Source organism: Silurus aristotelis (assembly GCF_946808225.1).
Source record: "Silurus aristotelis genome assembly, chromosome: 22".
Taxonomy (NCBI): Eukaryota; Metazoa; Chordata; class Actinopteri; order Siluriformes; family Siluridae; genus Silurus; species Silurus aristotelis.
The window spans coordinates 10,766,653-10,890,701 of NC_139595.1; the positions used below are offsets into that span (position 1 = coordinate 10,766,653).

Below are 124,049 nucleotides of genomic sequence, written 5' to 3' on the forward strand. Positions count from 1 at the left end.
CTTCATCCACCCTCGACCTCAGCACTGGAGCTCCCCAGGGTTGTGTTCTGAGCCCCCTGCTGTACTCACTGTACACATATGACTGTGTGGCCACTTCCAACTCCACCACCATCATCAAGTTTGCTGAAGACACTGTTGTGGTGGGCCTGATCTCCAACAACGATGAGACGGCCTACCTACAGGAAGTTAAAAACCTGGAGAGATGGTGCCAGGAGAACAACCTTCTCCTGAACGTCAGAAAGACTAAGCAGTTGATTGCACAAAGCGGGGGCGGTCATACCAACCGCTAAACATTAACGGGACCCCAGTGGATAGAGTGGACAGTTTCCGGTACCTAGGTGTTTACATCACACAGGACCTGTCTTGGTCCTGTCACACCAGCATCCTGGTGAAGAAGGCCCGGCAGCTTCTGTACTATCTGAGACGCTTAAGGGACTTTAAACTACCCTCTCAGGTGCTAAAGACATTCTACACCTGCACCATTGAGAGCGTTCTGATGGGTAGCATCACTTCCTGGTTCGGGAACAGCACCATGCAGGACAGGCGAGCCCTCCAGAGGGTGGTGCGTTCAGCTGAACGTATCATCCACGCCGAGCTCCCTAACCTGCAGAACATCTACGCGGTGAAGGACCAGAGCCAGGAAGATTTTGAAGGACCTCAGCCATTCCAACAATGGACTCTTTTCTTTGTTGCGTTCAGGGAAACACTTCCGCTCCCTGAAAGCGAACACAGAGAGAATGAGGAGGAGAGCTTCTTCCCGCAGGCCATTCGGAGTTTAAACCAGAATACCCAGGATCTAAAAAACTGGCCCACTCTCTGCATTATCAGACCTTTTTCCATGCACACATCTCACTTTTCGTGTTACGACACTTTAGACACTGGAATCGCACAGCACAGTGCACTTTACATTTTATATTTTTATACCACACCATTCTGCACACGGACACTTTACACCACACCATACTGCACACGGTCACTTATGGACACTTTACACCACACCATACCACACATGGACACTTTATTGTTTACTGTTGTTTACTGTTTATTTTTATATACTTATATATTCTTATTTTTATATAGTTTTTATACTTTATTTATCTGCCTTCTTTTTCTTTGTTTTTATTTTTATTCTCTTTTTTCACCCCATTTTATTCCCTAATGCCGGACCGTCGTAAAAAGCATTTCACTGCATGTCGTACCCTGTATGTATGTGTATGTGACAAATAAAATTTGATTTGATTTGATTTGATTTGATTAGATTGTATCAGGAGTCTCTGTCCTCGAAAGATCAGACCACCCTTGAAGAGAAACTCCTCCCTCATTGCAAAGAACGGATGGAGATCGTGTGAAAGATCTTTGAAAGAGCTTGGCCAGCCATGCATTATCATGTCCACAAGCCTTTGGCACGTAGGATCAGCTCTAACAACAGAGCGCAGTTCTTCTGTCCGTTGAGACGAGAGAACTTGAATTATCATGACCTTTAGCAGCTCGTCTGAAAGAGGAGGCTCAGTGGAAGCGAGATAAGCACGTGACAGAGCATCAGCCACGAAAATTTCCTTGCCTCGTTTGTAGATCACATTAAGACTGTATCGTTGATGTTTAAGCATCATGCTTTGCAGATGTGTTGAGGCAGTGTGCAATGGATTAGGATCATAATGAGAGGCTGGTAATCCGTTTCCTTGGTGATTTAATTTGCGCATAACGGAATTCAGTGGGTGTCAGGGCACCTGAGGCAAAAACCCGCATTTTACATCACGGATGCTGAAGATCTTCGCCCCCGGCATGTCAGCAATAACCTGGTCAATAGTTTTCAACGGATGGTGCACTGGATCTGTACATATCCTAACAGCCATCTTTTTTTTTCCGCAGCAACTATGGCTTACACCCACTCCGTGGCATCGGTGTCAGGGGCGATTACGCCCAATTTAGTAATTTTCTCGAGTTCTGCCATGACTTTCTCCTTCATTGCAATGGGCACTTTCTTGGGTGCACATACAGTGGACGCTACTGACTCAACTAATCGCAAGTGATAAACAACAGGCAGTTTGCCTAGTGCTGTGGTGTCAAACAAGTCACTAAATTTCTGTACCTCTGGTTCTTGGTTCTGCATGGCATGAACATTTGGACCCAGCTGTAACAGGCCCATTGCCAAGCTGTCCTGCAATCCAAGGAGTGGATTCACATTGAGATCTACAACATGTAATTTGAGCCGGCCTTGTTCACAGTGTAATGTTGTGGTACCCACAGTGTTGATCGTTTGTCCACCATATGTTATGAGATTCACTTTTTCATAAGTGTTTATGCTAGCTGAGGGTACAGTGAGGTGTAGCTGTTGGGTGGAAATTACATTGCATTTGGCACCTGTGTCCACCTTAAGTTTTAACTGACCCGATCCATGCTTCAGATGTAATGTTTCACCTCGTTGGCAAACATCATCCACTGTCTCACAATATAAAGTGTCCTCAGGGGCATTTAGGGTTGTGTCCAGTTCATTAACTCTGTTTAAATTATGGTTTTTGAATGGTGCTGCAGTTCATTTTGGGTAGTAATCACGGCTTTGGGAGCGAGGTGCTGTTTGAAGTGATGGAGCTGATCTACAGCACTTTGCAAAATGGTTCCATTTACCACAATTGTTGCACTGTTTCTGGAAAGCAGAGCACTTAAGTTTGTCAGGGGCATGGTATCTGTTACAGTTTATGCAGCGATCTTGCACAACATATACGTCAGCCTCGTGTTTTAGTTCTTTCGTGCTCTTCTCAGACTGTTCATGTAATAAGCATATATTGACTGCGGAGTCCAGCGCAAGCTTTTTTTCGCGGAGCAGCTGTTTGCACACACCGTCACTTTCAATCCCACAAACGACGAGGTCGCGTATTAGCTCATCGTTTAAAGTACAAAAGTCGAATTTTTTTGCCAGTATTTTGAGTGTGGAAACACGACTGAATAGACTCACCAGGTTTTTAATTGGTGGTGTTGAAGACATGTCTGCCTATTATTATATTATTTGTGGGCAAACAGAGTTCAGCAAACTTCTGCAGTAAAGCATCAGGATCTTCTCTGTCTTCTTCCTCTGAGAATATGAAAGCTTCAGAATTTTCCACTGCGTCAGGACCTTCGAAATTCAGTAGAATATATGCCTGCACTTTCTTTGATTTGTCTGAGAGACCAGCATTGCAATATATTCGCCATTCCTTTTTAAATTTGCTCCAGCTGTGAGCTATATACTCGTCAAAAATTAGCGAATCAATACGACGGAGTCCTTGAGCCATGTTGTAAAAGTTCTGAAACCATGTAGATTGTGTGAAGGATGGACACGACACCAAGACAGATTATGTGATAGAACAAGTTTTTATTTTCTTCTTCTTGTTTCTCTCTGCCTGTCTGCTTCCGTCTATGTCTTACCTAACCCCCGAAACCGTGCCTACTCCTTAAATGGCTATGCCACATTTAACCACTCTACAGAGGAAGAGAAATTGATTTGGTCTTGGACATACTTAAAAATACATTGTCTTAGCTCGGGAAAGTGTTTGTTCACCACTTCCAGACCAGTGAATACGAGCGGTACCACTGGCTTACAGCCTCTGAGGAGCGGTGCAAATTATGAGTATGCATCTCTGGTGAGTAGGTTGTATTTTATTTACATTGTAATGTTTTAGTCATGTTATTAGACAAATATTGATTCTGAACTGTTCCAAATGATGTAGGTAGCACAGTTGCGGTTGTAGTGTAGAGGTTTGGAGTCTTAAATGGGTTTATTGCTTCAGGTATTCACCCTCCATATTTGAAATGCCTCTCTCTCTGTAATGTCATGTTATATTGCGAATTTTGTATAGTATCGATTGTTTCTATAATCGCAACATGATAGTGGTGGTATTAAGAGGTGGATTAAGTCAGGTAAGTCCCCACTGAAGGCCCAGGAACCAAAATGCATGGTCCGCCACTGGTTGTTTGTATAGGTTTTTAAATAAATAGCATTGGTTCATGGCCCTTAAAGGGCTCACAGAAATGTGTCCCAGTCAGAATTCCATTTTGACACACCTGCTATAGAAAACACTATTATAAAAAAAACTTTTATATAAAATAGAAATTTTCTTGAAACATTATAAGTAATGTAAAAGTTAACAGACAGGCCTATAGTTATTATTTGGAAATTTCAAAGGAAAAAGGAATTTACTGATGAACTGGTAAAGACCTGGCAAGGGATGGAAACTTAGCATTTGGTTCCAGACTTTCAAAAGGCAGTCATTTTTGAAAAGGATTACTATTAGAAAGTTTTAACCTGCAAAAATGGAGATAAAAAGCAATTCAACTTTACTTGTATACCGTTTTTTAAACAAGGAACATTGTCCCAAAGCAGCTTTACAGAAATAAATATAATTTTAATGTAAATTTTTGAATCTTGAATTAGTACAAATATAAATGGCTATAATTCCTAAACAGTTATATTTTGGTAAACCCTTGAGTTAAATATGACAGCCTTCGCTTTCTTCATTAAAATGCCCACGATCATATAACAGACTCCACTGTTCTAAAATGGCTTTCCGCTAGATTTTGAAACTTGACTATAAGGATTTTTGTTAATTTAGCCATAAAACCATTAATGAGATTGGGCACTAGGAGAGATTGAGATTGGGTAAAACGCTCTTGGGTGCAGTCAGCACCAATTCATCCTAAAGGAGTTCAGTGTGGTTAAGTGAAGGCTCTGTGCTGACCATTTTGGATTTTTTCACACAAAGTCTTTGTATAAAAAAAATGTCCATTGCATAAGGAATTTCCATTGCACACAGGAGCAGGAACTTTCAAGCCTAATGGTGCTAACTGGTGCTATTCTGACCATGTGCATTACCACATCTGTGATTTCATCATGGACAGCAAGTTAGAGCAAGGAGCAAATGTGAAATTCTGTGCGAAACTAGGCAAATATGCGACAGAGATATTTGACATAGGCCATGCTGCAATGAGTCGTTCGAGTGGAACACACGCTTCAAGAGCAGAAGAACATCACTGGAAGATGACAAGTGATCAGGAAGACTTTCAATGAGCTCAACTCCCAAAAATTTTGAAACCATTCGTTAAATTGTGCATGATGATCGTCAGAGAAAAATCCACATGATCTCACCTTCACACCAACCCTACTCACCAGATTTGGCTCCTGTGTACTTTGCCCTCTTCCCGAAGATGAAGATCCAGCTCAAAGGTTGCCATTTTGACACCATTACAGAAATATAGCACGAATAGCAGAAGGCGCTTGACACACTTCAAAAAGTAGACTTCCAGGACACATTCGAAAAGTGGCAGGAATGTTGGAACACTGTATTGTGGTGCAAAGGGACTATTTCAAAGGTGATAGTGTGTAAACGTAGATAATTAAAGTACTTTCTTGTAAACAGAACTAGCTATAGAATCTATAGTCTATACATTCAGCTGGTTTTTATACCATCGTATAAAAACATTTCACTACATGTCGTACCCTGTATGTATGTGTATGTGATGAATAAAATTTGATAAAATTTGATTTGATTCTAGACACTTATATTCTTTCACTTTTGCGGAAGTTGGTTAAGATGTCCCATACTCAACAAGGCAAAAATAAAGTTTTTCTTCTACTCTAATTGACTTGAAGCCTCTGAATGTGTCAACTCTGAATGTGTATGTAATGACAAATTTATTAAATGCTACTTATTCTTTATTATTCACTTGTGCAAAATGGTTTGTTCTAGCTGGGAGCAAAGTATCAGTGTTTTATTTTTTAAATGCTTTTTTTCTCCAGGGTCTACATGCAGATTTTGTTCACACAAAAATACATTGATTTTGGGCTACAAAAAGTACTTGATTAAACTAATGCACAACCTCTGAATTACTTAAGAAACAAAAAGCATCACCTAATTAAAGAATAGTAGAAACAGGGCATAGCAATTACAATGTTAATGTAAACTTATAGAAACTTTTAAGCAAGTTAATGATTAGTAAATTAGTTACAAGTTTACATAGTATACATTTTAGTGGGATTTTTTCTACTGCTTGAAACTAATAAAAACAATTCCTGATTCCTGATAGGGGCTTTAAGCATTCACTCCACTATTTGCCTCTTTTTGTAGTTACACCTTTTCCTCTTGTCCATCACTGTCATCCTTCTTGCTTATTACTCTGGCCGCATTTAAACACCATTCTGCACTACGCTTTTTTTGCCAGCTGGGTAAAGTTTGGCCAAATTGCAGGGGCGAGCTAAATGGTGGCCGGCGTAAGAGCTCTGACAGGTTTGCTGCTGAAGAGGGCAGAGCAGAAAGGAAAGGAAACTGTCCCTGGTTTGGATCAACCTGAGAAAAGGAGGAGGACTTTGGGAAGCAGTAAGGGAGCAGCAAAGAGTGAGAGACTGATGGTTGAGCTGTTGATAGACATGTACACAAGTAAGTAATCTTTAATAGCTGAAGACATATTCTTGTTGTTAGAAGACCTTTTCTTAAAATGTATTAAAAAATATATAGTACAAAAGTATACAAAAACATAAAACGATAGTACTAGGTATCATGCTGCATGATACTGTATATAAAGGATCAGGGAAATGTTTATTAATACCTTTGTACACAGGTGTTCTGTACAGTGATTCCTCAGAAGACAAACAAGAATATGGGAAAGAGCTTTCAGATGGAATGACCTATTTTAGGAAAAAATGAAAAGAAATAATATTCTAAACTGAATGCTAAACTATATATACACATATATTTGTTATAAAACATACCTGTTGATAACTAGGCATTTTGGGATAGTTCACCAAGATCAGTTTACTAAAGTTAAACTTATATGTGAATCGCTTTCCTTTGGTCTTATGGAGAATTTGCTTATTGTAGTAATATCTGTCAACAACAGAAACGGTATATATACATATTAATTATATACATTTCAATATAACAATATTACATGACTTTTTATTAATACAGGTTTATAGTGTGTGTGTGTGTGTGTGTGTGTGTGTGTGTGTGTGTGTGTGTGTGTGTACCTCAGTGCTCTGCTCAGTTTGTCATAATTCATATGCAGTTTTCCCTTCCTCTCTCCCCACAGCTTGGCCAGATGCTCAGGGTCTTGAATTACAAACTCTCCCCACTCACCACCCCAAGCGATAACTCCATCCCCATCCCGCCCTAATAACTCCAATAAGAAATGCCACAGTTGGACTTGCCGAGAACCTGGAGACCAGGCTGGTTTATATGCCCAATCAGGAAACAACATTGCTGGAAAGAAGCCAAAACAGTTAACAATAAATCAATGAAAAGATTCAGAGATTTTAATAACAGAGGTGCATGTTATGTCTGAGTAATTTCAGATTGGCCCCTGTGATGTCTGAACAACACAAAGCGAAAATGGACAACCAAGAAGGTATCTGTCAAGAAACCTGCCCTCGCTACCAAGAAGTCTCCAAAAAAATCGAAAAAGCCCAGTTGCTGCTGCCAAGAAATCCACCAAAAGAAGAAGGAGCCCAAGAAGGCAAAAAAAATCTGGTGAAATCTAAAAAGGCAGACAACCTTGAGTAATACAGCCTCTCCAGATTGCCAGAGGGCAACATTCCCTATTGTTTTGGGTTTTTTTTAGGTTGCTTTACCTATCTCCCTTGCACACCTGTCTTGTGTTTCCCTTGATTAATTTACATTTATAAGTTCGATGTTTTCCTTGTTAGTTCTGGGAATTGTATTGTTGTGGTTATGTAAGTGGATCTGCTGTTATTAGAATATAATTTTTATCAAGAATCTGACCTCTGTAAATATGTCAACATAAGAAAATGGTTGTATGACTTAAATGATAAGTGAGATAGTAAAGCAAAAAGAGAATAAAGATTGACATTTATTGGAAAACAGGTTTCTAATATGTTATTTTAGTTCCTGCCCAGACACATGGTTTCACTGAGAATTTTTTTATATTTATAATTCTTAAAATGTAGATCAAATGTAAATGTCAAGTTTCATTTATTTATAGCTCTACCTATCTAAGTGTAAAAATGTAATTAGCATTATCATTCCCTCAAATGTAATTAGCTTAGTAACAACATAGTTTCTGCCATGTCAATCTGACTTAAAAAAAAAAACTCATTGTGGAAAAGATGAATTTACTTATGAAGATAGATTTAGATTTAAAGACTTAGAAACAGGAGTTCAGGCCAGTGCTCAAGATTGGTTTATTTAATACAATGAATACATTGAGCAAAACAGCTCCTTTTAGCTCTTTCAGTACAGTAAACTTGATTGGCCTAAAAGGTCCTATTGCAAAATTGTGAAGTGTGGGAATAGGGATTATTGGCAATAGGCAATATTTTGAGCTACATCTGCAGTGACATAACAGGATTATAAAATGTTGTGCACACTTGGCAGCTAGATCATGCTATTGATAAATAAGCAAATGCTATTATTTGTTTTTCACTTAATTTTTGTTGGAGGCTATATCACATTATATATGGGAAAGGTTTGACATGATTTAACTGGTTTTTATTTTTTTATTAAATTTATTCTTCTGGCCACTCTGCAGCAGAAACCTTGCTTTGAAAAATAAAAATAACTACAATGTACAATAAATTCCTTTTTTTTGTGTGTGTTTTTTATTATTTCATTATATTTATTTTTCAATTCTTTTTAAATGTGTTTGATTAATTGCTTTAATTATCTTTGGCCTGTATTTACACATGCTTTGTCCTAATATTCATGCACATCAGCACACCAGATACATTAACACACATAGACAAGCACTTACTTTGGCTCCAGGATGGTGAAATGAGAGGTCCCATATGTGAACTGCAGCAACAATGCATCTACAAGATGATAGTGTACTACATCAATTAAAACATATTTTCCCGATCTACTGGAAGGTTTCTCTAAAAAATTATCTCCATTGAACTATTAAAATAAACATGTACCAATATAACAATATATCTTTGTTTTGCATTCACTTTTCAGATGTTTGTACTTACAAAAATTATACTTGATGTAATAATAGATTTTACAATTTCATAGATTTATACATTTAAAAAAAAAAGTAAATGTTTTTTTGTTTTTTATAAAAGTTATATACATAGACTATATAGACAGAAGTGTTGGGACAAAATTGGAGGCACAGAATTGTACTAGGACACCTGGTTTCAGCAAGCGAAAACAAGCTTCATGAAGATATAGTTTATATATGGTTGGAGTGGAAGAACGAGTTGCCAGTTACAGAGCTCACAGAGCTTACAGAGCAAATAGATAAATGTGGAATGAAATTTTTAAAAAGCACATGTAAATGTTAATCAGATGTCCAGAAACATTTGTCCATATATTGTATAAACAACCAAACAGTTTTTTCAAAACCAAGCCCTCATGGTTTTTTATTTTTTATAAATGTATTAATTTATCAAAACTTTTGAACCAGGGTTCCTGAATGATTGCTTAGACTATGTTAAACACACAAAATATCTTTTTTTCCTGATAACTAAACAGAACTAACAAATGTAATTTTTTAAAAAGTATTTAGGATCTGAATTTATTTAACTGTGAAAATGTTTTCTGTGAAAAACAATAAATCACTGATTCAGGTTGTTTGCTACTGATGAAAGAAAAAAAAAACACAAAATAAATTATAAAACATAAAATGTGCACAATTAAATTTATATTGCATTCTCTATTTGTAGTATATAACTAAAAACTAAAATTGAATGAAAAAAGATAATATAGCAATAATATAATTTATAAAAACAATAATTCTTTTAACTTAACTTTTACTTTTGAAAAAAAAGATAGATGTTAATTCATCAGCTAAATGCAATATGAAGTATTTGCCAATTATCTATACAAATTATAATATAGAATGCTAATTTGTTATTACCTTTTTTTTTTATTTGGAGCTCACTGTTCCTTATCAACAAGAATAAAACAAGTGACTGCAAGAGAGAAGAAAAGACATCTGTCACCCTTCATCTGTCTGTCAGAACATTTCTCTCTCTCTCTCTCTCTCTCTCTCTCTCTCTCATGCACACACACACAAATGCCTCTTGTTAATGTAGCCTTCTGTAATTGATTATAGAAACAAATTAAGAAATTAACTTTGCCGTTAGACTGTAATGCTTTATTGCATTTTATTTTTAGTTACTGTCAATTGTGAGTTCTGTAATAAAATAAATAGACTTTAAGCCACTACAATCAATAGTGTAATAGACAATTATATGATGCTAACAAAAAATAATTTTAACTCTAGCTCCAAATAGATTCCCTCCTTAATTTTGAAACAGACTTTAATATGCTTAAATATGTGCAAAGAAAATTTTGTTTATAGTGTATTAATCCACACACACACACACACACACACACACACACACACACACACACACACACACGCATACACACGTTTAAAATGTAGGAGTTGATTTCCCCTAAAAAAAAAAAAAAAAGAAAACAGACATTTATCGTTCATGTGCTAGCAGTGCTTTTGATAGCATGTGGGTCGGCAAGGGCAGGGCAAAAGTTTATTCTTGCAAAGTTTGAGCCTGGATTTTCTGTTTGATCATGAAGACTTATTATTAAGTAAACAATACACAAAAAAAAATACAATATACAAACCTAAGTATTCCAATCAGTATGCTGTATAAAAATAAAAAAATTATTGCTGAAAAAAGGGGAAAAATTTGAATACTAAAATATTTTCAAGTGAAAATATTAGGAAATAATTGTAAGAGTTTTAAGTCTTAATTTTATTTTGTATTTACATTTAGAGTTCACATGTACCTACCCCAATGTTTACAAAAGATTGCTATGATTGAACTATCAAACTGAAACTACACTTCTACAGCTTTGAAATTAAAAATCAAATTAATAACAAAACAATTTGTGATGTTATGTGATGAAACTAAACTTAATAGACACCAGTGATATATTTCTGGTCAGTTTGTATTTGTTTTTAGGCATATCATTTCCACTATACCAAAATTTGTCACTCAAATATAATAATTAAATAACACAAGAATGGCAATTATTCAAACTGACATCCTTGATGTGAGCAGACTTCATAAAATGTATCATGCTAACATATTTCCTAGAAGGCATGGTAAGTACTTAGCCTACTAAAAATGAATGAAAAAGCACTTAGAGCTCTCTGGCTTTAACATACGCAAATTTGGCTACAATTAGATAACCAGCTATGCTAGCTTCTATTTACAAACCCCTGAATGAATGATGAATGATGCACATACACGGCTTTATGTTAAATATGTTTGATATGGAAAAATTTTACCATCACTTTGAATATATAGCTAAAATTAAACATTTGAAGAACAGCATACAAAAAAATAAGCTCTAAAAATACATCTGCAAGAGAGATCTACTAAAACATATCTGGGAAAAAGATGCATGTCTTCCTGGAGTTAAAAGAAAAGTGAAAAGCCTAAGAGAGTGTTTTGTATATCACAAAAACATCATATTTTAACAAGTCAAGATGAGTTTTTGAGTAAGCTTCCCTAACTGCTCTTTATTGTATAAAGTAAAAAAATGGTATGAGCTGGTCTCTCTCTTTCTCTCACTCTCTCCCTCTGGAGGTTATATGAAACCAGAGGCTTTTAATTCCAAGACAATAACAAATAAATCTCTAGACAGATATTAATAATGCATACTGCTACAGAGATGATTGCATGCTTTTAGTAATAGAGAGACTATACAATGACACATGCACATAGGGACCATGTTACGGTCCACACTGAAGACATGTCTAAATAAATTAATAATAAGAAAGTTTGACATTTAAAATGTCTCATTTCACTTTAATAATGAGACCTTCTAGGAAGGGTAAACTGTTGGGGAGATCAGTCGATTGTTTTGACACTGACTATTCTAAAGCTTCTTAGTCAAACATCTCATCCACATCTCCCACATCCCTTAACAAATCTGCCAATCCCTCTTTTTCTAAGCCTCTCTGCTAATTCTTCTTCATGCTGAGAACAGACAAGTTTTATTAATGAGTGCAAGGTCATGCTGATTGTCTTGAAGACTGAATCCTTTTAGCAGTGAAGAGGATAAAGGTGCTGGTGTGTTTGTGCAGGGCCAGTGACCCTTATGGTAATCAGGGAAAAATCTTTTTCCATGGTGAATTTGTGTTATAGGCATACCCTCTATTACACGCAAAGAAAGCTTGGGAGTGTTTACATATGTTCCACCATGAACAGTGACTTTTTATATATATATATATATATATATATATATATATATATATATATATATATATATATATAGGATGTTTTACTAGACACACATACTAGTCAATGTGTGTTTGGGGAGTGTAAGCATGCTAATAAAAGCACTTCAACAAAGCTATAGAAAACACACACCTACACACACACACACCTTCTCTTGTCTCTCTCAGAGTTACAGTCTTTATCTGAATCTGTTCCCTTTCTTCCATTAATGATTTTTTCCTTTACCCCCCCCGACTTCTTTCTCTCAATCAGCTCATGGGCTAAGGGATTTGTGGTTTTTGAAAGCTTTTTGTGTTTCCCTTCTCTCTTACTCTTTTTGTCCAAGGAAAAAAAATACGTCCGGATGAAACAAGAGACAAGTGTGTGTGTGTTCGTAAAAAAATAAAATTGATTTTTCTTCCTAAAGTCTGACAGCTAAATGTCAAAGTAACTTACTGTAAGTGAGCATGTGTGAATAAAGAAAGAACAGTGACCAGAACAGACAGTTTTCTTATTTTTATATTGTCTTCATGCCTTGTAACAAACTTGTTTGCAAACCAACTTAGAGAAAAGCATCATTCTGGTCTCAATGCTCCTGGCATAAATAAGATTGGTATCAGTACTTATATGCTAAAAGTATACAGTTTAGGACACAAGGCACCTCTGTACCTGGTTTGAGGGATAAACCACTGAAATGTTTAATCTAATTAGCCATTTCATATTGGAGCTGGCATGAAGCAGAATACCAAAACGCTGTATCATAATTTTAGTGACATTTATATAAAAAAAGAACAATGTATTGTTTGTAACAATGTAATGATTTTTTTTATCATTGTAAAAAAAAAAAAATCTAAAGCACAAATCACAAAGTAATGCATTTCAGTAGCATAAACCCAGAACCCAGTCTTGCAGCACCACACTCCTTTTTCTTTTTGACCTTCTTTGGGTTCTTAGTGATTTTATGCTAACTTTGTTCACAAGTATTCACCATTTACAGCAGTAGTTATCACTCTTAATCATGCATTTTTGGAGGATAATTAACAAATTCTTTAAAACTGATGTTTGTTATCGATGGACAGCACAGAAATCGTGCATTTATCCTCAATAAATTGTAAATAAAGTCTACCAAATCAGAACGGCCTGTTTACTACAGAGATCCTTCAAACATGCTAGACTGAGAGTGAAAAACACTGGGTAAGAACATTTGGGATACCTACACAAAGCATTTTTTAATTATCCTCATTTAGGCACTCATGGTCCACTGAGTCAGGGGATATTAATTAAAACCAAAATCACTCATCATCAAATCAAGGAGTATTCTTATAAATATATATATAAATAAATATAAAAGAGGTGCCTGAAGTCCTAAACTGAGCTTCAACACACAGCAGTTAAATACAAAAACATATATGTGATTAGCACATTTTTATATGACCACAGCTGTAGCAAATTTAAGTTAATGACATTGCAAATGTCATGTAATGGTGACTTCCACATCATTCTTCCGATAATAAATAAGAGAATACCTTTCAGCCCTGTAGTCTTCATCAGGCAGAGTGGGTATATAGATTACAATAATTCTTCATATGGTTAGTACATGAACACTAATTTTCAAATGCTGTAGTGTTTTCAAAAAAAGGTTTTCAAGGAACTGTTAAATCCTCTTATTAAAAGAATAGCAAGTATTAACCCTAACCAAAAAAATGTAAAATAATAAAAAACTGAATAAGGAAAACTAAAAAGAAGACAAACTGGAAATGTGTGTGATATGTCAATCATAAAACAAGATTTTTTTTAAGCATGTATGAGATTTTTTTGTACTGTGTAAAAGGGATTCTCTATGTGCAGGTGAGCAATTATTTTCATTAATTAGCAGTAATGACAATCGTGCTTACTGACTATATTATGCTGCTAATTGTACTGAAAGCGCATCAAAAAATTGGTGACTGAATTTTTGCACCATGTCTGCCAAGCATGTGAATACAAATTAAAAAGCATCACAGGATTTTTATTTGGAATTCTCAATGACTGATTTATGGTATTTATTAGGCCACACAATTTCATAATATATGGTGATTTCTGGATTAATGCTAACAGATTTTTTTGCAGTATATAGTTATGCCTATATAATCTCAGATTAGGATTAAGTATTTTTTTTATAATGTCATAGGACTGAAAATGTTGGTGGATGTGGATGGGTGTGTTGAAGCAGAGACAGCAGTCGGTCTCTCTCTTTTTCAGGCCTCTTGATGCATTGGACTGCAGATGTATTGATATCAAAAGCACTTACAAATGCACTTACGCATATTACAGTAACACAACTAATTAGTAAAGACTAAATTTTACTCGACACCTCCGTTGCTCATGTTGGGGCAAATTTCCAGCTAAGCAGTCAAACACAGTCCATGGATTAGAGGTGTGTGAGGGTATTTGTCTCTCAGATATTGTTTCATCTATGCCAAATAATCCGCAACACTCCTACCACCATCGATAAAACAGTTTCAGAGTCGTTCATGTGTGCGTGTGTTAGATACAAGATTAAAATATTCAGGGCCACAGGAATTTGTTGTCAGTAGGTTTGCACACAGTCACTGGTAAAGCCACTGGTCCTATTTTCAGTTTAATAAATATTTACTTAAAACAAATAACTTTTTTCAGCTCAATGCGGTCATCCAGCTGCCTCTGCTCACCATCCCATTATCTTTCACAGTAGTCATTCTTTTACACAGCTTAATGCTTTGATGCATCCCTTACTGTATTTATCAGCAGTTTTCTCAGATTATTTACCACCAGTCTGACCATTTTCCTGAATCTCTCTACCCTTTACCATTCCACATTCCACCCCCCACCCCAGCCCCCCTCTCTATGTGAAGTTCTGCAGGGGTTGGCTGACCCGTAGGCAGGTCCAGTAGAGTGCTCTGACCAGGGTCACCACAACCAGTATCAGCATGGCCACCCAAGCAGCATAGATCCCCCCATATACTTGTGCCTTAGACCACGTTCCTGCCTGCAGAGAGATTGTGAGTAATTAGGAAAAAGGAATATTAGGCAAGAGCAGGAGCACAAAAAGAAAACCAGAAAAAATATTTACATGAGTAAGCATTGTGGTCTGTTTACACTTACAATAAGTCCAGCAGCTGAGATGCTGAACAGCAAGCACAGGAGGAAACACCACAGACTCCGCCGTCTTGGGTATGTCTGACCAATTGAAGAGCTGCAGCAGGGGAGTTTCAGTGTTAAACATTGGTGATTTTTTAGTGAGATATTCAGTAGATAAGAATACAAAACAGTTAAAAATCTTACTATTAGATAGATTTGCATATACCCAGGCATTATACTGTTCCACTAACCATAAAACTGACATTTCATTTTGGTTAAATCAGGAAAACAGTTACACTACTAATTAATTAATTAATTTATTTATTAAAATTAATTATTGCATTGATTTGATTTAGTCCAATATTTTATATCTATATTATTTTTCTATATTATTTAACCAAGCAGGTATTTTATTTAAAATATTGTTTTCAAATTGTACACTAACTGGGCAGACATTTAGGTGAAATAATTAGTTAGTTTTGGTTAGTTTGGTAACTAGCAGTTTTGCGGTGCAAAAGAAATGCAGGTTTGAATTATGACCATAAGAGACTTCTTTCAAAATCCTTAAAAATAGTAATAAGTCCCATCTTTTGACCAGTACAGTAGGTTATATTTTGATTTAGCAAGCATGCTGATTGAGAAGTATTTATTCAAGTTCTACTTACAATTAAATCCAAGTAAAAATGTCATTAAAAAAAAAAAATTTTATTACTTTGCATGCATGTCAGCTTATGACCAAACAAAAAGTTTATATTTATGTTTGTATACAATACAGATTATATAAATTTCCCTAAATTCTTATTTCATGTCCATAAATTCCTGTTAAGTTTCCAACTTGGAATATTTCCAAAATTCCCCAGATGAAGTTCATGTGGAAAGTTTCTGGAAATGTTCCACCCCTTTGGAAACCTAAATAAAATCATATTAATTAACTGGACAACTTACACTTTTCTGCAGTGAGGACACCGGGCTAGTGTCCTGTCAGTAAACTCTGTCCACTGCAAAGAGAAGAAAACAACTGTTCTTAATGAACATGAGAATGAGAATGATGAATGCACAGCTGCAGCACAACACACACACACAAAAAACCTAATTATGGGGATGATATTGAATAAAAAATAATAAAAAAAAACAGGTAATGATTAATATAATACCAGCATTTTTTTTCTTCCAAAATGTGTGAGTTTAGGTGCACCCCCTCTTCTGAATTACCACCAGCTAACCAACAAGCTAAATGTATTCTGTTGTTAGTTTTGGAAATTAAATGCACTCTTGCTTCAGGCCCAGGTCTAGTTAGCAATGCTTTTCGGTGGATTGTCAATGAGCAATTAGCTCCAGATTTAATTGGAGATTTGCAACAAAATTTGACTTGTTAAAGACCTTAGCATCAAACATTATAGGACTAAATAAGTGTAGGTTTAGCTTCTCCGACTTCTGTAGTCATGAAAGCTTTTGAATGCCTGGTCCTAACCCACCTGAAGGATGTTACAAATGCACTGCTGGATCCCTTGTAGTTGCATAAAGAGAAAACCAGTCTTTATGTGGTGAACTTGCCGTTGCACAACATGCTACTGTATCTTTCTAGTCCGGAGACTCTTTTTTATTTACTTTATTTTTGTATTTTTATTTTAAAAGTCTGTACTATTTAAAACAATCTGTATATTTGATGTCAATTCACACTAAGTCAGCAGCTTAATCTCTTGCGCAACCCATTGTAGAACAATTTTTGCAGCGTTCCAGGCTGCATTATCATGTTGAAAGACACCAATGCCATTAGGGATACTGTTCCCATGAAGGTGTGTACTTGGGTCTGGTCAGTATGGAAATTTTTTTTTTATTGTGTCTTTTTTATTGTACACTTAGCAACTATGAATGTAAATCTGACATAAAATCAGGCTGTCCCTGTCCCCTGGTGGTTGAAATTAACTGGCATCCCATTCAGGGTGTATTCCCTCTTGGATCCACCATGACCCTGATCATTACCAAATACTTACTTAAGCTGAATGTTGCAAGATAATCTGTCTATGATTATACAGTGTATCAGCAAAAATTGTTCACAGCACTTCACTTTTTCCACATTTTATGTTACAGCCTTATTCCAATATGAATTTAAGTCATTATTTTCCTCAAGATTCTACAAACAATACCTCATAGTGACAACATGAAAAAAGTCTGTTTGAAATCTTTGCAATTTAATCCGTCCCCATATATAAGCCGCATCCACTAAATTTTACAAATATTTTTATTTTTAACATAAATAAGCCACACCTGTCTATAAGCCGCACACTACATTAATCTACACTAATGTACTTTATACAGGCTTTAACGAAAGACACGTTACACACGGTGTAACGGGTGAAATATGTTGCGCTTCCTTTAGGAGCATAGCGGTATTTTGGGAATAGCATGCCACTGCATTTTTACAGTATTACTGCGCGAGTTCAAGAGGAGGATTATGTCCTTATTATTTTCTGACGCTCATTTCTAAGTTTCTTTGACTAACCCATAACGCTGTTGCCAAGAAAAATAAAAAAGCACGAGTTTTGGAAACCTGTCTGTGCTTATATGATTTCTGTTGCAACTGGAGTTAGCGAGCTCTCCCATAACCCAGACGCGTTACAACGGCTTGTATCTAAACAGTAGCCGACCAAGTAAGTCATTGTTCACTGTCTTCCTCCTTCCTTTCACAACTATTTCTCTCGGGAGTTTATCTTTTGGCATCGTCGTGCGTTTAAAAATCAACACCGATGGAAGTTTTTTTTCTTCCGATGCCGTGCAGCTCAGAACACAGGTGAGGTGCGGTTTTTTCGTTTCCGTGCGGAAATTTTATTGGTTTAAATGTTATGTCACTCAGTTTTTTTGGCTTGAAGTTTGTGAAACCGGAAAAAACCCAGGAAAAATTAATAAATTAGCCGCTTCGTTGTTTAAGCTGCGGGGTTCAAAACGTAGGGGAAAAAAGTAGCGGCTTATAGTCCGAAAAATACGGTACTCACGTACACGGGGTTTTTTTTTTTTTTCTTTATACATGTGCAAAGATTTCAAAACACACTTCCTTCATGTGGTCATTATGGGATGTCATTTTTTTTAATTTTGAGAAAAATAATTAATTTATTCCATTTTGGAATAAAGCTGTAACATAAAATGTGGGAAAAGTGAAGCTCTGTGAATACTTTCTGGACACACTGTACTGTCTGAAGTAATGGTGTTGCCACAATCTTATGTAAAAGAATTATTATGATAATGATAAGTGCTATAGTACCAAGAAGGTGTTACTACAGTGGCCACATGACACTCGGGCCCCAGTAGGCTGTGGATCTGGACTAGCTGGCCCAGGGTGCACTGGTCCCAAATTAATGATTCTCTTACTGCAACACAAAGAGACAGAAAATGTGAATTAAACACTGCTCAGTAACATTAAACTTTTAAACTGTTTATTAATTAAGTTTCTTGATGCTGTTTTACTTCATTTAGCATTTTCCTATAATATAATTATTTATTTTGTGAAATAGAAATTTTATTGAGAACATATGTATACCTGCTCATTTATGTCATATCCAATCATGTCACAATGGCAAAAAGCATTAAATGATGCAGAGACAGATTAATAGCTCCAGCTAAAGTTTATATCAAATATCAGAATCAGTAAAGGTTTAATCTCAATAGATCTTAATAAATCACACCCTGCTTATAAAAACAAACTATTAATTTGTTAATAAAAAAAAAAAAACAGTGATCGAAAACCAAATGTTTAATTGTTGTCTGAGATTTTTTTTTCCTGGCTTACCAGTAAGGACGTGGACAGGCGATGCGCTGAGATGTGACCTTGCAGATAAGCAGACAGTTACAGGGACAGCGCACATACTTCTTCCCAGCCGGAGCATTCTTTATGGGCTAAGGGAGGTAAGAGAATAAGAAGAAAACTGCTATTTATTTTCAGAAAACATTTTTAAAATCTGACAGAACATTGTTGCTTGCACCAATTAACTATACTAATGTCTTTTAACTAAACATTTTCTTCCATTGTGTGCATTACATTTTGCACATTTTATGATGATGTGCATGTAAACCATGACGAACAAAGGCTGCAACCGTGACCAGAGAGCAGTAGTTTCTATTAATACCGATCTTCAGCAAGTCCCAAAGTCAATATAATTGGGATCTTTGGTACTTTTGGACTTACTGTAGCTTCATTGCACACACCACACTTGACCACGTGCTGGTGGATCTTGCCCTCAACACTGATAAGAGACTGACACACGCGGCAGCTGATCACAGGAGCACTGCCACTCTCAGGTGATGTCAGCGGTGAATATGGTGGAGGATCCTCACCCAAAAGCACAGAGGGTTGAGATGGGCTTGGAAATGGTGGGAAACCTAAGGCATAGAGATATAATTCAGCATGTGTTAATTACATCATTTTACTGAAAAGACTGTACTAACATTATAAGCAAACATTTATTATGCAAATTTGAAAGCATAAATTTCTTCATAATAAAAATTTACTGTAGAAAAGACAGTGTGGAAGCAGTCACCTAACAAAAAAAGGATAAAAAGGCACAGAGAAGAGAACCTCGGAGAGATAGAGATGCTGAGTGTGTGTGTGTGTGTGTGTGTGTGTGTGTGTGTGTGTGTGTGTGTGTGTGTATGTGCTTTAACCAGTAAAAAGTGAAAGCAAATGTAAGTGTGACTGTGGCATAATAAAGCAGACTTTATTTTTTTTGCCCTTCTCCCTTTTCTTCCATGAGACAGTGATCTACTTTAAATTTATATAATCTGTGTGATACAATTAACATAAACAAGCAATTTAAATTAATTGATCAAAATTAGTCAAGTCTACACTATCTGAAAATGTATGTAAAAAGAAAAACACTGCACTACAACATAAGAACCATGTCCCATCTGTAAGATATTGTTTAACTGCTTTCAGTTTTGAATTCAGTAGGTGAAGCACATGCTCAGTTGGGCTCAGATTACCTGAGACACCCATGTGATTTTAATTTATATATTATTTATTTACACTGGGTTTAGTAATGTCTTCCATTATGTAGACACTGATATATAACACACACTACAAGAGCCTTCATATGTGCCAGCACTCATCTCTGAGAGGAACTGGCTACAATCACTTGGGTTCTTGAGTGAGTGTGTGTGTGTGTGTGTGTGTGTGTGTGTGTGTGTGTGAGAAAAGAAAGCACAAAGAGCAAAACTCTTTTTCTTGTTCCTTATACATTATATATGCTTTAATATTTTGTTAATTTATTCCTATCAATAAAAAAAGAAAGTAAAATAACAAAAAAAAAATATATATATAGTTTTTGGATGGAACTCAGCATGTAGGTTGTAGCAAAAAAATTAAATTGTCTGCCGAATGGCTGCAGAGACAGTTTCATTTCACAAGTCATACACCATGGCTGATACTGCATCAGCAAGGTCTCTCCCAGGCAAAGATTTCAAAGCAGAGTGGGGTTTCAAGATGTGCTGTTCAAGCTTTTTTAAGTGGCTGTAAGTGCAGTGTCACTGTGGCTACTCACTCCGTACCGACAATGACAAAAGATAATCTCCCCAGAGAAATACAGTGGTACCTTGACCTACGAGTTTAATTCGTTCCGAGCTCCTATCTTAATTTGCTCGCACATCAAATCAGTTTTCCATATTAAAAATACTTAAAATGTCATTAATCCGTTCCAACCCTCAAAATGACACCCCGTTTCATGTTATTAAATTGGAAAATAAATTTTTAAATAACAAATCTTGTATAAAAACATAATAGAAAGAGTATGTAAAGATATAATAAGGTTTTATTCAGTGTATTTTTCTTGGAGATGAGACGACTTGAGCTAACGAAAACGCCGGTGGGGTGTGTGTGTGTATATGTGTGTGTGTGTGTGTGTGTGTGTGTGTGTGTGTGTGGAGGGGGGGGGGGGGTAGAGGCGATAAGCGGAGGCGGAGGGAAAACTAGTTCACTCCTGTACACTACGTATCCCTAAACTTTCAAATTTTTACTTTTTCTTCTTTGCTTATCTTAATTTTCATCACAATCTTCGCTTACTGGCTTCGCTTTGCCATCTAGCAGCAGCGTCTCGAGCTCTTACCTCAATTTTTTGCTCGCGTAACAAAGCAAAAAAAAACAAACAAAAAAAAAAAAAACGACGAGTGACCGCTTGTACCTTAGGCTACTGTTTAGATACAAGCCGTTGTAGCGTGTTGAGTCTGGGTCATGGGATAGCTCACTAACTCCAGTTGCAACACAAATCATATAAGCACAGACAGGTTTCCAAAACTCATGCTTTTTTATTTTTCTTGGCAACAGCGTTATGGGTTAGTCAAAGAAACTTGGAAATGAGCATCAGAAAATAATAAGGACATAATCCTCAGTCTCACACGCGCACACACGCAGTAATACCGGAAGAATGCAGTGACATGCTATTCCCAAAATGCCGCTCTGCTCTTAAAGGAGCCACAACATATTTCACCCGTTACACCGTGTAACAGACACTCTCTTTCCGTAAAGCCTGTGTAAAGTTAATTAGTTTTAGTGTAGACACCTGCGGCTTATACACAGGTGTGGCTTATTTACAGTGAGGAAAATAAGTATTTGAACACCCTGCTATTTTGCAAGTTCTCCCACTTAGAAATCATGGAGGGGTCTGAAATTGTCATCGTAGGTGCATGTCCACTGTGAGAGACATAATCTAAAAAAAAAATCCAGACATCACAATGTATGATTTTTTAACTATTTTTTTTTTTGTTTGTATGATACAGCTGCAAATAAGTATTTGAACACCTGTCTATCAGCTAGAATTCTGACCCTCAGAGACCTGTTAGTCTGCCTTTAAAATGTCCACCTCCACTACATTTATTATCCTAAATTAGATGCACCTGTTTGAGGTCGTTAGATGCATAAAGACACCTGTCCACCCCATACAATCAGTAATAATCCAACTACTAACATGGCCAAGACCAAAGAGCTGTCCAAAGACACTAGAGACAAAATTGTACACCTCCACAAGGCTGGAAAAAGCTACGGGGAAATTGCCAAGCAGCTTGGTGAAAAAAAGTCCACTGTTGGAGCAATCATTAGAAAATGGAAGAAGCTAAACATGACTGTCAATCTCTCTCGGACTGGGGCTCCATGCAAGATCTCACCTTGTGGGGTCTCGATGATCCTCAGGAAGGTGAGAAATCAGCCCAGAACTACACGGGAGGAGCTGGTCAATGCCCTGAAAAGAGCTGGGACCACCGTTTCCAAGGTTCTTGTTGGTAATACACTAAGACGTCATGGTTTGAAATCATGTATGGCACGGAAGGTTCCCCTGCTTAAAGCAGCACATGTCCAGGCACGTCTTAAGTTTGCCAATGACCATTTGGATGATCCAGAGGAGTCATGGGAAAAAGTCATGTGGTCAGATGAGACCAAAATAGAACTTTTGGGTCATAATTCCACTAAACGTGTTTGAAGGAAGAAGAATGATAAATACCATCCCAAGAACACCATCCCTACTGTGAAGCATGGGGGTGGTAGCATCATGCTTTGGGGATGTTTTTCTGCACATGGGACAGGGCGACTGCACTGTAATAAGGAGAGGATGATCAGGGCCATGTATTGCGAGATTTTGAGGAACAACCTCCTTCCCTCAGTTAGAGCATTGAAGATGGGTCGAGGCTGGGTCCTCCAACATGACAATGACCTGAAGCGCACAGCCAGGATAACCAAGAAGTGGCTCTATAAGAAGCATTTTAAGGTTCTGGCGTGGCCTAGCCAGTCTCCAGACCTAAACCCAATAGAGAATCTTTAGAGGGAGCTTAAACTCCGTGTTTCTCAGCGACAGGCCAGAAACCTGACTGATCTAGAGAAGATCTGTGTGGAGGAGTGGGCCAAAATCCCTCCTGCAGTGTGTGCAAACCTGGTGAAAAACTACAGGAAACGTTTGACCTCTGTAATTGCAAACAAAGGCTACTGTACCAAATATTAACATTGACTTTCTCAGGTGTTCAAATACTTATTTGCAGCTGTATCATACAAATAAATAGTTTAAAAATCATATATTGTGATGTCTGGATTTTTTTTTTAGATTATGTCTCTCACAGTGGACATGCACCTACGATGACAATTTCAGACCCCTCCATGATTTCTAAGTGGGAGAACTTGCAAAATAGCAGGGTGTTCAAATACTTATTTTCCTCACCGGTTGTGTAAAAATACAAATATTTGTAAAATTCAGGCTTATATAAGGGTGCGCTTTATAGTCCGGAAATTACGGTATCATTAAATAAGTAGAACAGTTGTGTTACTTAACACTAGATCATATCTTTAAAAACTTTTATGTAAAACAAACACACACACACACACACACGCATACATTTGTATTACACAAATAGGCTCTAACAAATGTAAAATATAAAATCAAAATGTTCCACTTATTTCATTTTATTTAAATCAAGTTAATTTGTGCCAATGTAAACAAAATAATTAGATTTATTATATAAAATTTTTATAAAATATTATAATATATTATTTTATATATTATTTAACCAAGTGATATTGTGATTTGTGGTGAGAGTAGGGGGCAGGTTGAGAAGAGCCTGGAGAGGTGGAGGTATGCGCTGGAGAGAAGGGGAATGAAAGTCAGTAGGAGTAAGACAGAGAACATGTGTGTGAATGAAAGGGAGGGCAGTAGAGTGGTGCGGTTGCAGGGAAAAATGGTAGTGAAGGTGGAGAAGTTCAGGTATTTGTCATCAACCGTGCAAAGTAATGTAGAGTATGTTAGAGAAGTGAAGAAAAGAGTGCAGGCAGGGTGGAGTGGGTGGAGAAAAGTGATAGCAAGAGTGATTTGTGATAGAAGACTATCTGCGAGAGTGAAAGGGAAAGTTTATAGGACTGTGGTGAGACCTGTGATGTTGTGTGGTTTAGAGACAGTGGCATTGAGTAAAAGACAGGAGGTGGAGCTGGAGGTAGCAGAGCTGAAGATGTTGAGATTTTCGTTGGGAGCGATGAGGATGGACAGGATTAGAAATAAGTTTATTAGAGGGACAGCGCATGTAGGACATTTTCGAGACAAGGTGAGGGAGGCAAGATTGAGATGGTTTGGACATGTGTAGAGGAGGGACATGGGGTACATTGGTAGAAGAATGCTGAGGATGGAGCAACCAGGAGAAAGGAAAAGAGGAAGGCCAAGGAGGCGGTTTATGGCTGTGGTGAGGAAAAACATGCAGGTAGTCAGGGTGAAAGAGGCAGATGTATAGACAGAGGGGAATGAAGACGGATGATCCACTGTAGCGACCCCTAATGGGAGAAGCCGAAAGAAGAAGATTTAACCAAGCAGGCATTTTATTTAAAATTGTTTTAAAAATGTAAACTGTTGATGTTCACAAATGTCATTGATGATAAACTGAGTTAATAAGAGACGACAAGCAATTTTATGTTTTCAATTTACTGGGAACTGTACTGAAACTGTACCGAACTGTGACTTAAAACCCAAGGTACGTGAATTTTGTGTTACAGGCCTAACATATACACTGCAGATCCAAAAAATAAAATAAAATAAAATCTCACACACTAATGTATAGGAATACATACATTCTTCCATTAGCACTGGTTATGTACAGTACCTAAACTGTTCAAGCAAACCATCATCAAAAAAATGACCTCAACCCCTGATAGCTGTCCAACTACAGGCTAATATCAAACCTTCCCTTTAACTACAAGATCATAGATAGATAGATAGATCATAGATCTCCACTGCTTCTCTTTCTCTTCCCATCCCGAGGCATCCTGAGGTTTGGCCAGCTCCAGTCACGTCCCACCTCGTGAAGATTATGGACCTATGGATGATCATGGAGAAGTAGATGCCGAGTGTTTAAAGGCCCTGGCATGGGGAAGCTGATGCTGGATCTATGATGATCACAAATGTTGAGCTTTTTATACCAAAGACTGTAGAAAGAACATTCACTTATAATCTTATACTCCAGTACTCATGTTAGTTCTCTCTCTCCAGTGTTCTGTATTGTTGAAAGATTTATGATCAAACTCTTGATGTCACCCATATGAGGATGGGTTCCCCTTTGAGTCTGGTTCCTCTCAAGGTTTCTTCCTCATATCATCTAAGGGAGTTTTTCCTTGCCACTGTCTTGCCCATCAGGGACAAACGCACACCATTCACCTTCACTGTTGTTTTCTGTAAAGCTGCTTTGAGACAATGTCTGTTGTGAAAAGCGCTATACAAATAAACTTGACTTGACTTGACTTGATAGATAAGGTTGTAGCAGACAAGTTATGCCCATACCTACATAGGAGTAACATTCATGATGTGTTTCAGTCAGGATTTAGGCATAGTCATAGCACAGAAACAGCCCTGGTTGAAGTATTAAATGACCTGCTACTGATCTCTGATCAGGGCTGTCTTATTGTTTAAATTGCTGAACTTTGTGCAGCTTTTGGCACCACTGGTCATAATATTCCCCTTAATAGACTAGAAAATGTTGTTGGGGGTAAAGGAATGACCCTCTCCTATCTCAGTCGTATTTGATTGATTATCTGTTTGTAGGTGTAAATGGGGTGTTTTCTACACTTACTGAGGTAAAGGTTCACAAGGATCTATTATAGACCCATGGGCTTTTATTCTTTATATATGCTACCTCTGGGTTTAATTCTCATAAGCATGGTATTAGCTTCAACTCATTCATAGATGAACTAGTTACATGTTTGTTTCAGCAAATTAAGATGACACACACATTCATTAACAGTGCTTAATTCTAAAAAGATGGACCACATGTAGCTAAAATTAACATGTCTGATTACATAGTATCTGTGAATGGTGATTCTGTTTGGTCATGTGCTTAGGTGTGATCATTTACACCAGTCTATCCTTCAATGCTCATGTAGATAACATTACTAGAACAGCCTTTTTCCTGGTTAGAGATACTATTAAAATTAGAAATATAATGTTACATGATGCAGAGAAACCAGTTTATGCTTGTGTTACTGTGACTGCAATACCCTGATGTTTGGTTGTTCTAGTAAGTGCATAAACTAGTACCAATCAGTCAAAAATGCAGCAGCCAGAGACCTTACTGGAACCTGAAGATATGTCCATCCTTTCTTATCGATTATATACTGGCTACCAGTCAGATCTCACACTAATTATAAAATGCTACTGTTGACATAAAGCACTTGTCCCGTAGAACCTCAGTGAACTTTTGGTCTACGATGATCCGCCACGCCTCCTCTGATCTAAAGATGCCGGCTGCTTGTTTGTACCTCGAATAGTGAAGACTACAGCAGAGGAGTTCATGTACATATTTCTCTTACAAGGCCACACAGTTATGAAACAGCCGAAAATCCAAAACAAGATCGTATCACATCGCTGTATTATAAACAAGCGAGAGCTTCCAACCAAAGACACCTGAGAAATTGCCTTAGGTAGCTAGTACTGTTTTTGTTTAGCGCACCGATGACTTGTAAAAGAAACAGATTAAAATTATGAGCATTAATTATACTAAATTGTTTTATTCAATGAATGCTAGACGGACACCCATTTAAGCGCTGAACACTGGATGCGGAAGTAGCTAGCCTCCTAAGAAATTAGCCAAAATGATCCGAGCAACCGGCATGCTCATAAATAAGCGTTATTTCCGCTGTACGATGTAAGAAACGACGCAGTTGGTCACGCTGCTGACCGCAAATTACTTCTATACAGCACGAAAAAAGAAACAAGAGACGCACATAGATTTTTATAACATCTATTTTTCTTTACACAACACCTAGCCGGGCCTATTAATGGCAGCACCGCTAGAGGGATTGGCTCTGAGGGGAGAACACCTAGCGAGCTACAATACTCACTCTGCGGTTTGTTCGGTTGCGAAAACGGACTTGGTCCAGGGGAAGTACCGCTGATTCCACTACCGGCTGTTCCATCGCCGAGATCTGATAGTAATGGTGAGCGCTCGCCGTCCGCCATGGCGAGAGCGAGGCACGGGGAAAAGGGGCGCGTACTGCCTAGCCACCGAGAAGCGCAGCTGGACGCGCTTTCATCACATGGTTACAAGCTGGATACCGAGGCAACGGACGCGCATGCGCGTTTTGTTCTCTGCGAGCTCATCTCGGGATTACCGGGTAAGAGGACTTTGCCACACGCATGTCTTCCACGTTGACAATGCACAAATAATAATAAAAAAAAATATATCAAAGCCAAAATTTGGTTAAACATTTGCTCTGCAGACTGACATTTTTAAAATATTGGTTGAATTTTTTTACATCTCTTACAAGAGGGCAAGTCACAATATAGGACTCTCCCAGTATTGAATTACAGTTCTTAAAGCAATGTGAAATTGTGCTGGCTATACAACTGGGTCAGACCTTCTCCAAAGCAGCTGGTCTTGTGGGATGTTACTGGCTTGTAGTAGCTAGTACCAAAAAAGGACAGCTATTGGACTAGTGACACAAAACGGCTACTGTAGCACAAACTTTTGAGAAAAAAAAATCTGTGTGGGCTATAATCAAAAGGTATCCAAACACAAAAAGCCTATGTGAGCAATAGAAGAAATTCTCTCAATCTGATTAATCAAATTGAGCCTTCTGATGGCTTGTGCATGTGTGTTGTTTATTTGGGGACAATATGGCACCAGGATGCGCTACAGGATGACGGCAAGTCAGCATCAATGTTCTGATAGGAAACACTGAGTCCTGGGATACATGTTAATGTTTGACATGTACATCCTATCTAAACACTGTGTCAAATTAAGTACACCTTTTAATGACACCAATATTTCCTAATGAATTCAATTTGTTTCATTTAAAAAGGAATACATTTCCCTTATAAAAAACATTACTTATACTGTAGTAATTTTTATGCTTATTGTATAAAAAGGGGTAACTAGAAAAAAAGGGGTAAAAAAAAGGGGTAAAAAAAAAAAAACTACTTTTTTACTCAATGCCACTGTCTCTAATCCATACAACATCGCAGGTCTCACCACAATCCTATAAACTTTCCCTTCCATTCTTGCAGATACCCTACTATCACAAATCACTCCTGTCACTCTTCTCCACCCACTCCACCCTGCCTGCACTCTTTTCTTTACTTCTCTAACACACTCTACATTACTTTGCACTGTTGACCCCAGGTACCTGAACTCCTCCACCTTCTCCACCTCTTCTCCCTGCAACCGCATCACTCCACTGCCCTCCCTCTCATTCACACACATGTACTCTGTCTTACTCCTACTGACTTTCATTCCCCTTCTCTCAAGCGCATATCTCCACCTCTCCAGGCTCTTCTCAACCTGCTCTCTACTCTCACCACAAATCACAATATCATCTGCAAACATCATAGTCCAGGGAGACTCCTGTCTGACCTCGTCCGTCAACCTGTCCATCACCACTGCAAACAGGAAAGGGCTCAGGGCCGATCCTTGATGCAGTCCAACCTTCACCCTGAACCAGTCTGTCGTACCTACTGCACACTTCACTGCCGTCACACTGTCCTCATACATGTCCTGCACCACCCTCACATACTTCTCTGACACACCTGACTTCCTCATACAATACCACAACTCCTCTCTCGGCACCCTGTCGTACGCTTTCTCTAAATCCACAAATACACAATGCAGCTCCTTCTGTCCTTCTCTATACTTCTCCATCAACATCCTCAAAGCAAATAAGGCATCTGTGGTGCTCTTCCTCGGCATGAAACCATACTGTTGCTCACAGATGGTCACCTCTTCTCACAGCCTGGCTTCCACTACTCTTTCCCATAACTTCATGGTGTGACTGATCAACTTAATTCCCCTGTAGTTACTGCAGGTCTGCACATCTCCCTTATGTTTAAAGATCGGTACCAGCACACTCCTTCTCCATTCCTCAGGCATCCTCTCCCCTTCCAGAATCCTGTTAAACAATCTGGTTAAAAACTCCACTGCCATCTCTCCTAAACATCTCCACGCTTCTACCGGTATGTCATCTGGTCCAACCGACTTTCCATTCTTCATCCTCTTAATTGCTGCTCTCACTTCCTCCTTACTAATCCTATCTACATCCTGCTTCACCAACTCCACATCCTCCAACCTTCTCTCTCTCTGATTTTCCTCATTCATCAGCTGCTCAAAATACTCCCTCCATCTTCTCAACACACTCTTCTCATTAGTCAACACATTTCCCTCTCCATCCTTTATTGCTCTAACTTGCAGTACATCCTTCCCAGCTCGGTCCCTCTGCCTGGCCAATCGGTACAAATCCTTTTCTCCTTCCTTAGTGTCCAACCTCTTATACAGCTCCTCATATGCCTTTTCCTTGGCTTTCGCCACATCCCTTTTTACCTGCTGCCGCATCTCCTTGTACTCCTGCCTACTTTTCTCATCACTCTGTCGATCCCACTTCTGTTTTGCCAACCTCTTTCCCCTAATGCTCTCCCGCACTTCCTCATTCCACCACCACGTCTCCTTGTCTTGCTTTCTATTTCCAGATGTCACACCAAGTACTTTTCTAGCTGCCTCCCTCATCGCTCCTGCAGTAGTTGCCCAATCATCCAACCTCTTCACCACCACCAAGCCCCTGTCTGACCTCATCCCTGAACCTCACACTACACTCTTCCTCCTTCAGTTTCCACCATCTTATTCTTCTTTCAAACCTTACTTTCCTCCTCTTCTTCTTCGCCTCCAAAACCATCCTACAGACCACCATCCGATGCTGTCTAGCTACACTGACCCCCGCCAACACCTTACAGTCTCCAATCTCCTTCAGGTTGCATCTCCTACACAGAACATAATCCACCTGTGTGCACCTTCCTCCACTCTTATACGTCACCCTATGATCCTCCTTCTTCTTAAAATACGTGTTCACCACTGCCATTTCCATCCTTTTAGCAAAATCTACCACCATCTGCCCTTCCACATTCCTCTCCTTGAAACCATACCTACCCATCACCTCCTCATCACCTCTGTTCCCTTCACCTACATGCCCATTAAAGTCTGCCCCAATCACTAAGAGTGCACTGGCTTGTGCCCCCCTAATGGCTGGGTTTTATATATATATATATATATATATATATATATATATATATATATATATATATATACATACACATACATACATAAATACATAAATACATACACACACACACACACACACACACACACACACACACACACACACACACATCTAAATGTTTTAGTAAGTTAGTTCAAAATGCAGCTTCCTTACAGAACCAGGAATATTATCACATGTAACACACCTGTCTAATTCAGTCTACATTGGCTCCCAATTAAATCTTGCATCGATTATAAAATACTACTGAATAGTCTCACTGTCAGGCTGATGGACAGGACGCAGAAGCGGAAATAACTCAATCATGGTTTATTCGGTCAGTTCGACAAAGAAACACTCACAGTCGCCGTGGCAAGAAAACAAACAAAGAATATCCGCTCGAGACGAGTAATCCAAAACGAAACTTAGAGTCCGAAAACTAAAGTAAACTGCAATGGCAAAGAGTAATCCGCACATGGACACAGAGTCTGGAAACAGAACCAGCGGGCAGGCTGGCGGTCGCGGGAACAGGAGATGACCAGCATGACAATTCAAGAACCGACAGCCTGTGACTCGAGAGCGTGAGTTTATATAGTCTAGTCCTTAACGAGCCACAGCTGTCGGTGATCCTGGCAGGCAAAGTATAACGAGGAACCATGACAGCTACTGAGGGGGGCGTGGCAGGGTGAATCTCTGACAGCAACCGAGGGAGGCGTGGCAGGGGAATCCCTGACAGTACCCCCCCCCCTCCAGGGGCAGCACCTGACGCCCCAAAACCCACAAACGCCAGGCGGGCCGGGGCACTCTGAGGAAGGCCTCTCCAACCGACCCGGGACAAAGGAGGCCCCGTGAGCATCGCAGCAGAACAGGGGAAGATCGGAAGGGGTCCAAGGCAAAGCATCGTCCTCGGTCGGGATCAGGAGCGGGTCAGCGGCCTTCGAAAAGACCAGAACCAGAGCATGATCCCTGGCTGGAGAGCTTTGCCGTCGTCAGAGGGACCTGCGCCCTCCGGGGGACCCGGGGGCGAGCCGTCAACCTGTGGAGGACCCGGGGGCGAGCCCCCTTGTCATCCCCTTCGTCGTCCCCTTCGCGGCCAGGCGGCGGTACGACGTCCCCTTCGCGGCCAGGCGGCGGCACGACGACCCCTTCGCGGCCAGGCGGCGGTACGAAGTCCTTATCACGGCCTTTGAACGCTCTCTTGGGGACTCTGGAACGGGGCTGAGCTCTCTTGGGAACTCTGGAACGGGGCTGATCTCTTTCGGTGACTCTGGAACGGGGCTGAGCGGCGCCCTCGGCGGGACTCTGTGGCTGAGCGGCGCCCTCGGCGGGACTCGGTGGCTGAGCGGCGCCCTCGGCGGGACTCGGTGGCTGAGCGGCGCCCTCGGCGGGACTCGGTGGCTGAGCGGCGCCCTCGGCGGGACTCGGTGGCTGAGCGGCGCCCTCGGCGGGACTCGGTGGCTGAGCGGCGCCCTCGGCGGGACTCGGTGGCTGAGCGGCGCCCTCGGCGGGACTCGGTGGCTGAGCGGCGCCCTCGGCGGGACTCGGTGGCTGAGCGGCGCCCACGGCGGGACTCGGTGGCTGAGCGGCGCGCTCGTGACGGGTCTGTGGCGGCTCGGCGCGCTAGTGACGGGTCTGTGGCGGCTCGGCGACAGGTCTGAGGCGCGCTCCTGGAGACACTGTGGCGGAGAGGCGCGCTCCTGGAGACACTGTGGCGGAGAGGCGCGCTCCTAGAGACACTGTGGCGGAGAGGTGCGCTCCTGGAGACACTGTGGCGGAGAGGCGTGCTCCTGGAGACACTGTGGCGGAGGGAAACCTCGAAACAGGGCAGCGCGCTTGTAGATGTTCGGTGGCGGCACGGACAGCTCGTGGGAATGCTGGGATGCCATGGCGCGCTCGCAGATGCTTGGAGATGGTGCAGAGCGTCCACGAGAACCCAGGAACACAGCAGCGCGCTTATACAGATCCAGGGGCAGAGCCGTGTGTCCGTGAAAGCCCTGGAACGGAGCCTCGCATTCTTGGATGCACCGGGATGGAACCGAGAACCTGGGAGAGTCCTGGAACGGAGCTGCACGCCTTAAAGAGCCATGGAACGAAGCCGCGTGCTCTAAGGAACCTTGGGATGGAGAATCCAGAACCAGAGCCGCGCACTCTGAAGAACCTTGGGACGAGAAAAACCTTGAAAACCCCTGAACCAGATATGCTTGCCTTGGTGGACCTTGAATCGGAGTCACGTGCTCTGCAGAACCTCGGAACGAGGCATCTTCATCTTCAAGGGGACTCTCGTGGAGATCCGCCACCTCCATCCTACACATCCCCAGATGAAGCTCGGCAAAATTTCAGCGAGTGAGCCACAATTGCCCCCTTTGGCGCTCCATAATTTGCTGGTTTCAGAGGGAGCATCACCAGACAGGAGGGAAACACAGAAGGCGATCTTGGCTCGCTCGGAGGGAAACTGGGACGAATTTGCCTCCTCAGGAACCTGCCCAATTCGCTGCTCTCTCTGAAAAAAACGAGCCGGGAAATCCTTTGCGCTCGCTGAGGGGCGTGCCGCAGCCGCGCTTGCATAATTCGGCGTCAGTGGCTGTGAACTGCAAGGAGCGGCATGGAACTTCCGGGAGAAATCTGAAGCCGATCCATCGCGGCCGAAATCGCGGGAGGGCGATTCCGTGTTCGGTCGGTTCTTCTGTCAGGCTGATGGACAGGACGCGGAAGCAGAAATAACTCAATCATGGTTTATTCGGTCAGTTCAACAAAGAAACACTCAGTCGCCGTGGCGAGAAAACAAACAAAGAATATCCGCTCGAGACGAGTAATCCAAAACTAAACTTAGAGTCCGAAAACTAAAGTAAACTGCAACGGCAAAGAGTAATCCGCACATGGACACAGAGTCTGGAAACAGAACCAGCGGGCAGGCTGGCGGTCGCAGGAACAGGAGATGACCAGCATGACAATTCAAGAACCGACAGCCTGTGACTCGAGAACGTGAGTTTATATAGTCTAGTCCTTAACGAGCCACAGCTGTCGGTGATCCTGGCAGGCAAAGTATAACGAGGAACCATGACAGCTACTGAGGGGGGCGTGGCAGGGTGAATCTCTGACAGCAACCGAGGGAGGCGTGGCAGGGGAATCTTTTTTCCATTATGATCTACCTTGCCTACTTAGATCAAAAGGTGCAAGCTGTTTCTTGCTACAGTATCTCAAATAATGAAGACTACAGCAGGGGGCAGAGCTTTCTCTTACAAAGCCTCACAGTTATGAAACAGCCTTCCAATTAGTGTTCTGGGCTCGGACACAGTTTTAAATCTAGTCTGAAAACATGTTTATTTAATCAAGCTTTTGTCAGTAGTTTTTTCTTAGGTAAAGGAACAGATTTGGAGGGATCATGGATATACAGTGTTTTGGTGAACTGGGGTATTTGTATGTTGTCATCCCCCCACTTTCACATGTTCACTTAGGTTTGTTGATAGTGGTGTGGCCAGTGTTCCTGTCCCTGTTCTTTTTTAATCTGCCTGGGTTCCCTTTTGTGTCTGCCACAGTTGCCACTGGCTTGCTCATTAGGTATAAACTTGAAATGAACAAACTTATAGGCAATAAACTTATACATTCCAACTGATAAACTCTGTCCTTCGTTTAAAGCACTATACAAATAAAACTGAATTGAACTGACTTGAATAAAAAAAAAGGAACAACTCGGAACTGAAGACAGCGGGTGATGCACAATCTATACACCTTCCCCCCAAGCTTGACTGAAGTTCTTCCATTACAAAAAATTGACCCCTAATTATGAATAAAATGATAATAAAAAAGAGTATGCAATGAATATTAACAAAGTAACAATAATGTTACAATGTGGCACCATTAAAAATCTTAGACATAACTAGTAGATTTTTTTGGTTTATTGTTTGTCAATTGCTCAAGCTACCGAAACCGAAGACAATCATTTTTACAAGCTGTTTAATAAATAGTGGTCATTGGTGTTGTTGAGAGTAATCACACTGAGTAGCACTGTACTAACAAGTTCATCCCAGAAGAAAAATTACTTTAGAAAAAAACTTATACAATGGACAAATATATGGTTTGCTGATTGCAAATTCAAATAAAAATTTTAATTTACTATATTTAAACAAACAATGTTTAAATTATTTTTTTTTGTGGATCAAAATACATCATACACAGATCAGGCATAACATTATCACCACTGACAGGTGAAGTAAAAAACAATGATTATCTCTTCAGATGGGTGCCCATGATGAATTCAGTCAATAGCTGAAAGTGCCAACAATAAGCATGTAAGTATCAGAACTGGACCACGAAGCAGTGGAAATAGGTGGTCTGGTCTGATGAATCACGTTATTACATCACGTGGATTTTCAGGTGCATCGCTTACTTGGGTATAACATGGCTCTAGATTGCACAATGGGAAGAAGGCAAGCTGTTGGAGGCAGAGGGATGCTTTGGGCAATGTTCCACTGGGAAGCCTTGCATCTGGTCATCCATGTGGGTGTTACTTTGAACGTACCACCTACGTAAGCATTGCTGCAAACCCTGTACACCCTTTCATGGAAACAGTATTCCCTGCTGACTGTGGCCTCTTTTAGCAGGATCATGTGCCCTGCCACAAAGCAAAAATGGTTCAGTAATGGTTTGGGGTGTTGACTTGGTCTCCAAATTCCTCAGATCTCCATCGAATTGAGCATCTGTGGGATGTGCTGGACAAACAAGTCCTATCCATGAAGTCCCCACTCACAACATACAAGACTTAAAGAATCTGCTGCTAACATCTTGGTGCTCGATACCACGTCACACCTTCAGGGGTCTATTGAAGTCCATGCTTCGATGGGTCAGGGCTGTTTTGGCAGCAAAAGGGGGAGTAACCTAATACTAGGTAGGTGGTCATAATGTTATACCTAATCGGTGTATAGCTAAATGTTTTTGTTTGTGAATGTTTACTTTTCCAGTACTATTTCTTAAATTGCAGCCCATGATTCCTACATTTCTTCTTTTCAGGGGAGGTTGATGGAGTCCAGTGGTCTATTCATAGGAAGTGTGATTTCCAGTTCATTTCTCTCTGTAATGAAACGGGCTGTGCCTTCCCTATTGTGCACTGAGTGGGGTAGATGAAGGCCTAACTTGCTGTAGACAGAAGAGAGATTATTTTTTATACAACATCTATGCTATAGTTTTTAATACCTTTACGTTTATTACTAAAGTCACTACAGTTACACCCTTAGTTCCTTAACATGCATACAGTACTATGTAAAACTTTGAGGTAGTTGCCAAATGCTGTAAAGTAGGAATTCTTTCAAAAATATACATTTAAATGGGTTATTCTTATCAATTTACAAAATGCAAAGTGAGCAATCAGAAGAAAAATTTAAATCAAATAAATATTGTGTGTGATTACCTTTAGACTTTCAATTCTTACGCTTGCACACTTTGTACATTTGCACAAAGTCAAGGATTTTGTAGGATTAGAGCCAGGTGTATGATTAACCAATTATTCCAAGCAGGTGCTAAAGATCATTAATTTCATATGTAGGTTGAAACAGAGCCATGAACTGAAACAGAAACAGTTGTGTAGGAAACTTAAAACTATTTGAGCAACAGCCAAACTCTACTACTAAGGTAAAGTTTGGAAGAAAGTTTCATGTCACAGGTCATGCACAATTGCGAAATAGAGCACAGCAAAAAGCATGTATTTACTGCATGTATATTATAGGTATTGCTGCAGCATTAAGGTCTCTCCCAGGCAAAAATGTCAAAGCAGACTAAGGTTTTAAGATGTGCTGTGCAAGCTATTATAGAGAAACACAAAGAAATGGACCGTAGATGCAGTGGTCAGCCAAAAAAAATTTAAGTGGTGGGCAGCTTAATGAAAGACAATGATGAAATCATGCTTACTTCGACATCAGAGGATGTCCGGCAGTGGCATCAGCAAAGAACTTGCAGAAACAAGTGAGACCCAAGTACACCCATCTACTGTCTGGAGAAGTCTGGCCAGAACTGGTCCTCATGGAAGAACTGCGACCAAAAGGCTAAGCAACTCAACTATGCATGAAAACATAGGAATTGGTTGCAGAAAAATGGCAGCAGGTACTCTGGGCTGATGAGTAAAACAAGCTGTTTGCTGAAGGGCTTCAGAACGGTACAATACGGAGTGTCTACAGGCAACAATTAAGCATGATGGAGGTTGCTTGCAGGTTTGGCACGGCATTTAAGCAAATTAAGTTGGTGATTTGGTCAGGATTAATAGTATCCCTAATGCTGAGAAATACAAGCAGATATCCATTAGGTAATACCATCAGGGAGGTGTCTGATTGGCCCCAAATGTATTCAGCAGGACAAGGAACCCAAACACACAGCCAGTATCATTAAGAACGATCTTCAGCGTAGAGAAGAACAAGAACAAAAAGGCCTGAAATTTATAGTTTTGTCACCCTTCCCCAGAGCCCCAATCGCAACATCAAGTCTGTCTGGGATTACATGAAGAAACCAAAGAATTTGAGGCACCTTACATCCATAGAAGATCTGTGGTTAGTTTTCCAAGATGTTGGTCCAACCTACCTGCAGAGATCCAGAAACTGTGTACAAGTGTAACACAAAGAATTTATGCTGTTCTGCAGAGAAAGGTTGGTCACACCAAATATTGATATGAATTTATCTTCTGTTCATTTATATTTTGTTAATTGATAAAAAATAAACTATTAACGCTTTATTTTTGAAAGCATTTTTACTTTACAGCATTTTCCACAATTGACTAAAACTTTTGCCCATTACTGTACACATATACACTGGGGATCAAAATTAGAGAACAATTTATAAACAATTGAACAATTCTGAAATAATGTCATCTTCACTGCTCAACAGTTGAAGGAGTTTTTGTCCTGTCTATACCATGCAACCAGAACACCTTTTCCACAAAATAACTTAACAAAATAGCCATTTAAAAAAAAAAAAAACATTATTCTGCCGCAAACACACTGATAAAAATTTGAAAACAACAATGACTGTAGCATGGAAAAAGATTACAACAAAATTTTCTGAAGGTTACAACAGTCAGCAATTAGTAGGAAGTGTACAGGCCTCTGCTCTGAATGACTTCAGCACATCTGCGGCCACAGGACAGCACTAGTCTCTCACACTGCTCTGGTGTGATTTTGGTCCACTCTTCTTCCAGTCTCCTCCACAGTTCGGTGACTGTAGTGGGTTTCTTGGCCATAACTTTGTCGCCAAGGATTTTCCAGAGGTTCTCTTTTGGGTTGAGATCAGGACTCTGGGCAGGCCATGTCATTATTTGAATGTTTCAAGGAACTGTTTACCCGTTTTGCTGTGTGACATGGAGCGTTCTCCTGCGTGAACACTGCGGGCTGATTGGGTGATGAACGCAGGGAAGGAACCATATGTTGTTGAAGAAGGTTCTGATAAACATTTGCATTCACTCTGCCTATAAGAGGCCCAACTCCTGCTGCAGAAAACACCCCAAACCATAACACTTTCTCCTTCACTTTTCACTGACTTCTTTACACACTTTGGGTTCAGTCTTTCTCCAGTTTGTCGTATATAACATTATGCCACATAATGTTTCCCATCGGACCCAAATAAATTAAACTTGCTTTTATCACAGAAGTGAACTTTGGACCAGTTCTCCTCTGTCCACACAACATGCTCCTCTATAAAGCTTAGTCTAGCCTTTTGATTCTTTCTGCTAATGAGAGGTTTGGTCACTGCAGAGTGGGCTTTCAGTCCAAATGCTCTTAAATGTAGAGACACTGTATGACGAGACAGATCCTTACCCTGTTCAGCGCTGAACTGGTGAGCAATTCCAGCTGCAGTGTGGAAATGATTGCACATTGAGATCCTCCGCAGTATCCTGTCTGCTCTTGTATTTGTCTTCCGTGGACGACCAGCCTTCTTGGCGAACTTGAATGAGTTTGTGATGTTGTAAAGATTCAATATTCTTGAAATCACAGATTTGGAATGACCAACATGTCTTGCTATGGCTGATAGGGTCATCCCTTTGGCCTTCATCTGGACAACCTGCTGCCGAAGGCTTTCAGTCACTTTAGAACGGCCCACCATCTTGCAGAGTCAGTGAAACTGGAAGTTAGGCTGCCAGTTAAATAGGGGTTGACAGATAATCAAGGAAATTAGCACCAGGTGCCAGAATAACACCAATAACTGGGAAGTATCTGAAAGTGTTCTCTAATTTTGATCAGTGTGTTTTCTGCAAAATAAAGTTTTTTGTTGAAATGCCTTAGTTATTTTGTGGAAAAGGTGTTCTGGTAGCATGGTATAGACCAGACAAAAACTCCTTCAAATGTTGAGCAGTGAAGATGACATTATTTCAGAATTGTTCAATTGTTTATAAATTGTTCTCTAATTTTGACCGCCAGTGTATACATGTGAGCTAGTGTAAGGGCACCTTTATTTTGGGCTTTACATGCATGGAACAAAAGCAGACAAAGGCCCTTGTAAACTGATTATTCAGTTCCTTTATTTAAGCGTTTGTTAAGACAAATGTTTTTTGTTTCTTCCATGTTGGCAAATTGTTTTTTTTTTTTTTTTTAAAGATTTTTTATATTATTTCCCTTTTTTCTTAAGGTCTGTAAATGAGGTCATCTGGTACAGCATTTGGCTGTTCTCTTATTTTTTAATGCTGCCTGAGTACAAAAGCTATGGTATCTATTGCTTTATACAAAAATAAAAAATAAAAAACATAAAAAAAAATCCTACTGAAATGCTGAAAATGTATGTAACATACAAAATAAAAATATAAGCATGAAATAATTTACATCATGTAGCATATATGAATAAGTACTATGCAGTGAATTAGGAGACTCTATCTTACTATTTTGGTGTTCTTAGATCAACAAATCTCTCCTTCACATCCAGCATAAGCTCAGAAACATGGGTTTCTGGTAGCTTCACCCTCACCTGTGAGTGTAGAGCAGAGGTGGGAAGTAATAAAGTACACATACTTCATTACTTTAATTAAATAGATTTTTCTAGTATCATTACTTCACTATTTCTTTTTTGGATAACTTTTTTACTTTCACCCATTAAATATTTACACAAATATCTGTACTTTCTACTTCTTACATTTGTTTATCTTTTTGGTGACATGATCACTATTTTTTTCCTCATTGAGCAAAGTTTCCCCATTAACCATTTTCTTATCATTGCCCGGCTTCAAGTAAATTTAAAACCAAATACGTAAAATTCGGTCACCACAAGTCATTTTAGCTTAACAAAGCAGGTCTGAAAGTTTTAAAATCTGAAATATTTAAAATCTTTTCTACAAGTAAAATCTGCTTATTTGACTATATACACTCACCGGACACTTTATTAGGTACACCTGTACACATTTCTAATCAGCCAATCACATGGCAGCAACTCAATGCATTTAGGCATGTAGACATGGTCAAGACAATATGCTGCAGTTCAAACCGAGCGTCAGAATGGGGAAGAAAGGTGATTTAAGTGACTTTGAATGTGGCATGGTTGTTGGTGCCAGACGGGCTGGTCTGAGTATTTCAGAAACTGCTGATCTACTGGGATTTTTTTTACGCACAACCATCTCTAGGGTTTACAGAGAATGGTCTGTAAAAGAGAAAATATCCAGTGAGCAGCAGTTCTGTTGGGGCAAATGCCTTGTTGAAGCCAGAGGTCAGATGAGAATTGCCAGACTGGTTCGAGCTGATAGAAAGGCAACAGTAACTCAAATAACCACTCGTTACAACCGAGGTATGCAGAAGAGCATCTCTGAATGCACAACACGTCAAACCTTAAGGCGGATGGGCTACAGCAGCAGAAGACCACACTGGGTGCCACTCCTGACAGCTAAGAACAGGAAACTGAGGCTACAATTCGCACAGGCTCACCAAAATTAGACAATAGAACATTGGAAAAACGTTGCCTGGTATGATGAGTCTCGATTTCTGCTGCGACATTTGGATGGTAGGGTCAGAATTTGGCATCAACAACATGAAAGCATGGATCCATCCTGCCTTGTATCAACGGTTCAGGCTGGTGGTGGTGGTGTAACGGTGTGGGGGATATTTTCTAGGCACACTTTGGGTCCATTAGTACCAATTGAGCATCGTGTCAACGCCACAGCCTACCTGAGTATTGTTGCTGACCATGTCCATCCCTTTTATGACCACAGTGTACCCATCTTCTGATGGCTACTTCCAGCAGGATAATGCGCCATGTCATAAAGCGCGAATCATCTCAGACTGGTTTTTTGAACATTACAATGAGATAACTGTACTCAAATGGCCTCCACAGTCACCAGATCTCAATCTAATAGAGCACCTTTGGGATCTGGTGGAAGGGGAGATTCGCATCATGGATGTGCAGCCAACAAATCTGCAGCAACTGTGTGATGCTATCATGTCAATATGGACCAAAATCTCTGAGGAATGTTTCCAGTACATTGTTGAATCTAGCCACGGAGGATTAGGGCAGTTCTGAAGGCAAAAGGGGGTCCAACCGGGTACTAGTAAGGTGTACCTAATAAAGTGGCCGGTGAGTGTACATTTAGTGGTCAACATAGCATTAGCTCGCTTACTAGCAAACATAGATAATATCTTCAGCTAACAACAGGGCTTAAGTTGGTAGGATGCAATTAATGTAATTGGGTTGGAATAAATAGAGCATACCAGCATGCTTTCACAGCACATGGAAGATGGATCCTTTCGGCTCATGCCCAGAAACAAGTCCTCTGCAGCCACACTTTGCTTCAGGATAATCTCATACCTACATACACAAAAGCTCATAATTAATCTTTCATAAACACAGATATTGTTCTTGTTATTCATTTAAATAATAATACAGAATTGTATCCTGTGAGAGCTACTGGTCTTTTTTTGCTTGTACAGCCGTGGCCAAAAGTTTAGAGAATGACACAAATATTAATTTTCACAAAGTCTGCTGTCTCAGTTTTTATGATGACAATTTGCATATACTCTAGAATGTTATTAACAGTGAACAGATAAACCGCAATTAATTGCAAAGTCCCTCTCTGGAATGTAAATGAACTTAACCACCATTATTTTAAAAGAAGAGGTAGGAATACATCAAGACTTTTATCTGTTCTGGCACCAAGATGGTGAAATGAACTTCCCCTAGATGTTTAAACAGCTGAGTCACTGGCCACTTTTTTTTTTTGCTGTTTGTTTTTTTTCGTTGTTTATTAATAAAATAAGCATGCTATAATTCATTCAGCAGAGTTTAGACTGATTGTATCTCAAGTTTGTAATCTAGCGAACCAGTGTTTATTATATTGCTGGATAAGTTCTGGATAAGGGTGTCTGCTAAATTCCATAAATGTAAATGTAAATGGATAGCTGTTTTACTTATCTACACACTACATACTCACTCAGGCTCTGGACGTAGATCTGCAAGGTCATTAATATGTGTTCCTTCAGTCACCTCCTCCACATCCCAGATGTCTTTGGTGTTTTTCACATAGGTACTACTGACTTAAAATTTTAATATGTGCATGTGTATGGGAAAGAGACAGACAGACAAAATTACTTAACCCTTCTATGTGTTCTATAAACAGTATTCACAAGCATTTACCAGTCTTAAGTTACATTAAATTAGAATTCAACTGATCTCAATGTCAACTTCTATCTAGTGTCTATGCTAGTGATGGATAATTGAGTTCACCTGAATTCTTGTCTTGCCTAGAAGCAGATGAATGAGCACCAATGTGCCCAGGACCCATTTCTGCCTTTGGATTTGCATTCTACATAAATAAAGAAAAATGACTTAGCAATTAGCAAAAAATAAATAAATAAGACATTTTTAAAAAATGCATTTATTATTTCAATTTAGATACTTGGTGGTGCAAGGGTATGTGCAGTCAAGAGAAATTAATGAAGTCAAGAAGCTTAAGTGTAATTTCAACCATAAATAGCTGACGCAGTACACAGTGAAATGGGACCACGTTCCTCTAGAATCTTGGTGCTACATAAAACAACATAGGAATACAAGAACACAGAGCTAAGGACAAACTGGTCCTAGCCACATAAAGTGCATGGTGTGCAACCTGGTGCAAACAGACAACACAAGACAGTGTAGGACAAATACACAAAACACAAAACAGCACTGTCAGTAAACCTATGCTATTAGGTACAATGTGCAAAAGACAACTGTATACAGGACTGTACTTGTAAATAAACACAAAAATTTTAACACAAAAGGTGGCAGCTGCAGTCAAATAGATGTGTAAAAACAGCATTAAACAGTTACGTAGTAATGATTTCAAATATATGAAATAATGTGGTTGGTGCTGAAGACATGGATGTGTGTGAATTGAAAAGAGTGAGTGTGTGTTTGAGTTCAGATTTGTAGCAGCTCAGTAACACACAGTTGAGTGTGTGTGTGTGTGTGTGTGTGTGTGTGTGTGTGTGTGTGTGTGTGTGTGTGTGTGTGTGTTGAGGAGCCTTATGGCTTGTGGAAAAAAAACTGTGAGTGAAAAGTGTGTGAGGTGTAAATATCAGTGAAAGAGGGGAGAGCGACTCCGATGATCTTCTCGGCTCATCTGTAGGGTCTTGCGATCCAGGCCAGTGCAGTTCCCAAACCAGGCAGTGAGGTAGCTGCTCAGGATGCTTTCGATAGTCCCTCTGTATAACATGGTCAAGATAAGGGGATGGAGCCTCAGCCTTCTCAGCAAGTAGAGGCGCTGCTGGGCTTTCTTGGTGATGGAGCTGGTGTTGAGTGACCAGGGGCGGTTCTCCGCCAGATTAACACTAAGGAATTTGGTGCTCTTGACGATCTCCACAGAGGATCCATCAATGATCAGTGAAGACTGGCCGCTCTGTACGTATGTGTCCTTATTGTCCAGGTGGGTGAGGGCCAGATGGAGGGCCGTGGGAATGGCATCATCTATTGAACGGTTTGGCCGATACAAGAATTGCATGGGGTCGAGTGAGGGTGGTAGCTGGGTCTTGATGTGCCTCATGACGCAACTGGGAGGCAGGCGTCACAGTCACAAGCAGGTGAAGTTGTCTTGTAGATTGTGACCGCCTGGATCCCCTGCCACATGCTGAGGTGTCTCTGCTGTCGTGGAAGTGGCCGTGGGTTCTCTTGGCGTGGGTTCTCTTGGGGTGTGCCTCTCTGATGGCACAGGACAGTTTGGCCATTGCTGTTTCTAAAGCCGTCTTGTCCCCTGCTCTGAAGGCGGAGTCTCTAGACTTTAGTAGCGCACACACCTTTGCGGTCATCCACATCTTGGATGTGCAGAACCATTTCTGTACTTCTTAATGATGTCCACACATCCTTTATATTTATTCACTGTACATATGCTTATATACAGTGGGTACGGAAAGTATTTAGACCCCCTTAAATTTTTCACTTTTTCTTATATTGCAGCCATTTGCTAAAATCATTTAAGTTCATTTCTTTTCCTCATGAATGTACACACAGCACCCCATACTGACAGAAAAACACAGAATTGTTGACCTTTTTGCAGATTTATTAAAAAAGAAAAACTGAAATATCACATGGTCCTAAGTATTCAGACCCTTTGCTGTGACACTCATATATTTAACTCAGGTGCTCTCCATTTCTTCTGATCATCCTTGAGATGGTTCTACACCTTCATTTGAGTCCAGAAATTTTTGATTATACTGATTGGACTTGATTAGAAAAGCCACACACCTGATTATATAAGACCTTTCAGATCACAATGCATGTCAGAGCAAATGAGAATCATTAAGGTCAAAGGAACTGCCTGAAGAGCTCAGAGACAGAATTGTGGCAAGGCACAGATCTGGCCAAGGTTCCAAAAAAATTTCTGCAGCACTAAAGGTTCCTAAGAGCACAGTGGCCTCCGTAATCCTTAAATGGAAGACGTTTGGGACGACCAGAACCCTTCCTAGAGCTGGCCGTCCGGCCAAACTGAGCTATCGGGGGAGAAGAGCCTTGGTGAGAGAGGTAAGAGTGCAGGACACACAGTGCAGGACACATGAAAACCCGCATGGAGTTCTCCAAGATGGTGAGAAATAAGATTCTCTGGTCTGATGAGACCAAGATAGAACTTTTTGGCCTTAATTCTAAACGGTATGTGTGGAGAAAACCAGGCACTGCTCATCACTTGTCCAATACAGTCTCAACAGTGAAGCATGGTGGTGGCAGCATCATGCTGTGGGGGTGTTTTTCAGCTTCAGGGACAGGACGACTGGTTGCAATCAAGGGAAAGATGAATGCGGCCAAGGACAGGGATATCCTGGACAAAAACCTTCTCCAGAGTGCTTTGGACCTCAGACTGGGCTGAAGGTTTACCTTCCAACAAGACAATGACCCTAAGCACACAGCTAAAATAACGATGGAGTGCCTTCACAACAACTCCGTGACTGTTCTTGAATGGCCCAGCCAGAGCCCTGACTTAAACCCAATTGAGCATCTCTGGAGAGACCTAAAAATAGCTGTCCACCAACGTTTACCGTCCAACCTGACAGAACTGGAGAGGATCTGCAAGGAGGAATGGCAGAGGATCCCCAAATCCAGGTGTGAAAGACTTGTTACATCTTTCCCAAAAAGACTCCTGGCTGTATTTGATCAAAAGGGGGCTTCTACTAAATACTGAGCAAAGGGTCTGAATACTTAGGACCATGTGATATTTCAGTTTTTCTTTTTTAATAAATCTGCAACAGTGTCAACAATTCTGTGTTTTTCTGTCAGTATGGGGAGCTGTGTGTACATTCATGAGGAAAAGAAGTGAACTTAAATGATTTTAGCAAATGGCTGCAATATAACAAAGAGTGAAACATTTAAGGGGGTCTGAATACTTTCCGTACCCACTGTATATCACTTGCTGTAAATATGCTACATATTTATCTACACTTTTGCACGATTGCTACATTTTGCACTTCTGGTAAATGCCAAACTGCATTTTGTTGCTGTGTACCTGTACAATGCAATGACAAAGTTGTATCTATCTTGTATCTATCTATCTTGTATCTATCTTGTATTTGTAGCATGTGGTGATGGTCTCATAATAGTCTTGTTTTACAAAACCTAGTATTTTGACTTATTTTTACTTTTATGATAGATTTCATTTCCATGCCACACCTACACTATATTTCTTAAGTATTGTGTCACCTAACCTTTCCTGCTATATGTGTTTTTTCCCCCAAACTGTTACAACAAATCTGGAGGCATTCAATTGTATAGGGCATCTTTAGATGCACTATAATAAAACTTTGCATTTACTTGTACTTGGAAACCCAAACCTGTTCCAGCATGGCAATGCACCTGTGCACAACGTGAGCTCCTTGAAGATCTGGTTTACATGCTTTGGAGAGGAAGCTCTTGAGTGGCCTGCAATTGAGCTCTGATCTCATCCCTACTGAACACCTTTGGGATAAATTGGAAAGCTGACAGCACCCCAGGCCTTCTCACCTACATCAGTACCTGCCTTTTGTAATACCCTTGTCTCTGATTAACATAAATATCCATAAGCGCACTCCAAAATCTAGTGGAAAAGCTTCCCAGAAGAGTGGAGGAAATTATAAGAGCAAATTGGGACTAAATGTGGAATGCAAGGTTCAAAAATCACATACCATACTTATGACCAGGTTACCCAATACTTTTGGAAAAATAGTGTATATTATGTTGATAAAACTACTGCACAAAACACACATACCCCACTATCAGCTTGGTGTTTGTAAATCTAAATGTAAATTAAGCTCATCTTCATCTGGGACAACAAGTCTCTCTGGGCTGGTAATAGACAAAACAGTTGCAAGGGTAAACAGGAGTCTGAACCACAGCATCGCCGACCTATCGGTTAGTTATTTGTATTAGTCTGTGCTGTCTCTTAGGGAGGGAGGGTAAGCAAAATGTAGATGGTCTAGTCACTCGTGTGCTAGGGCATCTTGGCCAAATGACCTCTATTCCTGCTCTATGGTAAACCATAGACGACAAAGTGTTGTTGTCCTGTACCTCTGTCAAATTCAATCAAACCACTGCTTTGTGAAGACACCATTCTCCCGACCTCTGGATGGCTGCGTTGGATCTGTGTTTTAAAACTAAGTATATGACACAGTACACAGTCAGCTTGCAGAGATATGTGATCTGCTGATCGAGGAGACAGACAGCAGTCAAATTAGAATAGTTTAATTAATTTTTTTTTATTTAATTTGTGTAGCACCTTTAACAATGGACCTCGAACTGAAGCATCTTTACTGAAATTAAAAAATTATTAATAAATATTTTAACATAATAAATTTGTCCCTTTAAAGTTTTTCCTAATGAGCAATGGTGAGAGTGGCACAAAACTCTCTGATATAAAAGCATGGGAACAAAAGTTAAGCCCAGAAGCACTACAGAGATGGTCTGAATAGTTAGCTAATGCAGTACAGCTTGTGTGTAGTTGCCAGTGTGAGGGGTGAGATAGAGGAGTACCTTGGCTCAATGAAGGACATCGTATGATTTTAGAAAACAAATGCTGGATCCCTTTCTTGACTGGCCAGGGTTATACACAATGATAATGATACACAACATCCTCAAAAGTGTTCTGGACTTGGCTTGAATTTGTGAAGGAGTTTTTTTTTATCATCAATGGAAGAATTTTTTGCATCACACACTTTACTTAGTGGTCTTCAAAGCCTTTTTGGTGTTGCTGGGCTCACCGGTGCATTCCTTCTTTTTAAGAATGTGCCAAATTGTTTATTTTGTCTCTCGAATACTTATTTTCAGCCTAAAGATCCTCCATCACTTGCATCATCAGTGTGAGTTTCCATGAACAGTCAAGGTTTTTTTTCTATAGCACGTTTCACAACAGACATTGTCTCAAAGCAGCTAACAGCTACCAAATGCCAATTAAACACTTGGATCCAAATTCAGACCTTTTACTGTCTTACTTTATATGGAATAATAATTAAAACAGGCCATTAAACTATAAGCCAATAGTGAAAATTATTTTTATTAATTGACAAGGTGCTACTATGTAAAAATGTAGTTCCTAAAACAGAGCAGGGCATTTTATGTCCCCCGAGCTGCATCTGCCCCTTTAGCTTTCCCGGTCTGGCCTGTGATAGGTCAATCAGAAATGATTAATTAAATGTAAATAAGTATACGCCATGAACAAAATGCAACTGCTTTTTACCAATTTATGTACACTGAACAAAATTATAAGCACAACCCTTTTGTTTTTGCCCCTATTTTTCATGTTTTTCTTAGAACTCAAAGATTTAAGACGTTTTCTATGTACACAAAAGGCATATTTCTCTCAAATATTGTTCACAAATCTGTCTAAATCTGTTAGTGAGCATTTCTTCTTTGCCAAAATAATCCATCCACCTCACAGGTGTGGCAGAACAAGATGCTGATTAGACAATAATATAATATAAATAAATAGTATATTGACAACTAGTTATTACACTGGCATAAAGAAAAGTCGAAATAAGGACAACGTTTATGAAAATGACTTATTCCGACACATAAGTGGGCTATTAAATCATATCAGGACATATCAGGATATCCGAGAGACTGCTGATTTACCAACTTTTTTCATTCGTCTGTGCTCCTTTTAAAGTGGATCGCGTTATTTTAACTGTGAATTCTTCTTGAACATGTATCAGCTAGAAGTGTTTTTATATACTCGCTAGTCCATCAATAAATAACACCACTCATTTTCAGTACATGAGCAGAATGAACATCTAGCAAAATATTAGAACGGAAAGCTAGTTTACCTTGTAATCTTCTGAGTCGCTTTCTTCATCAGCGGGTACTGAGAGCAAGTCGGAGAGCGCCTGGAGATTTTGGAGAGACGAAAACACTTCCATGTTAGTATTATCCTCGTTATGTGATAAGAGTAAAAGTCTCGGAAGCTTTTCCGCCGTCTAAAGAATTGTGTACCGTTTCCAAGGAGACCAGGTGTTGCCATGGGTACCTTCAATCGGGTGTCTGTATTAATAACGTCCAAGTCGGTTTCCGGTTTAGTTTTTTAACCAGTACATAATAACAAAGATGAGTAAAATAATAATAATAATAATAATAATAATAATAATAATAATACCTCTCAGTTGGGGTTCTACATTGAGAGCCATGTTTGACATAAATCTTTTTTAGTTTTCTGTGCCTATAAAATACAGGAAATTATAGTGTAACAAAATCAGTTGACAACGATTCTTGGAAACTAAGTTTTTTAACATATTCTGATATTTGAATTTTTTTCTCTGAGAGAAAAACCTAGTTCCAAAATATCTAACATAAGCACATTCACAGAACAGATGTTAATTTGTATCTTCTAAGTCACAAAAAAAAAATTTCAATAGTATTTATATTAATAGTATTTAACAAGTAATTAACAAGTATGGCATTACAAGGGTAGCATTTATATATTTTTTATTTGACTGTTCTGACCGTGTTTGTTTTTATTATTATTATTATTATTATTATTATTATTATTATTATTATTATTATTATGGTAGTTACTGAATCTGTCAGCAATTATAAGAATTCCTTTTATTGCAAAAGGTTAATTGTTTCTCAAATGTAATAATGCAAGTGCATTCTTTTTGAGTTTACCTCCACCTCAGGATGGAAGCTAAGATAGTTTAATTAAAATACTTCTGCAGGATAAATTAGACATCCACCTCATATATACCTTAAAATATAAATCATGTTTCTTTTTAGATGCATTTTGCTGAAGTCTAATCTAACACATCCAGAGCATATCCGATAACAAGAACAGATCCAGGTAATTTCATGTTTTTTTCCCCCCAATAATGTCTTTCATTGAGCTACAAAGATCTCTCCTAGTTGAAGAGTTCACATAGGACACTGTTTATTGCGAATAACATTAGCAGGATAGCCTACTTTTACCTTAGAATCTTTGCTAAAATTTTATGTTGTTACAGGATGCAGAAATCTAGAATAGACTACTCTAATGCTTCACTCTCTAGTAAGTGCATAAATAGCTTTAGTTTACTCAAGAATGCAGAAGCAAGAGTCCTTATCAGATCTAGAAAATATGACCAAATTCCTGTTTTAATCAGTCTACACTGGCCCGTTTTGATTATAAAATACTTGTACTGGCGTATAAAGCACTGAATTGTCTCACACCGTAGTATCTGAGAGAGCTTATGTACCATTATCCCCCTGCCTACTTGGATCAAAAAGTGCAGGCTATTTTTATGGTACCTCAAAAATGAAAGACTGCAGCAGGAGGCAAATCTCTCTCTTACAATTCAATTCAATTTATTTTTATTTATATAGGGCTTTTAACAATGAACATTGTCTCAAAGCAGCTTTACACAGAAAATGTGGTGATTAAAAGTGAACATGTTCTTTATAAGTGTAAGTTTGTTCCTGATGAACAAGCCGGTGGCGACTGTGGCAAGGAAAAACTCCCCGAGATGGCATAAGGAAGAAACCTTGAGAGGAACCAGACTCAAGAAGGAACCCATCCTCATCTGGGTTGCACCGAATGTCCATTTATAGCAGATATACGATGTTGATATACGATCATCGTACACTGATGATGATCAGAAGCAAAAACAAGTCCTGAGTCAATGAAGCAGACTGTTCACATTGACTACAATCCAATCCATCCTCAAGGCGCCCGTTCTTACTTCGGAATTTCATGGAACCACCCAAGGCGTTGATGAGAGACCATCCCAAGCTGAACAGAGTGACCTCCAAACGAGGAGAACACTATCCAGAGGCAGGCCTGGACAAAGTGGGAAGATCCATGAAGGGGGGAGGGGCAGGAACAGTGGTCACTGGAACCTCAGGAGCATGTTTAACTCAACCGAGAGAGAGAGAGAGAGAGAGCGAGAGAGAGAGAGAGAGAGAGAGAGAGAGAGAGAGAGAGAGAGAGAGAGAAACCCCACAGATATGGTTTGCCCTTTCAATCAGTGTTCAGGACTCAGACACAGTCTCATTGTTCAAGTCGAGGCTGAAACATATTTATTTGGTGAAGCCTTTTATCAGTAGGTTTATATTAGGTGAAGGAGCAGATCTGGGGGATCATGGATATAGAGTTGGGTGAAATGGCAGTCATCCTGGTGGTGTGTTTGGGGTTGTTTTCATGTTCGAAAACTGCAGTTTGGCCCAGTTTCTAAAGCGAGGGCATTATGTTCTGCTTCAGAATGTCACAGTACATGTTGGAATCAGTGTTTTCAATCGTTTCAAAAACCAAACCAAAAAATCCTCTATGTCTGCCAAATGAAACACATTAAATGATGACTAATTTCAGCTAACTGGAAGACTATATTACTAAACACTCTTTACAACCATGGTAAGGTTTATTTACCTGTCCAGCTTGGGTCAATCTGTGATTTCTGTTCTTGGTTGACATAAGTGGCATGCTATACATAATTTGTTAAACAGCAGCTCAAATCAACATGGCAATTCACCTATTGTTGAAGTTAAAGGTAAATGAGATGAATGCAGATGTGTAAATAGCAATATTGCGCAGATAACAATTTAATATTGTTGTTGTGAAATAATTGCAGTAAAGTGAAGGTGAGTCAGTGAGCTGTTACAAGTTCATTTTGGAGACGCTCTGACCAGGTTATCATAAAACTATGTTGTTTGGATAATAAAATGTGGTGTCTGAAGTGCGTGGATAAATTTAATTAGGGTCCAAATATCTAATTAAACTTGCAACCTAGTGTATAATTTACATTTTTCACGAAGTACAACGTTTTGTGGGACCTAGAATGAAGAACGCTATACGCTTATTTTCAATATTCAATATCTTTTTTTTTATATATATATCAACGTATAAAAGGTTTAGGTTGCAACAAACAACATGTTCCAAAGCCGGAAAAAAAACTCTATAAGGCGTGTGTAGTAAAAAAAATGCGAAATCTGTTTCAAAAAGCACATCGGAACGTAATTTCCGTTCTGGTTTACGGCGGGCAAAAAAATTCAAGAAGAAGAAGAGTAATTTCCGTTTCCGCCTAATCTCCGGGAACATTATCTGGTTGTGCGCCTGACTGATCCAGAAAACATCGTTGTTTGAGACATATATAGTTTAAATATTTAATTAAGTTGAGCTAAGTACCAAAGGATACTCACTTTTAATGAGATTTGGAGCAATTGCAGTTTTAATGACACTATATTTAGCATTATTTCTCTAAAGTAACTAGCTAGGCAGCTAGCATTTCTGCCGCATCCAGGCGCCATGGCGGGGAATCCACAGCAGCAGGCCGTGAGCAAACCTCCTTCAGGAAAACACGGCAATGTCTTACCTCTGTGGGGCAATGAGAAGACAATGAACCTAAATCCTATGATTTTAACAAACGTGCTATCATCTCCGTATTTTAAGGTTCAGTTGTACGAGTTGAAGACATACCATGAGGTCGTGGATGAGATCTACTTCAAGGTAACGCCAGCTAACGCTACTTAGCTAGCGGGCCGCGATACAGCAGTGTGGATAGTTAGCTTGCGGTTCTTAAATCGCGGGAATTTGTGTTTTTAACGGTTTATTTACACTAAAAGTCACACACGACCTGGTGGAGAAGCACGCTGACTTTAACTAGCGCGCTCTTTCTCTTTTTCTTTTTCTCTCTCATTACCGGCAATTGGTTCCAACTCCCTCTGTTAGTAGTTTATACAAATACATGTTTTTTTGCGAACACGTGTATTTTCCTTAATGGTTTGTAATAAAAATGTGATAATATAAACGGAGTAAACTCGAATTGTTTTATTTATATTGAGTGTTTTTGTTTTTACAACACTAAGGTATTTTATATTTATTTTTTTTTATTTTTTTGTTACCAGGAACGCTATAGTTAGTGACCGGCTGGCAAATTAATAGAGCTGGGAAAAAAAGGATTGGTGCACATGTTTGCATCAGCATTACCGGAAACAAACTAACCATTATAAGTGAACGCAACGGTCATCGATGTAGTTTTAGTTGACTAAAGTTCAGCCTTCTGCTCTAGTATCTGGTCTCGGAACTATTTTTTTAATGGGGGAGATGATCTCAGTTTTAACTGCTTATTAGTTTGTAAGCGCGTGAATTGGTCCGGGATTAAATGTAGTGTGGTGCAAATAAATGCGTTTATTAAAAACAAAACGCGTGTATTCCTACAATTTCTGTAGTCAATTTTTTTTCAGTATTACCATACTAGTCAGTTGTGCATCGTTCCCCAGGTAACCCATGTGGAACCATGGGAGAAAGGAAGCAGGAAGACAGCAGGGCAGACCGGAATGTGCGGAGGGGTAAGTAGAAGTATGTGCTTCTGGATCTCCTTTACCATTTGCTCTAAAAGAAAAATGTTGCCCAAAATCAACTGTAAAAGTATGTCTTCAATGATAAATGGTTTTGTTATTTGAACATGTTTCCTCTTTATTCCTTGAAAGTTTGGTGAGAATGGTGCCACACCAATCATTACAAATTTTTTATTATCATTGTAACTTTCCATTCATGTTTCGGGTAACATTTTCATGTTTTTTTATTTATTTATTTATTTTTTTTATATATATATAAAAAACTGACCAAATTGTGGCTGGGTTGGTCCCATTTCTGTGTGGCCTTCCAAGCTATCAAGATACAACAAGATACAAAATTATACAGTTTTAAAGCTTACTAAATATAATGTGAATATCAGATAATTACAGAATACAAGACCTAACATCAGATTAAATAAAGAGGTTCCAATAAAATGCTAATAAATTACACTTGGTTAATAATCTTTAGCCTCAAAGTGAAGATTAATAAAATAAAATAAAAAGGTTAATATGGTACCATTTTCATTGTTCTACTCTACTTTGTCGTGAAGTTACAAGGCATCAAGTTTCATCAGGTACCCCCACCACCCCTTTATAGGCAGTTATACTCACTTTTGTGTAGATAAGGTCCTGGCAGTAATGTGGAAAATATAATATATTATATTTAAGAAATTAGGGCTGCAACTAATGATTATTTAAAAAAAATATATATTAATCAGATTTTTCTCGATTAATCTGATAAAAACTTAAAAAAAAAAAAAAGTTTTGCTTATTATAACTATGTAAAACCCTCATTTGGGTTATTTATGTATAGTGTGCTTTGTCTGTAACAAGAGGAATTCAATTTAAAAAATTGAGTAAAATTAATTTGTACATAAGAATACATGTACATAAGTATTCACAGCCTTTGCCTAGACACAGAAGGGCCTTAGAGAGGTGACCAATAACCTGATGGTCACTCTGAAAGAACTCTAGCATTTCTTTGTGAAGAGAAAAGATCCTTACAGAAGAACAACCATCTCTGCAGCAATTCACCTATCAGGCCTGTATGGTAAAGTGGCCAGATGAAAGCCTCTCCTCAGTAAAAGGCACATGACTGCTTGCTTGGAGTTTGCCAGAAGGCACCTTGACGGACTCTCAGACCATAAGGAAACAAAGATTTAACATTTTGGCCTGAATACCAAGCACCATGTCTAGAGGAATCCAGGCACTGTTAATTACCTGCCCAATACCATCCCTACAGTGAAGCATGGTGGTGGCAGCATCATGATGTGGGGAAACTGGGAGACCTGCTCCAGAGCGCTCTGGACCTCAGAGCACACAACCAAGATAACAAAGGAATGACTATGGGACAATTCCACGAATGCCGTTGAGTGGCCCAGACTTGAACCCGGTTGAACATCTCTGGAGAGATCTGAAAATGCCTGTGCACTGACACTCCCCATCCAACCTGAAGGAGCTTGAGAGGTTCTGCAAAGAACAATGGGAGAAACTGTCCATAAATAGATGTGCCAAGCTTGTAGCATCATATTTAAAAAGACTTGAAGCATGTTTGGCACCAATTTCAGCCTCAACAAAGTTAAATTAAAAATATTAAAAATATTTTCACAGGCTCAATTGGATAAATTGACAAAATATAATAATTATTTTTGCTGCTAGGATCCAGAACATTTGCAGTAAATTAAATGATTGGGAAGGAAGACTCAAACCAATGTTTATTATCAGATGCTGATTTTTCTGCCATGAGATGCATTGCCACTGCATTTGCTTTTAGTAGCTGCCTGGTTCATTGATGTGGTGAGGGAAGAAATGCAGGTGGCTATGTTGAAAGAGGCACATGTAGAGGACAGGGTAGTATGGTGACAGAAGATCCGCTGTGGTGACCCCTAATAGGAGCAGCGGAAAGAAGAAGCAGCCTTTAGTAGCTGTTTGTTTTGTTTGTAACTGCTTTTAGTTTTGTCTTCAGTTAAAAGTACTAATTAGGGTTAAAGTCAAGTGACCTGGCCATTTAAGAACTTTCCATTGTTTTCCTTAACCCATAAGGACCCACCACGACAAAGTTGTCACAAATATTTGGTTTGATCTGGAAAGATCCTTTAAAGCAGGGGTGTCAAACTCAAATTCACAGTGAGCCAAAATTAAAAACTGGGAAGTTTGAAAAATTGACTGAAATTGTGCATGTTTCCCTTCTCTCCATATATGTATAATGTTGAACCTTTTCATATGGAAACAAACTTTAGTTTTGCTTCAGCATTAAATATGGAACAACCAAAGCTTAATATTATAAACACATGAGAGCTCTAATTTGAAATAAAACATCAGTGGTATTCATTTCATATGTCTCTATCTATAGCCTTTCAAGTAAATTTTTAATGTCAATCTTTTTCACAGGCCAACAACAAAACCAAAATTAATAATAATTACCTTCAATTAACAAAAGGCAATCTTTCAACTATTAACAGTCCATGCCCATGGAGTAGAAAAAGTACATAAAGACAACATTCATTCAAGCTCAGTTTGTTACACTCTGATTTACTCTGATGCACATTGGATTAAGCCAGATACCTGGCATCTCTTCTTAGATGCATGTCTGGGGTTAGGCTTTTAGCTGAGGAAATCCTCAGAATTGAGTTAAATATGTTCTTTGTAAGTAAGTTTGTCCCTGATGAGCAACTGTGGCAAGGAAAAACTCCCCGAGATGGCATAAGGGAGAAATCTGAGACTTATCTTCTGCCCCCTATCGGATTTATCTAAATATCAGACTTTAGGCGTTTAGGCAGATTTTGAAACAGTTGTGGTAAAAAAAAAAAAAAAAGTTTGTTACTAATTTTTTTTGTATGAATATGTACTTTATTAAAGCAGCTAATTTATTTTTTATGTTGAAAATGTGTATCAAATATAATACAACCGGTATATAAGTACGTTTATATATGGCTATATATGTAATTTAGCTTTATATGTAATGTATTGCATTTCATGATGCAATCTTCAATATTCCTGCCACAGTGTCATACAAAATACAATACAAATAAATAAATGAAATGGTCATCTTAAAAAAATTTTTTTTCTGATTGTTCAGTTTTTGCTTACCATGCTGGTGTTTCACCTTTATCCGTGGCACCAGTGCGTTTTCCTCTTACTGGTTGATCTGTACTCTGCCATTTTGCAAGTGGCTATTATCTTGCCATCACGCTAAGCCGAAACTTGAGCAGCCCAACTAATCGATAATGGCATTCGTTAAAAATGAAATTCATTATCCATGTTCTCAATCACTTGATGCAGCCCTAATATAATTCTGCTGTTTATTTCAATGCATATTTAAACATGTACAGAAAAATGTACACAATTGTTACTTAAAATAAACATTTAATTTATTTTAAAAATATTTTTCAGTATTCAACTGTGGTCCTGTTTTGGGGTAATGCTTTTGCTTTTTGTATTGAGAATAACATGAACTGATGTTCAGAATGCACTGAAGTTCATCCAAGGAGATGAGTTAATTCTGGTTCATACTGATCCTCATGGATGAGTGGTTTGGATGAAGACATTAAAGCCTCTGATCACACTCCTAGCAAAAAAGGACAATGGAGTCTGAGGAGTCAAGTGGGTCTGGTGTTTGCAGACAATTTTTTTTTCTTTCCAACATTGGTTCTTAGGTTTCTTAAGCAAAAGATCATCTTTGTAGGAACACTTCATTACGGTGACTTGGCTGCTTGTCAGATTGAAGATCAGAAATGTCTTTCCAATTGAGGCAGAGGATCTGCTGATGCCATCATGGAGAGCATGATCATTGCCAGCTGGTACCAAAACAAACACTAAGTGTACGCAGGGCTCAGAGTTTACTTACAGAAGCGTTAGCACTTTCTCAGGGAGTTTTTTCAACGATCACAACAAATATTTCCAAAGTTAGGGATCGTCTCAAACTAAAACATAAAGAAAACACCAGACGGTGCATTAACCTTTTTAAAGTAATTTGAAATTGATTATATATATTTTTTTATTTATATATTTGTATTTGCATTTTGATGCAATATGACAATTAAATGCACAAAATGGGTTTAGTTTTCACAATGTGAACTGTGATCCATGTGGCAAATCCTTCCATCTATGCGAGTCCATTCAACCACCACTCTCTGAGAATTTAGTTGTGCATCTTTGCGTCAATGACAACAGAAATAGCTTTTTTTTTTTTTTTTTTTTTTTTTTTTTTTTTTGTCTCCAAGAGAAGAATTTTATCGTAATTTACTTTATTCAGTTTTATGGTCTTCCTGGCCTTTTATTGTTACTTGCCAGTGCAATTATTGATTGTGTCCTTACGGCAACACCTGTTTTAGACCGCAAAGAGAGTAGTTCCTCTAGAATAGATACCAAATGCCAATTCAACACTTAAAATCTACTTCTGGAATTATATATACCTAATTTTTCTTGTAATGAAGATGAAACTGGCCACACCTTATTATTAAGCTGCTTTAGTCTATTGTATTAGATGCAATTACATTGGAAAGAAAGACTTTGTCAAATGTGCTGAGGTTGAAAATGTATCATCACTTCTACAGTATCTCACACAAATGAGTACACCCCTCACATTTCAGCAACCATTTTAGTATATTTTTGTAAAGTAACTCAAAAAACAGCTATTATTGTCTGAATAGCGAGCAACAAAAGTGATTTCACCCTAAGTGATAACAGCTGTACATCCTGTAACCATGCAAAGCCACGTGTCCTATTTATCAATTTCATGGTTTTTTATTTCAGTTTTTTTGCTTTGCTTGATGGGACCATACAAATGTGTGTATCTTGTAAAGCAGTTAATATTTGGTGCCTTAGTACAATTTTCTCATACTGACCAAAAAGAAAATTGTGTCTTGCATGTTGTCAAGCACAGTGGTGGAAGCCTCAAGGTCTGGGGCTGCACGTGTGCTGCTGGTACTTGGGGAGCTGTGGTTCATTGAGGGAAACATGGATTCTAACATGTACTGTGACATTCTGAAGCAGAACACGATGCCCTTCAGAAACTGGGCCGAACTGCAGTTTTGCAACATAACAAACCCCAAACACATTGCCAAAATGACAACTGCTTAGCTGAATTTAAAGGTGATAGTGGCCAAGTATGTCTCCAGACCTGAACACTATTGAGCACCTGTGGGGCATCATTAAGCGTAAGGTGGAGAAGTGCTATGTGTCTAACATCCAGCAGCTCCGTGATGTCATTATAGAGGAGAGAGAGAAAATCCCAGCAACAACCTGTGCAGCTCTGGTGATTTCCATGCCCAGGAGGATTAAGGCAGTGCTAGATAACAGTGGCGCTCACACTAAATACTGACATATTAGACACGGTTTTGGCATGTTCACTTAGTGTACTCACTTTTATTGTCAGTTATTTAGACAATCATGGCTGTATGTTGAGTTATTTGCAAGCTGCACATTGACTACTCTAAAATATATCAAAGTTTCATTTCTATAGTATTGCCCCTTGAGAACATAAAATAAAATGGTTCCTGAACTGTGAGGAGTGTACTCACTTTTGTGAGATACTGTATGTACAACATACTTATTACTGAAACATGTCTGCTTGTTTGATACATACCAATGGTCTCTTAACATCTTGACAGAAATATTAGTTTATGCAAAAGTAAAAATCTGTTTTAGGAAGAAACGGCATTTTCATTACAGGTGGCAGTAATTGCAGGCAACTGTAGTATTTCAGTTGTGTTAATGTATTTGATATTTTCCCAAAACATGGTTGTATTTTTTTCTTATTAGCTTTTGTGGTATGATCATTGAAATAATTGAAAATCTTTGTTGCAGGTAAGAGGTGTAGGCACAGGCGGTATAGTCTCCACAGCTTTTTGTTTACTGTATAAGCTGTTCACACTTAAGCTGACCCGCAAACAGGTGATGGGTCTAATTACACACACGGACTCCCCGTACATCAGAGCACTTGGCTTCATGTATATACGGTAAGAATCTACTTTTTAAAAATATAATTTGCCAAACTTTTTGATAGAAAAATTTAATACTATGGTGCTCTGCTTAATTTGCTTTATTTTTTACTTTATATTTATTTCTTAATGATTCTACACAAGTAGTTTCAAACTTTTTTGTTCTGTAGTTTCTAAGGATAACTTTTGTTGGTTAAAAAAAAAGAAAAAGAAGAGAAATTAGTGAATGCTTTTTGCTTTGTTATACAGATACACACAACCTCCTGCAGACCTGATCGAGTGGTTTGAGCCCTTTCTAGATGATGAGGAGGTATGTCACCACGGGTAATACTTTCAACTTTCTTTTACACTGAATATATAGAAGCATGGGCAATCATGTTTTAGATAGGGATTAGAATGGTTTGGCTAGTGCAGTTGGAATAATGTTAGTTATTTCAGGTCTTAATTAAACGTTTTTGTTCTCAGATTTGTTTGTAATTCCTTGTACAGTGTATCTGTAATGGGGATGTCTGAACATTTAAATTAGTTTCTCATTTTATGCTGAATGACTGATTTTCCTGTAAAAGATTAGAATTGTGATGCATATTGCTGACTTTTCACCTTTGCCTTCATTTTTGCTTAATGTTCATCTGATATACAGTTGATTGGTTATCCCATTAAGGTTGATTGAATCTTATACCCACTGGGATGCTTGAAGTTAGAAGTATGAAACCACTATTAAAGTGGCATTGTATTAAACAGATCTTTTTTTTTTTTTTTTTCATTTTAACATAGCTAATTTCTTGTTTTGTTGATTTTCTTAATTGTCCAGATAAATATATCAGCATATTGTGATAACATATTTAGGGCAAAGATTTTTCAATTCTACAGTCGCTGAGATTTATCCCCCCAATTGCTATCGTTTACATCCTGCCAGTAAAAATATCCCTACCTGATTTTTTTTAAATAATACAATTCTGACAAACATCAATCCCAAACTAGACAGTTTGATGCAAAGCATGATTTAACAGCTGTTGGAGTACTTTAAATGCAATAGTTGTTTTGCTTTAGGACTGCACAATAAAATGAAAAGAGTTGCGTCTTTCTTTTTACTATTGATTAAAAATTTTTCTTGCAGTAGGGGTGTACGGGTACACTTGTTCACATTTTTCGGGACAGGGCTTTGCGTTTGGTACATGTGTGCAATCTTTTTTACATGCAGAATATAGATTAAATCTGAGTTCCCTAAGGAATATATAAGTGTCGGACCGAAAGTTTTAGTCTCCACCTCACACTTTGAGTGCATTTATTTTATTATTATTAAACTTGAAAATGTACATAGCAAGGCCAAGGTTATAAAAATAAACTAGAGTTAGCGCAGTGTCACTGTGGCTGCTCACTCCGTGCCTGAAATTAGATTTGTTTTGAGCAAAATATTTTTGCGGGAGGTGATGACGACAACCTGGTGTGGATGGGAAATCTGAGCCTATTTTACATCTGTGAGTTGCAATATATCTAACATATGATGGCTAGAAAACCCCATGTGTTTTTCCTTCCAAAGATATGTGAATTGTGTATGTAGCACACTGATGTCAGGAACTGTTAAAATTTCAATTTAGGTAGGTCTCCTTCAGTTCCTGGGTTGCATGCTAGCAGGTTAATCAATTTAATATGTGCCACTTTAATTGATTACTCATTTTAATCACTGTAATAAAAAAGTGTATTGCATTAAATTGATTTATTCTATTTTGATACAACATTATTTAACCAAGCAGCCATATTAATTAAATTGTTTTAAGTTTTAATTTGTTTAAATTTAAAGTGTTGATGTTCATAAATGTAAATAATAATAAACTGTGTTAATATAAAATAACGAGCAATTTTATGCTTTGCATTTCTTCCCCTAACCGTACTGAAATTAACCTGAACCGTGTACTTGCTTAAAGCGAAGCTCAAATATCATCTATTTCCTCTATAGAGAAATGAGTTCTGATTGGCTGCCAGTCACTGTTATTGTATTAAATCAATGGCCACGTTTCATCTTGGTCATTTATAACTTTTATTACCTAATAGTTTTAGATTTTTTGCAATATGCTAAAATAAATGATTATCAATTAGGGGTGTAACAGTACACAGAATTCAAGGTTCGGTAAAAGTTTGGTACAGTCAAGGAGAAGAAATGCGAAACGTGTAATTGCTATTTAACATTTTAAACCCCATTTGGTAATACGTGTGTTTTTTACATTTAAAATTAACATTTCTAAAGATATGTTCTACTTATTTAGGCATACTTTAACAATTGTCTTTATTGCTTCTATCCTTCATTCATTCACTCCCAAGATATGTGGAATTTTCAGGATTTTCAAGTAATTTCATATCACTAGAATCTTGTAAAACCGGACAAAAGTGGCCGCAATTTCATTCCCACTTCATTTCGCACTGATTGCATGGGCAAAACGGTGCACTAAAATTCGTATTTTCAGTGAATAGACACTGCACCAACTCTAGTTTCTTTTTTATACCTTTGGCATTATGTATGTTTTCAAGTTTAATAGTAGTTTTTAAAATGGGCTTAAAGTGCGAGGGGGAGAATAAGCAAACTTGCAGTCCGCCACCTAATACGTTCCTGAAGGAAATCAGATTTTAACTATGTTCTGCACATGAAAATGATTGTATCGAACCCAAATTCCTTTACCAAAAAAAGTTCAATACAAATACATGTTCCATTACACCCCTAATATCAATACAGGTCTCTTTAACATGACATAGTAGTGTTTACTAGTAAGCTTTTGATTTCTTGGGGTGTTCATAGTTTCTTCAACCTTTTGTTATACTAAAACCATCGCTGTTCACTTTCAGAAGTATTATATTAATATAGCATCATAGTTTAACAAATTATTTGATGCATGTTTTTCAATATCGTGCATTTACATGATTTCAAACCCAGTTTTGCAACACGTATTAGGATTTTACTGCATACTTAAAATAAAACAAGTTTGCAGAATTTGGTTTTGCTTATTGTGCAAATGTAAAGGAAAGGAGCAGGTCCAATTAGCAAATTGGATTTTTCTTCGCTTGACCCACTATATTTTGGCTATGTAACATTTTATGAACTACTCAGTACTTTGCAAAGATTTTAGGCAGTGAAAAAATGTAAAGGAAGAATGCTTTCAAAAGATCTGCTTTATCTCCTCCTGTCTATGTAGTCCATAACTTGATTATGTTGAGTTAAGGGCTCTGTAGGGGCCAAAACTCTTACTTCCATGCCCTTGTTTTTCTCTATGCTGCAGATAGTCCTTAGTGGCATTGGTTGTATGTTTGAGGTTGTTGTCACATTGTTGGGTCCTTCTGGTTTCCGCCAGTTCTTTGCTGATGGCAGAACTGGACATCTTCTGATGTTGAAAAGAAGTAAGCATGATGCGTCTTTCATCCACTGCATCAAGCTTCCTTGGCCGAACGCTGTGTCTGTGGTCCTTAAAATTGCATGTTACATTTTGCTTTTTTAACACAGATGTGAACAGTTTATCTTGAAACCCAAGTCTGCTTTTAAATCTTTGCCTGGGTGAGACCTTGCTGATATAGTAAACATCTTGTCTTGTTGCTGTACTCTCTTGCCATAGTGTATGACCTGTGACCTGAAACTGTCTTCCAAAACCTCACCTTACTAGCAAGATTTGTCTGTTCCCCACTCATGTTTAAGCCTTCAGCTCCAGTTTCTGTTTCAGTTAATGACCGTTTCTACTTGCATATGAAATTTATCATTTGCACCTGCTTGGAATAATTGGTTAATTGACATAGCTAGTAAACTATGATTTGCTCTGTTTGGCCATCATGTGTGTTAATTAAATGAAAAATTAAATTACTAATAAATGTCCCTTGGGCCATTGTCGTTTAATCTGCTCTAGAATAGCAATTTTTTCCCCTTCCTTTAAATATGTAACAAATATCGATTTAAATTAAATACATTTATTTAAAAACTCCTAGTGGTGCACTCAATATCAGCAGCCCAGCATGACATATTCCTACATGTTCTCTTTAGAACGGAGAGAACCTTTTTGGTCTGCTGAGCTGCCTGGTGTCCTAATTGTGTAAATATAGTTATAGCTATAGTGAATGTTTGGACATTTATGTGCAAGTCTAGCTAACTGCACTCTTCTTTTTCTCAGATGGCCTTATGCAGAAGGTGAATGGGAGTAATATATCCCAACACTGCAGGTTTGCGTGCGTGAGTGCAAACAGAACCCCTTCCTGTTCGCTCTCCAAGTCACAGACGCAATGCCCTTTACTGTAGCTTTCCTGTTGATGGACTAGAGCTCTAGCAATTTACCTCTGTGCTTAAATAAGACGGTATTTATTTTGAGGAATGGCAAGATCATTTACACGGATCATTGATATTTAGAAGATCTGTTTCTGCAGTCATTTTTTTTAATCCTCGTTAATGGGCATGTGAAGTCTTACCTCACAGCCAGGCTTGCTGCAGTCTGTTCTATAAAGACCGATTTTAAGTGAATGTTGCATATTTCATTGCTATCTGGTTATGTGGAAGGTTTTTTTTTTCTTCTCAATGAGTAGTCTGGATTGGAATAATTAGCTGTTTTTGATCTGTCCATCTTTTTAATGTAATATCAGCACTCTCCTGCACTCACTTATGCAGTAGATGCAATGTATGAATGTTGAGCTTGATGAAAACAGAGGTGAAGTTTCAGTTTTTGCTCATCACTGACAGCGATTGTTTCCCCACTTTAAATTCTAAAATTAGTCCACTAATTAGTCCTGCTTTTCCTGCTTTGAAATGTCTCATTAAAATTTTTACTTCTGAGTTAATTCTTAGCTTAAAAATGACTTATTAATTTCCATGTGAAGTACTGTATGCATTCAGTCATAGAAACCCCCTGATTATACAGTATCTCACAAAAGTGAGTACACCCTTCACATTTCAGCAACCATTCTATTTCTTTTCAATAGACAATACTATAGAAATAAAAACTTATGTTTAAAAGTAATCAATGTGCAGCTTGTATAGCGGTATAAATTTACTGTCTACTGAAAATTCTCAACATACAGCCATTATTTTTTAAAATAACTGGCAACAAAAGTTAGTTTACCCTAAGTGAACATGTCGAAACTGTGTCCAAATGTGTCAGTATGTTGTATGAGCACCACTGTTATCCAGCACTGCCTTAATCCTCCTGGTCATGGAATTCACCAGAGCTACACAAGTTGTTGCTGGGAACCTCTTCTATTCCTCCATAATGACATCACTGAGCTGCTGGATGTTAGACACACGGTGCTTCTTTACCTTCCGCTTGAGGATGCCCCACAGATGCTCAATAGGGTCCAGGTCTGGAGACATACTTAGCCACACCATCACCTTGAGCTTCCTCAGCAAGGCTGTTATCTTGCCGATGTGCTTAGTGATGTTTACATGTTGGAAAACTGCCGTTTGGCCCAGTTTCTAGAAGGTCGTCATGATGTTCTGCTTCTGAATGGAACAGTGCATGTTGAAATACATGTTTCCATAAATGAACTACTGCGCCCTATTACCAGCAGCACTCCAGACCATGATGCTACCACCACCATGCTTGACCATGCATGCACCACCAAAAATTTTCTTGGTATTCCTCACTCGGCCGTAGACACATTCTGGGCACCATCTGAGCTAAAAAAAAAGTTTCTTAGTCTCCTCAAACCACAAGACATGGTTCCAGTAATTCATGCTCTTGGACAGGTTCTCTTCTGCAAACTGTTTACAGGCTTTAGAGGCTTTCTTCTGGGACAATGGCCATGCAGACTTGTTGCAATGTGCGGTGTATGGTCTGAGCAGTGACAAAGTGGACTTTCTGCTTCTGCAACCTCTAAAGCAAAGTTTTAAAGTTTTTTGAAGCCATCTTCAAGGACTCTGCTTCAACCTCTGTATGACTCTGGCTACTGTACTGTAACTCAGTTTCACTGTGTTAGAGATCTTTTTATAGCCTAGACCATCTTTCTGAAGAGCAACGATTCTAATTCTCAAATCCTTTAGAGAGTTCTTTGCCATGAGGTGTCATGTTGAACATCCAGTGGTCAGTATGAGAGAATTGTATTCAAAGCACCAAATTTGAACTGCTCTAATACAAGATGCACAAATTTTTGTTCCTCTGAAGCAGACAAAAACATGAATATGATGAATAGGACATGTGGCTTTGCATGTTTACATGGCGTACAGCTTTATTACTTGTACTCACTTTTGTTGGCAGCTATCTTAACAATAATGGCTGTATGTTGAGTTATTTTCAGAGAAGAAGGGAGACGGGACAACTAAAATGGTTGCTGAAATGTGAAGGGTGTACTCACTTTTGAGATACTGTATAGAAAGAAAATGTTGGCTAAAGCTGCTGGTGTCAATAAAGAACCTGTGTGCTTGTGTGATCAGGAGCTGGACGTGAAGGCTGGCGGGGGATGTGTGATGACTATTGGTGAGATGCTGCGCTCCTTCCTCATGAAGCTTGAATGGTTCTCCACGCTGTTTCCACGTATCCCAGTACCTGTGCAGAAGACCATTGACCAGCAGATGAAAAATCGACCACGGAAACCACCGCAAAAAGAAGGCAAAGGGGAGGAGGAGGAGGAGGAGGAGGAGGAGGAGGATGGAGACTGGCACCGCTCAAGGTACATTGCCGGATTCTTAGCAGCCCAGCCCAAAACAAATGTTGGCAGATTTAGATTTTCTCATTAAAGCATGGTTAAGCAGTGTTGAGCATTGTGTATGTCTATAGACCGTTTAGCAGCCATTAATACATGTAAGGAAGAGATTTCTTTGGTCCTTGAACATTTCTGGTTAGCTAACGCTCACAATAAAAACATTGGACGGGGGCTGTAATATACAGTGATATTCCGACAGTTTATTTATTCTTGCAAGTAAAAATGTCAAAACTGGGCCATGTTGTTCATGCTCTCTCAGACCAGGAACTAACTTGCTGTCGGAAAAAGTGTTGCCCATGATTCCAAATCCCGGATCTCGTGGTTTTATATGCAGATCTGATTAAATGTTGTAGTACATTATTTCTAACCTTAAATAAAATTCAATTAGCATTGTGATTTATTATTAGCATAGACATACAGACATACCCGGCCATGCAAGTGCAATGTGCACTAATAACCGAATCTTTTACCTTGGCAACGAACCAATCATGTTCGTTGTATTGGTATTGCATCAACGGTGTTTCACTGTGCACTTTTGTTTGAGAAATTCAATACAGACTACTGCCTTTTGTATGTGACTCACATAAACACATTTTTGTTGTTACTCTTGCTTTGTCTCTCTAATGAAAAGCTGTGTTGGATTACTTTCTACGAGTTAATTTCAATTTATTTGGACTTGAATGTCATTTCCCTGTATAAGAGTGCCACCTTGTAATACAATCACTGTCCTGTTATAGCCCTCAGCTGTAGTCATGGGTTTGTGGCTGTAATTGTAGAAGACACCCAAAAATTGAGTGAGAACTAACATGAGCACTTTAATGTAAGATTAAGTAATGTCCTTTCTACAGTCTTAGTGTCATTAGTGATTATGGAACCAGGAGCTACTGAGCAACTCAACATTTGCGATCATCATAGATCCAACACCAGCTTCTCCATGCCAGAGCCTTTAAACACTGAGGTCCAATGTCCAAACTCCACATAAAGCGGAATCCAAATGGCGCTGATGCGTCTCTAGATGGTCCAGGATGTTTGCAGGGTCGGCATCTACTTCTTTTAAAGGTCCACAATCTTCGTGAGGTGGGACGTAACTGGGGCTGGCGCAACCTCAGGATGCCTCTTGATGGAAAGAGAAAAAGAAGCAGTGGAGAGGAATTAGTCTAGCTGCTGTTTATAATATTAACAAGCACAAGTTGATGTGCATGTGATCAGATGTACTGAAGCACAAGGTTATGATATGTGACGTGTGTTATGTGTAGGCCTTGCTAAAAAGATATGTCTTTAATCTTTACTTAAACTGGGAGAGTGTGTCTGAGCCCTGAACACTGTCAGGAAGACTATTTTAAAGTTTAGGAGCTAGATGTGAGAATGCTCTACCACCTTTAATGCTATTCTAGGAACCACAAGAAGTCTGGAGTTTCGAGATCTCAAGGAGCGTGACTAATTATAGCGTGTTGGAAGACTGAATAGATACATGGGAACCATTTAGGACTTTGTAAGTAGGGAGCAGTAGTTTGTAGTCAATTCGAAACTTAACAGGTAACCAGTGTAGGGATAAGATTGGGGACTATTACAATAGTCCAGTCTGGTCATGTGTGCATGGACGAGCTTCTCTGCATCAGATGTAGACATGTTTCTTAGCTTAGCAATATATCTAATCAAAATGTCCATCACTTAAAGTGACTGATTAGCCCCAAATAAAGTACAGATGTTCCAATAGGATTTTTGTTTTATTCACATTCCACTGGAAAAACCATGGGCTGCAAAGTGTTTACAAAGCAGGTATGGGATCTCATTCTTGAAAAATATCAATTGAGTGGATTACAAAAAAATTTTTCCAAGACATTGAACATATACCATGTGAAATAGCATGTTATGGCCTAATGAGTCCAAAGTTGAACCTTTTGGCCATTATAGCAAAAGATAAGTGTAACAAATCCTACTGGTTAGACGCTATAAGAAAGATGGACAGGCAAAAGTTCACCAACCAGAGCTTTCTTTATTTACTTTAATTTTAACCCAGGGGCTTTCCTTACTGTATTCGCGGCGGGGCTCCCCCATACACACTCTGATCGGCCCGGCTTCTTCACACTCTCTCTTTAGCGCCAGTCCGAGTTTTCCTTCGGCGACCGTTCCGCTTGTCTCTCTGCTTGGTGGCTTTCTCCCTGAGGTTGGATTCTCTCCTCTTTTTTGGCGTTTACGGTGTTTCTTACCGCTCTTTCTATCCGGCTCCGCCCTCCACTCGCTCACCGCTGGCACAATAAGTTTTGGTGCAAAAACACAGCACATCATTACAAGTACATATTCCCTTTGTGGCTGATTTTTTTTTTTTTTTCGTCTGGAACTGGTGCTTTGATCAGGGTAGACGGAATATTGAATAGGTCGAAAAACTTTAGGCTTCTGCTTAAGATGAAGAGGATTTTCAATCTTCTTAAGAATCACACCTCCAAACCAACAAAGGAATGGTTTCACCAAAACAAGATAATGTTTAGGATAGACCTGGACAGAGTCCTGACCTAAATGAATAAATGACCTGAAGAGGAGATGCCCAGCCAATATGATGGTTTAAATGCTTTTCCAGAATACATCAATATGTGCCAAATTGATTAATGCTTACTCCCAATGACTGAATGCTGTAATAAAATTTAAAGGCACTTCAACTAAGCATTAATTTGGAGTGTGCGCACTTAAACAACTGTTATTATACCTTTTTCCCACTAAAATGATTAAGGTTTTTCATTGTAATACAAAAGTTCCTTTTTCATAATAAAAGATGTAAAAGTTTGACATGAAATTTTGTTTTTCCCTAGGTCCCCGAGGAGAACCCCAAGTCCACGTAGATCCCCAAACCGCTCACGCAGCCGCAGTCACAATCAAGAACGGCGTGGTGCCAGCTTTGATCGCGAGCTTGAGAGAGAGAGGGACCGCCAGCGTAAAGATAGAGAAAGGGAAAGGGACAAAGTGGACAGGGACAGGGTTTCAGACAGAGAAAGAGATCGTGAGCGGGATCGTCGGCATTCCCGGACCCCTGATCGTGCCTCGGAATGGCGAAAGAGCCGTGAAAAGAGAAATGAGAGAAAAGAGCGGGATGGACAGAATGAAAGAGAGCGAAGCCGTCGGAAGGACTGGGAGCACAAGGAGCGCACCAGTGGTGGAGATCGAGAAAGAGATCGCTCGAAAGATAAGAGGGCCAAAGGAGAAGGAGATGAACGGCGTCATAAGAATGAGAGAGAAGAGAAGAGGAACCGGGATGAGCGTAAGAACAAGCGGTCAAGCCAAAGCAGAAGTAGAGAGAGGAGGCACAAAGAGGAACGTTCACGAAAGAAAAGTTCTCGGTCACGCTCCAGGAGTCGCCAGGAACCAGAGGAGAAGAGCAAAAAGCATGAGGGCAGCCACAGCAAGGAGCACAAACATAGTCACAGCCAAGAACGCAGTCATCGCAGAGATGCCAGCAACGGGAAGGACCATATGAGAACAGACATTGAAGGGACTCCATGAGCTTACTTTCTTTACATTTGTCTTCCCTGTCTTGTCTGGGGAGGGTTTCATGTCCCCCCCCTGTCCCCCCACCTTTACCCTGCTCAATCACTTGGTGTAGATTTCACTGAATCTTTCTGTTTCATCACAAGTTAAGCCATTATGGACATAAAAAAATGCTTTTTAAATATTTCTTTTGTTTTGAGGCAAACTTCTAAAATGTTTGTACATATAATTCTGGAGAATGTTTTAAATCATACAGATGAACACGTATGAAGTAAAATAGGCAGCACGTTGCAGCATAGACCTGTTAAATTTGTGCTGTGTTGCATCTTGTTTCTTAATAAAATCCTGAATAAAAAGAGGCTAAATGTTACTCCGTGGTTATCAATGGTCCAAACAGTCAGGGTGTTTGCTGAAACCTACTTAGAATTTAAGCATTTTCTTTGGCGACCAAGCAAATTATGTTTTCATTAGGATGTTTCTCTGTTAAAACTGATTAGAGCCTACTGATTGTAGGTCATACAGTCATGAAAATTCAGTGCATAAGTCCTTCGGCTGTTCTCAAGAGAGATGTTTGAACTTAATTGGGGTGCTTTAGTGATGCATATTAAATTTTAATGCAAAACTGTTCATGGCAGTTGCAGCTCTATTCTAAATCCATCTTCATGGTTCTGGAGAATAACACAACACAGAAACTTGCACCAAGTGGTCTTCAGGTAAGGAGAACTCTAGCCACATAGGCCATAAGGCAGGATCACATATTTCAGGATCATGTGTAGCTTGTGGGGGGTTTTGGATGATGGAGAGAGAAAAACAGAAGGAGTCAGAAGGTAACAGATCTGAGGAAGCTTTGGAAGATAAGCCAGCCACAGCACCAACAACCTTATGTGAATTCATGAGAGTGAGGGGATATCAATCAATACATCCCAGTTCACCAAAATGATTCCAATTTGGCTCCTTTACCTACAAAATCTCTTTTTTCAAAAGGCTGGACTAAACAAACTACGGAGAACTAACTCTGTAGTCCTCACTTGGATGCCTCAAATAAATTCAGGATCTAAATCCATAGCCGTGGTGATTTGTAAGAAATGGCTTTGCCTTCTGATTTTAGTCCTCTCTAATTGAGGTACCAAATAGCCTGCATCTTTTGATCAAAGAGGGTGTAGCAGATCATAATAGTTAAAATGTTTGCTCAAGTAATTTGGCATGAGACCATTCACTGCTTTATAAATAAGTAGTAGAATTTCATAATCAATGTAAACATTGACCGGAAGCAAGGTCATGTCATATTTTCTGGTTCAGGTAAGGACTTTTGCTGCTGCATTCTGAATTAATCTTATTAGATATTTCTAAGATGAAAGAAAGCTTTTCTAGTTATATTATCTACATGTGCCTCAAAGGGAAGACTAACCAGCCACTCAGGGGGAGCTATTTATCTTTAAAAAAAACAACAAGCATATCTCTTGAAATGTACAGTATGGTCTGACAGTGGAAATCATGTATGGTTTAATGTGGTTTCTCTCATTTTAAAAATGTGCGCTCTTGTACAGCAGACTTTTGCAATCTAGTTCTAGGATTTTGGGCCAAAGTTCACAAGTGTGTCAGATTACCCAGCAAAGGTGTACCCTGCATTATTTTCAATAATGTTGAAAAATATATATTTCAGTATATATAATCAGTCAGTTCAAATGGGGAGCTGAAATAATTAAATAGCTGTAATTCATAACTGGATGATATTGATATGAGCCCACATTGAAAGATTGGGTCTGAAGAGGCCTGCAAAGCTTTAGGCAAGGGTATATTAGTTATACCTATATAGAGTTAGTTTCAAGCAGTTGTGTCTAAAGAAAAGAAAAATTGTGCTTGGTGTACTTCACCAACATAGTTATTGTAACCAAGCTAATCTATAATCTATAAAGAAATAAAGGTGTGATCAATGTAAATGGATTACTGCTAAGGCGTTCGTGAAGAATACGGATAACAATGCAGACATTTTCACAGCTACAGAAAGATTGAGAAACTGTCATTGCTTATTTGTCCAGTATGCTGCTTTTTTCCTCATTCTGGTTTCTGATGTGAACATTTACTTGAATCTGCTTTATTGATGATTACATGATTATCTTTAGATCAGAATACTTAATGGATCCCACAGGGAAATTGTTAAAATGTATTAGTTGCATAAATGAGCATTTGTACAGGTGTTTATATATAACATGGATGGTGAGTGTATATTTAGAACACTTCTTGTCAAGTATTCTAAATAAAAGCTTTTTTTTTGGGCCCCTGCTAAAATGATCTTTTAAAAATCTGTTTTGCCTTATAGGCAATCTGCATAATCAGTATTGAAAGTTTGTCAGTAATTAAATTACTGCCAGTGTTGTTTCCTGTAATGACTCATTGACCACTTAACATGAAAAATCTAATGGAACAAAGTGTTCTAAATATGTAGTTAAATTTCAACCATTTATTCTGTCCTACCACACGTTTTAAATTCTTTGCCAAAAAGCCTGCTATTAGAATGTATGAAATTATGTTGCATGATAATGTATGTTACCAGAAATAAATGCTAAAGCTATAATAAGTTTGCAAGCAGGGAAACAGATAGCAAATAAGGACTAATGACTGTCTATCAAGTACTATTTAGTATTAAGTACTATTAATCATTTTTAACTTTGAGCTTATGCACAGAAATAACATAGTAATTTTTAGATCAACATATAGCTATAGCTTCAAAATGCACTACTATTATTTAGAATTGCTCAAATGATGAAATGCAAATCAATGATTGTAATATACAGTACCAGTCAACTGTATATTCAGTGGGGATTTTTTGTTAATTTTATCATTTTCAACATTGTACATTAATAATGAAGGCATCCAAACTATGAAAGAACAAAAAATATGTTTTAGATTTCAGATTGTCCAAAGTAGCTACATTTAGCTTTGATGACAGATTGGCACACTGATGTAAGTATTTTAGAATTACCAGACTTAGAAACTGACAATTTACAGATTAGCGCCCACATAAATGCATCTCAGAGTTGGAGTGTTAGATGTATTTTTTTTTATATCCTCTGTTCTGAAGAGACTGCATGTGTCAGTCTTTCATGATCTGAGCAAAGAAACACAAGGAACATTAAATCAGTGGAAAACTGTCTTTTGTTCTGATTAGTCTAAATTTAAGATTTTGTTTTGGTGCTTTGGGAGATGTACAGAGGGTCAACAGACAGTTCCTGAATGTGTGGTAACCACTGTGAATGTAATGGAGTGCTGCATTAGAAGACCTGGCCTCCACAATCACAATCTAAATCCAATTGACATGGATTAAGTGTGAAGGTAAAAAGCAGCCAACAAGGCCTCAACACATTCTGGTGTACATATGATTGTAATTGATGTTTAATGATTTAATTTAATAAATCATTTTTTAAATTAATAAATCAATAATTAAAGTAAAGCAATTTTTTTGTTAATTCAAATTCCTACATATGAATAATGACTTCATGGATCTTATATATAAATAACATTCAACTGCATAATGATGCAAAATCAGCTTTATTTAAGGACATATGCTCTTGGCTGTAAACAATCAAAATATATAAACTAGTATACAAAGTTGCTTGTCTCAGAACTTACAACAGTAATTTAATATTCATGTTCCGTCCAAATGTCTGTATAACCTAGACTTAAAGAAAATGTTTTGCTTGTTTTAAAGATTTATATTTGGCTCTATTCAAATATTTTATCTAAATACAAAAAAACTCATTATAAACAGAAATTCATTATATAGGTCACTGCTAAACAGACTGCCAAAACAAAACATGTATCTAAACATAGCATGCAAACACAAATGGGAAAATTGGTAAATGCTCCATTTTATTTAATCTATTTTTCAGTAAACAGTATTAAGTAAACTATATCTAAGTATCCCCACTCTTCATTTTATCCCCTTATTTTCTCCAATGTCCCTGAAAAAAAGGAAAAAAAAGAGCAGACATATAACATCAGTGGCATTGAAAAATATGCAATTTTGTATTACCCTAAATGTGTCCTCAATTTGGCACATATAATGAATAAACTGAAAATGAGTATTGAGAAGTGTTGCCTAACAGCCTACATTCTTTGCAGAGTTTCCCAAGAGTTAGCTCCTACCTCTCAGACAATGGCAGTAAAAACTCTGAGACAACATGAAATAGAAACCTTATGAGGACACAGATTCAAAAGGAGGTGATACTGTGTGTTGAAATTAGTTTCTCTTTTAGACCTACTTATTAAAAAAGTGCAAATGAGGATGATGGGTTTTACTTTAAATCTTTTTGTATCATGTCAAACTGGAGTAATTCAATATTTAACCGTGCTAGACTAGAAAATGTTTGAGTAAATATCATGTAATAATAAGGATACTACTTCTTCTCTCTCTCTCTCTCTCTCTCTCTCTCTCTCTCTCTCTCTCTCTCTCTCTCTCTCTCTCACATGCACATATAATTGCATATAATTCTGAAGACCTCTAAAAACATTAATTTTATTTCTGTAAGATGTCACTTAAAAATCAACATATTTCATGATCTAATTGAGTTTGATATTGGAGAAAATAATAAAAAAAAATATCTTAGGGGAATGCAGAATGAATTCACTAATTTTGTATTCCTTCTTCACTTTTTGTATTTTGAACGGTATTATCAGTTGGGTGCAGTTTATCTCAGCCAATCTACCCACTGTAATGTTTGTTTGGAAAGTGGGAAAAAACTGACAAAACCTGGAGAATACCCAGACAGAAAGGGATAACATACACAGACCTCCACACAGACAAAAACCTGAGTTAAGCATTAAACTCTGGTGTTGTTTGGAAGCAACAGAACCCATTGTGTAACCACACTACCCATAAGGTTTTATAAGGGTAATTCTGTTGTAGGAAGTCTTAAGAGATTCAAAGAGGACATATCACAGTTTATTATTATGTTGAACATTAATCATGAAAAGTATTTAGATAATTGTCTTTGTGTCTTCTGTCCATTAGAGCATGGAAACATATACAAAACATAGTATTACCTGGCATAGGCTGTTGATACTGGGACAAGTTTTATGCTATGCAGGTTGCATAATGATTATATTGTTAAAATATTTCCCTACTGAAGTGGCTAAAAAGTGACATACATAAAACGCATCAGGACACATGAGGGCACATTTTTTACATTGACTCCTTCTTAGAATATACTCACTCATACTTCATAGAGAGACCCTTATAATTGACAGCTGCTAATCCACATTCCTTTTTCCACGATAAGTAACTGGGGAAATGATGTAATATATAGATGTTTAACAGATGTTAGAAAATCCACTTAATAGTTTTTTTTTTTTATGGATATTTATTAATTAATTACTGCAGTCACAATTTGTATCCTTAAGTGTTTGAATTTTCATAAATTTTTAACTGATCTAAAATATGAGGGTTACATACCTATCCCAGCACTGCTGCCAACACAGGAAACTGTTAAAATAGAATAAAATAATAATAAAATAATAATAATTATTATAAATGATAATAATAATAATAATTATTATTATTATTAATTAATTAATTAATTAATTAATTAATAATTTTTTTAATAATACAATTTAAAAATTAAAGAAAAACACAACTTTTAACATTTCAACATTTCTATTTTATATAAATCTTTTTACTTTTTTTTTGTTTGTATAAGCTATTTATAAGGTATAAATACAGTCTATTATACTACAAACCTGATTCCAAAAAAGTTGGGACATTGTACAAATTGTGAATGAAAAAAGTAATGCAATAATTTACAAATCTCATAAACCTACATTTTATTCACAATAGAATATAGATAACATATCAAATGTTGAAAGTGAGACATTTTGAAATGTCATGCCAAATATTGGCTCATTTTGGATTTCATGAGAGCTTCACATTCCAAAAAAGTTGGGACAGGTAACAATAAAAAAACGAAAAATTTTAAATGTACATATAAGGAACAGCTGGAGGACCAATTTGCAACTTATTACCTCAATTGGCGACATGATTGGGTATAAAAAGAGCCTCGCAGAGTGGCAGTGTCTCTCAAAAGTCAAAATGGGCAGAGGATCGCCAATTCCCCCAATGTTTTGCCGAAAAATAGTGGAGCAATATCAGAAAGGAGTTTCTCAGAGAAAAATTGAAAATAGTTTGAAGTAATCATCATCTACAGTGCATAATATCATCCAATGATTCAGAGAATCTGGAACAATCTCTGTGCGTAAGGGTCAAGGCCGGAAAACCATACTGATTGCCCATGATCTTCGGGCCCTTAGACGGCACTGCATCACATACAGGAATGCTACTCTAATGGAAATCACAACATGGGCTCAGGAATACTTCCAGAAAACATTGTCAGTGAACACAATCAGGCATTTTCTCTGGGCCAAGGCTCATTTAAAATAGACTGTGGAAAGTGGAAAACTGTTCTGTGGTCAGATGAATCAAAATTCTTTTTGGAAAACTGGGACGCCATGTCATCCGGACTAAACTGCTCTGATGGTATAGGGTTGCATGAGTGCATGTGTCATGGGCAGCTTCCACATCTGGAAAGGCACCATCAATGCTGCCAGGTATATCCAAGTTCATATAACAACATATGCTCCCATCCAGACGTCGTCTCTTTCAGGGAAGACCTTGCATTTTCCAACATGACAATGCCAGACCACATACTGCATCAATTACAACATTATGGCTGCGTAGAAGAAGGATCCAGGTACTGAAATGGCCAGCCGGCAGTCCAGCTCTTTCACAAAAGAAAACATTTGGCGCATCATAAAGAGGAAGATGCGACAAAGAAGACCTAAGACAGTTGAGCAACTAGAAGCCTGTATTAGACAAGAATGGGACAACATTCCTATTCCTAAACTTGAGGGCGGAGCGTCCACCCCTGCGGAGAGCTTGAAAGGGACAACAGCCACAGCGGGGTCCCGGAACGGAGCGCAGCCCAACATGGAGACCAGGAGTGGAACGACGCCCCCAGCGAGGACCAGAGGCGGGGCGATGCGCCCAGCGGAGACAGGAAGTGGAGAGACACCCACTACGGAGGTCTGAAACTGAGAGACGGCCCTGACCTCCCTAGCGACGACCCGAGGCTGGGCGGAGTCCCAGACGGAGGTCCGGAGCTCGGAGACGGCCACCACAGAGACCCGGAACGGAGTGACGCCCACGGTGGGGACCGGATGCGGAGAGACCCCCACCACGGATACCTGGAGTGGATCGACGACACCCAGGGCGGTCTGGAACGAAGCTCTGTCAACCACGGAGACCTGGACAGGAGTGACGTCCCTGGCGACGACCCGAGGCTGGGCGGAGTCCTCGGCGGAGGTGTGGAGCTCGGAGACGACCACCGTGGGGACCTGGAGCGGAGCGAAGACCGGAGGCAGCGTGACGTCCACGGCGGAGGTTTGGAGCCCAGAGGCGGAATGGATTGGAATGGATCGACAACCCAACGGGGCTTGCCAGCTGGAAGACCCTTCTGGATGGAGACCGGAGATGGAGGGACGCCCCTGACGGAGAACAGCGGCCGAGCCTTGCCTTTCGACGGAGGCCTGAGGATGAGCCACGCCCTCAGCTGAGTCCTGAGGCCAGACAACGTCCTCGATGCAGCGCAAAGGCCGAGGGATGACCTCGGCAGGGTATATCGGTGCGACATCACTTTCCAGGGAACTTGGAGGCGAGACGTCGCCGTGAGAGGGGCTCTGAGGCAAGACGTCGCCGTGAGAGGGGCTCTGAGGCAAGACATCGCCGTGAGAGGGGCTCTGAGGCGAGATGTCGCCATGAGAGGGGCTCAGGAGCGAGATGTCGCCATGAGAGGGGCTCAGGAGCAAGACGTCGCCGTGAGAGAAGCTCGGGAGCGAGACGTCACCGTGAGAGGAGTCGGAAGCGGTACATCGCTTTCAAAAGAGCTCGGGAGTGGGACGTCGCCCTCAGAGGAGCTCGGGAACGGGACATCGCTTTCGGCTAGACCTGGGTCTGTGGGATTTCCCTTAGAGGTCTCTGGGCCTGTGACATCCCGATCAGGTGGCTCTGGAACTGGCCTGTGGCTGTCAGAGGGGCCTTGGACGGTGATGGAGCTTTCCACAGGGCCTTCATTCACTGCATCTTCTTCGGAGAGGTCCAGCCGTGCGATGGTGTTTCCCTTCAGACCTGGGCTGGTGTTTTTCCTCTCTGAGGGCCTTAGGACTGCTAAGCCGTCCTTCCAGGTCCTGGGAGGCTTGATGTCACCTCCAGCGTGGCTCTGGGATGGGACGTCGCTGTCGACGGAGCTTGGAGGCATGACTTCGCCTTCAGGGGAACTCTGTGACGTGGCCTCGCCTTCTGAGAGACTGTGGGGTGAGCCGTCACCTTCAGGGAGACTGTGGGGTGAGCTGTCATTTTCGGTGGAGGGGGGCAGCAGTTCGACGTACCTTTCGCAGTCTCGGAGCTGAGTCGAGTGCTCTGGGGACCCCTTGGGCGGAGAGGAGCTCTCGGAATTGCTTTGGAGCTGAACTGAGCTCTCCTTGGGACTTGGGAGCGGCGCTGAGCTCTCCTGGGGATGCTGGAGCGAGGCTGTGCTCTCCTAGAAGCTAGGAGCAGAACTGAGCTCGCCTGGAGACCCTGGATTGGAACCGAGCTCTCGGGGACTCTCTGGAGCGGAACCGAGCTCTCTGAGACTCTCTGGAGTGGAACCGAGCTCACGGGGACTCTCTGGAGCAGAGAGGAGCTCACGGGGTCACTCTGGGACAGAGAGGAGCTCACGGGGTCGCTCTGGGACAGAGAGGAGCGCACGAGGATGCTCTGGGGCAGAGAGGAGCTTCCCTGGAGACCTTGGAGCAGAACTAAGCTCTCACGGAGGTCCTGGAGCGAAACGAGGCTTTCACAGAGGTCCTGGAGCGAAACGGGGCTCTCACGGAGGTCCTGGAGTGAAACGGGGCTCTTTATGGAGGTCCTGGAGCAAAATGGGGCTCTCACAGAGGTCCTGGAGCGAAACGGGGCTCTCATGGAGGTCCTGGGCTGAAGCTGAGCTCTCACGGACGTCCTGGGACAGAGCCGAGCTCTCACGGACGTCCTGGGATGGAGCCGAGCTAGCCGGGATTTGAGGGTGGAGAGATCTGAGCGTTAAGGTTCCGGTAGTCAATGCAGGGTCGAAGTCCCCCGTCCTTCTTTTCCACAAAGAAGACGCTGGAGGCCGCTGGTGAAGAGGACGGGACAATAAAGCCCTGCCGGAGGGCTTGTTGGATATTACCCTCCATGGCGGTTAGTTCCGGGGCCGACAGAGGGTAAACTCTCCCCTTCGGTAGCTTGGCTCCTGGTACTAGGTAGAGATGGTGTAAGCATGAGCAGGATCAGGCTCTGGGGATCAACAGGTGTCCAGACCCTGGGAGATGTGAATGGATCACTGGATAAAGGCTTCTAACCCTAGCGCATCGTCATAGGTCGCTATCATCAATCTAACATCCGAGTTTAACCCTTGACGGTAAGCCCCGAGAAGCGCAATCTCATTCCAACCACTGGTGGCCGCTAAGGAAGCGGAGGCTGTAATCCGTGATGTTAGCAGTCCCTTGGCGTAAATTCAGGAGTTGATCCGCGGTGGTGAGGGCCCCTCTGGCGATACAGAACACCTCCGTTTTTGTGATTTGTAAATTGTACATTTGTAAATTGTGCATAGGATGAGAATGCAGCTCCATAGCACTCTTGCCCAGGTCAACGACCTCCCGGCAAGTAGGGAAATCAGAAACACCACCCTGATACCCAAACGTTTGGAGGGGAACTTGTGAGGTTGCATCCCGATATAGAGATTTACTCGGAGTAAGAAGCCATTGCATTCTGCCGCATCTCCAGAATATGAGGCCGGAAGAGCCATCGAGCTGCTGGAGGGAGGTGGTGAACTCCTTAATATAATCTGAGATGGCACTGGCTTGCGGATCCATCGAGGTAGAGCGATCTCTTCTTTCTTTGTTATAGGTTCGTTATTCTGTCAGGCTGGATTCAAGCAGGCCAAAACCAAAGTAGTAAAACAACGTTTAATAGTCTTTGCATGAATGCACACAGCTAGAAAGCCGCCGTACCGGTAAACAGGTGTAGTCTGTAATCACACCTAGGTTCCTGCAAGGGTAGTCCACGTAAGCTCTCGAGAGTGAACTGTAGAACGGACGATGAGTGTAAGTGAGTGTGGCCCTTAAGTAGGGGCGAGATGATGGGAGACAAGTGTAGGCGATTAGTACAAAGGTAAGGTGCTGCGAGCGTGCTGTGTGCTGAGGGACGGCATGGTAGGTGGTTCCCTGACACCATTCTAGATTCAGTTGAAATTAATCAGAATGTTTTAGGACTCACTCAAAGTGGACACACTCTTGATTTGTTATTAACATTTGGATTAAAAAAAATTATAATTGTCATAATTCTACAGTCTGAAGCTATTTCAGACCATTACCTCATTTCTTTTAAAATCTGCCTGTCATTATATTAGTACCCTTACCACGTTACTGTGTTAAGCATACAATTAACGTCACTTAGGAATAACATTTTTGAAATGTATCAGTCAGGATTTAGGCCTCATCATAGCACAGAGACGGCGTTACTTAAAATGGTGGTAAATGACCTGTTATTGGCCTCTAATCAGGGTTTTGTCTCTTTACTTGTTTTGCTCGATGTTAGTTCAGCTTTTGACACGACTGATCATACTATACTGCTTGGTAGACTTGAGAACGTTGTTGGAATAAAGGAAACAGCTCTCTACTAGCTTAGGTCTTATTTGACTGATTGCTATCAGTTTGTTGACGTAAATGGTAAATGGTAAAAGGTAAAGTTTGGTGTTCTGCAGGGATCTGTCTTAGGCCTACTGCTTTTCTCTTTATATATGATGCATCTGGGTGAAATTATACATAAACATGGTATTTGCTTCCATTGCTTTGCTGATGATACACAGCTGTATATTTCAGCAAAGCCAGATGAGAGAGATCAGCTTAACAATGTTGAGGAGTGTGTAAAGGATATTAGACAGTGGATGCTTGATAACTTTCTTCTACTTAACTCAGATAAGACGGAAGTACTTTTACTAGGACCACATGCAGGTAGAGGTAAACTGTCCAATTACAAAGCACCAATACATGATGCTAATATCTCAGTGTGTACAGCAGTCAAAAACTTTAGTGTTATTATGGACCCTAGTCTTTCCTTTGAGGCTCACATGAATAATATTATCAGGAGGCCTTCTTTCACCTTAGAAATATTGCTACAATTTAAAATATGATGTCGTTACAGGATACAGAAAAACTACTTCATGCTTTTGTTACATCTAGATTAGACTACTGTAACGCTTTACTGTCTGGGTGTTCGAATAAGTGCATAAATAAACTACAGTTAGTTCAGAATGCAGCAGCAAGGGTCCTTACTAGATCTAGAAAATATGATCACATCACCCCTTTTTTAATTAGTCTACACTGGCTCCCAATTAAATCTCGCATTGATTATGAAATACTACTACTGACGTATAAAGCACTTAACTGTCTCGCGGCGCAGTAGAGTAGAGTGATCTTCTGTACCAATATGATTCTCCATGCCTACTTAGATTAAAAGGTGCAGGCTATTTGTCGGTACCTCGAATAATGAAGACTACAGCAGGTGGCAGATCTTTCTTTTATAAAGCCCCACAGTTATGAAACAGCCTTCTAATCAATGTTCAGGACTCAGACACAGTCTTAGTGTTCAAGTCAAGGCTGAAAACGTATTTATTAAGTCAAATCTTTTATCAGTAGATTTTTCTTAGGTAAAATAACAGAACTGGAGGGATAAAGGATATAGAGTGTTTGGTGAACTGAGATATTTGTATACTGTCATCCCCCCACTCTCACATGTTCACTTAGGTTTGTTGAAGGTGGTGTGGTGGGTCATCTCTTATTCCAGAGATCCCTCATGTCTGTGTTACCTTCTGGTTCTCCCTTTTAGTTATGCTGCCATAGCGAGTCTTGCCGGAGTCCCAACTGCACAGTGACCTTAAATTTCATACAACAATGAGGACACATAATAATCCTTCTCTTTCTGTCACCTCTCTCTTCTTCTCTCTCTCTCTCTCTCTCTCTCTCTCTCTCTCTCTCTCTCTCTCTCTCTCCCCTTTATCTCTCTTGGTCGAGTTAAACATGCTTCTGAGGTTCCAGTAACCACTGTTCCTGCTCCTCTTCCCTCCACAGATCTTCCCACTTCGTCCAGGCCCGCCTCTGGATAGTGTCCTCTTTGTTTGGAGGCCACTCTGTGCAGCTGGGGATGGTTTCTCATCAATGCCTTGGGTGGTTCCATGAAATTCCGGAGTAAGAACAGGATCTTTAAGGATGGATTTAAACTGTAGTTAATGTCAACAGTCTGCTACACGGACTCAGGACTACAGTTTGCTTCTAATCACCATCACTGTACCCCGCAACATTGTATATCTGCAATAAATAGACATTCGGTGCAACCCAGATGAGGATGGGTTCTCTCTTGAGTCTAGTTCCTCCCAAGGTTTCTTCTTTATGCCATCTCTGGGAGTTTTTTCTTGCCCCAGTCGCCACCAGCTTGCTAAATAATATATTAGTTTTTTATCACCACATTATCTGTGTAAAGCTGCTTTGAGACAATGTTCATTGTTAAAAGGACTATACAAATAAAAATTAATTTAATTGAATTGAAGTGATAACTGTCGCCATGTAACCATGCAAAGCCTATTGCAAAGCCATAATGTCCTATTCATCATGTTCATGTTTTTGCCTGCTTCGAGAGGACCATACATATATTAGAGCAGTTAAAATTAAGTGCTTTGAGTATGATTCTCTCATACTGACCACTGGATGTTCAACATGGCACCTCATGGCAAATAACTCTTTGAGGATTTGAGAATTAGAAATGTTGCTCTCCATATAGATAGCCTAGGCTATAACAAGATTGGTAACACTCTGAAACTGAATTACAGTACAGTGGCCAGGGTCAAACAGAGGTTTTCTAAGATGGGTTCCACTCGAAACAGTCCTCTTAAGAGTCAATCAAAGAAATTGAGTCCTAATGCTTAGCATCAGGTGCAGAAGCTGGCTTAAAAAAAACGCATTACTTTAGAGGTTGCAGAAGCGGAAAGTCTGCTTGTCAGTGCTCAGACACTGCACACTGCAACAAGTTGGTTTGCATGGCCATCATCCCAGAAGGAAGCCTCATCTGAAGCTTGTTTACAACAAAGTCTGCAAACAGTTTGCTGAAGACAACCTGAAATACTGGAACCATTTGCTGTGGTCTGATGGGACTAAGAGAAACTTGTTTCTGTGGTGACACCCTGTTGAGAACTGCCAAGAAAATTATTTCTTGCCTAGAGTCAAGCATGGTGGTGGTAGCCTCATGGTCTGGGGGTGCATGAGTGCTACTGGTACTTGGGGAGCTGCAGTTTATTGAGGGAAACATGGATTGTTGCTTTACTGCTATACAAGATGCACATTGACTACTCTAAAGTTTATCCAATTCTGATTTCTATAGGATTGTCCCTTGAGAACATATATATACAGAGCTCCCCACTTTATGAACATTTACTTTACGAACTTTCACAGATACAAACAAACAAACCTGTCCTCAAAGTGAAATGTATTCAATTAATTTCATTTTCATTTCATCTTCTCCCGCTTATCCGTAATTCGGGTCGCGGGGGCAGCAGTCTAAGCAGATTCCCCAGACACTTCTCCGTGTCCAGGGATCGGGCTGTCAAGGCCCCCGCCTTCGACTGCTGCCCGATCCTCTCAGCACCGGTCCCTTACGGTCCCTCCTGCAGGTTGTGAGCCCACGGGAAGGCGGCCCCACGTCGCTCCGAAGTCACGGCCCTTGGTTTATTTTTCTCTTAAGGGTCCCCTGGAGCATAGAGGGTTAAGGGCCTTGCTCAAGGGCCCAAGAGTGGCAGCTTGGCGATATCGGGGATTGAACCCCCGACCTTCCGATCGGTAACCCATCGCCTTAACCGCTGGAGCCACCACTCCCCCTCTGAAATTAATTCAGAGTCAGAAAAATTCAAAATGGAGGCGAGAGGAGAACTAGGATTTCCAAGAGCTGGTCGCCTGGCCAAAGTGAGCAATCAGGAGAGACGGGTCCTGGAAAAAGGGGTGACCAAGAACCCGAAGTTTACTATGACTGAGCTCTAGAAATCCTGTGTGGAGATGGGACAAAGTTCCAGAAGGATAACCATTACTGCAGCCCTGCTTATCTGGGCTTTATGGCACAATGTCTAGATGGAAACATCTACTCAGTGCAAAACCCATGAAAACCTGTTTGGGGTTCACCAACAGATTTTTTCTGGTCTGATGAAACATTGGCCTTAATTCTAAACATTACCTATGGAGGAAACCAGGCACCGCTCATCACCTGCCCAAAACAATCCCAAAAGTGAAGCATGATGGTGGCAACATCATGCTGTGGTGTGTTTTTCTGCAGCAGGGTCTTGGCAACTGGTCAGGGTTGACGGAAAGTTGAATGGACCGAAGTACAGAGGAATCTTCAACAGAAACATATTCCACAGTGCCCAGGACCTCTGAAGGATCACTTTCCTACATGACAACAACCATAATACACCCAAGAGTATCCCAGCCAGAGTCATGACTTGAACTCTATTGAGCATCTCTTGAGAGACCTGAAAGTTTTTTGCCAAAGGTGCTTTAACTTAAAAGGGTCTGAATATTTATGTACATGTGATATTTCAGTTATTTTTATTTTAACAAAATTACACACATTTCTAGAATTCTGTTTTCACTTTGTAATTAGGGGTACTAAAAAATTAATTGAACAATTGTAGTATCAGTCTGCACTGAATGCACTGTACATGATTATTATGTGTAGATACAGAACATCTCACCAGAATATAGTTTCCTGGGGCAGAATGGGACTTTAGAACCTTGGAGTGTGAATGGTGCGACCACCACAGAGTAGGTGTATCCACACAGAACACTGTCCATGTCACATGAGTTGATTCCCAGCACTGGCCTGCATGTGTAATTGGCACTGTTGCTGTACAATTCAGCTAAGTACCCATTGACACTATCAGAACCTCTCCATGACACACGAAGTGTGCTATTGGCCATCCGGTACAGCCTCACACTTGAAGGACAACAAGTGCCTTAGAAAAAAAAGACAGAAATCTAAATAATGCAAATCAAATCAAATTTCAATAGCATGAGAGCATTACATAGTAGGTATAAAAATACAATTATTATTTCCTGAACTAAATTTATTCATTTTAAAAGTGTTAATGGAATAATCACAAGATATTAAAGATATATTTATAAAATAGGGTGAAAATATGTGGACACTTGAGAATTGAACATTACATTCCAAAAACTGAGGCATTCATGTTGTGTATTTCAATCGATGCAGTTATAACATAATCCATTATTCTGAGAAGATGTTCCACTAGATTTTGGACCATGTAGATTTGTGCCTATTCAGCCACAAGTGCACAAGGAATTGCGCACTGCTATTCAGTGAGAAGGCCTATCATGAAATTGTTGTTCGAACTCTCAAAGATTTTCAGTGGGGTTGAGGGTCAGGGTTCCTTTAGTGTTCTGTCTATGGCACAGAAAGTCTTTCTGTTACATCAACTTTGGTGTAAAGAAACACAAAACACTATTGACTGTAATGAAAGATAAATCCATATTTTGAAATTTGATCAGTAATCATATGTAATTATATGTTAGTTTATTTATGTGTTGTGAGGTGTGCATGTTCAGAAGGCGAGAATGTTTAGAACCCTGGATTATCTAGATTGTGGTATGGAATTTTCAGGTTTGTGTAGAAGAACGCAAATAGCCTGCCCATAGAGCCTTACCTCGACCCTCTAAACACCTTTCTAATTAATCAGAACGTGGACTGCTTCCCAACCACCTGATTCATCATTGCCTGATCTTACCAACGCTCTTGTGACTAAATGGGCAAATCTCTGTAGCCACTTTCCCAACTCTAGCGAAAAACTTTCCCATGAAAGCGAATTTATTATAAAAGGGGTGCAGTTTTCAACAAACGTTTGGCTATATAGTGAACATACATCTAGTGTTTTATTATTAAATGCTTTGTGAACTCATTCATCAAGCATGGTTTCAATAATAGTATACTCATTTTCTTAGTCTTTTTTTCCTTGACATTTATTTGTTTTTACTATTTACTTTGTCTGCTAATATGAATCTAATGTGTTGGATGTGGCTTGTTAGAGCATTAAACCTTGAAGTAAGCAATATAAAAGATATATAGTAGCATGTAACTCACTGGAAGAAAATCCATGATAGCTGCATAAAGACTTGTGTCCCGTAATGCTTATAACCTCTACTGAAACATTGTAGCTGGTGCCACATGTGATGCATCCCATTAAGCAATGCGTGTCCATGGTATGACACTTAGCATAACCTCGTGGTGATGAAAGCGAGGTGATATAAAACCAGGCTCCGATGGAAGTTGACCACTTCACAATGGTCATTGACTGTGTCACCTGTTCCACACTGAGATTCACAGGACAACAGGGTCCTAAAGAATGTAGGTTAACGTCAGTATTACAATATAACAGTTAACTTGACTAAGTTGGACCTTAGAAAATCTGATTCAAACACACACACACACACAGGTCGAGGATCGGTCGAGGCCCGGGTTACCAACGCCCGCCACAGGTATTGTTAGCCTACAGGGTACTGGTGGAAATTGGACTACTGCTGGCCATAGGAGAGGACTATAGAGCAACTATTGTAGTAGCAACTATTGCTGTCTCAACAGGGAAAGGAGAAGTGGAGGAGAGTGGAGGTTAGAGTTGGTACTTTAAATGTTGGTACTGTGACTGGTAAAGGGAGAGAGTTAGCTGAAATGATGGAGTGGAGAAAGGTAGACGTGTGTTCAGAAGACCAGGTGGGAGGGAAGTAAGGCCAGGAACATTGAAAGGGGGTTTAAACTGTTCTACCATGAAGTGGATGGAAAGAGAAATGGTGTAGGGATGATACTGAAGGAAGAGTACAGTAAAAGTATAGTGGAGGTGAAGAGAGTTTAGGTAATGAATGTGAAGCTGGAAGTTGGATGGGTGATGATAAATGCCATCAGCGCTTATGCTCTGCAAGTGGGTTGTGAGATAAAGGAGAAAAAAAAAGCTGGAGTGAGTTAGAATAAAAGGTGGAGAGTGTACTTAGGAATGAAATATTGGTGATTGGGACAGACTTCAATGGCCATGTTGGTAAAGGAAACAGAGGTCAGGAGGAGGTGATGGGTAGGTATGACTTTAAGGAAAGGAATGTGGAAGGGCAGATGGTGGTAGATTTTGCTAAAAGGATGAAAATGGCATTATTTTAAGATGAAGGAGGAGCATAGGGTGATAGTATAAGAGTGGAGGAATATATTCTATGCAGGACATGCAACCTGAAAGAAATTGGAGACTGTAAGGTGTTGGCAGAGGATAATATAGCTAGACAGCATCCGATGGCATTTAATAGAATGGCTATGGAGGTAAAGAAGAAGAGGAAGAGAGTGATGATGGAAAAAAGAATAAGATGTTGGAGACTGAAGGAGGAAGACTGTAGTGTGAGGTTCAGGGAAGAGGTCAGACAGGAGCTTGGTGGTGGTGAAGAGGTGCTAGATGATTGGGCAACTACTGCAGAAGTGATAAGGAGACAACTAGAAAGGTATTTGGTGTCACATCTAGAAAGAGAAAGGAATACAAAGAGACATGATGGTGGAATAAGAAAGTGCAGGAAAGCATAAGCAGAAAGAGGTTGGTGAAACAGAACTGGGATCGGCAGAGAGATGAGAAAAGTAGGTAGGAGTACAAGGAGATGCGGCGGCAGGTAGAGGAATGCGGCAAAAGCTAAGGCAAAGGCATATGAGGAGGTGTAGTATGAGAAGACAGACACTAAAGAAAAAAGAAAAGGATTTGTACCAATTATGCCATTCAGAGGGACCGAGCTGAGAAGGATGTGCTGCAAGTTAGAGCAATAAAAGATGGAGATGGAAATGTGTTGAGGAGGGTGTGTTGAGAAGGTGGAGGGAGTATTTTGAGCAGCTGATGAATAAGGAAAAAGAGAGAGAGAAGGGTGGATGATAAGGAGATGGTGAAGCAGGAAGTAAATAGGATTAGTAATAAGGAAGTGAGAGCAGCCATTTAGAGGAAAAAAGGAACGTCGGTTGGTCCAGATGACATACCAGTAGAAGTGTGAAAATGTTTAGGAGAGATGGCAGTGGAGTTTTTAACAAGATTGTTTAACAAGACTCTGGAAGATGAGAGGATGCCTGGGAATGCTGGTAGCGATTTTTAAGAATAAGTGAGATGTGCAGACCTGCAGTAACTACAGGCGAATGGGCTCTGAGCCCTTTCCTGTTTGCAGTGGTGATGGACAGGTTGAGGGACGAGGTCAGACAGGAATCTTTATGGACTATGATGTTAGCGGAATGTATAATGATTTGTGGTGAAAGTAGGGATCAGGTTGAGAAGAGCCTGCAGAGGTGGCGGTATGAGAAGGGGAACGAAAGTCAGTAGGAGTAAGACAGAGTACATGTGTGTGAATGAGAGGGAGGGCAGTGGAGTGGTGTGGTTGCAGGGAGGAGAGGTGGAGAAGGTGAAGGAGTTCAGGTACCTGGAATCAACAGTGTAAAGTAATGGAGAGTGTGTTAGAGAAGTGAAGAAAAGAGTGCAGGCAGGGTGGAGTGGGTGGAGAAGAGTGTCAGGAGTGATTTGTAATAGAAGGGTATCTGCAAGAGTGAAAGGGAAAGTTTATAGGACTGTGATGAGACCTATTAGAGGGACCTATTAGAGGGACAGATCATATAGAATGTTTTGGAGACAAAGTGAGTGAAGCCCGAATGAGATGGTTTAGACATGTGCAGAGGAGGGACATAATGTATCGGTAGAGGAATGCTGAGTATGGAACTGCCAGGAAGGAGGAAAAGAGGAGGCTTATGGATGTGGTGAGGGAAGACATGCAGGTAGTTGGTTTAAAAGAGGCAAATTTTGAGGACAGGGTAGTGTGATCTGCTGTGGCGACCCCTATCAGGAGCAGCCCAAAAGAAGCAGACGACAATATTACTCATATCCACTACATATACTATAATTAGAGAGAGAGAGAGACAGAGAGAGAGAGAGAGAGAGAGAGAGAGAGAGAGAGAGAGAGAGAGAGAGAGAGAGAGAGAGAGAGAGAGAGAAAGATACATGCATACATAAACACCTACATACATAGACATATATAAATTAATAAATTGCATAAAATCCACAGGAAAGTAGACTGTCAGGAAAAACAACAATGGCAAAGTAAAATCTACCCTTAATTCCTCTAATGTGTGAGTAATTTAATAGTAGTCTACCACTAATCTATCTAGTCAACCTGCAGTCTACATTTAGTCTCACAATAATAATCAAGCAATTTTAATGTCTAACTAATACCATTGTTATTTCAGTTTTGTCTACTACTGGTCTAATAAATTTAGCTGTAATCTACGAGAATACTGTGCATTCCAACAATACTCTACAAGTCATCTACTCAAAAGTTTGAAGTAATTTAGCAATAATCTATTCAATAATTAACTGGTAGAAAACACTTACTTTATCAATAATCTTCTCTGAAACTACCTTCAGCCTATTTTTGATTTCACTGTAATATACCAATAACATTTTTGCATATCTTCTCATCTGGTTCATATCTTGATTCCCAATTTGGTTCTCTACCTGTTTCCAATGTGATGCTATAGCTGGGCAAACTTCGCCCTACAATGGTGGTGGCGTATGCGCTGACCTCATAAGTAGCTCCACAAGGCAGGTTGATGATGCTACAAGAAGTACTGGTAGATGAGCAAGTAAGAGTGTTGGCATTGCCAAAAGCATTCACAGTGTAATTGGCTTGTTTGTTGGTATCCCTCCAGTGTACCTGCACAGTAGAGCTGTTGACCTGGGTGAGGTTTAGGACCTCAGGGGAACATGGGACTGAGAGAAACACATTGTGTCAGTTTAATGACTACATTATTCAAGTTACCATCACATACACAACAACATACAGTATTATGTAACAGGCACCTATACTAAAATTGTGTGCTGGTTGTTGTGTTAACATAAAAAAGATTTTAAAAAATTTATGACAATATGTTGTAATGTGAAATATAATAGAAAAATCTAGTATAAACAGCTTGCAGAAAAGATACCAAGTACAAATATAAAAAATCCACAAATCCACTATCCACTTTATTCTTCTAGCTTTTTAATTATGATTCACTAATGATTATTCTGGTTTTGGAAAAAGAGAATGTATCCTAAAATTAAAAATTTTTTAAACAAAAATGAGGCAATGTTTAATGTCACCTTGAGGAAAAACACTAACTAGAAACTGCTTGTAAATAAAAAAGTGAAAATCTGTATAGACTACCTGTTTCCTGTATGTTTGGTGTGCATGTGTTGTTACAACCACGTATCTCATTGCAGGGTCTGATTACAACACTGTACAGGCTGTTGCAGGTTAAGTCAGATAGGGCACATACGGGCACAGTGTCACTGCAGTGCAGTGTGTTTGATTCATCTGCCGCCACTGTCTCATATAGCTCTGCTCCACGCACTGCTGGCCATGTGACCTCCAGTGTCTCAGTCGAAATAAGAGTGACGTTAACATTCTTTGGACAGCAGGGAACTATATAGATAGTGATTGTGAATGAGAAAAGGGAACAAAGAAAAGCAAGAATTTTACCTGTGTAATAATTGTAGTTTTTAGTTCTTAAAAAAGTAAATATGAAGACCAAAAATTAAAACAGGTAGTAGAGATGCATCTGTTACAGTGGTTTGTTCAAAATTCATTGTTCACATAATTGCTGCGTAAAGAAACCGCATCAACATAAACAAGCTTTATATACAGAATGCAAAAAGTCTGTTCTGGGACCAGAAGTTATGACCACATTATTCCTATCTTATCCATTCTGCACTGGCTGCCAGTCAGATTTGTTGCTAACTTGAATTGTGAAGGCTAACAGGTTCTCTCACAAAGCCCCACAGTTAGGGAAACAGGCTCTAGTTTCACCACTAGCATACAGGATGTTCAATAGTTTCTGTAATGGAGAAATGCTGGAACTTTGGCCTAATAAAAAAAAATTCTAATAATGCCATATACACTGGCAACAAATGAGATAAAGTGGACTGATTATGCAAAACAGCCAAGCTGGCAGTGGCAGGTCTGCTATCACAATAATATTCTGCTCATGCTTTGGCAGTCTGGAGCAAAATATTCAGCTACTTTAAACATTCTGCATTTGCATGTTCCTGCTTAGAGAACATCCAGCTACATATAAACAACTTATTAAAAGACTGTACACAGTTAAAAGACTGAAATTCCCAAATTTGTATAACAAATTATACCTGCCTAAACATATCTTTGGAATATTTGCATCCTATTGTAAAAAATGAAATTTTTATTTGGGACAAAGTGCTTAAAATACAATAAATTTGAATTGAATTGAATCAAATCAAATTAAATTGAATGATCAATAAGTGACATATTTCAGATTAAATTCAATATTTCAAAATTCCAGTGGGTAAAAATTTTAACACACCAGTTCAAACACAGCAAGACAATGATGGTGTACCTCTTAAATTGTAACAAAATGCTTTAAAAAGTAAATGTGTAAAACATTGTGAGTAAAGCTAACAAAGCTCGAACATGAATCCCATAGAACAATTTTGGACTGCTTAAAAAACATATTTGTGCTAAGGTAGGCCTATAACCTGAATAAGTTTTTTCCAGTTCTGGTAAGCAATGTATAGAAAGAATTTTGTGGAAGCCACTTTCGAACATTTGTTTAAAGCAAAAATAACACAAACTATGTAATCTTTTGTGGTACACAATATGTGTGGCAAATACAAACGGAAATAAATCTGTCGCTCAGATTTATAACAAGCACCAAACAACCAAACTTCTAAACAGAGTAGATGTCTCAGTTGACTAAATTAAAATATATATGGGGTACTAGCCTAAAGAATAACAGGCAGTTAAGTGTTATTATCATGAATGAATTAACCAGAAACACACACCAGTTGTATAGTTGAGAATTGGTCCTGGAGGGCTGACACCAGCCACATTATAGGCAAAAACTGTAGTCATGTAGGCGTAGCCACATTCACATTGAAAAAAGTAGATAGTGTTTGTGGTGTTGTGTTGCTCCTCTGCTCCATCATTTCTGAATACATACACGATGTAGTACTCCACCCATGGCTCCCTGGTCCATGTCACCGAACAGTTCCCTAAAGAGGGCTCATCTACCTTCACTGCGTCTGGAGGGCAAGGGACTGCATCAAAAAAAAATAATAATTAGTGTATGTCCGTGCTTTTTTGTGTATTTTGTGTCTAGGCATGTGTGAGTGTAGGGGGTTTATGTGATTGTTTAAAGGGGTGTCTATTCCTGGGCTATATGTATTATATACACTAAGAAAAAATCTTGACACATAACTGATAAATTTATAGGATATGTGTTAGATGTGCTAGACAACTTTGCACCATAATAATTACCCCATGTGTTTGAACCCTAATGTCATAAATATTGAAAGTGGCTGACAGGTGTTTCTTGTTGCATTGGCAAACCCTGTTACATTAATACAGTGGGGCAAAAAAGTATTCAGTCAGCCAACAATTGTGCAAGTTCTTCCACTTAAAAGCATGAGAGAGGCCTGTTATTTTCATCATAAGTACACTCCAACTATGAGAGACAAAATGAGAAACAAAATCCTGAAAATCACAATGTTAACACATTTTAAGAATTTATTTGCAAACTATGGTGGAAAATAAGAATTTAGTCACCTACAAAAAAGCAAGATTTCTGGCTCTCACAGACCTGTAACTTCTTCTTTAAGAGGCTCCTCTGTCCTCCACTTGTTACCTGTATCAGTGGCACCTGTTTAAACTCATTATCAGTATAAAAGACACCTGTCCACAACCTCAAACAGTCAGACTCCAAACTCCACTATGGCCAAGACCAAAGAGCTGTCAAAGGACACCAGAAAAAGAATTGTAGACCTGCACCAGGCTGGGAAGACTGAATCTGCAATAGATAAGCAGCTTGGTGTGAAGAAATCAACTGTGGGAGCAATTATTTGAAAATGGAAGACATACAAGACCACTGATAATCTCCCTCGATCTGGGACTCCACGCAACATCTCACCCTGTGGGGTAAAAATTATCACAAGAACGGTGAGCAAAAATCCCAGAACCACACGGGGGGACCTAGTAAATGACCTGCAGAGAGCTGGGACCAAAGTAACAAAGGCTACCATCAGTAACACACCACGCCGTCAGGGACTTAAATTCTGCAGTGCCAGACGTGTCCCCCTGCTTAAGCCAGTACATGTCCGGGCCCATCTGAAGTTTGCTAGAGAGCATTTGGATGATCCAGAAGAGGATTGGGAGAATGTCATATGGTCAGATGAAACCAAAATAGAACTTCTTGGTAAAAACTCAACTTTTCGTGTTTGGAGGAGAAAGAATGCTGAGTTGCATCCAAAGAACACCATACCTACTGTGAAGCATGGGGGTGGAAACATCATGCTTTGAGGCTGTTTTTCTGCAAAGGGACCAGGTTGACTGATCTGTGTAAAGAAAAGAATGAATGGGGCCATGTATCGTGAGATTTTGAGTGAAAACCTTCTTCCATCATCAAGGGCATTGAAGATAAAATGTGGCTGGGTCTTTCACCATGACAATGATTCCAAACACACCACTCGGGCAACGAAGGAGTGGCTTCGTATGAGGAATTTCAAGGTCCTGGAGTTGCCCAGCGACAGCCCCAAAACATCACTGCTCTAGAGGAGATCTGCAAGGAGGAATTGGCCAAACTACCAGCAACAGTGTGTAAAAACCTTGTGGAGACTTACAGAAAACATTTGATCTCTGCCATTGCCAACAAAGGGTATATTACAAAGTATTGAGATGAACTTTTGTTATTGACCAAATACTTATTTTCCACCATAATTTGCAAATAAATTCTTTAGAAAACAGACAATGTGATTTTCTGGATTTTTTTTTTCTCATTTTGTCTCTCATAGTTGAATTGTACATATGATGAAAATTACAGGCCTCTCTCATCTTTTTAAGTGGGAGAACTTGCACAATTGGTGGCTGCCTAAATACTTTTTTGCCCCACTGTAGATTAAACAACTAATAGCTCTGAATATCTACTTTAGGTTGAGCCTTTTCATTTCATTCATCATGTAGACCAGACAGCTGCCTATGGGAGAAAAGATTCAAGCCATTTAGAAGCTTGAAAAGAAGTGAAGATTTTATTCAAGAATTAAATAGAAAATGCCATGAGTTTGCCAACCTGTCCTTAAAGCTAAATGAATAAACTTTGTAGGATCTAAAATATAAAACATATTCTGGGTTGTTTAACACTTTTTTGTTTACTACTTACAAAATTCCATATTTGTTTTTTCATAGTTTGGATGTGTTCAGCATCAATGTACAATGTTAAAAAGAATTAAATAAATAAAAAAACCTGAAGGAGAAAGTGAATAAAATTTTTTGACTGTTACTGTATGTGAATCTGATACACTATACATACTAAACATAGTCTATGTTAATCGTGTATAATTGTTTGTATTGAATATGTAAGATTTTTTACACAGTCAGTATATTTGTATGTGGTGCATACAGGTGAGCAGGTCCTGTGGCTGTGATGGACTGCTGGGACCAGCTTGGTTCTCAGCCATGACGGTTAGCGTATGATTCTCACTGCATCCTATGGAGGTGATAATGCAGAATGGGTCTCCCATGGAGGTACAGTTCTGCCCCATGGAACTTAGGACAAAATAGAGGCTTGCACTACGTACAACCTCCCAATAAACAATTAGTCCTATGATTCTTTCCAGGGTCAGTGAAACCTGTACACCTGCAGGAACAGGGGGACCTGGGAAAGTGGAGCATGCATTAGTCACCATTGTGATCTATTATCAATCCTGAAATTTTGTTTTGTTTGGAGTCAGAATGGACTATCCAAAATATTTCCCAAAAAGTGGAACAAAACAAACAGAACATTAATAAAAATTTAAATACTGCTTTACATTTATTTTACACAGATTGTGTTTATTCCTATAAATAATGTTATTTACAATAATTTGATTAATTGAATTAAAAATGTGTTGGGGAGAAGAAATAAAAACAGGATAACATTTAAGAAAATACAAACTGTATGCACATTATGTAGCAGTAGTATATTAATAATACTGGGCATGAGGTGGCAACACATGCTGGCCATAGTACTGAAAAGACTATACAGATTAGATTTTTATGAATATCAATCTCATTTTGTGCTTGTTTTCTAGAACTTACGGGTGATCTGATAGATGTTTATATCATCTCCAGGGATGCTGTTGGAGTCCCAGGCTATCGCCTTGATGCAGTAAGTGACCCCTGGATCTAGACTGGTAAATGTCATGTTGGTCTGGGAGGTATTTATCTGGAACTGAGTGTTTGATTCAGTCATGATATACAGTGTGTACTGAACTGCATGTTCCACGGGATCCCAGCTTACAACAATTGTGTCCTCAGTGGGTGACACAGAGCGCAGTGTTGGGGCAGCAACCACTGAAATGAAAGAGAGAGAAATAAAAGGACAGATCCTACTTTACTGTCAGTGTGGCACATGAACAGGAACTACACAGCCCCTTCATGTCACATGTCACTAAATATGCACATTCATTTCCAGTTTATGTGTGACTTTGTGACATTTCTGATGATCCTATGTCAAATTGTTGCTTAGCCTGAAATAGCCTTCTAGATAGTCTATGTTTATTTTTTTTGTTTAGTTTTTAAATACTATGTTAGTTCTTGTTCTAGTTGCTTATTTTGCATATAAATATTCTGCATTTGTATCCGCTGCCTATGCCTCCATACCATTACAGAAAGATTTATCAATACTATAGATGTATGAATATCATGCTGCTTCCTTGCTCTGCTGAGGATTTCGATCTGGTTCCATGCACTTGTGAGGTTAGGTTACCTCCTAACCTTGCCATTAGCATCAATCTGACCCTGCTCCGCCTTTCTACCCAGCCGAGAACATCGTGCCACCTTCCTCCCCTCCGCCTCATGGATGATGTCGCTTCCCACTCCAGCCTTGTGGTGGATGTCGCTCACTGCTCTGGTCTTGTGGAGGGTATTGCTCCTCACTCTGGCTTCATAAAAGATGTAGCTCTGTCATCGTAGAGGACTTTGCTCCTCCAATCGAGCACCACTTTCAGCTACATTGTTCGCATGGGATATGTGATGGTTGTCACACTGTCTTCATGTTCCAACTAAGTCATAGCTTCTGTTTCAGCCTTGTCATGTCTCATATAATTGACCAGGTTCTTGTCTTTTGTGTTGGGAGCCACATATTAAGAGGAGGGCTCTGTTAGTGTGGCAGGAAGAGGACAGGAACTACACTTCCCAACAGCCCCTGCATGTTATGTCACTAACATCTTAATCTGTACCACTACTTGAAAAAACTATGTTAGTTTTTAATCCTTTGCAAAATAAGTCTGTGCTTGCATCCACAGCAATATTTTTACATGATATATACAGTATTACCAAGCTGTATGTTACTCGCATGTGTCAGAACTTAATTGTCTTTTTTCAAAGGTGATAAATCAGTCCAGGATTTGACTGTATGTATATTGTTTATTAGGTGGTAGAAGATTTTCCAAAAAATTACACGTTTTTCATGTTCTTTGCTATTATTTTGGCCATTATTTGACAGCAACTTCCTGACATTTATACAATTTTGTAACTGAAGTTACAGTAAGGAAGGTGTGCAAATCTGTAGATGTTGTTTCTGGGTAGTAGGTTTCAACTTATCTGTTATTTTTTCTGTATAGTTTGGGGATATTTTTGAAGGGTGCTCATTCTAACGTTGCTGTCATATTAAATTAGCTCCATTTATAAATTACTTGCCTCACAATGGACCAATGTAGCTTAAGCGTTTTTGAGATTTGAGGTTTTATAGCCTTCTGTAGAATTCACTCTCCTCTTCTTAGAGTCCTGCCCAAAATATTTCCAAATATCTATTCTGTAACTTATTTGTTAGCTTTCCAATTATTTATTCACCACACTCTTCTTATCCACCAAATTAAAACAATGCTATTTTAAGAACACTTTTTGGCCTAGCATGAAATCTTTTTTGTTTTCCTAATACCTTCTTGAATTATTTTAATAACATATGGATTTGGTTAATACAAATTAAAAAAACAATTTAATAATTACACAGTGGATAAACTAACTTTCAAGCAGCACTGTATATAATAATTTTATCATGCATACAGTAGGTAGGGATATCTTTTCTTTTGTACTTTTGACACAATTGCAGGTCCTCATATTACTCAGACATATTGTTTGAAGAGAAAAGGTAACCCAGTTCTCACTGTTTTTGGTTTTTATACAAAGAAAGATAAGAATGATACATTTCTATAGCTACAAGTCTAAAATGTCATTTTATCACATTTCAGACAATTCTAAAGGCCTGATTGTGGACTCTGCCCATTTAGCACAGGAAAGCACAAGATGTTTTATTAGGGTCTGCTTTGCAAAGGTCTTTATGTAGGGGTGTTTTATAGTCTCTGTAATTCTATATAGGAAGTGTTAGTTTCAATGTTCCCTACCTACTTTATTTTCATTTTGTAACAAAGCCATATCAGGCTTTCTTGCTTTCTGTTATTTTACATGTACCAAGCTCATTTTCTATAGATGTCAATTTTTAATACATACTTTCACACAACATGCACAAAAAATATAAAATATAAGATAAGATATGATATGATATGATTGATATGATATGTTGTATTAACTTTGTTCCAAAAGCTGCAGTTGAAGCAAAGCATAATTTCCCTGTCTTCCATTACAACCAATCTGCTGTTTTTTCTATTAATTTTAACAGTGGAAAAAAAAATGCTTAAATACTAAATGCTTATACAGTAATTACCTGTATTACAACAATATCTGATATGACTGTTCATTAAAAGTGCAACTTTCCTAGAGGGAAATAAAATTAACACTCTGAAAGCATGATTAACCTACCTGTCCTGGCATGGACTGGCCATGAGGGCTGGCTACGGCCACCACTGTTCCTTGATATGACACTAAGTTTATAATCAGTGTAGGCCCTCAGGTTAAGTATGGTACCTGGTGAGCCATACACAACACTCTCTGAAAAGAAGCCATCATCATTCTCTGCCCGGAGGATGTATGCAGTGGCACCTGACACTTGGCCAAATTCCACTACCATGCTGTCGCTGTGGTTGGAGTAGGCCTGCATAATGGAAGGAACCTCGGGCGCTGAAAGAATTCAAACGTACAAATACAAATTTTTGTCATTTGTGCAAGATTATGCAATGGGCACCTTCATGCTATAGGCAAGAATAAACTTTCAAAAACTTAGCTCTAAAAACAAACAGACATCATGTCAAAAAACACACATGGTAAAAAAAAAAAAAAAAAAAAAAAAAGGGAAATGAAAACCGTATGTAAAAACTGCAATGAAATGTATTTAGTATAAAAAAGAAAAACCTGTTGTCTCCTTGATCTCTGCACTGCTCAGTACATTCATTGAGCTGTCCATAGCCTCCACATGCATTGTGTACACAGTATTTGGGGAGAGTGAGTTTACAGAGCCCATTATTGTGCTACTACTGAACTGCATGAACACAAGCTGCTGAAGTGGGTTTTTTGATGTAGCAGTCAGTTTGTAGGAGCTTGCGTCAGACTGTCTGCTCCAACGAACTGTCATACTTTTAGATGTGACAGTGAAAACAGATATGGTTATGTCTGAGGAGAAAGAAAACAGCGTTAAAAGATCATGCGGTTTTATGTACAGTATATGTATGAGTAAGAGTGGTCCCCCGGAACTCGGGGTTACGTTCTAAGCAAGTTCTGAAAATCCGACGCACCCTATGGTACCTTAGTGTATTCATCTAGACATTATGTCACAATACTGTTTTAAAAAAGTTTATGAAATTTGTTAGTGAAACATAGATTAAAATGTTTGGTCCCGCTGCGGATTCCTGCGATTTGTAAGATAATCCGCAACTTGCTGTTAGTTACGTTTCAGATGAGAAACCGCAAATTTTGTGAGCTATATATATATATATATATATATATATATATATATATATATATATGCATCTTATTTAAAAACATCCATAATATTTACTTACTGTTTTGCCCAGCACATGTCTGAAAAGCACAGGAAATCACAACAATGAAAAATCTGTAGCTCAAAAACAGTTGAGACAGAACAGAACACAACAAAAAACTATAAAGTTCTGGAAATTACACTGTTTATACCTGCATACCAGAGTCATTAACTAAAAATAATAACTCTCCAAGTACCCAGTAAGTATAATAAGACAAGAAGATGCCTTAAAAAAATCTCAAATTAAGTGCTTTGTTCTAACATTATATAGAAAAAACAGTTCATGCTTTTGTTATCTCTAGGTTGAATTAAAGCCTTAATGTTAGCATGTCCTTAGAAGTACATAAACAAGCTCCAGTTAGTCCAGATTGCATCAGAAAAAGTCTTCACTAGAGCCAGAAAATATTTCCCCATCACCCTCTCTCCCAGTCAAATCTTGCATTGTCTATAAAATACTACTACTGACATATAAAAGTCAAAATGGTAAACATCTGATCTATTAGGATCCCCCCCACCTGCTTTAATTAAAAGGTGCTGTCTATTTGTTGGAAGCTCTAAAGCCCCACAGTTATGGAACATTTACAGCATTTGGCAGATACCCTTATCCAGAGTGACTTAGTAGTTTAGAGCTATCCAGAGTTATCTCAGAAATACATCTAAGCAACTGAGGTTTAAGAACCTTGCTCAAGGGCCCAGCAGTGGCAGCTTGGTGGTGTTGGTATTTGAACCCATGACCTTCTGATCTGAAGTAAAACATCTTATCCACAGTGCTATTACCTCCATCCTTCCAATTAATGTGTGAGTCTCAGACACAGTCACCCCTACTCTCAAATATTCACTTTTTTTTTTTTTTAATGGTAGAGTGGCTGGCCACCTTATATCCCACAGCTCTATTATGTCTGTGTTACCTTCTGGCTTTCCCTTTTATTTGACATAGCTAGTCTTGCTAGAATCCAAGTTTCTCTCTCTCTATCTTGCCCCTTACCTCTGTTCATGTGTATGGTTCCACATGTACAACTTAAAGAATCATGAGGTTACTGTGAAGGGTTAAACTCAAGAACCATAAACATGTATTTAGAATGTAATTATATAAATAGCTAGCTAAAATGGCTTATTGCTGCAATTGCCATGAACAAGTTTGCATTCAAGTGGCAATCAGTGCACAGTTGAAGGTTGGTTTCGACGTTCTTATGTTCTCCCAAACCACCCCACTGCTGTGTTCTCACTACTAGCTACCTGCATCATTTAAAACACTGATGCTCCCCTACAAAGCCAAGAACAGCACCAATCTACCTCTCAGTTCTTACAGTATCACATCCCACATTGTATCATGCTCCCCTAGCAAGTGACTGTACTCATGTTATTTTAAATGCCTCCAAACAAAATCCATCTTAACTGTTGCCAGTCAAAAAAGAATGTCATTTTATAATTGAACGTCAATTTTATTTCCCTAACATACATTTACATTTATGCAATATTTTACAAATGAGGCCACTGATCTGATCCCACAGGGTATTTCATTGTAAAATATAGAAATATTTACGATTACATGCATTTTTGTGTTGACAAATACACTGTAAACTCATAAAAACATACATACTAATGTTGCACATTGTCACCAGTGCCTACTCTTAAAATATATTGTACATTCCCAAATACAAAATAGTTAGGATACTGTTTAAAATGACATTTTAAACCATAATGCAATGATTTGCATTTGCAAAAATCAATTTATAAAAAAGCTTTATAAACAATAAGCAGATAAAAAATATGCATTTTAAAGTCTATAACGTTGTAATAAAATACAATGTAATAATTATATAGTGCACCATATAGCCAAAAGTTGTGGACAGGTCATCATGCTCATGTGTGTGCCTTCCACAAACTTTTTTATTTAGTGGGTGTGCCTAAAAAATCAGTTTTTAGGTTGGTATGGCATGTATCATTCCCAAGAAAATGGGGAAATGTGGGACAACATGCCTTCCTATACCATAATAATTGTAACAACTAAATATTTTTTTAATAAATCAAACCTAGGTGTTAATGTAATAAGCAAACTATTATTTTATCCGGATTAGTTGAAGTGAATATTATTTATTTAATGTTATTATTTTTACTCTTTTTTTCTGGTTAAGTGATCATTTACAGCTGTACAGTATGTTGTGAATAGCTACATAAACTTAATTCACACTGTAGGTTATTTTGCATCTCTTGGCAGATGCAGTTGCTAGCACAGAACCAATTTAACCAAAATGGGTAATGCACAATAAAAGCACAATGAAAATGCAATAGAGTGTGTTTTAGATTGTTTATAAATATCTTCCACACAAATAACATATTGCACAATGCACATTTTCCAATGAATTATAGGAAATCCTCTCTTACCTCTGATGTGCACATGATCATTAAGATTATTGTTAATAAACGAAATTCTGCCAATCCCATCTCTCTGATTCTCAGTTATCGTTGTCTTGTTGGCACACTGATGCTTACAAGTGTTTGTCCTGCTTGTGGTGAAGGTAGACACACGCATTTTCTTTTTCTTTGTCCAGAAGACTTTATTGTTCAGGTTCTTGTGTCCTGCCTCCCTCTGGCATTGAGGGAAATATAAACTAAGCTTGTTTCATACAGCCAACAGATGCTGGAGGAGGTGCATTGGTGCACACTTTATTAAATACTAGTGCAATAAATAGGTTACATATCAGCAACTATTTTATCTTTTAAAGGGACAATACTATAAAAATTTTAATATTTATGTATTTTAGAGTAGTCAAAGTGCAGTTGGTAAAACAGTATAGATTTACTGTCCTCTAAAAATAACAGAACATACAGCCAATATTGTCTAAATAGCTGGCAACAAAAGTGAGTACACTCTAAGTGAACAAGTCAAAACTGCGTCAAAATGTCCCAAGTTGTTTCTGGAATATTTTTACCCTACTTCATAATGACATCACAGAGCTGGCTTCAAAAACAGACGCATGAGTGCTACCACCGTTGCAGGAGGTTGCAGAAGTGGAAGGTCCGCTTGGAATCCATGTTTCCTCAATGAACCACAGCGCCCCAGTACTAGCAGCACTCATGCAGCCCCAGACAATGTTTTCGTAATATTTGGCAGTGTGCGGTGTATGTTCTGAGCATTGACAAGCGGACCTTCCACTTTTGCAACCTCTAAAGTAATGCTGGTAGCACTCATGCGTCTGTTTTTTGAAGCCAGCTGCTGCACATGACACACAGCATGAGGACTCAACTTTTTTGACTGACTCTTGAGAGGCCTGTTTCAAGTGGAACCCGACTTAAAAGACCTCTGTCTGAACCTGGCCACTGTACTGTAACTCAGTTTCAGAGTGTTACCAATCTTCTTATAGCCTATTCCATCTTTCTGGAAAGCAACAATTCTAATTCCCAAATCCTCAGTGAGATCTTTGCCGTGAGGTGTCATGTTGAACATCCAGTGGTCAGAATGAGAGAATTGTACTCAATGCACCAAAGTGCTAAGTGTTCTAATAGAAGATTCACACATTTGTTTGGTCCTGCCAAGCAGTCAAAAACATGTACATGATGAATAGAACATGTGGGTTTGCATGGTTACACAACATACAGCTGTTATCACTTTTGTTGCCAGCTTTTTTGTCAAGTATGGCTGTATATTGAGCCATTTTGCCACCCCTATTTTAGCACCCATTGTAGTATTTGACAGAATTTGATGCTTTGTGTACATTTCTCTCATACTGACCACTGGATGTTCAACATGGCACCTCATGGCAAATAACTCTCTGAGGATTTAGAATTCTGATTTGTTGCTCTCCACAAAGATAAGAAGCATTTTTCACCCTGAAACTGAGTTACAGTACAGTGGCCAAGGTATACTAAAATGCTTGTTGAAATGTGAGGTGTGTACTCACTTTTGTGAGATACTGTATATATATGGTCCCCTCCAAAAGTATTGGAACAGCAAGGCACCTTTATTTTAATACAACTAAGATATTTTAGATCAATTCAAAACAGATGCAATATGTAGGTAAACTAAGTATACCAATGGACAGTAAAGTAAAGAACACAAAATGACTGGCATCCACAAACTGTTTGACTTTTCCATTTTTAATCTGTTTCAGTCACACATGTAGTGCTCTCCTCAATATTTTACCTTAGTCTTCAATTGAGATGTAAAATCCTTGAATGGTTAATGGTGATTGAATAGGTCAGTTTAAAACCTATAATGAGCTTACTTTTCATGGCGAAGTTTTTATTTTCCTGATTTCTAATGAAGTTCCTCCCTATACTTTACATTACTGAGCTGTATCCCTATTTATTACCCACACTGTCTATACTGTCTCACATTGTCTGTATTGTCTTGTATAGTCTGTTTTTGTCTTGTCTTGTCTGTTTTGTCATGTATAGGTTTTATTTATGTCTGTACTTTTGAGAGTCACTAACAGCTGGAACCAAATTCCTTGTGTGTGTCAACACACTTGGCCAATAAACCTGATACTGATACTGATTCTGATTCTGATAAGATTGAATGATTGAGTGTTTCTGCTGTTCTGCTGTTAATTCAATTCAATTAATTTTTATTTGTATAGCGCTTTTAACAATGAACATTGTCTCAAAGCAGCATTACACAGATAATGCGGTGATTAAAAATGAATATGTTCTTTATGAGTAAGTTTGTCCCTGATGAGCAAGCCGGTGGCGACTGGCGACTGTGGCAAGAAAAAAACTCCCCGAGATGGCATAAGGAAGAAACCTTGAGAGGAACCAGACTCAAGAGGGAACCCATCCTCATCTGGGTTACACCGAATGTCCATTTGTGGCAGGTATACAATGTTGCGGGGTGCAGTGATGATGATCAAAAGCGAAATGTATTTCTGAGTCAGTGTAGGAGACTGTTGACATCAACTACAGTCCAATCCATCCTCAAAGCTCCCGTTCTTACTCCGGAATTTCATGGAACCACCCAAGGCGTTGATGACAAACCTTCCCCAGCTGCACAGAGTGGCCTCCAGTCAAAGAGAACACTATCCAGAGGCAGGCCTGGATGAAGTGGGAAGATCCACGGGGGGGAGAGGGGCAGGAACAGTGGTCACTGGAGCCTCAGGAGCATGTTTAACTCGACCGAGAGAGAGAGAGAGAGAGAGAGAGAGAGAGAGAGAGAGAGAGAGAGAGAGCGAGAGAGAGAGAAGAGGGTGACAGAAAGAGAAGGATATGGATTATTAAGTGTACCTATTGTTGCATGAGAGTTAAAGTCACTGTGCAGTTTGGACTCTGGCAAGACTCGCTATGGCAGCATAACTAAAAGGGAGAACCAGAAGGCAACACAGACATGAGGGATCTCTGGGATAAGAGACGGCCCACCACACCGCCATCAACAAACCTGAGTGAACACGTGAATGTGAGGGGACGACAGCGTACAAATATCCCAGTTCACCAAACACTCTATATCAATGTTCCCTCCAGATCTGAGCCTTTACCTGAGAAAAAATCTACTGATCAAAGGCTTGACTGAATAAATATGTTTTCAACCTCGACTTGAACACTGAGACTGTGTCTGAGTCCCGAACACTGATAGGAAGGCTGTTCCATAACTGCGGGGCTTTATAAGAGAAAGATCTGCCCCCTGCTGTAATCTTCTTTATTGGAGGAACCAACAGATAGCCAGCACCTTTTGATCTAAGTAGGCATGGAGGATCATACTGGTACAGAAGTTCACTCAGATACGGTGGTGCGAGACCATTAAGTGCTTTATATGTCAGTAGTAGTATTTTAAAATCAATGCGAGATTTGATTGGGAGCCAGTGTAGACTGATTAATACAGGGGTGATGTGGTCATATTTCCTAGATCTAGTGAGGACTCTTGCTGCTGCATTCTGAACTAACTGAAGCTTATTTATGCACCTACTCGCACACCCAGACAGTAAAGCGTTACAGTAGTCTAATCTAGAAGTAACAAAAGCATGAACTAGTTTTTCTGCATCCTGTTACGACATCATATTTAAAATTTTAGCAATATTTCTAAGGTGAAAGAAGGCGATACTGGTAATATTATTCACGTGAGCCTCAAAGGAAAGACTCGAGTCAATAATCACACCAAGGTCTTTGACAGCCGTACACGCTGAAACAGAAACACCATCCAGAGATGCTAGGTAATCGGAAAGTTTGCTTCTAGCTGCATGTGGTCCTAGTAAAAGTACTTCCGTCTTATCTGAGTTTAGCAGAAGAAAGTTATCGAGCATCCACTGTCTAATGTCCTTTACACATTTTTCAACATTGTTAAGCTGATCTCTCTCATCTGGCTTTGCTGAAATATACAGCTGTTACCATAATGAGTTACATCACCTTTGTCTAATTTTAGTAGAATTTGATCTTAGTTTCAGAGCTTTTGTGTCTTATCTCTATATTTCCCTTTTTTGCAGAATCCAATCTGGTTTGTAATCTGCATATTTGATTTGGCACATGTTTTATGCTGGATTCCCTTCCTAATGCAAGCCTTTCCATTTATCCTGGCTTGGGACTGGCACTAAGAGTCTTGTTCAACCCTAATGGCTGGGTTTTGCTATAGTAAATACATGTAAATATAAATATAAATAAATATGTGTGTGTGTGTGTGTGTGTGTGTGTGTGTATATATATATATATATATATATATATATATATATATATATATATATATATATATATATATATATATATATATATATATATCTGTCAGGCTGCAGACGCGGAAGCAGATAAAGTCCAATCATGTTCTTTATTGAGGTGCAAAAAACAAAACACTCATACACCAATGAAAACAAAAGCAAACCCAGACATCCGCTCGTAACGAAGTATCCACTATGAGCGCGAATGTCAAACGCCTAATCCCAATGCAAGTAAAGCTTTCGGCAATGAGTACTTCAATAAGGAAATGGAGTTCGGAGAAATAGCCAGCGGTGAATCCCGGCGTTTGAGCAGCCACGCGATTTACCTGCATGACAATACAACGACCGACAGCCTGTGACTCAAGAACGTGAGTTTATGTAGTCTGATCTTTCATGAGCCACAGCTGTCGGTAATCTTGGGAAGCAGCGTGACTGCTATCGAGGGGGGCGTGGCAGGGTGGATCTCTGACAGCTACAGACGGGGGCGTGGCAGGGTGAATCCCTGACAGCTACAGAGGGGGGCGTGGCAGGGTGAATCCTTGACAGTACCCCCCCATCCAGGGGCGACACCTGACGCCCCAAAACCCACCTATGCCAGGCGGGCCAGGGCACTCCGAGGAAGGCCTCCTTAGAAGCCTGGGAGCAACGGAGGCCTGGTGAACATCCTCTGCGGAGAGCCGGCATGGAACAACACCTTGCAGGAGGATCCGGAACGGAGCCACGCCCTCGGTGCTGACGGGAGGCTGAGTAAAGCCCCTGGCGGGGATTGAAGCCGGAGCGATCTCCATGGCGGGGAACCGGAACTGGACGCCAACCATGACAATGACCGGGGAGTGGAGGACGTCCCGGGCGGAGACCAGGAACGTCGTACCACCCTCTGAGGGACCTGGAGGACCGACGTCGCCGTCAGAGGGACCTGGAGGACCGACGTCGCCGTCAGAGGGACCTGGAGGACCGACGTCGCCGTCAGAGGGACCTGGAGGACCGACGTCGCCGTGCGGGGATCCTGTGGGCGATCCGTCGTCCTGAAGAGGACCTGGATGCGATCCTTCGCCTTCTGTGGAGCCCAGGGGCGAGCCGTCGCCTTCTGTGGAGCCCGGGGGCGATCCTTCGCCTTCTGTGGAGCCCGGGGGCGAGCCGTCGCCTTCTGTGGAGCCCGGGGGCGAGCCGTCGCCTTCTGTGGAGCCCGGGGGCGAGCCGTCGCCTTCTGTGGAGCCCGGGGGCGAGCCGTCGCCTTCTGCGGGCGCTGGAGACGAGCCGTCGCCTTCTGCGGGCGCTGGAGACGAGCCGTCGCCTTCTGCGGGCGCTGGAGACGAGCCGTCGCCTTCTGCGGGCGCTGGAGACGAGCCGTCGCCTTCCACGAGAACCCCGTAACACAGCGGCACGCCTGTAGAAGCTCTGTGACGGCATGGTGTGCTCGCCGACGCTCGGAGATGGTGTGCTGCGTCCACGAGAACCCCGGAACACAGCAGCACGCTGGTAGAGATCCTGAGATGAAGCAGCCCTTTCATTAAAACATTGGGGCTGAGCTGCAGGCTCATGGGAAATCCGGCACGGAGCCACGTGCTCTTGAGAACCTTGGAATGGAGCACATTTCTCCTCAAGGGAACTGTAGTGGAGATCCACCACCTCTATCCCCAACTTCCCCAGAAGCAGCCCGCTGAATTCGGCGAGTGAGCCGAATTTGCCCCCTTTGGCGCTCCATAGTGAGCTGGCTTTGGCAAGAACTTCACCAGACAGGAGGGAAATACAGAGGGCAATCTTGGCTCGTTCGGAAGGAAACCGGGAAATGTTAACAGCCACATACTCGCCGATGCCTTGCAGAAATCCGCCTAATTCGTCTTTTTTCCCCGAGTAACGAGCCGGTAATCCCCTCGCGCTCTCTGAGGGGCGTGGCGCAGCCGCGCTCTCATGATCCGGCTTCTGTGGATCTGATCCGCGAGGAGCGGCACTGAGCTTCCGGAGGAAATCCGAAGCCGGGTTCAGCTGCCGATCCGTCGCGGTCGGAATCGCGGAATGGCGAATCCGCGTTCGGTATAGGTCGGTCGTTCTGTCAGGCTGCAGACGCGGAAGCAGATAAAGTCCAATCATGTTCTTTATTGAGGTGCAAAAAACAAAACACTCATACACCAATGAAAACAAAAGCAAACCCAGACATCCGCTCGTAACGAAGTATCCACTATGAGCGCGAATGTCAAACGCCTAATCCCAATGCAAGTAAAGCTTTCGGCAATGAGTACTTCAATAAGGAAATGGAGTTCGGAGAAATAGCCAGCGGTGAATCCCGGCGTTTGAGCAGCCACGCGATTTACCTGCATGACAATACAACGACCGACAGCCTGTGACTCAAGAACGTGAGTTTATGTAGTCTGATCTTTCATGAGCCACAGCTGTCGGTAATCTTGGGAAGCAGCGTGACTGCTATCGAGGGGGGCGTGGCAGGGTGGATCTCTGACAGCTACAGACGGGGGCGTGGCAGGGTGAATCCCTGACAGCTACAGAGGGGGGCGTGGCAGGGTGAATCCCTGACAATATCAGACATAGTCTCAAAGCAGCTTTAAAGAACTTAATTGTAAGCAATGGATGAGTACTGTCACTGAATTCTGTCAAGTTTACCATTCCACTACACATGCCACCACCAGTGTTTCTCCATTTGAATTGCCACACTGGTGGGAAATAAGAACAAAACTGTCTGTCAATTTTTATTCGCCTGTTAGCACTTGCCCACCAGTGATGGTTCATGAGTGGGTCGCTCATCACACATGACACAATACACGGATGCAAAATGTAGTGCACGACACATTTTCTTTAAAAAGTGGGATTATTTTGATTAATTGTATTCTCCCAGAATACACTGTGTAACTACTTGCTATTGGAGTTTTTTTTTTTTTACTTTTTTTCCATTTTGTTATTTATGGCGATTGGTTAGGGGAGAACAGAAAATTTCACATTTTGGGGGATGTTGTGTCTACATAGTGTTGTTGCAGAGAATGAACACTAGGGGAGGTAGACTATATAGGGGTAGAGAAGGAATGAAGAAGAAGAAGAAGAAAAAGAGTATAAGTGTGTGGATTAAAAAAAGAAAGATAAAAGCAATCCCTGTGTCATTGTTCCTGAATAATTGGTAAAAGTAAACTACCTGTCCTTTATTAGAACAGCAGTAAGTGGTTGTTTGTGCATGTGAGTGGATATGGAAGCAGACAGGGCAAGGAGAGTGGCAAAATAGGAGGCCTTTTTGGCAGAGGTGGAAAGCGTAATAAACTTAGGGGGATTGTAGTGTAGTTAAAAAAGGACAAGGGAATATAAATCTCAAACTAAAGAACACCTTTACAAATTAAAGTGCAATTTTTGCAAGGTCTCCCCCTGTCTGCACTTTCCCTGTTTGGAAGAGCATAGAGCAGTTAACATTTTATCTCCCTTGAATAAGTCTTTTTGCTGTGTTGCTGCCCCTGTGCACTGTAGCTCTCTGTCTGTCTTTGCAAAGCGCTCTACTCCTGCAGACTAGAAGAGTGCAGAATGATGTCTTCTCTGGGTAATACACTGACTAGGATGCAAATGCAGATTCAGAATTCAGACAGTGAGCATATGCATAATACAACACTTCATATGACACATTTCATTTAACACTTAAATCATGACGTTGGCACTAGCTTAATTGTGCATTGACATTTTTCCCCCCAGTCCCCGTTAATTTCCAACACTGGTTTTAACATTATCATTGTCTTGCTGTCAGGGAACCACCCTTTGGTGGCTCTCTATGCCTCCACTCTGGCGGATGGATCTCCACCATCTCTCTCCCGCTCCCGAGAGCACGGATCCACCCCAGTGTTTCCCGGAGAGCTCGGTTCTGCATCAGATTATCCCGGAGAGCTCCGCTCCGTCCCAGGACCTCCAGGGGATCACCACCCTGCTCCAGGCCCTGCTTCAGGTCCTCCAGAACGGCACCGCTTCGCCCCAGGACCTCCAGGAGATCTCCGCCCTGCTCCAGGTCCTGCAGGACGGCTCTGCTCCGCCCCCAGGCCTTCAGGAGATCCTCACCCTGCTCCAGGACCTCCAAGAGAGCACAGCTCCGCTCCAGTGTGTCCATAAGAACCCAGCTCCACCCCAGGACCGCCATGAGAGCCCAGCTCCACCCCAGGACATCCATGAGAGCTCAGCTCCACTCCTGGACCTCCAGGAGAGCCCAGCTCCGTTCCAGGACCTCCAGGAGAGCCCAGCTCTGTTCCAGGACCTCCAGGAGAGCTCAGCTCCGCTCCAGTGTGTCCCCGAGAGCACCTCTCCGCTCCAGTGTGTCCCCGAGAGCACCTCTTCGCTCCAGTGTGTCCCCGAGAGCACCTCTCCACTTCAGAGTTTCCAGGAGAGCTCAGCTCTGCTCCAGGACCGCCAGGAGGGCTCAGCTTCACTCCAGGACCTCCAGGAGAGCTCAGCTCCGCTCCAGGACCGCCAGGAGAGCTCAGCTCCGCTCCAGGACAGCCAGGAGAGCTCCTCTCCGCTCCAAAGAGTCCAGGAGAGCTCTTCTCCGCTCCAGAGAGTCCACAAGAGCTCCTCTCCCCTCCAGGGAGTCCCAGAGAGCTCCTCTCCGCTCCAGGGAGTCCCCGAGAGCTCCTCTCAGCTCCAGAGAGTCCCGGAGAGCACCTCTCAGCTCCGGCATGTCCCCGAGAGCTCCTCTCAGCTCCAAGGTCTACAGGCGAGCTCAGTTCCACGCCAAGGTCTCCAGGCTAGCTCTGTTCCGCTTCAGGACCTCCAGGACAGCTCCGTTCCACCCCGGAGCTTTTCAGTGCACTCAGCTCAGCCCCAAGGCTGCGAAAGGGACGTCGTGTCGCCGTCTGGCTGCGAAAGGGATGTCAAACCGCCGCCTGGTCGCGAGAGAGTTGTTGTACCGCCACCTAGATGCAAAAGGGACGTCTCGCCTCCAAACTCCGATGGCGACGTCCCTAGATGGTGACGTCTCGCCTCCAAGCTCCTCCGATGGCGACGTCACGCCTCCGAGCTCCTCCGATGGCGACACATCGAGGGTGGATTCTTTTGTTCAGAAGATTCCCAATAATGCTCAGCCAGCTCTAGAAAAACTTAAATATAATAGACACAAACTGCCAATGAAGAATCCTCAGTCTCAGATGAGTAAAAGCAAACTTCTTTATTCCATACACGTTCCAATGAGCTCAATAGAAGATGGGTACCTCACATCAAAATGAACAGCACATCAAAAATGATAGAGCACGCCAAAGTGAGGAAGTACAAGTACTGTCCGTTTCACGCTTGTATTTATACCCTGTAGCCACCATATCTTACTATTTCTTTTCTATTTCTTCACCTTGAGTAATTCCCCTTATTTTCCGATCTTGCCCTCTTTTTTTCAATTCCCCTTATCTTTGACCTTGGTGCTTATTCCTCCAAACAACACCATATTTGGAGTTCCTGTTTTTTCCCAATTCCCCTTATATTCGGCCTTTTCCTTGATTTTATATAAAAAAAATAAGTGAGTATAAAGCCCTTATTTTTCTGGATCCAACCATACGCTGTTTTCAGTCCTCCAAGTGTGAACACCATTTTTGCGGCCTATTTTGTCTTCCTGCACCTGCAATGGGTAAGTGTTATGCTTTACTCTTTTTATAATGCCGTTTGCTATTCTACATTTATTGAATTGAGTTATCTCAGTGTATTAGATTGTCTGTATACATGTGCTTGATTATATTATTTTATTTGATAGCTGCAAGTGCCCAGGTTATATGTTAATTGTGCATTCTGAACTGATTGTTTCATAGTATATAGAATTTTCTCTTGAATGTGTGTTATCCTTTGCCTACACCTAGCAGTCACCGTGATGTTACCCTGTCTAACATCTTATCTCTGTTGGTCTCTTTTGCTCAGCTCCGCCACGCAAACGTTCTGGAATATCTCCAATGGGTCTTCTTCGCAGACAATACCGCCAGTTCCAGCTCTCCTCACTTGCTGCTGAGCTTGCTCATTTCCTTGAACAACTCTCTGGCCTAACTGTTCCAGCGAATCCCTATCTGCCTCCTCGCATAGTGCAGAGCACCGCTACGCGCGACATGGGCACACAGACCTCTCCTGATCTCTCTGCTACCCGCTATCGAGCTTATGATGACAACTGCAGTGAAGGCTCCTGTCCCCCACCGTTTTCTCCCTATCCCTCACACTGGTCTCCCAATGATTATTCCCCTACATCTCCTGCGCCAAACCAACGTGCTCCTGTGCCTTCACCCGGCCTTGGGCCAAGCTACTCCTTCATGTCTCCTGCAGCTGCAGCAGCCCACCCGCCTTGCTATCCCAATAAAAATGCTTAAAACTCCCTCAAGGTCGTTTTCTGTCCTTCTTTATCTATTCCACACACTTATAACATTCAGTCAGAGAATCTATCCTACTCACACATGTAAATATCTTATTATTACTATTTTATACTTGGTGACTTGATTAACATATAGTTAAATAGGTGTAAATAAAGACTTGATTAACATATAGTTAAATAGGTGTTATCAAAACTACTTCTATCGTATCTAATAAGTTCTATATTTGATTTAGGTTATTTTTTGTTGGATTAATGTTAGTTTGATTATAACATACGCTAGATAAGGTTGATTAAAATTATTTCTCGACAACTTCACGCCTCTGAGCTCCTCCGATGGACTCTGCCATGGGTGATGCGCGGCCTCTGGACTCCGCCATGGGCGTTGCTTGGCCTCTGGACACCGCCGTGGACGTTCTTCTGCTCCCGGTCTCCACCGAGTGCGTTCCTCGGCCTCCGATCTTCGTGCTGGACATCACTCCGCTCCAGACCTCTCTGGTGGGCGTTAATCTGCCCCTGATTACCGCTGAGGGCATCACTCGGTTTCTGGTCTCCGCTGTGAAGGCCGCTCAGGCTCTGGATTCTGCTGCGGGCTCAGCTTGGTCCCTGTCCTACACCGGAGACGTCTTTTTCCGCCTCCGACCTCCGCGATGAGCTACGCACCGTTTCGGACCTCCGCTGGGAGCATGGTTCCATCCCGTGTCTTCGAGTGGGGCATCGTCCGGTTTCTGCGCTCCGCCTGGGCTGTCGCCCCGCCTCAGGTCCTTCCCCGCCTTCTCCGGTTCCGCGGCAGTTCTGACCAGGTCTCTTTCGACGCTGGACGGACATCAGGATCCTCCTCTGAGTGCCCTGGCCCTCCGAACGTCTGTGGGTTTGGGGCGTCAGGTGCCGCCCCTCAGGGAGGGGGTAATGTCAGGGAACCACCTGCCACGCCCCCTTTGGTGGCTCTCTATGCCTCCACTCTCCCTAGAGCTCCAGGTTTAATCACGCACACCTGGAGCTCATCATCACTAATGCCTCCACTCTCTCCTGAGCTCCAGGCATAATCACGCTCACCTGGGGTTCATCATCACTCCACCCCGCTTCTATATAAGCTCCTCATTCACTCCCAATCCCCGTTCGTTATTGTTTATGTTGGATTTCCGGTACTGCATGTTTTCGCGTTCAGGTTTTCATGCAGGACTCCTCTCATCCATTTCATTCGGACTCCAGAATCCCATACCAGCTGCGCTTCCCCTTCCTGTGCATCTCGGGTCAGCTACGCTTCTCCCAATGCGCAACTCAGACTATCTCTCTCAACCGAAGGACTGCCGTGTGCGTATGTGCCCGCGCGCGCGTGTGTGTGTGTGTGTGTGTGTGTGTGTGTGCGTGTGTGTATCTCTCTCTCACGCATGCCATTAAAACCCAAGCGAGCTGTACTCCGGCTTCTGCCTTTTGTTTCGCTCACACCCTGACACTTGCAGTGATTTCAGACAAAGTCCCAGAATCCGCTGTTCAGCTAGAGACTCACTCCGTACACCGAGGAGACCGGACCGTAGCCTCTGATAAAGTTAAAGGGGGAGGTGTGTGTGCTAATTAATAACTTGTGGTGCAGAGACATACAAAATGTCTATAAGCACTTTTCACCAGATGTGGAGTTTTTAAATGCTAAAATGCCGTCAATACTATCTAGTGAGGGAATTTACTGCTCTGTTAGCCACCATACAATACAAGTCAGGAAGTTCCCCAAACAGAAACCCTGGATAAACAGTCAGGTATGGCACATGCTTAATGCATTTAAATCAGGCAACACGACAGAGTTCAAAGCTGTAAAATAGGGAAAGCCATAACAGCAGCAAACAGGCAGTACAGAGAAAAGCTGGAAGGCTTCTATTCCACTGCTGACCCTGGGAGGTTGTGGCAAGGCCTGCAGCACATCACAGACTATAGGACCACTACCACCACCACCATCAGCATGGAAGACAGCCTGTCGGATGATCTCAACATCTTCTATGCACGCTTTGAGACCTACAGAAATAGAATAGACAGGAGGCACACACAGTGTCAACCCAACTCCTCACCCCTCCCCCAACAGTCTCATCAGGCCAGGTATACAAAGCACTGAGGAAGATCAATCCACGTAAGGCAGCAGGACCAGATAAAATCCCTGGGCAAACCCTAAGAGCATGTGCCAATGAGCTGGCTGATGTTTTCACCTCTATCTTTAACCTTTCCCTCAGCCAGTGTACCGTTCCCACCTGCTTCAAGAACACAACCATCGCCCCCCTTTCTCAGGAAAAGCCCAACCAACCTGTCTGAATGACTAGCACTCACTCTAAACATCATGAGGTGCTTTGAGAGAGTGGTGCTGACCCATATCCAGAACAGGCCTACAGGCCCAACTGGTCAACCTCAGATGCTATTGCTGCTGCCCTCTATTATTTCCTCTCCCACCTAGACTCTTATAACAGGATGCTTTTTGTGGACTATAGCCTTTATACATTCTGTGACTGGCTTTTAAACATTCTGACTGGTGGGCCCCAGTCTGTCAGGATTGGAAATAAGACCTCTGCTAGCATTATAACAAACATGGGCACTCCACAGGGATGTGTCCTTAGCCCTATCCTCTACACCCTGATTACCCATGACTGCATCCTCTCTCAAAGGACAACATCATCCTGAAGTTGGCATGGATCTCTGGCAGGTACGAAGCAGCCTATTGGGAGGAGGTGGACAGTCTGGTGACATGGTGTCAGTATGATAACCTCTCCCTCGACATGGACAAGACAAAGGAGATAATAGTTGACATGAGGAGGGAGAAAGGACCTCATAAATCACTGTTTATCTGGGAGCTTGAAGTGAAGAGGGTGATCAACTTAAAATATCTAGGCGTCTACATCAGTGATGACCTCACTTGAACAGCACAGAGCTGGTTTGAAGGGCTCAGCAATGGCTATACTTTCTTAGGAGGCTGAGGAAGTTTAGCATGTCTTCTAAGGTCCTTACCCACTTTTACAGCTGCACTATTAAGAGCATCTTGACCAACTGCATCACTCTGTGGTACGGCAGCACTAATGTTACAGACCACAAACGCCTGCAGAGAGTGGTGAAGACTGCTGAGAAGATCACAAGGACTCTACTACTGTCCCTGCAGAGCATTTACTATTGCATACTCTGCAAGATACCTGCTTCCATCCTCAAGGATCCCACCCACACTGAGCCAGAGGTAAAGAAGGATAAAATGCAGAACTACCAGACTAAAGAATTCCTACTTTCTCACTGCCATCAAGCTCGTAAACAACTGACAGTTGACAGAACACCCATTGCAGCCTTACACACTCATTACTGACTTTTTCCACAAACATAGTGGACTTTTCACACTTATCTGGGAATTTGCACACTTATTGTGGACAATATTACACACAGTTAATTTATTTGTTAATTTATTTTTGTGGCATTCATTGTGGACAGCAATTAAGATTTTCATTGTATGGGGAACATGTTTTCTTTACTGTACATATGACAATAAACTAAACCTAAACTTGAATTGACTCCATTGTATGGTCTCTCTCACACAAAAAGAACTGAAACACTGTCTAGATTATTATGTGTCTGAATTATTACGTATCATAATGCACTCGATCAGATGCCAGGGAAAGGCATGCAGGTCAGCGTGGAAACTCGGTCTGCGTGGAGAAAGTGTGCCGATTCGCAAGTGAGACAGGCGAGTGGATGCCGGTGGACGTCAAGATGGAACGGCCCAAATTGAGAGTGTGAGGGTGAAAACTAAAGTAAATAAAGAAAGCTCTGTTTGGTGAATTTCTGCCTCGGTCTCAAAAAAATGCCCAGTTCAACTGGTACCAAAATTATAGGAAAAGAATAGATTAGATAAGAAAGGAAGGGTTCTTGATCCAAAATATTACATCATCCACCAAACATCGCTACCACTGGAACTGGATCACTGCACATGTGACAACTGTCACAATTGAGATCAGCTCCACGTAAAAGGAAGAAATGTGTGTTCCATGTGCACAAGGATTACATCTAAAGTCTAGATTACATCTAAAAAAAGAGTGGGGGCTTGCCTTTGCCAAACAAACTAGCCTGCAACCACCAACATTATCTAAGTACAGTGTTAATTAGAATTCCCAAATTTCAGAAGCGTCATGCCCACTTTAATATTGAAAAAGGTTGATTTTAGAGTAGAGGTTGACTTCAGAACTGGAGTCTTGTGCCATACTCTTACAGTCAAAAGAGAAAACTAAGCTTCTTCTAAGAAATCATCACATTTTGAAAGGCCATATAACACTGACAACCAGAAGCTCCTTGTATTGAAACTTGAGTATATCAAGATGGCCAAAAGACTAAATTAGCATTATGAATTCTGGGCATTCTTTGTCTGTTTTGAGTTTGTAAGACTTTTGCTTGATCCTGACCAAAAGGTCGGCCCTCCCCGAGAACACAGCATGGTTGCCCGAGAGTGCAGGGTGTGTGCCCTGTAAGTGCCCGAAGCAGCAAGAACATCAAAAGAGAACTCTTTACGACACAACAAGTTTCCTCCAGGACTCACGTCTGGGGAACCAAGACCCCGCAACACCCCTCTCGAGAACCAGAACTTTATCTGGAATACAGTAGGCTCCCTGGAGAGCTACCCTTGGTCTTCAAACACCACATCTCCATACAAATGGTAGACCTGCAGACAAATGTCTGACCCCTCTACCCCTCCTTTCCCTGTTACATCTTCAACACAGGACATTCTACAGCACACCAGATGATTATGTGTAAGAAAGGTCATATTACATGTAAATAACGACGGAAAATGTTCATGTTTCATTTCTTTACAAAGGTTTATCGGGACTGGTACACAGGTCCCATTCCCACAGCAATAAAACAAATAATAAAAAAGGTTTAATAGAGTTAAGAAAACATAACTCTATGCAAGGGGCGTGTGCCCCACTACAAATGTATACAGGCGAGGTGCCTCCCACAAGTCTGTAAGAACCAATCAATGCAAACTTCCATTGCTAAATAATGTTTACATAATGTTTACTCTATCTGGGTATTTAAGGAGAACTGACCAACAATTCAGGGAATCTGTAAACAGATATCCCGCACGATTACTGTGTGTTGTCTTTACCAGGTATGAAAGGTTTTATATTTCCTGTTTAAATGTAAATACTATTGGTTTGTATTTATGTTATATTTTAATTGAACTATGAATTGGCTTTGAATTGTGATTTTCTTACCTGTTTAATAAATTGTTATGTTTGATTTTATTCTGTGTTGCTCGGTAAATGTTGACACTGCAAGTAATAACGTTGCATCCGTAGTTACCGTAAGGCTGAAATCAGGCTAGGTTCGGCCTAAATCCCAGTTAGATAGTGAATAATACATCAGCTGAGGATTTGAGAGATACAACTAGCACTTGGCGTTAGTTTAAGTGTACTTAGAAGCGTGGAGGCTAAAAATATGTATTTCCGTTTAAAATAACATTTCTGATCACTCTAAATAGGGTCAGCCTCAACCTCTGATTATTTCAATATTATTCTATTCATTACCTGTGGTTAGAAATAATTATTGTAATAATTAAGTGTCACCTCTAAGGGGACTAAATAAAGTATGTTTAAAGTTGAGCACGCAGAGAGCGGCCGCTTAAGCGTGTAGTCCAACCTCTGGCAGCGACCAATACTGATTCGCTTATGACCGTTGACCAGTATATTAATTATAGGGCCCATACTAGGATCATGTGCGACTATGAGAACCGAATGAACGAGTGTAATGCCAGAGCTTAATCAGAATAACTAAACAAACATCCATCAAAATTATACTATTAGTAAAACCTATGCAAATATTTATTATGTTTTATCTAATTGGAGTCAGATAAGAGGTCAATAACCAAAATGAAGAAATACATTAATTCAAATCTTATTATCTAATGTGAAAGGAAAGACTAGAACGCGCGAGAATCCGTCGCCACGCCTCTGGAAACCGCTGTTGGACCAGTGGGTGGTTCCCCACCTTACAAGTTTGCACTCTCCTAGCACACAAGTTCTGAAAAACGTAAAAGCTGATTTCCTCTCTTATGTGTTTTCTATGCAAACGCTGTAGAATGCATCTTGCAATAAGGAAGAACACCCAGTCAGTACCGAGCCGGAAATAAGTTTGTACCCTCTCCCCTTGAGGACAAATGTATCGCCCCAGGCCACACAATCACCAACTTATTCAAAAACAAATAATGGTGGCCACTCGGGCTACAACTGACGATTATGTTAATATTTAATTAATCTAACTATTATTGTTTCGATTAATTGATTAATCAGATAAAAATTTTTAATTAGTATTTTGTTTATTATAACTATATGAAACTGTAATACAGGGTATTTATGTATAAAAGTGTACTTAAATACAAATCCAAAAGCCACATGTTGAGTTTAACTTTTACAATTTAAAAGTTTATATTGGCTTGTTGAGGAGTGCATAAGGGATTTCTTCTTTGAACAAATATCAAATCATACTGGGTTGTTTTTTTCATAAAAAAACAAAAACAAAACAACAACAGTATTTGTGTCAGGGAGCACCCTGCGCCGGCACCAGCACAAGCACCACCGATGCGCAGCAGCTCACCTGATTACTAACTCGGCGCACCTGCTTCTCATCAGCCGCCCAGCATAAATACGGCTCGTATGCTCCTCAGCTTCGTCCGTTATTGTTTGTTGCGATACCTGCTATTCACGTCTCGCTTCTCTACTCCGCTGTAGGACGGTTCTCCTTCATGCCCGCGCCCGCGCACTGTCTGACTTTGCAGCGCGTTATTTCGGACTACACCGCTCTACTCACGTGTGTGCTATATTCACTGACTTTACTTTTGGTGTTATTAAAAACTGTGTGCATGCACTCTGGCTTCCGCTTCATTGCCTAACAATTTGAGTATGCAAGGTGAAGCAGTTCGTGTACATTTTTATTGTTTTATTGATAATTGCAGATTACATGTTGACAAACATTTTTTTTTAAATCTATGTAAAATATAATGCAACATTGTTTTGACAATTTTTGTTTAGAAAAAACAGACATTTTGTTCAGCTGTGAAGATGTAAGCATCTAGAATATATAATTAATAAGTTTGTATAATAATTAAATTATATATGCTTAAATTAAATAAAGAAACATTGAAAACAAGCATTTAAACATAGAAAAGCTGCAGTAAATCACTTTTGAAAACACAGAAGTAAACTGTTATAATAGACAAATGCTATAAAAAGAGAATGGAATGGAGAAACACAGAAAGCTAACATGTCTGATTAAAAAAAGGAAAAAATATGCATTGCTGTACAAATGAATAAGCATTCGCTTAAAACCACAACAGTGACTAAAAATGTAATTGTTTACTGCTGCTGTTATTTGCTGCTTTTAGATTAGTGTTTGTCTCTGTTCGTACCGTTTTAATTGAATTCATCACTATATCACAAGCGAGGTGATTGAGCAACCTGATGCGAGCGAGCCACACCAGAACAGATCCAGTGTGACTGTCCCAAAGTTATCCAACAAACAATTTAGACCATAGCACTTCATCAAACTATACTATTTTCACATGATGAGGATTATACAGATTTTGCTTACTGTGCTGATGTTTCGCCTTCATCCATGACACCAGTGTGTTTCTCTTTATGTGCTCGTGCATCACTGTGGTACTTCCATACCACACAAGCTTTGCATAACTTACTGTGGCTTTACTTACGTGTTCTTTCTGGCATTTTATATAAACTTCTCCTATGCCTTTAATTGACTTGGGACGCACACTTTTTCCTGATGCCGGTTGACCTGTACTCTCTACCATTTCACAAGCGGCTGTGTTATCTTAGCGTCACACTAACCCATAACTCGAGCCGCCCAAATAATCGATACTTGTAACAGATAATAGTAAGATAGATTGTCTTTATTTGGTCTAAACATACATACACAGGAAAGCTTGAGAAGAGACTGTAGCAAATGGTACACTTAACTTAGTGCTCCCTTAGAAGTGTAGCCAGGAGCATGGAAGCATGAAAGCACAGAGAACAAGAGAACCAAGCAACACCCTTGTAGCTGGTAGTGCAGTCAGAGCCATATGCATATGTTTACTTTATCACCAGGGTTGTTTGCATATAAAAATTCTATGGACCAATATTAGCATATACCCTTGGTATACCCACTTGTTTTGCTGCTTAAGAATCAGAATCAGAATCAGACAAAGCTTAATTGGCAAGTAAGAAGAAGCTAAAATTAAATTAAAAAAGCTAAATAAATGTAAAAAAAGAATAAAAGTTATTGCACAATTTGTATGAAGAAAATAAATAAAGATTTAGTTTAGTAAACAGATTTAGATTAGTAAAAGTAATATTGCACATATGCTTTATTTTATTGCACAGTGGGGAGAGCGTTTAAGTGTTCATGAGGTAGATTGCCTAGGGGAAGAAACTTTTCTTGTGCCTGGCTGTTTTGGTACTTGGTGTTCTGTAGCGTCGGCTAAAAGACAAAAATTCCCAAAACATTTGCTGATAGTACGGCTGTTTGACATGAATTTCCCAGTCTAACTAGCTGTTGCCGATCTGTCAGAAAGCTGGTGATCAACAGACAGGTAGAGCTAGGAACAGAGAGCTGGGTTAGTTTGGTCTGGAGAAGTGTTGGGATGATGGTGTTGAAGGCTGAACTGAAGTCCACGAACATGATCCTCACATAAGTCCCCAGCTTGTCCAGATGTTGCAAGATGAAGTGTAGTCCTATGTTCACAGCATCGTCCACAGACCTGTTTGCTCGGTATGCAAAGTGCAGGGGGTCCAGCAAGGATCCAGTGATGCTTCAGATAAACCAATACCAGTCTCTCAAACTACTTCATGACCACAGATTTTAGGGCAATAGGTTTGTAGTTGTTAAATCCGGTGATTTTTCTCTTCTTTGGACACTTTTACTATAGGTATTGTATGTGCCTTTTAATCATCGCATTCCACATTAAGTCTGAATTTGTTCTTATAATTCTCTACGCTCTAATGATCTTCTGATGTACCACTAGATTTTGGAGTGTGCTTGTGGACATTTGTGCTCATTCAAACGCAAAGGTGTTAGTAAAGTCAGGTAATGATTTAGATGATCTTAGAAGGCCTGGGGTAAAGTCAGTGTTCCACTTAATCCCAAAGGTGTTCAACAGGGTTGAGGTCAGACCTTTACAGGGGCATTGTGATGCTGAAACAGGTTTGGGTCTCCTAGTTCAAGTTAAGGAAGAAAATTGCATCGAAAAACTGTTCGCTAAGCGAAAAGGTCGATGTCCGAGCCGGTCGATAAGCGGGGTACCACTGTATATGGCTGGGAAAGTCAGGTGTCCCGAAACCATATGATGTATCATGGTTTGGTGTTAGCACTGAAACTGACCCACAGTCACAGAAATGTGCACCGTGGTCTCGATTTGAAGAAAACTCCAACCGAAGGTTGTACTTCAGGATGAATCGGGCAGATCTGAATAGAAGAAAAAGGGCAGGAACACTTGTCAATCATTCTTCAGAATTATGTTTTAACTTGAGAGAGAGAGAGAGAGAGAGAGAGAGAGAGAGAGAGAGAGAGAGAGAGAGAGAGAGCGAGAAGAGGGGTGAGAGGGATTGAAAAATGAGGATTTGTTAAGCATCTCATTGTTTCAGAAAAAATAAGTTAATGAAAAATGATAGATTGTAGATTAAAATGTAATTGACTTGTAATAATAATTGATTTATCACAAATACAAACCTGATTCCCAAAAAGTTGTGACACTGAACAAATTGTGAATAAAAAAGGAATGCAATAATTTACAAATTCCATAAAATTATATTTTATTCACAATAGAATATAGATAAAATATCAAATGTTGAAAGTGAGACATTTTAAAATGTCATGCCAAATATTGGCTCATTTTGGATTTTTGGATGAGAGCTACACATTCCAAAAAAGTTGAGACAGGTAGCAATTAGAGGCCGGAACAGCTGGAGGACCAATTTGCTACTTATTAGGTCAATTGGCAACATGATTGGGTATAAAAAGAGCCTCTCAGAGTGGCAGTGTCTCTCAGAAGTCAAGATGGGCAGAGGATCACCAATTCCCCCAAAGCTGTGGCAGAAAATAGTGGAGCAATATCAGAAAGGGGTTTCTCAGAGAAAAATTGCAAAGAGTTTGAAGTTATCATCATCTACAGTGTATAATATCATCCAAAGATTCAGAGAATCTGGAACAATCTCTGTGCATAAGGGTCAAGGCCGGAAAACTGGATGCCTGTGATCTTCGGGCCCTTAGATGGCACTGCATCACATACAGGAATGCTACTGTAATGGAAATCACAACATGGGCTCAAGAATACTTCCAGAAAACATTGTCGGTGAACACAATCCACCGTGCCATTCGCCGTTGCCAGCTAAAACTATATAGGTCAAAAAATAAGCCATATTTAAACATGATCCTGAGGCGCAGGTGTTTTCCCTGGGCCAAGGCCTATTTAAAATGGACTGTGGCAAAGTGGAAAACTGTTCTGTGGTCAGACGAATCAAATTGTGAAGTTCTTTTTGTAAAACTGGGACACCATGTCATCCGGACTAAAGAGGATAAGGACAACCCAAGTTGTTATCAGCGCTCAGTTCAGAAGCCTGCATCTCTGATGGTATGGGGTAACATGAGTGCGTGTGGCATGGACAGCTTACACATCTGGAAAGGTACCATCAATGCTGAAAGGTATATCCAAGTTCTAGAACAACATATGCTCCCATCCAGACGTCGTCTCTTTCAGGTAAGACCTTGAATTTTCCAACATGACAATGCCAGACCACATATTCATTTTTAATCACCACATTATCTGTGTAAAGCTGCAATGTGTATTAAAAGTGTGTTAAAAGCGCTATACAAATAAAAATGAATTGAATTGAATACTGCATCAATTACAACATCATGGCTGCGTAGAAGAAGGATCCGGGTACTGAAATGGCCAGCCTGCAGTCCAGATCTTTGGAAATGGAAATGGAAAACATTTGGTGTATAACAAAGAGGAAGATGCGACAAAGAAGACCTAAGACAGTTGAGCAACTAGAAGCCAAAAATGGGAGAACATTCCTATTCCTAAACTTGAGCAACTTGTCTCCTCAGTCCCCAGACGTTTGCAGACTGTTATAAAAAGAAGAGGGGATGCCACACAGTGGTAAACATGGTATTGTCCCAACTTTTTTGAGATGTGTTGGGGCCATGAAATTTAAAACCTACTTATTTTTTCCTTAAAATTATACATTTTCTCATTTATGTTGTATTCTGAATAAAATATTGAAATTTAAAACTTTCCCATCATTGCATTCTGTTTTTATTCACAATTTGTTCATTGTCCCAACTTTTTTGGAATCGTGTTTGTAAACCAAATAAACACTGACTTCTGTCATTTTTTTGGCTACTGTTTTTTATTTGGGGTGGTGTTGGTGGAAAAAGTATACTCCTTTTTTTAGAACTAAAATCACCAAAGGAAAAAGACTGATTGCTCATCAAATGCTTAGCCAGAGTTTAGCAACAATTCCCTCTAGGGCTTTGATAGGTAGCTGATAGGGTGTTCCAGGGGTGGTTGCTAAGTGCTAATATTTCAAATAGTTGCTTGGGTGTTTGCCATGCTGTCCAATTTGGTTGCTAGGGTGGTGTTAGGAGGCTGTTACATTATTGCAGGTAATTGCCAGGCAGACACTTGGTGGTTGCTAAACTAACCTATTTGGTTGCTAGAGTCTTGCTAAGTGGCTGCTATGATGTCTTAAGCGAATGATATTGTGTTGCTAGATGGTTGCTATATGCTATCCGAGTTGGTTGGGAGGGTGTCGCTGAGCTAAATCCATTTGTTACTAGGGTGTTTCTTGGTGGTTTCTACATTAACCCAGTTGGTTGCAAGTTTCATATCCGAAGCTCTTACAGTTTGGTCTGCAAGTTTATGTATTAAGACAGAAATATGTATTAAGACAGAAAAACTGACCAGTGGCCAGTTGTATACAAAGCAATTTCAGAGCAATTGCACAAAAAGTTCTCGTGGATGGGAGCATGTGCAACATTAGCATCAACTAATGTAGTGCTGGCAGGAGTGAGGAAGATGGAAAAAACTCTCCATGCAATGAAAGAGTTGAAGTGTTGGTAATAGTGAAGGAGAAAGGACATTGTAGGCATTTTTATCTGTTTGTTTATGCCCTCCATGTGCATGCCTAGCTGAAACACCTTCCCTTCCCCCAGTCTTTAAAAATTGGCAACATTAATGTATTATTAGGTAAAACCCATTTTTCATAGGCAGGATTTTTACAAACTAGATTCATTGTTGAGCAATGACTATATCATGGAGGTTATTTACATAGAGCCGATTATTATGAAAGGTTAATTACATGTTGTCAAGATTTTTGGACTTGAACTAAATACATACACCTTATTGCATTATAATATGCATAAAGAAAATTATACAACATGGCCCTTAAAAATTGTTTTTAGTAAAACTAAATATTCACCTTAACAAATGACTAGACATATATATAGTTTTACTCATAGCTTTATAAACATGCCTGAGCTAATGAGTGTACATATTACCTCACATACAGTATAATAAAAAAACAAACTTATAGTTCAACATTTACAGTCATTGGAAAAAGAATGTAGACATTATATTTTTATTTATCAGGGACTAAATAACAATTCCTTTAACATCAATAAACAGAAGTATGGATATGCAGAAGAGTGGGGCAAAAGTCTGAATGAGAATGTCTTAGCCATAAACATCTGAGGAGCATCCATATTTATAACAGAAGATAATTAAAGACCGTTCTGACAACACATAATATAGAGGAAGGTGGCCAAGTAAACATCTTACCTCTGGAAACTATGTGAACAACTTAGTACTAGATAAGGTCAAGTCATGTGAAACATGCATGGTGAAGGAGCTCTGAAACTGACTGCAATTGAGGCTGTCATCATTATTACTGATGTCCAGTAATATGGTCTGCTTGAATATTTTCTCCCACAGCACCCTCATAGCTTTCTCTTTACTGTCTCTATAGTCTTTTTTCTTCATCCACATGACCACATGACTGGATATTTTCTTTTGCACTATGCAGGCAAGAAGCAACAGTTGCTTACCAATGATTTATTTTAAAAAAGTAAGTACAAACAAGATGTGAAATTTTGGTGTGGCAGTGGGACATTATGTAAGATTTATGTGAATAGATGTGCACAGGTACCATATACTGTGTTGCCATCCAAAGAGTACAATTTAAATCACAGTGGAAGTATGACTAATTTACACTTACTCGATATTTTTTAAGTTATATAATTGAAAAAAATTATCGTGTCGATCTGGTGCTGCAGCTTAGTAAACGGCAAATATTTTTGCAATGTATAAAGGATCACCTTACCTTT

At 40.1% G+C, this 124,049-nt stretch overlaps 4 protein-coding genes and 5 long non-coding RNA genes across 12 annotated transcripts; 4 read left to right on the plus strand and 5 right to left on the minus strand.

Moving 5' to 3' along the window:
- Positions 1-3,563: 3,563 nt before the first annotated feature.
- On the plus strand, positions 3,564-7,847 carry LOC310717782. Its single transcript, XR_014530906.1, has 3 exons — positions 3,564-3,617; positions 6,193-6,407; positions 7,060-7,847. It is a non-coding gene; the product is annotated as an uncharacterized lncRNA (long non-coding RNA).
- On the minus strand, positions 5,674-27,366 carry pip4p1a (phosphatidylinositol-4,5-bisphosphate 4-phosphatase 1a). 2 transcript variants are annotated; one of them, XM_083525828.1, is made up of 12 exons: positions 27,117-27,366; positions 19,458-19,651; positions 19,062-19,168; positions 18,537-18,642; positions 16,223-16,275; positions 15,302-15,392; positions 15,072-15,185; positions 8,737-8,794; positions 6,998-7,229; positions 6,740-6,854; positions 6,577-6,655; positions 5,674-6,385 (listed from the first exon to the last, which is right to left on the minus strand). In XM_083525828.1, exons 1-12 carry the CDS (start codon positions 27,232-27,234, stop codon positions 6,099-6,101), a joined length of 1,554 nt encoding a protein of 517 aa, XP_083381954.1. In that variant the 5' UTR covers positions 27,235-27,366; the 3' UTR covers positions 5,674-6,098. The 2 variants fall into 2 exon arrangements, with proteins under 2 accessions (XP_083381954.1, XP_083381955.1); XM_083525829.1 differs by lacking the exons at positions 5,674-6,385; positions 6,577-6,655; positions 6,740-6,854; positions 6,998-7,229; positions 8,737-8,794 and having other exon boundaries at positions 12,680-15,185; positions 27,117-27,360.
- Positions 7,903-8,728, plus strand: LOC310717811. Its single transcript, XR_014530939.1, has 2 exons — positions 7,903-7,982; positions 8,028-8,728. It is a non-coding gene; the product is annotated as an uncharacterized lncRNA (long non-coding RNA).
- On the minus strand, positions 21,058-21,848 carry LOC310717845. The gene is made up of 2 exons (XR_014530974.1): positions 21,527-21,848; positions 21,058-21,356 (listed from the first exon to the last, which is right to left on the minus strand). It is a non-coding gene; the product is annotated as an uncharacterized lncRNA (long non-coding RNA).
- Positions 27,367-34,580: 7,214 nt separating the features above from the next.
- On the minus strand, positions 34,581-52,472 carry dnaaf6 (dynein axonemal assembly factor 6). Of its 3 annotated transcripts, XR_014530883.1 has the most exons (7): positions 47,999-48,151; positions 41,967-42,045; positions 41,674-41,776; positions 40,955-41,051; positions 39,142-39,227; positions 35,169-35,426; positions 34,581-35,099 (listed from the first exon to the last, which is right to left on the minus strand). XR_014530883.1 is itself a non-coding variant. In XM_083526158.1 (6 exons), exons 1-6 carry the CDS (start codon positions 52,422-52,424, stop codon positions 35,297-35,299), a joined length of 534 nt encoding a protein of 177 aa, XP_083382284.1. In that variant the 5' UTR covers positions 52,425-52,472; the 3' UTR covers positions 35,108-35,296. The 3 variants fall into 3 exon arrangements, 2 of the variants coding, with proteins under 2 accessions (XP_083382284.1, XP_083382283.1); XM_083526158.1 differs by lacking the exons at positions 34,581-35,099; positions 47,999-48,151 and adding an exon at positions 52,386-52,472 and having other exon boundaries at positions 35,108-35,426; XM_083526157.1 differs by lacking the exon at positions 34,581-35,099 and having other exon boundaries at positions 35,108-35,426.
- Positions 51,172-68,934, plus strand: prpf38b (pre-mRNA processing factor 38B). Its single transcript, XM_083525888.1, has 6 exons — positions 51,172-51,642; positions 52,416-52,484; positions 58,302-58,453; positions 58,685-58,745; positions 64,827-65,062; positions 67,903-68,934. The coding sequence occupies exons 1-6, from the start codon at positions 51,442-51,444 to the stop codon at positions 68,588-68,590; spliced, it is 1,407 nt and encodes a 468-aa protein (XP_083382014.1). The 5' UTR covers positions 51,172-51,441; the 3' UTR covers positions 68,591-68,934.
- Positions 68,935-72,156: 3,222 nt separating this feature from the next.
- fndc7a (fibronectin type III domain containing 7a) lies at positions 72,157-97,879 on the minus strand (the record flags this gene model as incomplete). Its single annotated transcript, XM_083524769.1, has 14 exons — positions 72,157-72,537; positions 73,789-73,857; positions 74,028-74,057; positions 83,434-83,694; positions 84,837-85,091; positions 88,261-88,515; positions 88,952-89,209; positions 90,601-90,855; positions 93,210-93,464; positions 93,887-94,141; positions 96,608-96,865; positions 97,097-97,354; positions 97,744-97,762; positions 97,874-97,879. The coding sequence occupies 13 exons, from the start codon at positions 97,877-97,879 to the stop codon at positions 73,826-73,828; spliced, it is 2,397 nt and encodes a 798-aa protein (XP_083380895.1). The 3' UTR covers positions 72,157-72,537; positions 73,789-73,825.
- LOC310717432 lies at positions 77,201-78,914 on the plus strand. The gene is made up of 3 exons (XR_014530840.1): positions 77,201-77,438; positions 77,478-77,498; positions 77,530-78,914. It is a non-coding gene; the product is annotated as an uncharacterized lncRNA (long non-coding RNA).
- Positions 97,880-108,139: 10,260 nt separating the features above from the next.
- LOC310717124 lies at positions 108,140-108,689 on the minus strand. The gene is made up of 3 exons (XR_014530743.1): positions 108,588-108,689; positions 108,468-108,527; positions 108,140-108,407 (listed from the first exon to the last, which is right to left on the minus strand). It is a non-coding gene; the product is annotated as an uncharacterized lncRNA (long non-coding RNA).
- Positions 108,690-124,049: the final 15,360 nt, after the last annotated feature.

Bases quoted from the DNA above. Each gene is read 5' to 3' on its own strand.
- prpf38b (XM_083525888.1), top strand. From the start codon at position 51,442: ATGGCGGGGAATCCACAGCAGCAGGCCGTGAGCAAACCTCCTTCAGGA. The intron at 51,643-52,415 runs GTAACGCCAGCT...ATCGTTCCCCAG, and splicing joins TGGATGAGATCTACTTCAAG to GTAACCCATGTGGAACCATG. The intron at 58,746-64,826 runs GTATGTCACCAC...TTGTGTGATCAG, and splicing joins CCTTTCTAGATGATGAGGAG to GAGCTGGACGTGAAGGCTGG.
- dnaaf6 (XM_083526157.1), bottom strand. From the start codon at position 48,091: ATGGAAGTGTTTTCGTCTCTCCAAAATCTCCAGGCGCTCTCCGACTTG. The intron at 41,777-41,966 runs GTGAACTCAATT...TAAAATTTTAAG, and splicing joins TAGGCAAGACAAGAATTCAG to TCAGTAGTACCTATGTGAAA. The intron at 39,228-40,954 runs GTATGCTCTATT...CTACACTCACAG, and splicing joins TGTGCTGTGAAAGCATGCTG to GTGAGGGTGAAGCTACCAGA.
- pip4p1a (XM_083525828.1), bottom strand. From the start codon at position 27,234: ATGGCGGACGGCGAGCGCTCACCATTACTATCAGATCTCGGCGATGGA. The intron at 18,643-19,061 runs GTAAGCCAGGAA...TTTGTGTTGCAG, and splicing joins GCCTGTCCACGTCCTTACTG to TAAGAGAATCATTAATTTGG. The intron at 6,855-6,997 runs GTACACACACAC...TGTTGTTGACAG, and splicing joins AAACTGAGCAGAGCACTGAG to ATATTACTACAATAAGCAAA.